General features: G+C 40.2%; 1 protein-coding gene across 1 annotated transcript; it reads right to left on the bottom strand.

Annotated features, from left to right (window-relative positions):
• Nucleotides 1–19,228: 19,228 nt before the first annotated feature.
• Nucleotides 19,229–75,465, bottom strand: RET (ret proto-oncogene). Its single transcript, XM_034776850.1, has 20 exons — nt 75,462–75,465; nt 74,062–74,313; nt 72,707–73,000; nt 71,320–71,561; nt 68,046–68,247; nt 66,413–66,612; nt 58,979–59,237; nt 55,318–55,443; nt 54,251–54,361; nt 45,545–45,658; nt 43,995–44,251; nt 41,436–41,583; nt 37,307–37,414; nt 34,324–34,538; nt 34,080–34,202; nt 31,090–31,160; nt 28,223–28,360; nt 25,057–25,156; nt 23,141–23,288; nt 19,229–21,199 (listed from the first exon to the last, which is right to left on the bottom strand). Exons 1-20 carry the CDS (start codon nt 75,463–75,465, stop codon nt 21,042–21,044), a joined length of 3,270 nt encoding a protein of 1,089 aa, XP_034632741.1. The 3' UTR covers nt 19,229–21,041.
• Between the last annotated feature and the right edge of the window lie 55,251 nt (nt 75,466–130,716).

The following is a 130,716-nucleotide window of genomic DNA, read 5'->3' as shown; positions in this document are numbered from 1 at the left end:
CATATTGCAACAGATTGCTCTCCTGACCTGCACAGATCTTCACTGGGTGTTCTGCATGGCCACAGAGACGAGCCCCTGGGCTTTGAGATACCCTATGTTGAGTGGAAGTTTAAACATTGTTCTGACATATTGCCAAACCCCAGAGAAGTCCAAAATCATAAAGGAAAAAACTCAGAATCTCAAATAAGAATGCATGTTGGTGTTTGGGCTGCCTATTGATTTTGAAACTTTAGTGGTGAATACAATAATAGAAGGCTGAAATTTCAACCTGAAGTGAAACCCAGAAGACAGCAGAGATGCTCTGCTAGAACAAAGAGTCCTGGGGCACCTTTAAGACTAACAGATGTATTGGAGCATAAGCTTTTGTGGGCGAATACCCACTTTGTCAGATGTCTGACGAAGTGGGTATTCGCCCACGAAATCTTATGCTCCAATACATCTGTTAGTCTTAAAGGTGCCACAGGACTCTCTCTTGCTTTTTACAGATCCAGACTAACACGGATACCCCTCTGATACTTTGCTAGAACGGAGACCCCACTTTGTTATTGGCATAATCAATAAAGTGCTAAATAACCATAATTAAGTATGCCATCTATTTTATTCAAAGCCATTCATGTATGCCTTGTCTGTCCAGGGTCTTTACCCACCAACGTAGTTATGTCACAAGGCTTTAGACTATATACTTAGTTAGTCCCTGTTCTCTGACCTACTGGATAAGAAACAAGAAGCTGAACTTGAATCAAAAATAATGAGGAGACCGGTGGCACCGTAAAGACTAACGGATTTATTTGGGCATAAGCAGAAGTGGATTTTTTACCCACGAAAGCTTATGCCCAAATAAATCTGTTAGTCTTTAAGGTGCCATCGGACTCATCATTGCTTTTGTGGACACAGACTAACACGGCTACCCCTCTGAAACTTGAATCAGTCCATCCAGCCTCAGCGCACCTGAGCACAGATCCATCCACCCAATCACAATATACTTTTCCTAATGCTTGCAGGAAGCATGCCAAGCTTCCTGGTAATTATAACAGTAGACCCAAAACATCTGGAAAAGGCTGCGTTGTTTTAAGGACTATGTAGCACTTTGTTTGTTCTATACTCTTTTGTATCTGCTCTGTCCCCTGGACTGTAAAGATATTAATTCAAGGCAGTGATTTATTATTCTTTGGTATAATGCACCTGTTCTGTATGCCATACGCTCAGGGTGCTACATAAACAATAGCGATAACAGCTAATGTATAAACCAGTAAAGGCCCAACTTTATGCAAGCACAAGTATGTTCTTTTGTTAAACATTAAATCAATAGCGTTCTGATTTATCTTTTATGATCAGATAAGTGTTATTTGGATTTCTAGAAGAGCATTTATATATTGTTTCTAATCTTTTCTACATATAGGCACTTGATCCAGGATGTGTTGAGGGCCCTCAACTCACACTGACTTCAGTAGGAACTCAGGGATCTGGCCACATAACAGCCCTACAGTTGCAAGCAACAGGGGCCCTCCAACATGGAGCTCCTTGAAGGATCAAGGCCACTACATATAAAACGTTAAAGCACCACTCCCAGCACTTCCTCCCAATGCCACTTGGCAGATGGAGAGACTATAGAATTGTGCTGCTTTACTGCATTTATGACAATTTACAAATGTCAATTATTTTTGAACCTGTTCATCAAAAAGTGACAAAAATAACTAAGGCCCCAATCCTACAGACTTGCACACCTGCTTAATTTAACCCATGAATAGTCCCATTGACTTCAGCATGTAATCAATATTGAAACAGGGCTATTGCTCTACAGTTACTGCAGTGGGACTACTCAGCTGCATAAAGCAAAGAATGCGTGTAAGGCCATGTATACACTACATAGTTTTGTTGACAAAAGTCAGCTTTCATCACTAAAATAGTGGAGGTATGCACACTGAAAAGCTCCTCCCACCCATGTAACTGCCCAGCTCTGCCAACATAATAAAACCACCTCAACAAGAGGCAGAGATCATATGTCGGAATAGTTAGGGCAATGCAGTGTCTCTGTAGATACTGCATTCCTTACATCGGCTGTTGGCTGTCATTCTTGTCAATTTCACAGCTCTGCTGTCCTGGGGCAAACTAACTCCTAACCCCCAACACGCAGTCTGAGAGTTCTCTACAGATAGCTTACCCCATTTTCTACCTTCAAGGGACTCCTTAAATAAACTCCATACTGGAACTTTTCATCCAACACCACCCCTCGGGCCTCCTCAAATCCTCATTTAGCCCCAGAACAAGTCACTCCTAGGCATTTTTTCTTGCCTATCCTCTCACTCCCCAAGTTCCAGGGTTATGCCCGGAAATCTTCTCATGCCCAGCAGCTTCCATATGCCAGCTAACCTCTTTCCGCAGTGTCCTGCTACTCTTTATAAGGGAATCAGGGGATTTCCACTCAGGTGGGGGAGGGATAGCTCAGTTGTTTGCGCATTGGCCTGCTAAACCCAGGGTTGTGAGTTCAATCCTTGAAGGGGCCATTTGGGGGTCTTGGGCAAAATCAGTACTTGGTCCTGCCTAGTGAAGGCAGGGGGCTGGACTCAATGACCTTTCAAGGCCCATTCCAGTTCTAGGAGCTGGCATATCTCCATTAATTATTATTATTTATTATTTTTATTAGGTGTGTCTCCTTAATAACTAGGCTGGTCTCAGGCTTCTAGCCCAGAAAGGGGCAATCTATTCTGTTACAAACTCCATGTGTACTGACAACTCCTTCACTGCTCCTTGTCTGTTTTAATCTTTGCTCTCCCTTCTATTCCACTGCTCTGTTCCATTAGCATCTGGTTAGCTAAAGATGAGAGTCAGCATGTAGGGAAAATGTACAAGATGTAGGTTTTTCCTGGTCAAGGAGAAAGGCTTGACAGATAGGATTTCAGGTAACTGAGATGGGTGCCCTCTTGACTTAACAAAGGCTTTTTCCTTGTGATGAGACTTAATTCTATCAAGTTATAGAGTTTCCTACCTACCTTCCCCCCCCCCACACACACACACACACCATTACAATATACTAAACAAGAGTAAATAAGTATATAGAGGAAAAAGCCATCTGCTTTCATAGAAAGTATGTGTTTTTGGTTTAGATTAAAGGCGGGTTTCTAAATGTTTTCTTTGGAAGACTCCCCGGAAACTAGGTAGGCGTAGGTACTACTTCCCTTGAAAATAATAGGATTTTTCTACAATATAGGGTAAGAGGAGGAATGCCTCTCCTCCCTGCCATGCTCTTTACTAGCATTCTGTTTGGCTCTCCACTTTCACAGTACAGTATAAGTCGGTTCTCTGTAGTAATACATAGATAGGAGTTACTATTGACCCACATGTGTGCTTTTATTTATGTCAGAATTTTATAAGTTCCCTAGATATAACATTATATGCAAGTGCAAGGAGGGATGGCGGTGGTAATAAGTGCTGCTGCACCAAAGTCATTCCCATAACTAATGCAATGACGTAGCACAGCAGCAGTTTTCAACAGTCCATGCTGGTGGATATATAGAGTTAGCTAGTCACATTGTGCTGTCTCATTGTGTGACTTTCTAAATATTTCTTTTCCATGGAAGCTGTCGTTGCCACAGAGATGTTATACCACTATGAGTGTATGAGGAAGTGGTCGATGCAGTCATGACTAGCAGTAAAGATGGTCTTTGATATAGTGTCTCCATTAAGATGTGAGCCACCCTATATAAAAATTAAGATTCCCCCTACTGTGAAAATATCCTTCTGGCGTCTATATGATTTTGACTTGTTTTTCTTCTATCTTTTCTTCTTAGGCAGACAAGCCACATTACTCTCTCTGTGTCTATTTCCTCCGTTTTGGTTTCTAGAGGATACGCCCAATCTCCAAGGAGCTTTTCTCTCCAAATTGGGAGAAGGAAAAAAGGTTACAGGTTGCTGATTCTTCAAAAAATAAGAGTTTAGGTATCTTAGTCTTTACGGCTGAGAGAAGAGCTAGTGTTTCGTTTGTAAAGACATAATGGAGTAAGACATTCAGGAAACTTACTCATCTTGAGGTATAATTCATTTCAGCCTGAGCATTTTTCTTAAAGATATAGTTGCACTCCTTCCAAAATCCGAAAGCTATACATTTGGTGAAGAAATAGGGACACACCTTTAAATTCCATTTAAAAAATGGTGTAGAAGAGCTATTTTAGAGAGAGACAGGAAAAATAAGATATTTTGCTAAAAATTTAGGCATTTCTCTTCCTAAATCAGTACGGTTGTGGGACAGGATGTGGCCAGTGATGGCTGGAATCTAAAGAAAAGAAGAATTCCCCAGAACAGCGTTAGCTGTGACCTTCCCCCCCCCCCCTTTTTTTTTTTTTTTGTGGTTGGTTGTTTTGGTTTTTTTGTTCAGTGTGTGTGTGGGATGGTGGGAGTAAAGCAGTGGCTGAAGTGTGGAAAATAAAACGGATATAAAAGCAGAACCCAGGCTTGACATGGTAATCTGAATTAGATCACAAAACAGAAAGGAAAAAGCAACCTTTCAGAGCCCAAATATTTTTTTTTAGCCTCTCAAGCCAGGATAAAATAAATGTGTGTGAAAAACAAAAATTATGTCTGGTGAGGTTTATTTTTTTTCTTGGCTTTCAAAAATGAAACTCAGAAACAATAGTCAGTTTGTCTAGATATGGGACTATTTGTGAAGTGCTACAGTTGTCTAATGGTGACATAATTCCAACGGGTCCATCTAAAACTGCTGCCCTCTGCCCTCCTCCTCCCTGGTTTTTAGGGTTAGAAATTATTAGTATCAGAAATAAATATATGGAGATATACATCTCTCATAGAACTGGAAGGGACCTTGAAAGGTCATCGAGTCCAGTCCCCTGCCTTCACTAGCAGGACCAAGTACTGATTTTGCCCCAGTTCCCTAAATGGCCCCCTTAAGGATTGAATTCACAACCCTGGGTTTAACAGGCCCATGCTCAAACCCATGCAACTAAGATACAGATAATTTTAAACAACCTAAAGGAAACTTTCCCACAACATTGTAGGTTTCCTGCCATATATTTTTTCCTTAAGTCCCTCACTTTGGCTTTTTATTCCACATTATATTGTATAAGCCCTTTGTTACTGCTCCTGTTCAGATGTCTTGCTGGCATGGGCTATTACATATTCCATTGAAATCTACACATGAGGCCACCGGAATAGTAGTATGTATAGTAAAATCAACATATATGTCTGGCCTATGGGAAAGCCTGAATTCTAGTTCTGACTCTGTGAGAGCCTTGACAAAGTCATGGAAAGGGTAACGTCACTTGTTCTCCATGTTGCAGTTTCCCCATCTGTAAACAGCAGGTAATACTACTTACCTTTCTCAGGAGGCTAGTGTGAAGATTCTTCATGTTATAAAGCATTTTGAAGCATTGCAACCTTTATCTGACATCCATGGAGACTGAAGTCCTTTCTTTAACCACGAAACAGATACTGCGCAAACAGTGCCTGTGTAAGATTGTCTACGTTGCCCCATCGCTGTACCTCGTGTGGCAAATTGCCGGCACTACTATGATGGGTCTCACACTTTCTCTTCTTGGGGGGAGGGGGGGAGAAGGTTCAGGGCACCATTTCTTGTCCCTGAACTGGGATATTAAATGCCCCACTAGTGTCCTAGAGGAGGGGAGTGGAGAGGGAGGGATCCGGGCCTGCCCTCTACTCCCGGTCCCAGCCCAGGGGCCCTAAGGATAGCGGTAAACCACTTGAACTAGTGGTTCCTTCCCCTGGGCTACTTCCCTCTCCTGCCCTCCCTCTGCACAAGCCAGGTGTCCCTTTACCTAGGGTCTTGATCTTCTTAGCCCACCGCAGCACTTCTCCAAACTTCCCTCTGCTTCCCTCCAAACTGCTCCAACACCAATCCACTGTTTCTACTCCTTCAAACTGTTCTCTGCTCCAATACCCAGGGCCGGCTCCAGCATTTCTGCCGCCCCCAAGCAATCGGTGGCGGCAATTGGGGAAAAAAAAAAAAGCTGCGATCGGCGGCGGCAGTTCGGCGGCAGGTCCTTCGCTCCTAGAGGGAGTGAGGGACCTGCCGTCCCCGAATTGCCGCAGGTGCCGCCCCAAGCACCTGCTTGTTAAGCTGGTGCCTGGAGCCGGCCCTGCCAACACCAATCCTCTCTGCTCCAACTCGTTCCCATCTGGGGGGTTTTATCAGGTGAGAGACTTCAGGTGCTCTAATTGGCTTCAGGTGCTCTAATTAATCTATAGCAAACTTTCTTCCCTCTACAGGGAATAAGGCTCCCTTCTAACCCTCTCCTGCTGCCCTCTGGCCATGCTGTATCACACTCATTACACATTGTTTTAAGTTTCCTGCACTTAAAGGCAGATTAGATAATCACAGTGGTTCCTTCTGGCCATGGTAGCTATTAAATGTATTGTGCCCTTCATTTTGCTTTTGTCCCACATTTGGATCTTGGCAGAAGATTGGTCTCAAAAACCTTTGAAATATGAATCCGTTGTTAACGTAAGCTCTTCATGTCAGTGACTGTCTTTGTGTCCATTGTACAGGGCCCTGCATAACTGTTGCTGCCAAACACATACATGAATATTAATAGTCTGGTAAAAGTAGCAGACTATACTGGCACATTATGCTTATTACTTTGTACAGCATTTGGCAATTAAAAGAGCTATGTATCCACTAAGTATTATTATTTGTCCACTGCTCTTAAACTTTGGCTTGAGCGTGAAATTGAGAAATCTAAGGAAAAAGTAACTATCACCCTGTCCTTTTCACTTGTGTATATCCCACCTTGCTAGAGCTTTCTGAGGATGTGAGTTTTTTTTTTTTTAAGGTGGCACAGCCTGTTATGAAAGAAGGTGGAATGAATATCAAAGAAGATTAATTTATCCCAGACGATGATAACTGTTTGTGAATATTTGAACAAGCTTCAGGGATGCAGCTTGGGGGGTGGGAGGAAGAGGAAAGGTGAGGAGCTGGAAAGCACAGTCATCTGCATGACTGGATGATGAAAGAGAAAAACACTTAGGGGAAAATGGCATCATTGCGGGGGAGGGAGGGAAAGAATTTTTTCCAATCTATTTTATCATTATTCTTTCATTAGGCCTACCTTTATGTTAAGAGCATGTAATGAGTCAAATTCATCCCTGCTGAAATTTCACTAGAATTAGTGGACTTATATTAGAGATGCCCTTGACCCTTTAATTATACTGTGTGGGCTTGATTTTGATCTCACTGCTAATTTGACATTGGTGTAGCCTCCACTGACATTTAATGGAGTTACTTCTTATTTCCACTGACAGAACAGAATCAATCCCCATGCCATTAAAGGTCTGGTCTACACTACAGACCTATATCAGTATAACTTCATTGCTCAGGGGTGTGAAAAATCCTGCAGACATAGCTATCACTTTTTGGGGAGGTGGATTAACTACACGCATGGGAGAGCTCTATTCTTGCAGTTTAGAGCATTTTCATTAAGTGCTATCGCAGCGCAGCTGCACCAATGCAGCAGTTTAAGTGTAGACATGCCCTTTAGGTAGAATGCCAACTTCTTCTGCACGGCTATCATTCAAATTTGATTGACTTCAACTTTTTTATTAATTAGGGTGTGGTCAACTTTTTCAACAAATGTTCACTGATTGACACAAAAATTAATTCCTGAAAGAGTAGTAATCTATGGATGGATATATGTTTTAGACGCTCAGAATCCCATGTCCCTTAGGACCTTGAGTACAGCAGCACAATTTTCTATGGTTCTGGTTTGTCTAATTTTAGTTTATTGCCCATATGAGAGGTGCGTAGTGTTACTTAGATGCTTTTCTGACGGCTTTTTGTGTGTGCTATGCTTGGCATGCAGGACATTAGTAGAAGCATTCTTCCTTTTGTAACTGAACATTATACATGATAAGTACTGAATTAAATAGTTTTTTTCACAATTTTTACTGTGCCTGGGGATGGATTCTTCCCATTTGCCAAAGCAATTGCATCCTCTGCCCCTAATGTTATTTCAGGGAATTGATAAATGTAGTCACAGCCAAGGCCTGGTTCTGGATGCCAATTTCTTAGTGGGAGTACAGTGTGTTAAGGAAACTCAGGAATCACTCAAGATCTTGCAAGATTGAGCATTTAGGGCTTTATTGCAAGTCCTGAATAAAAGGCCACATACAGCTGTACTGTCCCAGGAGCAGAACAGGGACCTAATCAACACTAAGGCTACATCTACACTACAGCGGGGAGTCGATTTAAGATACGCAAATTCAGCTACGTGAATAGCATAGCTGAATTCCACGTATCGCAGCCGATTTACCCCGCTGTGAGGACGGCGGCAAAATCGACCTCTGCGGCTTCCCATCGATGGCGCTTACTCCCACCTCCGTTGGTGGAGTAAGAGCGTCGATTCGGGGATCGATTGTCGCGTCCCGTTGGGACGCAATAAATCAATCCCCGAGAGTTCGATTTCTACCCGCCGATTCAGGCGGGTAGTGTAGACCCAGCCTTAGAGTCACAATCTGGTCCCTGGCTTCCTCCCTTGCTTCAGAGGAAAGTAATTTTCTCCTAGTTTGCACTAGTAGTAGATGACTTCTCCTGCCATGAGTGTATCTGTATTGGCAGTGTAATGGGCCACAGAGCCCAGGCTACTTCCCACTCATTCCCCATTCTGTATAACAGACTGATAAGACAAACCATGAATCCTGTCCAGTTATTCAGTGCTAGAGTACTACAGTGGCTTGTTTCCAAACTATTTCTAAGGCACTTGTCACCTTACCCAGATGGGCAAGGTGCCGGTCAAAACAGAGAGAAGGTACAATCCCTGCCATGAATATTCAGATTAAGGCTTTTATTCTGCAAGGAGCTTCTTGTGAGAGGATCCTTGTATCGAGTTTAGAAATTGATTAAGATATTTAGTAATATGAAAGACAGTGAAAACATCCTCAGCCTAAAAAGAGTCAGGGTAATCAAATCTCAGGCTTCATATGAAATTCTGGTTAGTCTGAATACATCATTGCAGAAATGATTGAGTGCATTTTCCTTTCTTTTAAAATACACTTTCTTATGGAGCAATATTACCCACTTCTGGAGTGAGGCAGCATACCATGCTAGATGGATTTGCTGCTTTCATCCATTATGATGGATTCAACATAGGTCTCAAAACTTATCTTAAAAAAAAAAAAACAAGTACCAAACCAATTTGGAGCAAAAAATAAGCTTCTATAAAACACACCCAGTAGCTCTAGTACAGGGAATACTACATGGTGCTTTAACCAAGTAGCTTAGTGTTTTAATACAAAACAACTGACATCAGCATTTAATACATTTTATTGCATAATCAGTATTGTGCTCATTACATCTACCCGACAGAAAAAATAGCTTTATGCACACACACACACACACAAAAAAAAACCCTACAAAAATGTACAATATACAGAAGACCAAATCCAAGCCGATATCATTAACAGTGTGTCCTTTTTTACATATAATATAGATTTATTTATAAATGGGCAGGCACAAAGACAAAAAACTGCTTAATGTGTTCACTAAAATGGAATAGTAAGGCCACACAATGATTTCTATGCTATTCAGTTTCTGAAACTATATATGTAATCCATGGCAATGTTGTTGGAACCCTTAACTATGAGGCGGAGGTTTAAACTGCCCACAAAACTGCTGCAGTTTGACTCCAAACTCCAATTACTTCATTTACAAACTAATCTTCGTGTCTGAGGAGTACAAGTAGTAAAAGAACAATGTTACCTATAGACCAATTGTTAAAAAATGTTCTATGTTAAATATATTTAGTTTTAATATTCTTCAGGTAACATTTCCATAATCTAATATAGTGGCATTATTTTTATTACCAAGGATATTTGTGTTTTAAAATTAGTTGAGATGGGCCCAAATTGGAACACCAGAACCAAATGTCCCTGCACTTTGGGGAAGTTTGGATCTGGATATCTGCAGCACAGGGCATGCTTTTATGATTAGTTTGCAGTCATTGTTTCAAAAAAGGCTTTTCTGATGAAGGGACAAAGAATAAAATATGGTCCATGGTCTGAGCCCATGAATCCCTTGACTCCTTGCTTGAATGGTTAAAAAGGCATTTCCCAATCAGATTAGTCTAAAGCAAGACTTTATATTTAAAAAAATTAATTTGGGCAAATAAGAAGATATGAACAGGAAGTATAGAACTCTCAGCTTTGAGAGCATCTCACTTTCCTCCTCACCACATTCTATTTTTGGAGCTGATGTTAGCTGAAGAATATTAAATAGGAAATGTTACCTGAAGAATATTAAAACTAAATGTATTTAATATAAAATTACAAAGAGGCCAATATGACAGCCTGTTAAGTATGTAAAGTCAGGCCTTTCTGACTTCTGAAGTGTTCTAACAGGTTTTGGATGGTTTTTAAATGACAATTTCTTGGTCCATGGCTGTGAAAAATCATTTTTCTTTCTTTATGCAGCATAGACTTCAAGGCTACACCAGTTATCAGGAGATTGCTTGTTTCAGTAGTTAAAGTGCGGAGGACATAGCTGTATTGGCAGTGAGAACAAGTCAAATTTATAACAGGATGATGATGCAACTAACAAGGTTTTTCATTAATGGAAACTTCAAACTGATTTACACTTCCTAAAAATAGCATTGTGGTAAAGAGGATTATAGATATGCAAAATATAAAGAGCTCAATAAGAACTCCTGCTTTAGGATGTACATTAAGCTTTTGCCCTGTTGATATCCAGGAGATATTTGACCCCATATAGACCCCACAATTGGCAAGGTGCACTATAGGGTACTTTCCTCCTCTTTTCCTTTCTCTTGAAGCATAAATTACTGGCCACTGCCAGTGGAGGGGTACTGGCCTATATGAGCCATGTTCTGATCTTGTTTGGCAAGAGTTACCTTCCTACAGTACTTTTAAAATATACTACAGCAATAAAGGCTTATCTGTAGCTATTCTTCTGAGTGGCACTTCAGAGTCAAAGGGCAGTAAAAGTAAAATTTTTAATGTTATATTCTTAATGTTAAAAATTGTAATGGTAAGAAACTCTACAAATAATTGTTCTAGTTATTCATTTAAAACAGACAAATTTTTCAGTCTTCATAGACAGAGGCAATTGTTTTTGTAAAACTTAAAGCAAAGTCATTTGAGCTAATCAAAATGATGTAATAAAAAATTCATTTCAGTTAATTATCTTTTAATCAAATAATTAACTGCTGTAAAATTAATCCATTAAATTTTTTACAGCAAGAATGCATTTTTATAGGCTTGAAATGTAATTTATTACATACATATTTGTTTATAAATGTGAAAAATTGTCTGTGTTATGAAAATGTGCTCAGTAATGTTTGTACAAGACCTGTATCATCCTTATTTGCTCAAGATTTAACAAATTTGTCACAATTCAATCTAACAAATGGTACTGGGAAGGCAGGTTTCTATTTTTCATAACAGCATCGGATGTGATTTTCAGGTCTCATCCTTGATAAAAATTATAAGTATAAACTAATTTCACTTATCTTTGTTATCCATGAATTAGGCCCCAGAATATCTATTCAGGGGAGCATTTATGCAAGTGCTTAATTGATTTCCTGAATCAAGATCCAAATCCCTAAAAATTACAGAGGCGAGCCAAATCTCTTGCTTGTGAAATTGTCATTGGCACTGTTACTGAAAGGCCCCTCAAGAGAGCATTGAAATAGTTGCTTGTGTCTTTTTGGTTGGTTCTCTGAATCCTTAAAAATCGATTCAATTTTAAAACAAAACAATTATCTCACTTCTTCGATATATTTCTAGTGTGTTTAAACTTCCTGCTTCTTACACTTCTCCTTCAGGGATTGATACAAAGCCCACTGGAGTCAATGGGAATCTTTCCATTGACTTCAATGGCCTTTAAAGCATCCCTTTACTTACCTCTTTGAAGGTTCACTATGATCTCGTTCACCTTCCATGGAGTCAAAATCCTTACTGGCGGCAAACAGTCTGCCAGCAACATACACCAAATCATTTTGTACCTAATCCCACTGACCTCAAAGGGAATCTTTTCCCTGAACTTTGATGGCCCTACGGCTTTTTCTGAGATCACTCCAAATCTCTTACCTCCTCCTGTATTGCTAGTATACGGTATATAAAGTGTATGAGTATTATTATTGTTGGTGAATTTCTGGACACCTAGAGCCATATCTTGAAACCTTACTGCCATGAGTAATCTTTTCTTGAACCTGTAGTTTCACTGATTTCAATGAGTCCTTAGGCATGTAAGAATTTCACAATCAGACTCTTAATCTTTTAAGAAGGGGGAACAATTTTTCCTATCCCCCCCCAAATAACATCTGAAACATTATTCCAAAGTTCAGGTGGAACATCAAGCTTTTTGGTAAAGCAAACAATTGTATGTAATTATTCAATCAGTTCTGTTTATCAGTTAAAAATATTTCAGGTGTAGTAAATTGTATGCAGTGAATTAGAAGAGAACTGTGAAACTGGCACTTATTAAATATTACTGTTAGGAAAAAGAACACAGCAGTGCTAGCCTCATCCCTCATTCAGAGGAAGTGTAATGTCAAGGGGAAAGCCCCATTTTTATATGTCTACATTACAATCACTATAATGGCACAGTTGCAGCACTGCAGCTATGCCACTGTAGCATAGACACTTACTACCGTGACAAAGGATTATTGTGTCAATGTAGTTAATCCACCTCTCCAAGAGGCAGTAGCTAGACTGATGAAGGAATTCTTCCGTTGACCTACCTTCGTTACAGAGTGGGAGTTGGGAACCTAACTCTGTCACACGAGGCATGAAGTTTTCCACAGCCCTGAGTGATGCTGTGAGGTCAACCTAAGTTTTAGGAGTAAACCAGGCTTGAAACCTAAATGTCTCATTCATAATGGGTCCAAAAAACACAGGTAGAATATAAAATCTTGACAGACAGTGAAACAAGGGAAGGGCCAAAGAAGTAGGGTTTGGATCTATAGTAGGTTTAGACTGGGATTAAATTTCATAGCCCAATCAGGGCTAAAATCATGGGTTTGCATATGACAGTCCAAAGTTTCACAAATTGTTCTAATGAGATCTCTACCAACCTGAGCCAAAATCTTTGAGAATACATATTCATCTCATCCAAATGCAGTAGGAGTGTGCTTCAGAATTGGACCCTAAGGGCATCTACTGGCAATATGAGAAATTAAGCTTTCCTGTCAGAAATATCTTACTTAAACTCCATCATTATTATATCTTTATTTTGGGAAGGATTTTCAAGAGCACTCAGTATCTCTACTCATCGAAGTCAATGATCAAACTTTCACTGAATTCAATGGGAGCAGAGTTAGGCCAACACTGAGGGCTTTTGAAAATACCATCCACATTTTGGTCTTTTATATTTGGGAGCCAATAAAAACCAGAGACAGATAGCGTAAACTTCATTACTTGTATTCAAAATATGTACATCACTCTCTCTCTCACTATTTGTTTAAGCTTCTACAAATTTCCCAGTGAGGCCGAGTACTTTTGAAGACATTTTTTCTGTAGTATAGAAAAAGGAAATTATTTTAAAATATTTATTGTTTGATCTTTCTCTTAACACACTGATGTATGTTTCAGCAAACATTTTGGAAAATCAGCTATTAGCTACGAATCCATTTCAGCATGGATAGAATCAAGCACTTAGTTTGATACAACAACGCAACAATTGTTACATTAGGTGATATCACTCCTTTTAAAGGTTTTATGACTACTCACACATTTAATGGAGAAACTTTGAAAATTATTTCCCCAACATCAAAAATACATTTAACGAATATTTTAAAATGTTCTTACCATTTGTGATTAGCACATCATTTAAACATGGCAGCTGGTAAATCATACAAGCAGGCTGGATTTTTTTAAAGAAATGTGCTGTATTAGCCCCACTAAAGGAGCTAAGTACTTCAGGTAAATTTAAGACAAAGTTTAATTGTCTTAACTCAGCTAATGGATGTGACTGTGCGTAATTGCAGAAGATCATTAATAAATGGAAATGCCACAGTGCGCACAGGCACACACACACACACACACACACACACACACATATCCCTTAGCATGAACAGGTGTTAAATTAGAAAAATCATGTCACGCTACAAAAACAAGTAAACAAAGGAATCATGGCCACTGTTAGAAAAATATTCTTTCAAAAACATATTTGCTGTTACTGAAAGTCATCATTTGGGATTCCTCTCCACAAAATTAGTAAATAAGAAATATGCATAAGAAACCATTTATATAATGGATACTATATTTGTGAATGATCCAGCTTTACTCAAGCAGTTCTTGATAAGTATTCCTTTCACTTTTGTACATGTACAGTACATTTATCTATGCCCTGTCTGTGTATGTTGACTGATAAGGATTTGTTTTGGGGACAATAGCAAAATATTTTAGGGTTAGAGATACCTAGATCAAAGCTACTATTTCATAGGTTACCTTTCCTAGCCATATTTTTCATACCTCTTGCCAGTGGACTAAAAATCATTATTTAGGGCCTGATCCTGCAAACATTTATGCATGTATCTTTACTCACATGAGTAGTCCCATTGACTTCAATGAGACTGCTTGCATTAGGTAAAACTATTCACATTGTGTTGTCAGGATTGGGCACTTAGGTTTATTTATTTAAGCACTTTTCTGTGCTTTTAAGTGAAAGTGAAGTTAAGGGGAGTTTTCTGGAAGGGAAGTTTATGATGAAACTGTCATTTTGTGCATCTAATATACATGGCGCTTTGTTTTTGTGGAGTCTTGCCTAGTTTTTGAAGTATGGCTACTGATTAATCCACTAATCATTAATTGTGAAAACATAGAAAATTAATTTTAAAATGCACATACATGTATATGCATGCTGTGTGAAACTACACTGTTCAGGCTTTGATTGTTTGGATGAAAATGTTTATTAGTGGTAAGAAGTCTAAAACCTGGTGAATGTAAAAAATGAACCTTCTATTAAGTTCATTTGAACTTTGAAAACATGTGCTAATATGACAACCATGTGTCTAATCTTTGCAGTTCCAGTTTTAAAGAGAAGTGAAAGATTAATAATTAGCAAAATACCATCCATTTAGAAGTCATAAGAATGGCCATACTGGGTCAGACCAGTGGTCCATCTATCCCGGTCTTCCAACAGTGGCCAGTGCTAGATGCTTCAGAGAGTGAACAGAACAGGGCAATTTATCGAGTGATCCATCCCCTGCTTCTGGTAGTCAGAGGTTTATGGACACCCAGAACATGGGGTTGCATCCCTGACCATCTTGGCTAATAATCATTGATGGACCAGTCCTCCACGAACTTATCTAGTTCTTTTTTGAACCCGATTGTACTTTTGGACTTCTCAACATCGCCTGGCAAGAATTTCCACAGGTTGATTTTGGGTACGTCCAGACTACCCGCCGTATCAGCAGGTAGCGATCGATCGATATATCGCGTCTCGTTAAGACGCAATATATCGATCCCCAAATGCACTCCCCATCGACTCTGGAACTCCTCCGGAGCGAGCGGCGGTAGCGGAGTCGATGGGGGAGCCGCGGCCATCAATCCCGCGCCGTGAGGATGGGAGGTAAGTCGGAATAAGATATGTCGACTTCAGCTATGGTAGTCCCGTAGCTGAAGTTGCGTATCTTACATCGACAGCCGCCCCCCCAGTGTAGACCAGGCCTTTGTGTTATGTGAAGAAGTACTTCCTTATTTTTGTTTTAAACCTGCTGATTATTAATTTCATTGGGTGATCCCTGGTTCATGTGTTATGTGAAGGGGCAAATAACACTTCCTTAATCACTTTCTCCACACCATTCATGATTTTATGAATCACAACCCACAATCACCAGGGGGAGGGACAACTCAGTGGTTTGAGCATTGGCCTGCTAAACCCAGGGTTGTAAGTTCAATCCTTGAGGGGGCCACTTAGGGATCTGGGGCAAAATCAGTACTTGGTCCTGCTAATGAAGGCAGGGGGCTAGACTTGATGACCTTTCAGGGTCCCTTCCAGCTCTATGAGATAGGCATATCTCCATATATTAAATCCCTCCTTTTCTAAGCAGACCAGTCCCAGTCTTTTAAATCTCTCATCATATGGAAGCTGTTCCATATCCTTAATCATTTATGTTGCCCTTCTGTGCTTTTTCCAATTCTAATGTATTTTTCTGAGCTGGAGCAACCAGAACTGCACACAGTATTCAAGATGTTGGCGTATCATGGCTTTAATATAGTGGCGTTATGATTATTTATTATCTATCCCTTCCCTAATGCTTTCTAACATTCTGTTAGCTTTTTTGACTACCACTGCACATTGAGCAGATGCTTTCAGAGAACTCCCCACAATGACTCTAAGATCTCTTTCTTGAGTGGGAACAGCTAATTTAGACCCCACTGTTTTGTATGTCTAGTTGGGATTACGTTTTCCAATGTGAATTACTTTGCATTTATCAACACTGAATTTCATCTGCCATTTTGTTGCCCAGTCACGCCGTTTTGTGAGACCTTCCTTTGTAACTCTTCAGAGTTTGTTTTGGACTTAACAATCTTGAGTAATTTTTTATCATCTGCAAACTTTGCCACCTCCCTGTTTGCCCCTTTTACCTGATCATTTATGAATATGTTGAACAGCACTGGTGCCAGTACAGATCCTTGGGGATTAATTAATTCACCAATTCTCTTTTCTCAAAAAATATATACATTTTAAAATTAGGTCTATAAACATTTTCATACATAGAAAATATCCTTACACATAAAATCTATTGTATTTTCATTAACACCTAATCTTTGTCTCATTTCTAACCTTATTGATACATTTTAGCCTAGCAAAATGATCATCATTAGAACAGTACAATCAGTATTTTCAGATAAAAATAACTTTACAGTGTTTTTTTGCAATACCCCTATCTTTGCATTGTGGAATATCACAAATACTACTGTAATTGTCAAGGCTTTTTATGGTGACTACTATACTGCACTGTTGCCTGGATCTATCATGCAATGCTTACACAGACACAACCTCTCGACTGAATTCAATAAGAGTTTGGCCTGACCAGAATCATGACTAAACATTTGGAGAGTGCAGAAGCTGTGTATAAGACACAAGTTGTGTGTATGTGTTTATAGTATCTGTATTTAAGTATACCCAGGTCCATTGTATTTATGTTCACATTTTATATGAAATATTGTTTTTATATCTATATAGATATAAAATAATAGAGGTCTATATAGAGAATATCACATGTGCACACATACACATGCACACTTTCCTACACACTTATTTGGCTGGCAATATGGAAAACACAATTTAGGTGGATTAAGGTCAGTCAGAATAGATTCACAACCATTTACTTTTCAAAATTCTACTGGACATACATTAAAGTACACTTTTTTTTTTTTTTTTTTAAACAGATCAAAGCTAGTATTATGTGACTGGCTAAGCCACAAGGAAGACGGTGATATAATATCAGGGCCTCCTTGCTGTTGTACAATTAGGAGTTTCATAGTGTTTTCATTATAAACCCTGTAATAGATTTAAGAACTGTGTGGGCTGTAATTTTGCATACAAGATTTTAGAATGTGGGGTGGGTCATTTTGAAATCTTTTTTTATATATATATAAAACAATGGTCTATTTTGGAACATTTTAGTGCTTGTATTATTCAAATGTGATTGATTTAAAATTTTTAAATCAAGCAAGCAATTAGTACAAAAATAGTCTTATTGTATTGCACTCAAATAGTATTTTTAAAAGACTTTACACTTTATATTTCCAATTTAATATTATTTTACCACATACAATGAATAAAACAGGATGCCCATTTTGGACCCTTCATGATTTAATGGTAAGAATGCATATTTGTAAAGTTGTTTAAAATATGTGACAGGCTGAAGTCTATTGTATCAGCTGCCATACATTTACATGACCGATTTTAAGGATCACACTTAAGAAAAACATTTGCACATAGAAAATAAATGTACATTAAAATCGTTTCCTGGTGTCTTTATGAAGAGAAAAACGCCTTTGGATTCACCCATTTCTAGAACTGGCCACATCCTACAGAACCCCAAGTGTAAAATGTTTATGTGATGTAGTTTTTGTTGACATGTTGGTAGAGCTGGAAGAATTTTCTGTCACTATTCCCTCAAATATATAAATGAGTTCATGTTGGCTCTTCTCGTGCTCCTTTTAAGTTTTCTGAGAGAAAGCAAGGAAACACAAGTTATTGGGCTCAATACTGGGGAAACTGGGTGAAATGTCATGGCCTGCTAGATCATGTAATCACACCTCTGTAGAAGACCCATTCTGGCCTTAAAAATAAAAATCTATGAAGTTATGAAGTAATTGAGTTTTACTGTCCCTAACATTGGTGGGAACTAAAACTAGAATTTTCATGTGAGTATTCATTCCAGAAGTGTATCCGTTTTCATCCAATCAGAGAATTGAAATACCTTGCGACTTTAATCACAACTAACCAATACAAAACAAATATCAAATGCTCCACATGAACCATTCACAATGAATCTACAGTGTGGAAATAAAAATTGTCAATAATGAATATATGTAAGGAAGTCACAATCTGCTTCTTACAGATATTCTGGGAACAATAAGGAAGGCTAAATTAGTTGGATTATAAATTGTTCATTGTGAATCATTCATTCAGCTCTGCTTGAGAAAGTGGGCAGGCGGCTAATTATCTATGGCATAAATGTAATTACTTTTTGCTGTTTTATGTTCTATGCAACACCTATATCAGATGTGTGTATAAGGAAATGAATAATAAATGTGACTGGGAACCCCAGTTTTCATAGGGGTAAATTGAACTAACCAGAGGATGATGCTCAGAGTTTGAAATACAATGATACTCAATGCTGTCTCCATCAGTTGGTTATTTCAATACCACTTGTCATCTCACTCACCTGTCTTAGAATGACACTGTTGTCGCAGGTTCTGTCACATTAGAAACTGGAGTAAAGTACCTCTGCCTGGAGGACTTTTGTTCTAGTTTAGGAATTTCTGTCACATGCTGCCACTGATGAAAAATCTCTCTGATGCTTCCGGATTGCTCGTGACAAATGAAGAATTCAGATTTCTCACTGATGGACTGAAATAGTGGGAAAACAGTGTATGGCCAGACTTAATGAGTAACACTGAAAGCTACCACAGCAGCGGTCACTGATTGTAGACCTCCCTTATGTTGTTATGGCATTTGTACCTAGTTTCTCTCTCAGTGCCAGTGAAGAAAAAGCCCATTTAATGGGGGTTTAATTTTCCATTGCATTTATTTTATACTTATTTGATGTGCATTGTTACAGTGTATGCAGGGCTGTGCCACACCTCCAGAATCATTTGAGATGCCACTGTTGTATCACAACTAAACTCATTACATCTTCTCTTCCTATGCATGTCTGTATCTTTATGCTGTGCACAGAGTACCTAGTGTAGTAGTTAGTTTACACAAAGAAAAATTCACACTGCTACTGCTCGTCTGAAAACAAGTTATAATAAAAGACAATATTCCTTTATAAAACAGTGTTTAAATACTAACACAACGCTTTACATCTGTACTTCTGTTGTTTGTATGAAGACCTGTGTTAAGTTTTTGGCAATCTGACTCATTTACTTCTTAAATCACAGACTTTAATGGAAACACATTGTGCTGACACACAAAACAAACACATGAAGACAGCTAAACTGGAATTTAAGAGACAGGAACAAGCTTTGGCAGAATTGGATTATTTAAGAATAGCCATCACACAGGTAACAACATGTCACTCTGGGTTTATGGTCCAACATTTTTAGAACACAAAAAATATTCTCTTCAACAATATTAAATTACAAGTAAAAGACAGAAAAGTACTGCCAACCTATTTATCCCCTTCCACATAAGCTCTATAAGAGTCAGATCATTCTCCTAAATACCACATCAATATGGTTGCACACCATTTGAATTAAATTTACCCTTAACAAAATCAGGTGATTTCCCCCTCCCACCCCCCGCTTGTAGGGAATAATTAACTAACTAAAGATAAAAGCATCAGATAAGTTATGCTAAGTAAAAGGGTTGTCTACTTGTGACTTACAAGACAGAAGATTTATTTGGAATGGTGTCAGTGTGATATCCTATGTTAGCAGTGTATTGGACTGTAGAATCAGATTTTGAGCTTAGAGGAAGACTCCAACTCATTGAACATGACTGCAAACAAAATCTCTTTGCTTTAATTTAGTTCAAAATATCCTGTACAGTCTACACTGAACTCAAACAGAATTATGATTGTACAACAGATATTGTAACATTAGTAAAATGGATGTAATGGAAAATAAGTTGTGTCAGGTGAGCACTCTTGATTGACATCAGTCTATATAGCATATCTGGTATCAAATTTATCTCCATTGTGCTAAAGGTAAGAATAGTTTAAACATAATAAAACAAACTCTTTTCTCATTAAGACAAGACAAGACATTTTTACAGCTTTTCAAGACTTCAAATGTTGAATCTCAAGTTCCCTACTGAGTTACTTAATGTTTGCTTCGAAACCAAAATACAGGCTTCATTAGTGCCAACATCATGGTAACACTTTGGATTCTATAGTAAGCTCAGTTATTTTGAGCCAAATGTTTTTTCCCCCCTACATATACTGTTTGTGCTTCATGCTTAGATCAAGTGGCCTTTTGTTAATAACCAGAAAAGTAGCAGTTCAAGTACAACAACATTTTCCCACCCAAGAAAGCTGTAATGTAGGACAGCTGACCTAAAAAATTGTAAGCATGAAGTGCACAGCCATTTGCAATAAACAGTTACCAAATTGGACTATGTGCAGAATGGTGGACTAAAAAATAAGTACTGGAACTACAACTTTTATCCAGTTTGATATGTTTCCTGAAAGGGGAAAATAATCAATTATAGTCTTGATCATGCGTAAAACCACTTGAGAAACTACCAAAAAAGAGTTTGCCATTTGAGAAATTAATGTTGGTTTAACCTGTTTTAATTGTACAAAGAATGAGCCAATGGACTTTCCATTCTTTGCATGTTTGCTCCCCTCATGGGTCCATTACCTTTCACAAAGAAATTTTTAACTATCAAACTTGTCCATAAATTTTGCCGCTGAGGGTGAAACCATCCAGTTAGCATATACACTATCATTTGCATATCTTGAAAACACAGAGTTAGTGCCATCGAATCTTGTGAGTGGAACGGGGCTCTCCTCAGGCCAGTTCGGGTATGACATGCCTAAAAATGAAAACAGATAATTTTTTCTGCACTGAAGAACCATAACTTCATGTGCAGACAGTAAGGCCCTTGGCAAAACTCCGTTCAATACTTTAAGCCAGACCATTGTTTTTTGTCCCCAGTCAATTGATATAAAGTGTGTTTCAAAACCCCAAAGCACAAATTCTGCTGAAGGCAAACACCCTGAACAAATAAAGTGCTGTCTTGATAAAAAAAAAAAAAAAGTGTGTGTATCATATAATCCAATAAAAGTTAATAATTTTTCTTCTGATAGCCTCCAACTTTTCACAATTTTATAGTTTCATGACAATGTAATTACAAATTGCTTTGCCAGAGAATTTATTGCAACTGGAAGTTCTTGCTGTACATACAATGCTCCAAGCAGTAATAAGCCCATTTAAGGCAGGACCCAATGTCCATTCTAGTCAATGAAAGTATTTCCATTGACATCAGTGGGTGTCTTTCCATTGGCTTCAATAGGTTTAGGATGAGACTCGTATCACCCATCATGATCTCCCAGTAGTACAATGGGCTGCAAGGTTCTGAGCACTCTGACTCTGATCCAGCTATATATTTAAATACAGGTTTAAAGTTAAGCATATAAGTAGTCCTATTGACATCAGTGTGCTACTCATAAATGTAAATTTAAGGTCATGCTTACGTATTTTGCTGGACTGGGCCCAGAGTGCTCAGCATCTTGCTGATCCAGCACCATATGCAAAAATATACCAAGGCCAGCATTTTCAAAAATAGAAGCCTAATTTTGTTGCCTATTTTGGCACCTAAATACGTGCTGAGATTTTCAAAAGCATTCAGCAATGGGAACTTCAATGGGAACTGTTGGATGCTTAAGCCCTTTTGAAAATCTGACCACTTATTTAAAATTCCAAATATGTATTTAGGAACCTAACCTTGGACACCTAGTTTTAAAAATCATGTCTGGGGAGCAGAGGGAAAAAAAAACTCAAAGATATTTTCTAATTACAAACATACAGAGTAATGGAAAAGCTTCAGCTTTTAAAAAAGTTTTACTGCTTGAAGAATGAAAAAAATATGATCTTTGAAGTTAGTAAACAGCCAAAAACATGTAGAATATTTAATCAGAAAACAAAATATAGGAGTTTTGGCAAGAACCATTTTTACTGTCCATCTCACCATCACAATATGAAAGCACATGTTCCCTTTCAAAACACTTGCTACATCATTCAATCAGGGCTTAGTGCTAACATTTGCATGATAAACTAAAGGATGTGAAAACAGTCGAAAGTATTTTTATAGTGGCCATCACCAAATCAATTTCCAAAAGACTGTGTAGCTACACTCAGTCCCCCCATCATCTGTAAATTGTAACCTGATCCCAACCCATGTCATGTTAAGCAGAAATTTCTGCACAAGGACTTAAAACATGTGAGCAGCAGCTGAGATTCAGGAATCCGTGTGGATAAACATAAAACTGTAACAAATTGGGCCTCACTATTCAACTGAGCCCCCCAAAAATGTTTAGCAAATGTTTTTTTAAATCCCTGTTACTTAAATTAGAGATATAGAATCTAACATATTTCCCCAACTCCACCCCCCAACACAAAAGACTATTTTAATTGGATATTCAGTTCTTAGCCTTTTAAAATTTCCCCTGAGAGTACTTCCCTGATCTATTTATTTCTCCTTATCATATGATATATAGATATATATGGTGATTTTACTTATTTTCACATCCTTTTTAAATCTTTTTTTAAACACAGCTGCAAGACGCCTAAAGTATGATCTTGATGCAAAGTTTGACATTTACAAATAAAAAAAGCTTTCCAAGCAAATTTTGATTGGTTTCATTCACACAAGAAACACTCTAATGGGGTTACAGAGTCTGAAGATAGTGCAGAAGAAAAAAAAACACTTTGTGTGTGTGTTGCTAGAATCTAGTAAATGCATGTGAAATTCTACCATAGAGTTTGTTTTCAATCCATGTGGAGGGGAGGGTTCGAGGGAGGGGAGCATTATTACAGTCCACGAGTGGTGTCTCCTCTTCTGAGAGCCCGTCATCATAAAGTAAGGAGTCAGAGGGTGTGGAAGCTGCAAGATCTAAGTAGTCCTACCAAATAAATAAATAAAATGCTAGGTTACAATAAGCAACAAAGTCATTCTCAGTTATAGTTGCTAACACATTTCTGGCTTCCCTAGACTGGGCAACTGCAAACTCAAAGTGGGCCCTTCTATAGAGAATACCAACTGCTTAATCTCCTGTTTTCTGCCAGAGTAGTGTCCTCGGCAATGCACTTGTTTGCAGAAACACTAGACATGCTTCGACAGAAACATGCTCAGTTAGTGCTTCTCCTGTTGAATGCTGCTTGCCAACGAGTTAACTCAAAAATCACACTGATAGATAGGCTTTAATTTCAGCTTTCCTCTCAACTTAAAATTCAATGGGAGGACAGGGTGCTTAACAATGCCTGGAAGGTGCTCTCACCATTTTGCAGCATTTGGCCCATAGTTCTGTTCAGGATGCTGGTTGTTTTGTTTTTAACTAGGATAACCATTTCAGACAACATTGCCCAGTTCAGTGTTACTGTCCAGTCACTGGATTATCCCAGATATTCTGTCTGTCATACAAAGCAGACACAACTTTTTGGGTTGGAAATTTACTTTTAGTTCAATACATTGCTCTTGTAATAGCCTTTTGGAACCTCAAAACAAAAAACTTTGCTCTTACTTTGCATTTCACCATCACTGATTTAACTTTGATTTTTAAATTTTCCTATAGAGCATAATGGCTCCCTTCTGTTCACTTCTTAATCTGTGCCCAGCAACACATGCCCAAGCCCAGAATGGGTTAGTTCATTTGTTCTCCCTCTGCTGGATTTGTAACAGAGGAACAATATTGTAGGTCTTACCTAGAGAGTCACTATTGTTGGAGATTTCTAATGTTTTTGCAAAACAGGGATTTTATAAATATATATTGGTAAGCGCATACACACACCTATTTTTAGTCACCGGCCTCCACTTCTGTGTGCACATGTACACTTGTATGTGCTCATTCAACTGCACATGCTCTTTTCCAGCACACACAAACAACTGGATTTTTCCATGAAAAACTTCCATTTGCACTGATAGAATTTCCATGCCTAAGCCAGATCAAATAAGTGCACATAAAAGTATTAATATTGGAAAATATCCATTTAGGTGGATGTATGTTTGCAGTGTGTACTAGGGACTCAATCCTGCAAGGTACTGATGGAGATACTCATGGGCTTTAAATTAAGCGCATGCATAGGTGTTCTCAGGACAACAGTGCTCAGCAGTGTGCAAGACCAAGTCCTAGATGAGGATGTGTAAAGGCTCCACACTGACAATGAGGTCCTTTGAATTCCCAGGAAAATCCCTTATCAGATTATGCATTTGAAAGTAGACAGATTTGGAACCAAATGGCTTTAGTATTTTGTTGCTCCTATCACATCTTTAAGAAATCCCAAATCAGAAATGACACAATACTTGCTTTGCAATATTTTAGTCATTTAATTTGAGGCTTTCTACTGCTTGATTATTGAGTAATGCAAATTAAAATTAACTCTGCAATAATAAATTTGTTACTAAGGAAACTAAGTGGTAAAATAATCAACCACACAACATTTCTAGGTCTGAAATCTTCAAAATCACCATACAAAAAAACGATGGAACTGCTTTTGGAAAGCTTTCTGCCATCTGGAGGAAATAAGGTTTTTGGATGCCTTTAATCCTGATCAAAATAAGAACTTTTCTTATCAGAAGTTTATTTCTCTGTGCTACAATCAAGCTCTTTGGATTGTAAACATTTCCTACTAGTTTTCATTAACTGTGCAAAACTCATCTTGCAGCAGACTTACCCTACTCTTCACCATCATTTTCTCCAGTTCTTTGCTGATGTCAGCAAATGTTGGCCTCTTATCTGGTTCCTGTTTCCAGCATCGCAGCATCAAGTTATACCTATGAACCAAAGTAACACATAATAAGATCCTGCATTCACAAATGGTTTGGTTTTCCTTTCTGCTCAAATAAATCTACAGTACAGTGATCTGGACACTGTTGTGAATGCCACTCAAAGAAATATCTCAATCTTTCCTTTTTCTTATTTATGTAGCTAAACAATTTCTCCATGGGATGAGGCCCTAATACTGCACTGAGAGTCACATGAGTGTACCTTTATTCCCAGGAGATGCTGCATGTAATTAAAGCCCCAGGCATATGGATCTCTTTGCAAGATTGGTGTCCAAGAGTAAGTCTACACTGCTACTGGGAGGTGAGATTCCCAGCGTGCGTAGACTCTCGCCCTCGCTCAGCTCGAACTCTTGTTCTAAAAAAGTCAGTGTGAACCTGTGGCACTGGTGGTGGCGTGGGCTAGCTCCTCAACCCCAAGCCTGCCTGATCCCAGTGTTGCAACCCCCACAGTGCTATTTTTAGCATACTAGTTTGAGCTGAGGTATGGTGAGTGACTACATACGCTGGTAATCAGACCTCCCAGCTGATCCCTTACACTTCTCCTATAGGGTGACCAGATAGCAAGTGTAAAAAATCAGGACAGAGGGTGGGGGGTAATAGGTGCCTATATAAGAAAAGCCCCCAAAATCGGGACTGTCCCTATAAAATTGGGACATCTGGTCACCCTATTCTCCTATGACTTTTGCTTTCTCGGACAGTCACCTAGAAGAAGAACAAAACAACCGGTACAGGGGGAGTTGATAGTGACACCAATGTTTAGGCTGCCTAACACTTCCCACCTGCAAGATTCTGGCAACCTTTCCTTTGAGAAACTTTCACATCTCCATTGTTTGCCTCGGGCCTTTGGTATTTGGCAGGGGAAAAGTCCTCTGGCTACAGAAGTGCTTTTCCTTTATGGTATGAAATTCCATTCAGCTTTTGCTGAGATATAAGCTTTCAAAATAATTTCCCCTCTCCTGCTCTCCTTCCTCGGGAAAGTGTTGGCAGCCTGCTAACATAATAACTGAACACATTAATATTCTAAGGGCAGACTCCACCGCCACAAAATCAGCAGCACCACCACATTGTTCTGGAAATAGCTGGGAGCAGCCATAGTGGTGGGGAGGAGAAAAACCTAGACTGGGCTTCCCTCCTCTGGATCCAGCACCTGGACCTAGTGGCCCATTCTTTCCTCTGGGGACAACAAATAGGGCAGGAGCTCCCCCAACTCCCAGAAGGGAAGAGAAAGAAAGAATTGGGCCAGGCTGAGTTCTCCCATGACACTTTTTCTGGACTCAGCAGCCCACCCAGATAATGTAGTTAGAGCTATAGCTTAAATGACTTCTGCTGCAGTGCTGAAGGTTCAGGATTCAAACCCCGCTGGTGCTCAGCTGTTCATAAAAGAAAGTGGCTTCACCATTTTCCTTAAAAACCAAACAGAAACAAACAAAAAAACATTTTGAAATTATATTTAAATTACCCTACGTTATAAGAATTCTGTTTAGGTTGCAAATTCAAGCACTTGAAAGTTAAAAAATGCCAGATTTATGATTGGCTGTACAACCTTAATTCACACCCTCCCTCTTGGGCATAGGCATTATGATACTATGTGATCATGTCATTAAAGACTGTCTCAAAAACACATGTGCATAGGCTGTCTGAATTAAGTTTGCACAGGCAACCATACATCTGGCATTTCCTAACTTTTTAGTACTTGACTTTACAACCTAAATAAAGATTCTTCTAATCTCACTTTTTTTGGATTTATTATATTAAAGATGGAGTGAACTGCTTCAGAAAAGTTTGCATACCTTTAAAAAAGGGGTAAAGCTATGCATTCCCACCTCATTGCTAGACTGGATAATTTGGAGCATGCATAGAAAAATGGGTGTTAAGTAGTTCATCTTAATGCAGTCTTTAATGTCCTAAAATAAACATCTACCCAGGTTGTCCATCTAAGAGAGACGACAACAACAATGCCATCAACTCCCCTCCACCCCCTGCAAACTTACACAACATGAGCAACTCAAAAAAGTATCAACAATGGAACATAATTGGGGGTGGGGAAGGGGACATTTGAAGTGAATGCTTGAGGAAGGGAAGACGGGTGAAAATTTAAAATATTTAATTTTGCTGGGGGCAAGTCTGGACTTGAGATCTATGAATCTAAGTTCAACAGTGTCTCAGTGGTATCTCTGTGTATGTGGTGCACAGAAAAAAATGGCTGTACTATTTATGCTGCTTTTTCTCACCACACATGTGGGCAAGGTCAAGACTCCTGAAGGGATCTCGTTCTTGTTCTCCAAAATTCAAATGAGACAATGCAGTCTTATGTGAATATGGCTTAATAGAGGCTGATAAACATTTTTAAAGCTCTGTTTGTTTCATTTTCGGACACCAGAGACTATCCAGGAAGATGAGATATTTCTCTCTCTCATTGAGATTTTCCTGGTTAATTGCCTTTTGTAAATAAGTCAATTAATAACACATGAACTGTCTTATAGTCACAGATAAACTGAAATGACTCACTAAATCACAAAATGTGTGTGTTGTACAGGTATTGATTTCTGGATCATGGTATCTTCTCTTCAGGGTTCTGTGCACTACCAGGAAAGTCAGACAACTGACAAACCATTTGCAGGGAGTACATGGAGCACAGATATTAAAATAACCACCTTATTTGCAGTAAAGTGGGTTCCTAGTATTTGGATGTGCTTCAACACATCTTGAAGAGATCAATCATCACTATGTTAGATGCATTTCTTCTCCCCCACCCCCATGTTCCAAATATTCAACCTACACTTTTTCATTAGCCTGAGGAGTACTTTATCCAATTTTCAGCAAGTACTTTGGCAATAGATGCGGGTGCTTGGGGACTGCATTTCTTTTAGTGCACATTTAACACAGATTGTCACCCCACCTTTCTGCCACTTTATGATGTCAGAGTTCTTTACTTTTACTAGTTTGTTCTCAGACTTCTCTAAAAGTCATGCTGGAGATGGCTGTTATTTACACTGTTTCCCCCCTTTGTTCAAGGACATTTCTATTAATCCAAACAAAGCAAGAACTACTTACATTTCTTCACTGCAGTTTTCAGGTCTCTCCATTCTATAGCCAGTTTTCAGGAGGTTAAAGAGTCTTTCAGGAGCAATTCCAGGATAAGGATTACCTCCCAGGGTTACAATCTCCCATAGCAGAACTCCAAATGACCAGCTGAAAAAGGAAGGAAGGAAGGAACCATTCACTTGAATTACTAGGATTGAAGAGCTTAACATGGCCCCTATCCAGCAAATAGTACAGTAGCACTTAAAGGTTCCAAGATCAAGTTTCCATTATGCTAGGTGTTGTATGAATCCCTGCCCCCATCTATTACATTCTAAATAGACAAGACAGACCAAGGCATCAACCACAAATCCATCCTTCTTTGCATGCACATGTCTAATTTTACCTAAATGACCCCCTTTATTTTAATAGGCTTACTTGTGCTCGTTTAATGAATCAGGGCCTTAATTTTGTTCTGGGCCTAATACAGAAGGCAGCACTGGTCAATTCTATTTGGAAATTTGAAATGCACCCAAAAAATAGTGACATTTTGATTTTTTTTTTTTAAAGGGAAGAAAATTGAGTCAATTTTTCTATCCACTTTCTGACCAGCTCTAGTAGAAAGGCCTTGACTCAAAGGGTTGAAAATAAGGGTATGTGTTTACCCCCATCCCCACCCCCAAAAAAAGGTTCCTTTCCTGAGTGGAAGCCCTCTTTCAGAGGCTTGAGCAACCCAAAATCTAATCCAGACCCTCATTTCAAACCCCCCCAGGATTTCAGTTTTCACAATGCGGGGTGAAGGAAAGCAGGCAACAGTGCATTTTTTCACTTGGGTTGATGGGATGCCTCTGAGAACAAAGTTATGTACAAAGTGCAATAAACATTCATTTTTGCCATCTGACTTTTATGCGAGAGCTCCACCTTTAAAAAGAGACCTAGAGGAGTTAGGCCCCTAAAGTCCACTGAAAGTCAATGAAAGTCATGTGCCTAATTCCCTGAGGCTCCCTTGAAAATCCCACCTCAAAATTTTAGCAACAGAAACTGCTCTCCTCCTGACTAGGTTTCACTTGTCTCCTTGTAGTTCTTTTATTTTAAACAAGGGAAATGGCATTCCCAGGCCAGGACATATTAAAAAAAGAACTGCTAGTCTCACACAGCCTTACATGAAACTTTCAAACAGCTTTTTCCTGCTGATATTGTGTAAGTTCATTTTTAACCAGTCTATATCTTCCTCAAAGCTCATGCATATTTATAACGTTCCATTGCACTTGATTAAGTTTTTCTATTCTTCCTCATGCCCTTTATTGAGCCAGTTATTCTGTGCACCCTATCAGGTTATAATTTGACCTGTAAGTAATCCAGAAAGAGTGTGTGGCATTGTGGGTTTTTATGTTTAAGATTCTTTGTTTAAGTGAATTTTTTGTAGGCTCTGTAAGAGGGTGTAGCATGTTGGTAATTTCTCAATTAGCTCCAGCTGTTTGTCAGATTTGTATGTTAGGATATTGTACCTTAGTTTTGTAATTATAAAAATTACCGGTAACTAAGTGTGTGGGGAGGTGGGGAAATATTTTCCATTGTACAGTCTTTGTGGATGAATAAAAATGTCATCAGAGACATGGGGACAGGAAGACTGTGGGCACTGGTACAATGTGTGTCTAGGTTCCAGCATAAAAAGCAAAGGTTTTCGCAGCAGGGTTGGAAAAAAGAAATGATAGAAGCTGGCAACTTATACTACTGCTAGATCACTGCCAACTACTGACTATATACAAGGGTCTTAAAAGGAAGCAGCTGGAAAAAAAGAGAGAGAATTTATGAGGAAAATCCAGCATTCGGGAATGGATTTTAAGTATATTAATAGATGGTCACTAAAACCATAATTGCATCACCCCAAACAGCACTGAATATTTGTAGATTATATTTGTTAGCAAATGTAAATTTTTAAAAATCAATTTTCAAATAAAGTAACCCTTTAATTCTTCAGTGTTACACTGTTGGAGTAATAGCCTGGAGCATGGGGTGTGTGTATAAGAGGCTGCAGGAGACTAAACCTCCCCAAATAAGGCTGGCAATGCAGGGGGAGGAAATGCTGCAGATGCGATGCTGGTCACCTCCCTTGGAGGCGCACCGGCCTGCTGCCTTTCGAGCACTGGAAGTGAAGCTCCCTAGAAGCGGGAGGCCCACCAAGGCTCAGACCGGGACCCCCACCCACGCTCTGCCCTGAGGCCCTGCCTTCACCCTGCCTCTTCCCCTGAGGCCCCACCCATGCTCTACCCTGAGACCTTGCCCTTGCTTGCCTATTCCCCCAAGGATCCCCTTGCCCGCCATTTGCTCCTCTCCTGCTGCTCTACCAGCCTGGGTGAGGAAGGAAGTAGTAATGTGAGAAAGGAAGTGGAAAACAAATCTGCCCATGCAATCACTCTCTAACAACAGGCACAGGTACTTGCATCATGTGGCTGCAACTTGGTTGTTCATTAAGAGTCTGATCCCGTTCCCACTGAAGTCATTTGGAGTTTTGTCATTGGCTTCAATGGGAGGTGACTCAGGTTCTAAATCATTAGTCTTTTTGCTGGGTCTGCCAACAAGAGTGGGTTCTGTGGGGCGCACATTAAAAACGGGGCTGAGACCATCAAATCTCATTCCACACAGGCCAACAAAGGGCAATCAGATTGCAACCTCCTACAGTCACTCATGATTTAGGTTTTAATTTAATGGGTCACCTACAATTTTAAAGTTTCATATTTATCCCACCATTACTGAGAGACTGAGTCATCTGGGCTCTCTGATATTTGTTATCTTCCAACTTAGAAGCTGTGGCTATTAAATATGTTACCATAGTTCTTTGTGAAACTCTATACAACAGACACAAAAACTGCATAAGACACACCACAATTTAGACTTACACATCACTTTGTGTTGTATAGATATGATCAAATAGGGATTCTATTGCCATCCATTTAACCGGTATTCGACCCTAAGAGAAAAAACAGCAACACAATTACTAAGTTAGAAGGTTAAATTTAATGTTGGTGCATTTGCTTTCACAACAGTAAGATTTATACTGCACTGTGCCTCTCTGATATGCTTCAGCAGTCTAATGACTGAAGTGACATTTCATCAAATAAACAGGGAGCAGTACAGGTTAGGGGGCACAGCGATAACCTCTCTTTAATCACCACTGAACTTTACCATTCATTCTAACCCAACCAACTTAGGAGGACCCAGTTTTGAAAGGACATGCACTCAATGAACAGTGATTTTCAGACATATTACATGGTCAACTCAGATCACTGAACCCTCCTATCACACTAAACCTATACTTGTCAACATGAATTGCTTGCCACCCATTAGATACACTTCCAGAGCCTAGTGGGAGTTGTGCAGGTGCAAAAGGAGATGGAGAATGAGGCTATAGGAGTAAGATCCATCCAAATGAAAGATGAATCGCAAGTGAAAAACTCAGGTTTTAGGACAGCTTTGGCTTCTGAACTCAAGTTTCACTCGGGCAGTTATACTTGTTCAATGGCTGCTTAACAAGCGGTGCAAACTGCTGCTTTTTGGTCTGAAATACACATGTTAAAATCTCAGATCTACACCAGCTATTCGCAAAGATCGTGGCTGTGCAAAATGCCAACGTGATTTCCAGGATGCTTCATAACATCCACAAAAGCATTCTGGATTTGTATTTTCATAAAATTTTCAGGCAATGCACATGTATTTGGAAAATTTTTCTAGATATATTTGAAAGATATTCCATTCTTTCTCCCATTCTTTCCTCCTGCTCTCTCTCTCTACCCAAGTTATTTTTGACAGCAAACAATTGTTTGTGTTGGAAAATTGAATATGCACTCGGAGATACTATGGTGAGGAGGGCTATATCAGTATCTAACTTTATGGGGAAAAATTTATGTATTAGAATAAATTGTTCTCAAATAATTTTTGCAGAGGAATAGGTACAAATAGATAGCATTCCTTCAGTATAAAGCATACATAATAGAATGGAGTAGATATTGCACTGTCTTTCCTAATATACTATCTAGTTATATTTTTATTGTCTTTGTCCATGGTCACTTTTGTATTTGCCTCCTGCACACATCATGCAATTGAGCATTATTGGCTGGAATTGTAGTGGAAAACAAACGTCAAAAAGTCACAGTATTTGTGGAAGCCAATATTTGAAATTCTCATGTGTGAGAATTCATGCTGGCAGCACTTTCACACTAACCCACACAGGGAACTGAAGCAGTATCACAGACGATTGAATGGTCAACATAAAATAGTATTAATGAATTTCACAAACGGTGCTTGGATACTGGCCTCATTTACATGCAGAAGGCCCACTGATTTCAATAAAAGTTGCATGCATACAGGCTTATGGCAGAATTCGGCTCAGTGTGTTATGGCAATATCTGCTATGACAATAAATAACGACAAGTCTGAACTTGTTTCATAATCTTGAGGTTATCATAATAGTTCTTTTTAGGGAAAGCCGTGATATGACTAAACAATGAGAGGAGCTATCCTAATACCACAGGAGAGGCTTTCCATCAAATTTCCTTTGCACAATCCTACAGATGAAATGTTACCATATGCTGAGTTCTGCCATGAGCACTGTGAGCAGACAGAACTACTTCTAGACAGCTGATAATAATTTACTGTGACAGAAAAAATATAATTGCTTTAAAGAATCCGAGGCATTCCAAACTGGCAGATGGGTATCTCTACTATCTATAGCAGAGATGGGCCCAAGCTCTGGCATTTGGATCTGGATTTTAAACCTTGTATATTTCAGAGCTGTTTGGAGCTGGGTTTTGGTTCAGATCATCATAGCTATAGAAGAAGCATTCATGAAACTAGGATCTGGATTTAGATTCCAATTATGAAGTTTTCAGCCCGAACTAGTTCTATTTTAAATGATTGCCAGCTCTTTCTGCCTACTTTTTCTTCAATCCCTTGTTTTGTGGGCTTGGCAATTATAAAAAGAGAGGGAGAGAGAGACTAATGGCTTTTTTGTATAAAGTAGCAAGATGAGGCCCTAGATTTTGTACCCTAAGTAACTTACAAACTAACAGCTATAAAAAAAATTACTACCTGAAAAATACTTGAAAGGAAATAGGATTATATTTGAATATATTTGTCTTTATTATTGCTAGATCACACATTATTTTTAAGGCCCTTGTTCACACTACAGCTACAACACAACACAACACAAAGACGGGAGAAATCATGGTTACAAGATGCATGGATACATGCTTTCCAAAAATAGTCCAGGGTTTTAACCCACTTTCAAGGACACAGGTAGTCCTACTGTATCTATATTGTCACCATGTCCTGTGACTGGGTTGTAGATGTGGTGTTGATGGGGCATTACAGTAAAATACAAAGATCAGGGCCGGCTCCAGGCACCAGCTTACCAAGCAGGTGCTTGGGGCGGCCACTTCGGAGAGGGGCGGCACATCCAGCTGTTCGGCGGCAATTCAGCCAACGGTCCCTCACTCCTGCTCAGAGCGAAGGACCTCCCACCGAATTGCCGCTGCAGATCACGATTGTGATTGCGGCTTTTTTTTGTTTGTTTGTTTGTTTTTTTGTTTGGCTGCTTGGGGCAGCCAAACCCTGGAGCCAGCCCTGACAAAGATTATTGCACACAGGCAGAAGAAAGAGCGGACAGGAATTAATATTTTTTGCTGATGATATACCAGTAAATAGTGTAGTCTAGTTACTTATAAAGGCCCAAATGATGAAGCTAATTGTTTTGTTTAATCTTTACTTTTTGTTCTCTATTTCCTTATCGGAATTAGCTGTTGTCTTTATTTTCTGTGTACAAGTGCTTCAGTGTAAACCCATTCCCTTGATTAAGCAAGGATTCCAGCCCTGGTTTTAACATGCACTGTACCTTGCTTCTCTTGACATAGGAATCCTCTTCATAAACATCTCGGGACAAGCCAAAATCAGAAATCTTCATTTTGCGTCCTTCTGCCACCAATACATTTCTGGCTGCTAAATCACGATGAACAAGCTTTTAAAAGAAACCAACAATCATGGTTATTATTCTTATGGGGTAAGATGCATGGAGAAACTTCCAGATATATTTATGCCTGTCACAGAGATATGTTCAACACATTGCTGTAGCACTATACCTTCATTTCTGCCAGGTACTGCATCCCCCGAGATATCTGCCATGCAAATGAGATCAGATCTCCCATTGTTAAGGCTCTCTCATCTGGGTTGTCCAAGTAGCTTGAATTTCTGTTGGCATCACTACCCACATAGCTAGGTCCTACTTTCCGACTTTCCCTGAGAAAACTGCGCAAGGAACCATACTTCGCATATTCCACAATTAAATACAGAGGCCCTGAGGACAAGAAAGAAAAATACAAATCAGTCATGTTGTTCTGCTCTACTTTTCTAAAGATTTTTCTAGTTAACATCACAGACTGGTTTTTAACAATTACAGGCCCCAATCCTGGAAACATCCTTCCCTCAGCACTGCAACTTGATGTGGTAGAATTGCTTGTGAATTCAAATAACCTAAGAACTATGCTGGTGGGGGTTTTAGCTCCCAATAGGGCCATCAAAGCCAGGCAGGGACCACATGAAAAGCAGCCTACTGGTCCCATAGGCTGGCATTTGAGAGAGAGGCTAACAACCTCTCCTTGTAAAAAAGTTAAATTATAGAAAAACAATAAGAAGCCATTCTGGCAAACAGCCTCATAGACAAGGATGGCAGAATTTTCTTCATGCCCTAGCAATGTCTGATGACATGGGAAGGATTCAGATTCAGAATCTTGCAAATATGCACTTGAGTGGATGTCCTATGGGAATTCTCTCATGCTACAAGCCCAGGTACTCATGTGCATAACTGCTCAGAGCTATAGAGGGCATCTAACAACACCTACCAAAGCTAAAGTTGTGAAACAGTTTCTATACTAGCCTTGTATTTTCACATCAGAACCTTAGGGTGTGTACCCTGTACGGCTCTCTACATACCCAAGCAGTGCCTGTTTTTAGGGAAACAATGAGAAGGTACTGGTCAGCATGGCAGGCAGTGGTCTCCGCCCGCCAGCTGCCTATCTGTTGTCAGGCTGTTTTGTAGGCATCATGGCACAGAGTTTTAAACAGTGTCTTTGCTTGGATATGGGGAGCATGTTTACAAGGAAAAAAGGTTTCATTGAACGAAAAATGTGTGTGATATCTATATCTATATAAAACTAGATTGAACTAGTTTTTATTCAGTATAGCCACACACTAAATTTTGGTGTGCTGGCAACAATTATTAAACTATAGATTGGTTCATGGAAAAAAATTAATCCAGTGCATGACATATGACATCTTAAATACATGGGGTGAAATCCTGATCCCACTGAAGTCAATGGCAAAACTCACATTCTCCATGATTTCACCCATGATGTGCCTCTTTTTGTGTAGGTTTTGGAGTGCATATGGTATGTTTTATCATTAGCTGTGAAGTCATGTGTATGGTTAGTAACATGCTTATTTAATGTTCTTTTTGGTTCTATTGATGGAATCACACACATGTGCATACACACACAATGTTATAGCAAATATTAGGCCAGAGCTTGCTTGCCTGACACAGCCGAATAGTCTCATTGATTGCAAGAAGATAATACCTTAATAAGGTCAGGAGTATTCAAGAAAGCACATAGAATACAATTCATTCATGCAGTAAGTAGCTGCACAAAGATGTTGGGTCAAAATCTGTTCCTCTCAGTCATCTGAGTTTAAATTCAGAATAAATCCACTGAAGTCAGTAGAATGACTCCAGATTCACACTGATGAATAGAGCTCCTTAGCTTTCACCTTTTAATTTTCTTTTAAACTTAGCTGAAGATCAAGCCTGTATAAGGAATTACTTAAGAAACTTGATTTAAAAAAAATCAAAATTACTTTCTGGAGCGTGTGATATTTAGCTCAGAAACCATCTTCTCCTTCCAGCACACTAATTAAGGTGCCTTTTCAAAGCACTCAAGTATAGGTTCTCAACAAAAATCCTGACATTTCAATCCATTAGCAAGCTTCTCCTCCCCACCACCCACATGAATATCCACTCAGCGCTACAATGCTGAGTACATTTGTCAGCTGTATCAAAGCCTCCCCCCGCCATGCATTAATGAATTACCTTCATATTTATGAGAAGTATTCGACTCACAAACAGTTCACAGCATAATGATTTTATCCCCTCCACAAGGTTCATAAAAAACACTCCGATTTTTTTTTTTTTTTTAATCTTACTGAGTCTCCCAGATGCACAATCCTGAATTCTACGTGCCCCCGGAATGCACTGTTACATCATCAGGCGTTTTGAAGATTCAGGACTGAGCCTTAAGAATTTGTGGCCATGTAAATCACTCACGCTCCATAACAACTGAAAGATCAACTTACAACAGATATTTTATGGCAGAAGATGTTGCCATGCAACTCCATTTAACATTCATGGGAATTGTTTAGATAAAGCCCCATGAACTGCACTGAAAGTTTGCCCCTTTGGCTGTTTATAATACATCCTTTTGAAAATTATTTCCCCCAGTATACACGTCAGTGAAACCAGTTTTTGACAAATGTAAGCATTCACGTTAGCACCACACAACAGAATCATGCTAGTGCAGAAAAACTCTGGGGAAGAAAAACTGAAAGTGAAACTAACTAGCAACCTAGTCAGGGGTTAGGTAGTGGGTTGTCCCTTAACTACTTGTTCACTCAGAACCTGGCAAAATGGTGCCCCAATCCCTGACTTGGGCCGTTAGGTGCTACTAGAATACCAAATAATGATCATATTGAAAATCCAGTCTAGCCAAATTAGAAGAGGCTCCCTGAGAACCAACTTAGTGTCAAAAAATAGAGGCAGAAAGAAACTGGCCAGGAAATATTTTAAAATAGCTTTAGAATCAAAACATGTTTGTCTCTGACTATATAGGTGGTATCCATAAGATCTGCGGCTAGTTTTGCTGAAATTAGGATTTCCACTTCTCTCACTCATTCTTAACACCACCATTTTTAATCAATAGCAAATTTATAAAGATATTTTGCATTTTCAATAGTGCTTCAACCCCAGGCTAGATCCATTCTTTGTTTCTCTCTTACTAACTAGCTGCTGACACTTACCATCCTGACTGCATGCTCCATACAGTTTGATGACATGAGGGTGGTTGACCTGTTTCAAGAGGTTGAACTCTGACAGCAGATCTCGCAGCTCACTCTGGGAAGCGTTTTCTATAGAAGGCATCAAAACCAGACATTTGGTTAATAAAACACTGCAAAAGGAATGTGCCACCTATAGACTAAGCTATAAATTAGCATACTGCTACCTATTTGAGGTATTGAGATGCGCTGGCCAAGTGATTAAGGTGCTCAACTGCAATTCCAGAGGTCATGGATTCATTTCTCACTCCATCTCATACTGAAGGCTAATTCATCCAGTAGCAAAATGGGCACCTGATCCATAGTGTTAGGGCTGTGAAAAGCGGTCAGCATGATGCTAGCCACATCACTCCCTTGTGTAGTGTTGGCTATGGAAACTGACATGCGTTAGCCTGATGAGCCATCTGTGGCTTGGGGCAGACTTTGACTTATTTTAGGTACTTGCAGGGGACTAATCATTGTAGTATAAAACAGGTACAATCTAAGAACAAGAATTTCAGAATGCTCTGGAAATGAGCATGGGGATGAAAAGCTTCAAGTGCTGTACTATCAGCTTTGTAACGGTTTTCAGAGAAGAGACAGGGCCTTATTCTTCATTGATGTTCAGTCATTCCCATCTTTGCCAAGTAGAGATGGGTGAAATTTTTCAGCTAATGGTTTCCTCGCTGAAAAATGCAATTTTGGATGACCCCAAACTGTTCAGGAATTTGACACAAAATAATTTTGGCCAAAAAAATATATTTTCGGGACTTAGCTGTCGTTCACAAAACAGCAGGAGGAACTAGAGGTCGTCATGGGCCCTCTTTATAAATTTTAGCCCAGTGATTACCACACTCCCCTAGAAGTAGCTTCAATAGCAGATACTGAAAGATCCTCACACCAGACTATCCCACAGCCCAATGGCTAATGTGTTTTCCTGCAATATGGGAAGACCAAGTTCTCCACATTAGGCAGAGGGGGCCGTTGAACCAGGGTCTTGTGAGTGCTCTAGTACTGGGCTAAAGCTATAAGGAGATGGGTGGCATGACCCCCTTCCCGTTTTGTAAATCTAGACTTTTCAAAATATCCGAAACAGCATGTTTCAGGTCAGACAAAATGGTTTGTTCAATGCAAAATAATGTTTTTTCAATTCGCTGAATTTTGTTTGCAATTTTTGGGAACTGCTGGTGAACCACAAAATCAGTTATCTGTCCAGCTCTACAGTCACGTGAGAGTACAACACTGCCATCTAACTATGTAGCATTTTATACCCACTCTGCACTGGTGTAATTGACTAGATAAGCTGCAAGGCAGTGAAGAATCAAACTCAGAGCCTTTTGTGCCATGTAACTGTATTGCAATTACTGCAGCCCTTTTCCACACTACATACAGTAGACAAGGTTTAGAGGGCTCTGCACCCGATATAGCAGGAGATCTCCAATAGGCCTAAAGTTAATTTATGTGATGAACCCAATTAGGGTGGTCTGAGCTTTGGGAGTCTACATAAGCCAAGCATTTCTCTTGACCAGAACTTCCTTGTTCAAACCAGGCTTACAGAAACATCCATGGCTTGCCTCAACCCTCTTTTCCCCCAAATACTTAATTAAAAGATAAAATTCAGTTCTACACTTGTTAATCTTGCAGTAGATATCCAGAATTCCAGACTTGGAGCTGAGTAGAGAGTTTGTATTGACATCAATAGAAGATACTTACCCAGACTTCTTTGCTGATGTCAGTGGGATGGGCACTGATTCAGTTATACTATCCCTTGGCTGTCTGCCAGCATAAAACTTTTTAGAGAACATTCCAGGATAGTGATTTTTTGTTATTGTTTTATTTTCATTTGTATTTGTTCACAATGAAGTAAAAACAATAGCAACACAAAAATGTTTACCCAAGTAATGGGCAAATGTTTTCCACAATCCAGCTCTCATGGAACATTTGGGGGAGCTATCTGAGAAAGAAATATGCATTGCAAAAGGAATTTATTAGAGTTCTTGCTATTACCATAAATGCCTTATGAATTTATTAGAGGAGGGTGCTTAAAATAAAGGGTTACCCCTTTAATTTATCAAGTCTGCTCCAGATAATAGCTAGGGAAAGTCAAATGGTAAGTCCACTGGAATTAAGAATGTCACTTTTTAACAGCATATTTCGAAATTTTAGCTCAGTTACATATTATCGATGTAAAAAGTCACTACTACTTGTAAATGTATAAATAAAGTTGGCACGCTGTAAAGATTATGGATATTCCATTTATAATACCATGTACAAGGTTATTTTAGTGTTACATGTAGAGCTATATTAGTCTTTGTCTCTGAAAGACCAAGTTCCAGGGCTCCGTCTGCATGCTCTGTCTTTGATTTCATCTCCACTGAACCCTCGTTATAAGGAAGCCTTTTTATAAATGTAGACATGCATTTCATAACTCGTTTATTTCATCAGTAAATTGATATAATATGCAATTTCCTTGCACTCAGTGAGAGGATGATGGACTTTTTTTTTAAGCTTGCACATAATAAAAATGCTAATAAGAAACCCATTATCCTATTGTAATTGTGTTTTCTTATTCACAGCAGCAATTAACGACTGAGGTCATCCAGCCAATGCTTGCTCCCCACCAAAAGAAAGAACTCTTCTACCCAGAAGCATTTCTGAATACTTTTGTTGCTTCTCTCATATTCCTAGGGTGCTTATCTCCTTGGTATATAGGGACCACACACCATTATGAAGTAGTATCAGATTCTAACACAAAGCAGGGTTATTTTGTCTCTGTTCTTTCCATTTCTACATCATCCTTCAGGACAATGCAGTTAAAATTACCTTTCTGTCAAAACAACAAGGTCAGTCCTGGTGGGGCCTTATGTGATCTAAAGGCCTCCATTTGCCTTCTTTGACCTGTGACCAAGGTCTCCCATCTCAGTGATATGGTCCAGATGATGTAGCCATTAGGTGTGAAATGTGGCATAAACCAAAGCCTACCACTGGCTTCACTGGGGGAATATGGTGGTACTTGGTCTGGTATACAGAAAGTGCCAACTCATTATTTCATTACTTTGCTCTCCTTTTTAAGGTGGCATGTGTAGGAGAAAGATAGGTATAGCTGGATTTGAAAAGAAGGACATATGGATCAGTTTCCTTAATGAAAGAAAGTACAATAGGTAGAGATAGATGGATACAGGAGCCCCCTTCTTATCAGAGTTTGTCTAGTGTAAGTTTTCTTCCAACTCTGTAGCCTCAGATTCTTTGATTTAAAAAACTCAACTGGATAAAACAATAGTCTTAAATTAATAATTCTTAACAATTATATAGGGTTTTTCATGTAAGGTTTTCAAAAAAGTCAGCTCAGCATCGGCCTAGCTTTGCTTCCACGGACTTCAAATGAGAGTTTTTCAAATGGACTTTAATGGTGGCATAATTAGAGCAAGGCTGAGAGCTTTTCAAAATCTCACCCCGTGTATATAAAGTGCTTTACAAACTGCCTATTTGCTTTTTTCTATATCTGTGTTAGCTGGGTAAGTATATTACCCGCTATTACACAGATTGGAAAATTTAAGTAGAGAGATGAAGTGAATTGACCATGGCCAGCCTACAAGAGCTGAAGGCTTCTTGGATTTCCTGCCCCTTGCTCAAAACCAGAAGACTACACCTCTATCAAGTAAATACATCAGATCAATCCGGCAAAGGCAGGGAAGTAGATGGATAGCTTAATAGGTCTGTTCTGTCTCTAGACACTTTGTATCTAGCACAAATGATCTACTTAAAAATATTTGAAGAAAAATTGAGATAGATTAATACAAAAAGCTGTGCAGAGTTTTAAAAAGCCTTTGTGATGCTTCAATTAATGACAACTTAAATGAGATACATTTGCCACAGTAACTCACATTGCCCTTGCACAGCACAAGCTAGGGCCTTTGGAAATTACTGTTTGTATCAATGTGGCACTCTCTCTTTCAACGGGAATAGGTCAGTACATAAATAGAATGCTGGAGGAAATGCTGCCAGGACGCTGTCAGGGCCTGCCCCCAGATGGCCTCCTGCATGGACACTAGACCCTTGTGAAATAGATTCAAAGGTTCCCAGATAGCTTTCAAATCATTTCAGGGAAATGTACCTTTGAGCATTTTCACTGCCACCGTGGTGTAGCCTGCTTTCCCCTTGAGTCTGAACGCTGTTGCCTTGACGACCTTTCCAAATTCTCCTTCTCCTAGTGTCTTGCCTAGAACCAGGTTCTTCCGGGGGAATTCCCATTTGGGATCCTCCTGTATGAGAAAAAAAAAAAAAAAAGAATCCTATCAGATAAAATGAGATAGAAGGGGCTATCTTATGAGACAGAAGGGGCCAGCTCCTGACTGGTAGCTCAAATCACAAAGGTTTAATACAGTATTATATTTCAGGGAAGACATTATGTTCAGTTATCTGATTAATCTTTGTTTTTGTTCCATTATCAGACAGACTTTTTCTTCTGCAACACCCTCTAAAAGCTCTTTGCAAGCATTTTTAAATAAGCTAGAAATTTCCTCTAGATAAAAAGGCACTAGGTGCAGCCTATCAATATGGATGATGTTTACAGGCCTACCTGAGATTTTTTTGTACAAATGAAACACTGACTGAATAAATGCTCACCTTCAAAATAAAGTATGCATATTTGATCTTGCATTTCTGTGTAACTTGTGGGAGGAGGTTTTCCTTTAAGAATTCATCACAGACAACAATCCATCTGTACGAAGTGCTATTGAGCCTTACAGTCACAGAACAGTGACAAAATGTATAAACCAACCAAGAAATAAAAGCAAACAGAGTACAAGCTACTATGAAGGCATCAATATCTAACATCCAAATGCATCAGACGCTGCCATATGGGTCAGACAAGAGGTCAGTGTTTCACTGCACAGGACTTTTCCAGACACCATCCTATTTGCCCCAGGTAGAAAATAAATAAAAACGCACAAGCTGGCAGGCATCCTACATACAGTATAATCAAACAACAGAAATTGCATTAAAGGGCTGGGGGGAGGGAAGGGAGAAGCCTTCAAAGTATGCAGATAAACCCACCCTAAACTAAGCTTTATAAGTGAAATTAAGGTAATAGGGTTTTAGTGTGGTGCTGTAAGTCAACGCCCAAGGAAAATCCTGTATTGGAGATTAGCTGATACCAGATTTTATGGAGCCATTAACCTCAGTTTATGTAATGTTTGTTGGATGAATTTTCTTAGGGATTTTTTTTAACCCATTGATTGTTTGCATTTTTACACAATAATTTCTGGCCATCTACAATTAGCCCATGAAATAAAATACTGCCAGGATATTAGCATTCCCCCCCTTAACTAGAATCTTACCATATAAATTAAAATGTAGTCAATGCATTAAAATAAAGTCCTGTGTTCAAGCTCCACAGTGCAGCACGTGCAATCCAACTGAATGCTGGAAGATATTACTAAAACAATGGCATAATTTTTACAGTGCAAGTGCAAATTGTACAGCTAGCTGCAAACGGGAGTAGCCAGTAATGACAGTACTAGGGAACAAAAGTTATTAGCCACAGACTTTCCAGGGAACTAGTTTACTTGAATCCAATTGTTTGTTCCAGTAGAACAATTATTTAGTTCCATACCCCGGGGCAGTTAGCTCACAATCAAACTACTGCACTACAAGAAATTTTATACAAATGAATGGTACAGTAATAGCCCATGCAAAGCTGATATCAGGCTACTGCTCCGTATTTGATAAATAATTCAATACTTTCCATTTGTAGTACATGACAATTTTCATTGAGAATTTGAAATCCTTCAGAAAGTTACCATTGTCTCTCAGATGGGGAAACTGACGTAGAGTGATGATGTGACTTGCCCTAGAAAATATTACAAGTCAGTAGTTGAGTCAGGAATAGAGCTCTGGTCTTCTCACTTCCAGGTCTGTACTTAAACCACTAGATAGTGTTACCTTACATTCAAGGGAGGCAGTGTTTCCTAGTGGATAGCAATGGACTAAGAGTCAGGAGACTTGAGTTCTTTGCCCCACTCTGCCAATGACCTCCTGTGTGACCTTGTGCATGTCACTTCACCTCTCTGTGCCTCAGTTTCCCCACCTGTAAAATGAGGATAATGCTACTGGCCTCCTTTGCAAAAATGATTTGAAATCTACAAGCAAAGAGTGTTTTATGGGCTAGATGCTACTATTATTTATCCTCATGATAGAGATATTGGTTAGCAAATAGTCTGTAAACATTGACAATCAGTTTAACCTCAGTTAGTCTAACCCTGTACTGAAGTCAATGACAAAAGAAATAAGGGATTAGACTACTAACAGTAAGAGAAAATGCAGTTGGCTTGTGCAGGAAGTTATGATCTGATTAGTTACCATGCATTCGTTAGAGATTCCCTCCATGTGGGTGATTTTTGTTTAATTTCATTTGAATCATAGACTGCAACCTCTTTGGGGGAAGGCCTCTCTCTTACTAACAGTGAAATTTTAGGCCTGCTGAAGTCAATGGGGCCAGAATTTCACCTTAAATGTTTGTCCAGCACAATGCATCCTCACATCAAAATGGGGGTTTGGAGCACTACCACAGCAGACAACACACAACTTTCCTTAGAAAGCCCAATTCGTGGCAAAACAAAAAAGCCAACTCAAATCAATACGCAATTTAAAAGCGTAAAATATAAAAGCTTACAGGAATTTTAAAGGTGTCAACAGGCACCTGGTTCTCCATAGAGTCCAGAGATGGCCGACGGACATTTGTAGAAGAGTAACTGATGGGGTAGGACTGGGCTGGGCGCCGAAAGGTCATCTCCGCTGAGGCAATTGGTGGTTTTGGAGAATTCTTGTGGTAACGATGGATGAAATAAGAAGAGAGCAGCACTGAGATAATGAAGGAGAGCAGAACTGCCCCTGCAATCACAGTCTTGCACACGTCATCACACAGCGGCTCTGTGGGCAGAGGGGGAATTGATTACAGTTCTGCTGGTTTCGTTTTCAATTTTTTCCCATCTCATCTCTTTCCACACACTCCCTTTGGTAGCTAGTTACCATTCACAACAGCATCTACTTAAAGGTTTTGAATTAAATTTACATTATAACAGTCATTTCATAAGCTACACTAAAACCCTGGATCTAATTCTCAAAGAAAGGCAATAGTGCTGCACTTGCAAATATACCCAGTGCAGCTGCAAAATCCTACATTTTCCCCAAGGTCTGTGGGTAATTGCATGCCTAAATGCCTCTTAAACTGTAATTAGATTTAGTTAGAGTCTTACATCCCTTAGTAGTGCAGGTACTGACTTCATCTGACTTCATATATTCACTTGCCAACACCACGCAGACCCTAGGCACACAATCCCCTTGATATCCATGTCAGATCCACTTCTCTACCAAGTAACATTTCCCCCAGAAGTGTATATTATCCTAGAATCATAGAAACGTAAGGTTGGATGGGACCTCGAAAGGCCATCTAATCTATCCTCTTGCACTGAGGCAGGATCACGTATAACTATTTTATAAGTATTCTCAAGTCTCCCTTTCCCCTTTTTCCTGCATGGGAACCCCTCTCTATATTCACAAGGGTGGTGGTGGGGAGGTTCTTAGTTGTATTATTGCTTTCATTTTGTTTTTTGCTTTTCACTTTATAATATATTGTCCAGTGCCACAAGTCCTTCATGGAGAAGGCTCATTAGAAAACAATCACTACTTCCCCTTTTGCAAGTGCTCCCATTCTGCCTTCCTTTGAAAACAGAGCAAGAGGTTAGGTAGCAATCCTATCCCCAGGAGAATGGATAAGGTGATTCTAGCACCTTCCACAACTGTCTTTTCCATCTCTGAGTTCTGTAGTTGAGATTTTTAACTCAAGTCCAGTGGAAAGTAATCCCCTAACCACCTTTGAAAATTTCAGACCACGAGTCCATGGTACATTTCCACTGAAATGCAGCCACCTCTGGGGATTGTGGGTCAGCCAACCAGTGTATTGTGCAACACTGGATGGGAGGGGACACTATGCCAAGAACACAGGGACAAAATCCATGGAGAATCCTTAATGTCCAAATCCAGGAGCTCCCTTCTTAATGCTTTGTACACTGGCAGGCCATGAACGTGAACATTACCCAGCAACATGTAAATGAGTTTAGATGGTTTTATGTATCAAAGACAGGAATATTGTATACAGTAGGAAAGGTTAGCATCACAAGAGCAAGGTAACTGTAAAACCAGCTAAATAATCTTTAGACTTACCTTTAATATCATCTTTCTCACAGTAACAGTTTTGTCTTGGGAAGCAGTAACAAATCCCATGTCCTGATTTAATTCCATGAGCGCCTCTCTCATGACCACCAATGATGTTTCCATCTAATCAAATACAAACACAAGCTCAGATTCTCAAGCTGTAGTTAAAAGGTAAAGCTCAACAGCTCATTCCACTAATGGGTATTTGTGGGCTTACCCTACTAAGTATTTGAAATTTGACAATGCAATTCAGATTAAGCAGTAAAAATGAAGATAGGTGAAAAAAATGGAAAAAGGATCTCTTGGGGGTTGATGTAAAGAGATTAGGGAACTCAAAGACTGCTTGAATACTAGTTCTGGGCTCACTGGTTTGATTAGCAATTATTGCTGTTATAGAAGATCCTGGTTCATAGACTTACATATGGTAGACAAGATGTAGGACACAGTTTATTTTGGATTATGTCTTTACTTTGTATGTGTGGATACTTCCTTTATTTAAAATGGCCTTTAAATGTTGAATATGTATATCCATTATTTAATGTTTATTCCCACTCCCAACTCATCATCTGACCTCTCTCTGCCTTGTCAGGTATCCAAAATCCTCCTTGAAAATTTTCTCTTATTTAGTTTAATTTTTCTCTCCCACTACTGCTCTGTTACTGTTGTGTGCCTTATATATGTAGGAGACAGCAGTCTAGTGCTACAGCAGGGAACTGGGGGTCAAAATACTTGGGTTATATTCCTGGTTCTGACAACCATTTGCTCTGATCTTGGACAAATCAGTTAACCACTCTGCACCTCAGTTTCCCCATCTTCAAATGGGGATGATGATACCAACTTTCGCAAAGTGTTTTTTAATATTCTGTCGAGAGGCACTATATGAAAGCACTAAAAACTCTGTAAATGAATGTTTTATTGTCTAGGATAATCTATTATTTAGCATAAGGACACACTGTATGTAACCACCCTATGTGCAGAGCTAGCCTGATTTCCAATTGGCAAAGTTCCTGCAGAATCAGGCTCCTTTGAAATCATCATATTAAAATCTGTAAAACACACTTCCATACAGAAACTATCAGTAGAAATAATCTTTTTCATCTACATAGTGCCTTACATCCCTAAGATTTAATAGGATTAAATCAATTGTGTTCTATAGAAATTTAATCAGGTTCTATAATGGTTTCTGTTCTCAGTGGTGGCAGATGACAGAACAAGGAGCAATAGTCTCAAATTGCAGTGGGGGAGGTCTAGGTTGGATATTAGGAAACACTATTTCACTAGGAGGGTGGTGAAGCACTGGAATGCATTACCTAGGGAGGTGGTGGAATCTCCTTCCTTGGAGGTTTTTAAGGCCCAGCTTGACAAAGCCCTGGCTGGGATGAGTTAGTTGGGAATTGGTCCTGCTTTGAGCAGGGGGTTGGACTAGATGACCTCCTGAGGTCCCTTCCAACCCTGATATTCTATGATTCTATGAGATTACAGGTATTAAAATGGAGAATGAGATCATTTCTATAGTTATATTTTTAAACCATCCTATAGAATTCTATACCAGGGATATAACTTTTTCTTAAATTCTGCAGGAGGATAAAAAAATCCTCTAGAAAGGTTATGATTTTCTACTAAATCCTACAAGGATTTTCCATAAGGGAATGCAGCTGTCTCTGTGATGGAGGATGGGTGGGTAAAGCAATGTGCTCAAAATTGGGGAACAGGATGTTTTGGCCAATGACATGAGGGCAACCCTCTAATTTGCATGGGGAAAGTGCAATGGGAATTCAGCATTCTTGCAGAGTATATAGGACCTCAGTCTGAGAGATCTTTCCTCAAGAGTCCACATGTGCTAAACTGCATGTGATTTAGGAGACTATGCTAGGTCAACCCCATCAGAGCTGGAACCTGTTCCAGAAAACATAGGTGTTTCCAGACCTGTCATTTGGTCCCCTATGGGACCTAAATTAATTCCCCTAATTATTCCTCTGTCTTGGAGAGGTGAGCACTGATTGCTCCCCGATCTTGCAAGCTCATGGCGGTGGGGGAAGATAACATAAGATAAGTACAACTGCTTCTACTCCAAAAGTTCTTTGTGAGAGCGGAGGAAGTGTCTCCTTGCATAGGACAGCAAGAGAAAAAACACTTCCACTCTGGATATAAATGGGGCTTCCTCCATTGGGTCCAATGCAGCTTACTCTAGCTAGAGCACAGTTACTAGGGAAACTCTGGCTGTTCTACAGATTACCAACGGTGCTACAGATTACATTATGTCTCTATGCCCATCCTTTCATTCAATCAGCAGCTGTTTTCACTGTCTGATGGAGAGCAGGGACTTTCTACCCTGCCTTCAGATCCTATAAACTGGGGCCCTTCCCCAGCACCCTTCCCCAAAGCTGAAAGACCATGTGGTCACTCCAGAAGATCAGAAAACAAATACTGCAGTTTAGATAGGAGCAGAGAAGGTTGGATGTTCACACTACCACTGATCACTAAAGTAAGTAAACAAGATTGAATCCAGCACCGAGATTTTCTTTGAAGTTCAGGTTCTGTAGAACCTAAATCTCCCAGCTGAACCTGCAATGATTAGTCCAGTGAAAATCCTTCAGAACCTCTTAGTGGGGTTCACATGGCACAGCCAGCCCTGACAAAAAACCCACCACAGTTTAAATATTAAAGTAGAGATAATTCTAAAGTAATTACATACTGTACTGAGGCATCTACAGAAAGGATGTGGACAAACTGTAGACAGTCCAGCGGAGGGCAATGAAAATGATTAGGGAGCTGGGGCACGTGACAAGGAGAGGCTGAGGGAACTGGACTTATTTAGTCTGCAGAAGAGAAGAGTGAGGGAAGATTTGATAGCAGCCTTCAACTACCTGAAGTGGGGGAGGTGATGGGCGGTTTCCAAAGAGGCTGGAGCTAGGCTGTTCTCAGTGGTATCAGATGATAGAACCTGAAGCAATGGTCTAAGTTGCAGTGCAGGAGGTCTAGGTTGGATAATTGGAGAGTGGTGAAGCACTGGAATGGGTTACCTAGGAAGGTGGTGGAATCTTCATCCTTAGAGGTTTTTAAGGCCCGGCTTGACAAAGCCCTGGCTGGGATGATTCAGTTGGGGTTGGTCCTGCTTTGAGCAGGGGGTTGGACTAGATGGCCTGATGAGGTCTCTTCCAACCCTAATCTTCTATGATTCTATGACCTTATTTAGAACGTAAATAGGTTGCCTGTGCTTGATGGTGACAACAGTGGAACCAATTGTTTTAGCTTTTTTGTAGGGTCCCATTGCAAGTGGCACATATAATATGTGCATATGGGTGTGCACGTATGTATAATTTTGGGGATTTAAGCGCCAAGTGCCTACCCATCAAAATGATAGATGAATGATAAAAATAAATATTTTAGCAGCTGTCTTATGTACACAACATACTTGGCATTACAACATTCAGGATTTTATTATATGTTGTTTGCTTTTGCCAAATAAATGCCTTCTGCGGATAAAAGCTGAGATAATGGCTCTTGTCAGCACATCTGAACTCTTGAAATGCACTAATTTCTCCATCTGTGAACATATTGGCTTTGAGCACCAACCCTGTGTCCTGAACTGCTAACTCATAACAACATTCTCAATTCATGCATTAACAAGATACATACAGTACATAACATCTTGAAAGCTTGTGTTACTTGCCTGTTTCTATTGTCTAATAAGATTCCATTCCTTTCAGCCTTCTGTCAAGCAAACCATCTGCCACTACATATGTTGAACATTACAGATTTTAGGGAGGCAGCCTCGAGCACATCATTTGCTGCTTGTAAAGGGACAGCTGATTCCACTTATCACCAGTGAAGATTTTTGCAGATGATAGTAAAATATCCATGATCATTTTAAGCATTTCTGCCACTTTAAAGTTTATGTTTTGTTCATAAGCAGAATTAGATTTACCGCGGTCTTGTCTACACTGTGATTTAGCCTGCATCAGCTGGGGTGTAAATTCTAATATGCACCAGCATGTTGCGCACTCACTGGCCCATGTGGACCTTGCTGGCGTGCACTAAAGTTCTTTGGGCCAGTGAGTGTGCAACATGTGGGTGCACATTAGAAGTTGCTCCCCCCTCAGCTGATGCAGGCTAAGACACAGTGTAGACAAACCCAATCTTGCTCTGAGTGAATTCAATCGGAGTTTGGCTATTGACTCTAAAGGACGGAAGACTGGGCTCATAACTCTGAACTTTGCACAACTTAAACATCAGCTATAACACTGTAATATAGATGTGTGTGTTTAATGTATGCACTGTTTTAAAAAGGATCTGGAACAGTGCCGTAACAAGGGCGAGGCGAGTGAGGCACTTGCCTCGGGCACACAGAGCCGGGGGTGCGCAGAAAGTGGTGGAGAGAAAAAAAAAAAGCTGCTGGCACGGAGATATTTATAACAGTGCCTCCCCCAAGTGTCTCCTGGCCCCGACTTATTGGGATAATAAAACTTGGTGGGATAATACACATGATTGGAATGTTGGTGTGGATGGGTACAGCTTGCTCAGGAAGGATAGATGGGGAAAAAGGGAGGAGGTGTTGCCTTATATATTAAAAATGTACACACTTGGACTGAGGTAGAGATGGACATAGGAGACGGAAGTGTTGAGAGTCTCTGGGTTAGGCTAAAAGGGGTAAAAAACAAGGGAGATGTCATGCTAGGAGTCTACTACAGGCCACCTAACCAGGTGGAAGAGGTGGATGAGGCTTTTTTTAAAGCAACTAACAAAATCATCCAAAGCCCAAGATTTGGTGGTGATAGGGGACTTCAACTATCCGGATATATGTTTGGAAAATAACAGAGCGGGGCACAGACTATCCAACAAATTCTTGGACTGCATTGGAGACAACTTTTTATTTCAGAAGGTTGAAAAAGCTACTAGGGGGGAAGCTGTTCTAGACTTGATTTTAACAAATAGGGAGGAACTCGTTGAGAATTTGAAAGTAGAAGGCAGCCTGGGTGAAAGTGATCATGAAATCATAGAGTTTGCAATTCTAAGGAAGGGTAGAAGGGAGAACAGCAAAATAGAGACAATGGATTTCAGGAAGGCAGATTTTGGTAAGCTCAGAGAGCTGATAGGTAAGGTCCCATGGGAATCAAGACTGAGGGGAAAAACAACTGAGGAGAGTTGGCAGTTTTTCAAAGGGACACTATTAAGGGCCCAAAAGCAAGCTATTCCGCTGGTTAGGAAAGATAGAAAATGTGGCAAAAGACCACCTTGCCTTAACCACGAGATCTTGCATGATCTAAAAAATAAAAAGGAGTCATATAAAAAAATGGAAACTAGGACAGATTACAAAGGACGAATATAGGCAAACAACACAGGAATGCAGGGGCAAGATTAGAAAGGCAAAGGCACAAAATGAGCTCAAACTAGCTACGGGAATAAAGGGAAACAAGACGACTTTTTATCAATACATTAGAAGCAAGAGGAAGACCAAAGACAGGGTAGGCCCACTTCTTAGTGAAGAGGGAGAAACAGTAACAGGAAACTTGGAAATGGCAGAGATGCTTAATGACTTCTTTGTTTCGGTCTTCACCGAGAAGTCTGAAGGAATGCCTAACATAGTGAAGGCTAATGGGAAGGGGGTAGGTTTAGCAGATAAAATAAAAAAAAGAACAAGTTAAAAATCACTTAGAAAAGTTAGATGCCTGCAAGTCACCAGGGCCTGATGAAATGCATCCTAGAATACTCAAGGAGCTAATAGAGGAGGTATCTGAGCCTCTAGCTATTATCTTTGGAAAATCATGGGAGACAGGAGAGATTCCAGAAGACTGGAAAAGGGCAAATATAGTGCCCATCTATAAAAAGGGAAATAAAAACAAGCCAGGAAACTACAGACCAGTTAGTTTAACTTCTGTGCCAGGGAAGATAATGGAGCAATTAAGGAAATCATCTGCAAACACTTGGAAGGTGGTAAGGTGATAGGGAACAGCCAGCATGGATTTGTGAAGAACAAATCATGTCAAACCAATCTGATAGCTTTCTTTGATAGGATAATGAGCCTTGTGGATAAGGGTGAAGCTGTGGATGTGGTATACCTAGACTTTAGTAAGGCATTTGATACGGTCTCGCATGATATTCTTATCGATTAAACTAGGCAAATACAATTTAGATGGGGCTACTATAAGGTGGGTGCATAACTAGCTGGATAACCATACTCAGAGAGTTGTTGTTAATGGTTCCCAAGCCTGCTGGAAAGGCATAACGAGTGGGGTACCGCAGGGGTCTGTTTTGGGACCGGCTCTGTTCAATATCTTCATCAACGACTTAGATATTGGCATAGAAAGTACACTTATTAAGTTTGCAGATGATACCAAACTGGGATGGATTGCAACTGCTTTGGAGGACAGGGTCATAATTCAAAATGATCTGGACAAATTGGAGAAATGGTCTGAGTTAAACAGGATGAAGTTTAACAAAGACAAATTCAAAGTGCTCCACTTAGGAAGAAAAAATCAGTTTCACACATACAGAATGGGAAGAGACTGTCTAGGAAGGAGTACGGCAGAAAGGGATCTAGGGGTTATAGTGGACCACAAGCTAAATATGAGTCAACAGTGTGATGCTGTTGCAAAAAAAGCAAACATGATTCTGGGATGTATTAACAGGTGTGTTGTGAGCAAGACACGAGAAGTCATTCTTCCGTTCTACTCTGCTCTGGTTAGGCCTCAGCTGGAGTATTGTGTCCAGTTCTGGGCACCACATTTTAAAAAAGATGTGGAGAAATTGGAAAGGGTCCAGAGAAGAGCAACAAGAATGATTAAAGGTCTTGAGAACATGACCTATGAAGGAAGGCTGAAAGAATTGGGTTTGTTTAGTTTGGAAAAGAGAAGACTGAGAGGGGACATGATAGCAGTTTTCAGGTATTTAAAAGGGTGTCATAAGGAGGAGGGAGGAAACTTGTTCACCTTTACCTCTAAGGATAGAACAAGAAGCAATGGGTTTAAACTGCAGCAAGGGAGGTCTAGGTTGGACATTAGGAAAAAGTTCTTAACTGTCAGGGTGGTTAAACACTGGAATAAATTGCCTAGGGAGGTTGTGGAATCTCCATCTCTGGAGATATTTAAGAGTAGGTTAGATAAATGTCTATCAGGGATGGTCTAGACAGTATTTGGTCCTGCCATGCGGGCAGGGGACTGGACTCGATGACCTCTCGAGGTCCCTTCCAGTCCTAGAATCTATGAATCTATGACTTGCTTCCCCCCGCCCCTCCCCAGCACCGAAGCAGAGAGTCCTTGTCTTTCCCCTGCAGCAACTGCTGCCGCAGGGTCCTAGTGCCCCCCATCTCGGTCGCCAGGGCAGACTGCGAGCCTGCCCTTCCCCTTCAGACCCTTTCATTTTCCAATGGGACCCTCCAGCAGCACAGGGGCCCTGCCCCCGCCCGCAGTCACCACTCCTGCCTCATGCTGGGCAAGGAGGCAGCCCCATCCCTCACCCCCAGTGAGGCTACAGTCAGGGGCAACAGCAGGGGAGGAGGCGCACGCAGTGCCCCCCCGGCACCCACCATGGGGGAGGCGAGGGAGATTCCTGGACCTGAGGGGGCCCTAGGAGCACATGCAGTGACAGTGGTGGGGGTAAGTGTGCTGCTGGGGAGGCAGGAAAGGGCTGGGGTGAGTCCTCCTCTGTCCCGGAGCAGCCTGCCTGCACCCCAAACTCATCCCCAGCCCTGCCCCACCCCAAAGCCCACACCCCCAGCCAGAGCTTTCACCCCCCACCGCACCCTCAACCATCTGCCCGAGCCCTGAGCCCCTCCAGCACCCCAAACACCTTATCCCCAGTCCCAGCCAGAGCCCTCATCCCCCCAAATCCCAACCCTCTGCCCCAGCCTTGAACCCCTCCCATTCCCCAAACCTCCCATTCCCAGTCCCAGCCAGAGCCCTCACCCCACCACACTCCTATTCTCACCCTGAGCCCCTCCCACACCCCAAACCTCCCATTCAACCCCAGACAGAGCCCTCACCCATACTCTCGCCCTGAGCCCCTCCCACACTCCAAACCCCTCAACTGCAGCCACAACCCACTGCCCTCACCCCTGCACCCCATCCCTCTGCACCCCTCCCATCCCCAAACTCCCTCCCAGAGCCTGCACCCCAATCCCCTGCCCCAACCTAGGGCCTGCACCCCAGACTTCCTCCCTCACCCAAACTCCCGCCCCGAGCCTTGGACGGGGGAGGGGGCGGGGTTCTGGACACCACCAAAATTTCTACAAACCTGCCACCCCTGATCCTGCCCTGCAAACCTGAACTCCCAGCATTCTCAGGACACATGCTGATCCCTAGTGGCCACTGCTGATATCCAGCACCTCCCTCCTCTCTTAACCTGTGAGTCTCTCTCGGGATTGGAACTGGACTGGAACCAAAGACCATCTTGTAAGCAACATTACCAGCCCAAGCAGTCAAAAATCATGAGTTGACCCCCCAAAATCACAGGCTCTACCACCGCCCCTTCATTCATTTTTCAGCAGCAATTCGGCGGCAGGCCCTTCCCTCTGAGAGGGACTGAGGGACCCACCGCCGAATTGCCGGCCCTGGGGGAGGGCGCAATTTTATATTCTTGCCTCAGGCGCAAAAATACCTAGTTCGGCTCTGATCTGGAAACAAGAAAGCAGAACTTGGACCAAACACAGCTTTAACATACCAATTATTATTTTACAGTATATATTATATTTGATATTAACGTTAAAACACTCCATACTTGTGCAATCTTGAGGGCACACCGCTGGATCTTTGCTCTCTATAATGTCACAGGTGCCATCTGGACAAGTCCTGATGCTTGGCGTGCAGGTAGAATAATTTGTGGTGATTCCTATGAACATACAAGCGCACAACAGTCCAAATACCACAATGCTTTGAAGAGAAGTTCATTGCACTCTGCTGGTGCATGTTGACACATTGAGGCACAGGGGACACCGTCAGGTTTTTTTTTTTTTATTTTTATTAAATAATCAAACTTCTGTCTACAAATTCTTTACCTGCTGTTTTTACAGCTAACCTGCAAGATGATGATAACTGAAAGCGATAAAAAAGAGTGTGTGTTTCACTGGGTTTTCAGTTTATTTACTTGGTGCATTTGACAGCCCTTTGTGCGCTGTCAGTTTCAGCTATGGTGATCTTAGGTGTCATTTGCAACAAAGGTAGGTGAAACATCCTGAGTACAAAGTTTGGCTTTTAAAAATGGATGATCTCTCTTTAAACATATTTTCACAAGCTTGTGATTGAACATAAGGTTTACAAATAGTTGGAGAGAAATTGTGATACTTATGAAAGAGCAGGAGTAAAGCATCAAGTTTGCTATGGAATACTTAAGAATACCATCATTTGTCACATAAGCAATGTGTTGTAAGTGTTACAGAGCACACATTCTCAAGTTTTGGATAACGATTTCCAACTGAGACCTCTCTTGTACCAGACAGTATCTGCTGGTGGGATATTGTAGAACTTGAGCTGTTCCAAATTCAGTTTATGATTGCAAAGGGTTACGTAGCATCCCATAGGCCATATTCTTTTCTGCACTCCCAGTGATTGCTAATTTGGTACCTGCAGGTGCTGTGATGGGTAGGCCTCAGGGACTGAATTAATGACCACTTCCCCTTAACTCTGCTCTCCTCCCTTCTGCAGGTTTAATTTGTGTATTATTTATACCATAGGTTCTGGGTAGTTTAATACCCTGGGATAGCTCTTCAGTTGGAACAGATCAGCACAATTACACTGTAATCAATAGAGCTGTGCCAATCTGGCCAATTACGCAGCATAAGTGTGTACCTTTTCCACTTCCCTGTCTCCACTGGCATTTTCCTGTTAGCACTCCTACTCCACCACACTCTTCACATTCAGCACGGTGCTTATTAACAGCGCAAGATTCAGGGCAGTCCTCTTCTTTCTTAATAACTATATGGAACGGAAGCAAGAGAGTGTGACGTGTCACTAGATGCATTGATAGAGCTGAATACACATGCAAGGCTGCTGGGCTTAAAAAAGGAGAAATTCCTTTTTCTAGATTAAAAATGAGAGACCACAGTTAACTTTGAGGACCTATCCCTCAATAAATGTAGAATAAAGACTGAAGGGACCCAGGCTATGTATCTTCTTCCTATGTAGTATCAAAGGGGTGGTGGCAGTAGCATTGCCCGGCATAATGCTTGGAATTACAGAAAGGCAGCATGATGCACTAACATACCAATTATAATACAAACAATGGATTCAGAAAAAAACAGCTGATGAAGGCATGAACCTTGGTGTTTGGGATGGTGCGACACTGGCCAGCATACAGCAGGTGGCACAGAGAGGTTCTGATTGCAACTAGCACAAAACTCTGGTGGGAGGAATAACACTACTGATCCTCTGTGTCCATTTCCCCAATCTGCCCCAAAACTTAACTTCTGAGGTCATGTTATTACATAACTCAAAGGAATAGGTGCAATCAACTGCTGGAAGTTATCTGTTCTGCACGGACAATTCTCTTAGAGAGTACTTAATGGTTTGGTAAAATGGTTAGGCATAGTCCCAATCGGCTCTTGTGATCCAGGGAGGTGTTATACGGTTTTACTTACACAGATCTTCCCTTTTCTGTGAAGTTTGAACCCTGACGCTTTTGCTACAATGAACCAAGTGTGGTATCATATTAAGTACTAGACAAAGGCTGGGTAAAATGACTAAACCAGCAAAAATAGATACAATACAAATGGTTGTTGTTGATAAACAAGCCCATTTGAATTCACACTGACATCTTTGTGCAGCAGAGTCATGGGTTACATGTTCTGAGGCTACCATACAAAATTAAATAAGTGGAAAGTACAGAAAAAGAAACAAATGGAAGAGAAATTACCCCTAATATAGATCACATGTACTACCATGCTTTCTAGTCCGGTTTCTGTAATGTTCCCTTGCCTGTCTTTAAGCAGCCTGACAATGATTAAAGTATGAACAACAAAATGAGAAGCATCTAACACAGGGGTGGGCAAATTTTTTGGCCTGAGGGCCACATCTGGGTATGGAAATTGTATGGCAGACCATGAATGCTCACGAAATTGGTGGTTGGGGTGCGGGCTCTGGGGTGGGTCTGGAGATGAGGGGTTGGAGGTGCAGGAGAGAGTGTTCCGGGCTGGGACCGAGGGGTTCAGTGGGCGGGAGGGGGATCAGGGCTGGGGCAGGGGGTTGGAGTATGGGAGGGGCTCAGGGAGGCAGGCTCCAGGCAGTGTTTACCTCCAGCAGCTCCCAGAAACAGAGGCATGTCCCCCCTCCGGCTCCTACGCGGAGGCACAGCCAGGCGGATCTGCCCGCTGCCCTGTCTGCAGGCACCGCGCCTGCAGCTCCCATTGGCTGCGGTTCCCGGCCAATGGAAGCTGCGGGGGCAGTGTGCAGAGCCTCCTGGCTGCCCCTACGCATAGGCGCCAGAGAAGGGAGCGCCAGAGTGGGGAAAGCCTCAGACCCCACTTCCCAGCGGGAGCTCAAGGGCCATAGTTTGCTCACCTCTGATCTAACATAACTTCAGTGCCTCCAGTGTGCATTTTCAAACATTTTGTTGTTTTAAATTTCAGTCCAGGAGAGTGAAGGACTGCAATGTCTATTGTTACGTATGCACTACACTGAATATTACAAGGCTGCTAAATGGCTAATTTACTGCCCTTTGTCAGAGCACATGTTCAACTCTATGCACAAGCTGAAACCTTTATAACTCATGTTCAGCATGAGTATTTAGAGGAGGAACAAGGAGAAAAGTGTGTCTGACAAGGAAGTGCTTTGAATGACAAAACTGAAGAGGGATACATGTATATGAAATACACTGTATAGAATACACACAATAAATAGATTCTTACAAAGTTAATCATGGTTTATAATAGAAGCAGAGGTGAAAGTAAACCGGTACAGGCCAGTACGCCGTGCCGGACTGGACCGGCTTCCGCGACAGTGATTTAAAGGGACCGGGGCTCCAGCCGCTGCAGGGAGCCCCAGGCCCTTTAAAGCGTCACCAGAGCTCCAGCAGCCAGGCTCCCATGGTGATTTAAAAGGCCCGGAGCTCCACGGCAGCCAGAGCCTGGGCCCTTTAATTCGCCCCTGAGCTCCCAGACACCTCTGCAGCTGGTAGCTCTGGGGTGATTTAAAGGCCCTGGGGCTCCAAGCCACAGCCGGAGCCCCAGGGCCTTTAAACCTTGAAAGGTCCCTCCTCTTCCGGTTGAGGCCACACCCCTGCTCAGGACTCTGGCGTACTAGTAAGTCCTTTAAGTTACTTTCACCCCTGAATATAAGGAATTGCATTTGATGAAACTCCTTTTATACCTAACACAATATCTATCTTCACATATCCTCTAGAAATGCTAATTAGAGAGGAGTCTGAACCAAAACCATGAATCCAAACACCCAAACTTTGGGATCTGATCTGAACTCAGTGGCTCAGGCTCATTTCTGTTGTTAATTTCACCAGTGTATGAACTGCCCTAACAAGGGACTTGCCTAAAAATTAACACTGAAAGAGACAAACCCAGCTATAACTAGTCGTGACACTCTCCTCAGGGAGTCCAGAACTGTAAGCCACTGTGTTAACCTGTCTGCCTCAGCAAGAGAGCTTTGCTGGAGCTTAAGCTGTGTGACAGCTCCCTGCCACAGCAGTAAACTCCTGTACTCTGCCAGTCTAAACCTTGCCTTGCCGGTAACAATGAGTGAACCCCCATTCTCGAATTCCCCAGAGTTGTCTCCCTTTGCAGAGTCCCTCTGACTCCCAGAAATTACCCAAATCTGCGGTCTCCAAAGAGACAGAACACACACCAGCCTGTTGGATCAACTGAGGGAGCACACCTTTACTGTAGTATAACAGCACAGAGCTAGCTTATAGGAAAAGTAAGCATAAGTTTATTAACAAAAAAAATAGATTTTTGTGATTCTAAGCAAGAGAAACAGAGACAAGTCTGGTAACAAATAAAACACAAAGCACATGCTTTTAGTGACTAAAACTTAATGTAAGAAAGCTACAGCCTTTTGCCTAAGTGGCTTCCTCACTTACAACAAGCTATCAGCATTCCCAGCCCCTCAGGCTGGAGGATCCACCACTCACAGAATCAAAGGGTGCTGTTCCCTTTGCGTTCCTCCACCCCCAAGTGATGGATGTCAAAATAACTTTTTGCTTCCTAAAACTCATTGTTTTGTCCCCAAAGTCAGGACGACCTCCTGCTGTTCTTCTCATCCTTTGCCTTCCCATCCTCCTGTTGATTGTGTCAATAGGGCTTCCATTGTTTTGATTCCACAATGCTTAATTGACATTAGAGACAGGGAGATAGCCGCCTTCCCTCCTGTCTGGAAGAAAACCTGTTTCTTCCTTTATTTGGTCACAGACTTTAAAGAGTAATATCAGTGAGTATCCATAATTCCTAATACAGTGTTTATATCGACATTTCACAACCTTTCTCCCCCCTCCACCTCAAGTACTTACTTGTTCCTTCCAGCGTAATAGTGAGCTGGGTTTTGGCATGCTTCTTACTCTGCTTGTCTGAGGCTACAATGGTGTATTGAATTTCTTTGCATTCAGGTCTAAGTAGCACAGAGGAGTCATTCACATAGAGGCTTCCATACTTGTCCTCTCGGCCCTGAAGTATCCCTACAGCATAGCAGCTGGCATTGGGAGACAGCAACCTGTAGGTGATGTTTACTCCACAGAACTTCATGCAGTTTTCGATGCAGATTTTACCTATCTAGGCTCAAACAACAACAAAGAGATCACGAACAACAATAACAAAGTGGTATCATTAATGATACTTTGTGCTCCCTACAAAGCTTTCTCAGTGATTAAAGCTAGTTAAATACATGCAACAGTCAGCATCTCTCTGTCTACTATTCTTACATGGCTCCCATTACAATAGTATCTGAGAGCCTCAAAGCACCCCTGTGAGGTAGGGAAGTAGCATTATCCCAGCTTTACAGACGTGAAACTAACTGACCTGCCCCAAGGTCACACAGAATGTCTGTGGCAGAGCAGGGATTTGAACCCAAGTCTCCCAAATCCAAGCCCACTGCCCATCCACCGGACCATCATTCTTCATCCTATCCAGTTCCATGCAGCCAAAATATGTTTCTTTCAAAGATCCTCTACAAGGAATTCACTAGAAAACACTGGGATACTAGTTATAATGATGCTATCATAGTGTCTATTCACATGTAGAGCCATAAACGTCATACATTTCATCTACACACAATTCCCATAGACAACAACAGGACTTTTGACTGGAAAACTATGGCAGCCTCAGACCCCAATATATATTTCTTTTCTGAGAACCAACAAAACCAAGTTATTCAATTCAACATAGGTATGTTATTTCTACAGATGAACAGAAGCATACTCATGTGCTAGAGTTTCTGGCCAGAGCCTGCTCTCGGTTTTGCTGATGAAGTCAATGGGCACACCTCAGAGCAAGTGAGAGGAGAATCGGGCCCTGTCTGTGTTAGAAACATGATGTGGAAACTAGAATTGATTGACATTTTGCTAATCTTGAAATTTGAAACATTTTGTAAAGTCCCTCCCCCCCCCCCCCCCCCTTTTTTTTTTTTTTTTGGCACAAGCTATAGAGCTGGTAGAAATACTTCAGGTTCCAAAATTCTGACATTTTTATTTTCCTAACTTGGAAATAAACTAATAAAACCCCTAAACAAAACTGTTTTTGAAAATATCACAAATTTCCCCCTTCTCCTCTCTTTATTGTCCAGCCCTAATGGAAACTTCATGAAAACTTTTTTTTTTAAATCACTCTACTAAACTGCAATGACTTTATGGATGACTTAAGAACTGAAAGTATAGCTCTCTCTCACACACACACAAAATGAAGCAGAATCAGCATAATTATTATTATATTTTCCAGATGACTTAGTTTTGGTTTAAAAAATTGCAGTGTGGCCAAAAAGCAATTTTTTATTCCTTTTCTATTGGGCTTTTAGAAAGGAGCCAAATAAACGAATGTTTGCAATCAGAGCTCCCAGCAGATATTATGAAGTTTCTATTTCAAAGCCAGACTTGAAAAGTGTCCCTGCTGTATATCTAGGCAAATAGGTACATGTGAAAACCCTACACCGGCATGAGGCAACTGTGTAATTAGGTTTAGTGCGCACAAAATGGAGACCTTTCAAACAAGGCTGAGTGGTCCACTGGACAGGGTATTGGAATGGGAATCAAAAGACATAAGAACATAATTTATTCCCAACTCTGCCACTAACTTGCTTCATGACTAGAGTCATGTCACTTCACTGATCTGTTTCCCCTCCCACCTTTTGTCTGCCTATTTAGATTGCAAGCTTTTTGTCTCAGGGGCTGTAAGTGTTTGTAAGGATGCTTTAGAACAAAGGAACCCTGATCTCAGTAGAAGTCTCTAGGAACAACTATAAATCAAATAAATAAAATATTAGTTAATAATAGAAAGGAAGAGCTAAAAGGCCACATTTTCTACCATTCCGAAGAAAGATTATAACGGAATTAAGTTATCTGACCTCAGGACAATATAGTCATTGGTAGGTGACAAGTAACTTTTTTTTTTTATTCTAAGAAAACTCAAAAGTTTCTGAAAGTTATATAACCTCAAACTCCATTCTCAAGAGATTGAAACTTCAAATTAGACAGAGTAAAATATTTTTGTGCAACAAAGACAATGCAGTAATTAGTCCAAAAACTGAAGAGATGACATTCTTAATGAAGGAAGACAGAAAGTTAATGGAAAGCAATTACACAAGCACTATTCTAATGTTCCAATTATTCACTGCTTAAATATGAGTGGTACAATATTATGGTCAGAAGTTACTGGCCAACAGAATCATCCGAAAGTCTCTAAAGAAAGAAGGACCTCATCTTTTTCAATTTGCTGGTGGCAGTTAAGCATTGTCATTTAAAATGAAAACAGGGAGAGGATTATTATTGCTGTTGGAGTTTCTGCCTGGAGTAGTATATACACTAGACCACTCTACATTCTGAAACTATTTCTCTAAGCAGCACAGGAATGTAAATCCTTATATCCTGTCTAATTCAGATGGTACTTGATCCAAAACCCATCTAAGTTTTTCCATTGATTTTAATGAGATTTGAATCAGGACCAATGCAGCATTTGCTTTGTTTATGGGGAGAACTGTAATGGTAAAGGTGGAGGGAGATTTGTGGTGGGTCATCTTAAATTTAAAACACTTAAAGTTATGCCAGGTGTGCCTAGCACACACAGATAAATGCTGCTTCTAGCATTTTTTAAAAAAAATAAATCTAAGTAAATCCATTTCCTGAAGTGAAACGTCATTCTTGGATTCAGATTAATGAGAAAGCTCCAGCAGTTCTAAGAGTGTATCTTATTATAGGAAGGTTCCACTTAACTGCTTTTACATTTCTTTATTTCCATTCATGTCACTGGCTGATCACTTAGGGCCATATGTTTCTTTTTGGCAGAAGAATGCACAGAGAGGAATAAAACATTCCAAAAGCTAGGGCTGCTTATGATATTGGCTGCCTTCTCTCCTCTATGCCATGGAACTGGCAAGTAAACAAGCAGGGGGTGGAGGTAAAAAGAGTTAAGGCGGAGATTGCTCTCAAATCCCTGGATGGACACAAGGTAGCTTTAGGTCCCTCCTGTCCCCTTCTAGAACCAAGTCTCTTAGCAATGACAGCACAGCAGATGTCATGTTGTACTGCCACTGACGTAGCTCTTCAATCCCTACCACAGTGGTTCTAGAATGCAGCAGGGGAAAATTAAAGCCGCTCCAAGCAGCATTAACCACAGTTATTATATGGACTCTAGCCTGTGTAGTAGGGGACACTGGGTGCTCCCTATCTGTTCCTCTCCCATCAAGCCATTCTCACCTTCTCCACACAGCCTGTCAGCCATAGAGATTTCCTGTGAAGGGGATGGGAAAGGCTGCGCAGATCATTAGGGTATGGAGAAGCGTCCTTCACAGCCAGATTTCCCTCAGTGCAGCCCCACAGCAGCTTTGCTCTCCTCTGTACCATAAAGAGGGGAAGCAATCGAGGGGCTCCCGAGGTACTTTGTCAAAAAAGAAGAAGCTGTTTCTATCTGCATGGTTCTTTCCTGGGTGTTACTGTCCCAGGATTACACCACTATAAAAATTAGTCTAATGGAAATATTGGTGACCTTAAACATACTGCAGTGCAGCCTCACTGGACTCAGGCAGAAAAATAGACAGCACTTCTGACTTAAAGGGAATGCTGCTACCTACTCAGAAAATACTTCAGTAATCAGCAGTAACGTGACCCAGTATCAGGGCAGGATTCAGGCAAGGAGCTGGATGGTATTAAAAGAGAGGCCATCAATTAAGACACAAATATCTTGGTTTTCAGAAATGATGGGAAGGGAGAAATTAATTTAGAGGGGTACAAGACAGATAATCTTAGGCAGGTTTTGGTAATGGATTATGGTGCCCCCTTCCATTGAATTTCAGTGGCAGTGGGTACCCAATTGCCTTTGAAAATCTCAGCCTATATTTTTCATCATTGGTCTGAGCTCTAAGTCCTCTGAAGAGCTAAATGCCATGCACAGGTTCTGTCAGGCCACGCTCCTTTTCTCCATTCATTTGGCTGCTAAAATGGACAAATGGCTGGAAGGTTAACTAATACACTCATGTTTTCCTTAGAGTGAAAGCTGTTTCAGCCTCCATATTCATTTGGCTCTGTACTTTTCCTCACTGCTCAGGCTAATTATAGTTAATTATGCATAATGCTTCAATGGCATAGAGTGCCATTCTCTAGGAACTAAGCTGCTAGCATCAAGTTGGGCTGATTTCAGACCACACTGAACCTTCAAATCCACCTCTCAGAAGTGAGAGGATAATACCTCACTGACTGAGAAAGTCATTCCCATTCTGGCTTTGATCTCCCTTCCTCCCCACCCACCCCCATTAAACCTCAAAACAGAATCTCTTTGGGAATTAGAATTCAGCAAGCACAGACAGACACAGCTTCCACAGACACAGAGCTCTTTATCTCAAAACATTTCCCTCTTACTACTGCCATCCAGTGAAACGAGACACTTACATGTCAGGAAACGAAGCTGCTGAGATTAGAAGGGGGAATTCCATTTAAAATGCAGAATGTTCAGTGGTCCCAACACAATGAAAAGTCTGCGGCTTCCACACATTGCCTTTCTGTTCTGATTTGTTATGCTTGGGAACAGTGATTTTTAATGGAGATAAGCCCAAGCTAGAGCCACAGAAAATAATGTTGCTGGATTTAGGAGTCGCTTGGATCAATATTCAGATACATGTGGCTCAGGTTCATCTCTAGCTATTAAGGGCCAGATTGAGAACACCTCATTCAGATGACTAAGCAGTTACTCCTCTGAATAGCCCCATTGCTTTCAACGGAGCTGCTACTGAGAGTAAATGCACACCACTGAGAGTAAGAGGTTCACAATCTGGCACTACAAAAGCCAATGTAACACTAAAAGGATTGTGCTTCTTTACAAAAAGCACCAAAAGGGCAACAGCATTTGCATGCAAGTTTCTCACAGACCAGAGTCTGAAAGACTAGACAGGAAAATCTCAAGCACCAAACAAAAAGGAACAATCGCCACAAATAAAGACAACCACCACAGTCTGGACCCTGGTTGGAACTCTTTGTAAAGAGCCCAATGACTGAAGTAAACCTCTACTTGTTAGGGATGGTAACTGCAGACTCTGCCTGATACCCATTGACTGGGAAGCCATCATTACTATTATCTGTGGGGCGCCTGTTCTGCAGTCTCAAAAGCTGCCAATCCAGCAGCACATCCCATGAGCATAAAATTTGTATCAAAATTAAATGTAAAGCCAGATAATCTTAGAATCATAGCACTGGAAGGGACCTTGAGAGGTCATCTAGTCCAGTCCCCTGCACTCATGGAGGACTTAGCATTATCTAGACCATAATATATCCCGCTTTCCTCTTTTATTCTTTTCCTTGACTAACCAGAGGCTTAAAGATAAGTAAGGCATCTGATTATTAAGTTTACTTCACAATGGGGGGAGGGGGAGAACAGGTTAGTATCAACACTGCTCTGTGTTACAACTACACAGGACTTCTTATGTCTCTATTTGTTACTAGGTTTTAGACTATGGAAACATTTCATCTTTCCACAACATTCATTATAATGAGCTAGTTTAGTATTAACATGCATGTTCCACAGGAATTTCACTGTAATTTACCACTGATTAATGTCAATCTGTTGGAAATGTTACTAGAAGGCATTATTAATGGCGATGATGATGATTAAACCGAAATGAGGGTTAAATTAGGAAGCACATTAATTACTGACTAGCCATTATCTAGGGAAAATCCATTAACATATTGCAGTAGGCAGTAGGAGTGAGTATCTTCTCCACTTGATTTTTTTATCCTTTTCCATTGTCATCCTTTCCTACAATTCACTTTAATTAGGGTCCAAAAGGCTTTGTCCAGTGAACAACCTTAGGAACTATTTGTTTGCTCTATTTATGTTAATATAGGGCCTTTAACAGAAGCGGAGTTGCTACGTCATAATCTATAATAATGTCACGAATACTGACATGTAACAATTTTATGAACACTGTATGTGACTTTCCTGCATGAATGCACTGATCTAGCTTAATAGTGGACTCTGGGAATGGTGGCTTCCCAATTAAAAACATAGGCATAATCAAGAAATACAAAGGGTCTGTTTGCTAGCTTCAAACACCTTCTCTCCTGTTGTAAATCTTGCTTTGCCTCTGCTAGGAGTTGCCAGCTCAAAGGGCTATAAACAGTTTAAAAGGGGAGTGAGTTGCTAGAGCTGTCCAGCGAGCATTAGTGAGCTCTGACAGGCTGAGAAAGAGAGTGGCTCTGTGGAAGAGAGTCTATAGAGAACGGTGCATTTAGAATGCCCATGTGGAAGATGTTTAACTGGTTAAACACCTGGTAAGGTGGAGTGGTGTGTTTAGTTGATTTAAGATCGGTTTTCTCTTAAATGCTTTTGTTCTAAATAAATAGTTCTTTGCTTTAAGGAGCTGTTTGGTCACTGGTTCCTATTGTCATTGCCCTGGAGGGAAGACAACTGCAGGGTATGAGCCTAAGTCAGCCCTGCTAGGTAATCGTGATTAGTACCAGGGGACTGCAGCCCAGTGTATTGGAGAATCAGCGGATTTCACCCTGAGCCAAGTGATGGCTAGATGCTGGAAGTGGGTGACCTCCACAAGACTAGGAGACATCAGAGGTGCATTTCTGTGGAAAGAAGTGGGAATGCTGACACCATCTCCTGCAAACTTTGGGAGGGAACAGATGCCGTGAGGATGAAGCCAAGCTCGGAAGCATTTTTTAAGACCCTGCTCACGTTCAGAAGTACCATGTTTCATTTCAAAGACTCAGATTTGATGATCATATCAGAATACTCTGCTTCCAAATTACCTGGTGCTAGTTTCTAAAGCCACGCAGACTGGATGTTGGCAAAGCAATAATCACATACAATTGTGACAGTGATCCAGAGAGTCACAATGTTTTGTTATTTAGTTCATAAACTCTTCGGGGCAGGGACTATCCCTTACTATGTGTTTGTACAGCACCTAGCAAAATGAGGCTCTGTAATATACACACCAGTAAGATCTCCTTATCTCCATTTTACACATGGGGGGAAATGAGGCAAAGAAAGTGAAGTGACTTGCAGGCCAGTAGCAGAATCAATATGACAACCTAGGTTTCCTGAATCCCAGTCCAGGGTTCTAACTTCTAGGTAACATTGCCTCAGGGTCGGAACAGATTTGCAATGTCATCTGGTATTTGTGGACCTTTCTGAAATCCTGGAGGTTATTTATTTTATGTACACATTTCCCTCCAAGCCGTCTCACTTTTACAAAGTTTATCTTCAACAATGCCAAAGTCAAAAGCAATTAAGACAGTCCTTACATGTGCAAAACGTTCAGCGTTTCTGTTCACCGTGAACTGGTAAGTCACATTAGGGAACTGAATGCTGACGGGAAGAATGGAGACATTGAAATGGAGCATCACAGATCTTTCAGGGCCATGAAACTCTGTGTCATTCACCAAAACATCCAACTGGAAGGAACGGTTCTCTGTGACTGAAATATTTTTATTCAGCATCAGTTCTGCAAAAGAGAAGATTGGCTTTTCACATATGTCGATGCATTTTTAGGCAGCACAAAATCCTAAACTATAAATATCAAATCTATTCTTCAAGCACGGGCTCATGGCATGATACTAGGTAAAGGGAGAGGTTGAATTAAAACTAAAAATATAGATATTCTCCCATTCCATACAACAAAAAGTGCCTAAAGATATGTCACAACTAGAGCTGGTTGGGAATGTTTTGACTAAATGGTGCTTCGTAGGAAAATGTGGATTCATCAAAATCAACATTTTTCACAGGAACGTTTCACATATCTTCTGGTCAATACGAGAGACGCGCATTGCAGAATAGCCTAGTGGCAGGGGCGGCTCTAGATTTTTTGCCACCCAAAGCATGGCAGGCAGGCTGCCTTCGGCGGCATGCCTGCGGGAGGTCCCCAGTCCCATGGATTCGGCATACCTGCCTGGAGCCGCCGCTGCCTGATGGTTAGGGCTGTCACGTTGAATGTGGTGATATGTCTATGCAGCAAAAAGAAAAGAGACCAGCAGCAGTGACTCTCAGAGCCCAGGTCAACGGGCTTGAGCTGAAGAGCTAAAAATAACAGTGTAGACTTTCAGGCTGAGGCTGGAGCCTGGGCTCTGAGACCCTCCAACCTTGCTGGGTTGTCTGAACATCTACACTGCTATTTTCAGCCCAGCAATGTGAGCTTGAGTCAGCTGACCCACTCTGTTGTGGGTTTTGCCTTTTTTTTTTTTTTGGCTGGGTAGATGTATACTGGGGGACCCAAGTGAGTGCCCTCCCCATCTGGCTATTCGCTATTTTGGAGTGAGTGAATGGGCCTCTCTCTGTTTTTTCACGAATTTTTTTCAAAATGTCTCAGTTTCTCCCCAATATGAAACTGGAAAAATCTTAAAAATCTCAAAAATTTGTGTGGTAGAGGAAAACTGTTTGCCATCCAGCTGTAGTCATGAGCTTAGAATTACTTTCTTAAATGTAATACAATTAGAACTCTCTTGGCTAGTCAACACATAATGCAACTGTCATATTCCTATACAGTCACTGTGTTATATAGGAAAGAATGTAGTATCACAGTCCCCTCTTTCAATCCCAAATATCTGTTCTGACACTGGGATTTTCTGTCTCATTTTCCATCTGCCTGGTATTTTTCAGATACATAGAAAAGTCAAATACAATATTGGTCAATTATAAGCAAAGTAATAATAATAATAATAATGGAGATATCCCATCTCCTAGAACTGGAAGGGACCTTGAAAGGTCATCGAGTCCAGCCCCCTGCCTTCACTAGCAGGACCAAGTACTGATTTTGCCCCAGATCCCCAAGTGGCCCCCTCCAGGATTGAACTCACAACCCTGGGTTTAGCAGGCCAATGCTCAAACCACTGAGCTATCCCTCCCCCAATTTCACTTTTTGTTAGAAGGAAGAGACCTTACTGTATTCATGCAGCGTTCCCCTCACTTGGCTGCCATTGGGGCTGAAATAGATCTCGTGGAAGATGTGATCCACCCGAAATGTTTCGCTAATCCATGGATCAGTTGTACTAATGGTGCCTGTGTACTTCTTTCTGCTGCTTTCAATGGGGAAAATAGGTGTGGTGTCTGCATCACACACAGTCAGTGTGGCTAGGACAGTTCCCTAGAAGAAAATCATAGACAATATGGAGAAAAATCAATGATTGCCACGCTATTTTTTTTTTCCCGATTTGTTTTCTGGTTTAGTGTCTGAATAAGTGATACAATCTGGAGATCAAAGTCCTGTCCATATAAAGCTCCCTGACATTCTGTACAAATCCACTTCCATTCAAAGTCTTTGTAGGTCTTTAACAGAAAGGGCAAAGATTGATAGTACTACTGCTTACCACCTATTTGGAGATAGATGAGCACTGTAACAGCATTTCATAAGTCAGTGAGTTGCAAAATTACTGTAACAACAGTCAGTTTTGAGACCTATGTAAGGACTGCATATTTGATTCAAGCAATCCCCAACTAGTGGTCATAATGACCCCAGAGACTTTGTAGCTAGAATGATCTTTGGGAGAATTTTGCAACTAGGGTATATCACTGAATAAACATGAGAATGACAAACCAAGTAAAAAATATGGGACTGCCAATATCTGCTCAGGTCAGCAAGGTGAGGAGGAGCAGAGGGGGTCCTCAGGGAACTATTGATCCTCATTCTCTGGTTGGCTCTGCATCAGCCCCAACCTCATAGAGTTTAGGGTGACTTGAATTCTCACCTGTGTGAATGGCAAGGAGGTCTGGAACACAGAAGAGACTGCGGTCCGTATAGTGCACAGTCTCGACTCCCTGGGACCAGTTCACTCTCTGTTATGTGTTGTGGGATTTTTTTAAATTGTTAATCCCCAATTTACAAAGAATGGCTGGGATAGCAGAGAGATTTTTCTCCCTTAGCCCCTGGGAGAAACTAATTAAGTGGCTGTACTCTAATGTAATACTGGATGTCTGAAGGCAGAAGTAACAGGATCATACCTTGCTTTCAATCATTAAAATAAAAAATAATCCTCAATATTCTTGTTCAGGGCTGGCTCCAGGGTTTTGGCTGCCCCAAGCAGCCAAAAAAAAAAAAAAAAAAAAAAAGCTGCAATCGCGATCTGCAGCGGCAATTCGGCAGGAGGTCCTTCGCTCCTAGCGGGAGTGAGGGACTGTCCACCGAATTGCCGCCGAATAGCTGGACGTGCCGTCCCTCTCCCGAGCGGCCACCCCACGCACCTGCTTGCCAGGCTGGTGCCTGGAGCCGGCCCTGTTCTTGTTGCAGGTGAGCAACAAATCCCCATTTAAAAGTCAGGGAAGAAGAAATAGAGGCTGCATGACATAACTAAGGCTCCACAGAGAGTTAGTAACAGAAGCATGATCAGAAATCAGATGTTCTAGGCTCCAGTCTTGTGCTCATTCCACTAGATTGCTCTTTATTGACTCTACATTGGATTTCTGATTATCTTGCAGTAGGCCTCAAACTCATTTTGTACAGTTATTATTCCATTGGCCATTGAGATTCCCATACAAATCCTTTCTCCTTTAAGTTTGAATATACTAATTATCAGGGGTATTTTGGAAGTTTTCCAACACAAGATTTTTCTGCTGGAAAATGCTGAATTAATTAAATCAAAATGTTTCATGAGAATACATCGATTTTGTCAAGGTTTGTTTCAACTATATTATACGTCATATCAAAGTCAAAACAAACATTTTCTGATTATTTCATTGCATGAGATTTCTACTTTTCATCCTGATTTGAGAAGAAACAAAATTTGAGAGTCTCAGAATTTTCCATGGGACGGGAAGTCCATTTTTCAAGCAGCTCTACTAGTTATGCTCATCGGTGTGTGGCACTGATATGTCAAGCCTGTAGGTGGCAGCAAACACCCAAAATTTTATGCTCTCTTTCCAGAACAGATATGCGAAATCCAGTTTACTTCCAAGGGAAACAAATATAGCTATTAAAGAAATATTATTAGACAGAAATCCCTGGAGGGAAGTGATTGAGTACTTGCTGGAATTTTATACATAGCTTATGCTGAATGCACATCGGAATGGCTCAAGCATAACAACCATCTATTAAAGCTTTTGTGAGTGTTTCTTCTCCCAGAGAAAGCCCCAGCTGAACGCTATTCTACTAGTTTTATACATACGTATCTTGGTTTTCACCTATGAAGCCATACGAGAAATGGGCTGTGCCTACTTTCAAGCTGGACTCTATCACCTGCACCCTCTCCATGCCACCCCTCCTGCTACAGTGATTAAGGGGTTGTCAGTGAGCAACCTTCAACTACAGAACAAGTTCCTACTCTTGGCCCTAAATCCTCTGACATTGTTGACCTTCAGTGAACACTGCAAGAACCATCATTTTGCCTAGATATTTGAGTAAGGGTGAGGTCTAATAGGGACAACTGTTTATGTAGGATGGGAGTGTTGGTGGGAAAGTTGGTTAGCGTTTGAGGTGGAGTTTTCCAGGAAGTTGCTGCTTGTTTTGTTCTGTTTGTATTTGTTTCTTTAAGTAACACCAAAGATGCACAAGGCAGCAGACAGGTGCCTGTTTAAATCCTATTATGAATTAAAAAAAACAAAAGAAATATCAATTGATATTCACAAATATACATTATATGAGGAGCTGGTAGCAACCCCCATATTTAGATGATCTAAGACCTTCCATAAGAAAAGATTCCTGAAACCTTTTATTTGAGAAGCTCTCACCTCTCCTTTGTTTGTAGCAGGCCTTTGACATGGTGCCTCCTTGTGTGCATGCATTATGGTACAATCTTTAATTACACATGCTATTGTTTTCCACAGAACCCAGGCCTCAGTCAATGTACTTGCACAAAGAAGAATCATGGGAAGAATCATGGTTGCATATACAGATATAAATCTTGCATTTTTTAACTTCTCAGTGATTGACTTTCCCACCTAAATTATATTTTAACATAGCTTTTTGTATGTAATATATAGATGGATACACACACCCAGTGAAATCTGTCAAATGACCACTCAGATAATTAGCCACTCAAGGGAGATGGTCATCACATTCTTCATATTATTCTTATTATTCAGTCAGAGCTCTCTGGACTGTATAGTAAATTAGTGCATATGATGCTGGGAGCTAACATACAAGGCCTGACGTTTCCATGTAGGCATGCCTAACCCATAGTGTTTCCACTGAACATCTCAGAGTCCAAGCAGAAGAGAACTCTACCTCTTTTCTGTTGAACTCCACAACAGCATCCGTCGTGCTAGTTCCATTTGGAAGGAAGGGGGCAGAGTCATCTTCATCTAACACATTGACCAGGAAAGGCACCTCGACCTGCATCTCCTTGGAGCCCTCTCTCACTGTACACTTGGCGATCAGCTCATATCTCTCTCTTTCTTCTCGATCCAAACGCTGCACAACACTCACGCCTGTGGTGTTCTCATTGTAGTGAAAAGGCAGCCCTTCAACTGAAACAACACATACACAGCATAAACTGGGATAATCCTTTCCTATTAGTGGTGTTTGATTGTTCTCCTCTTTGACATACTGGTGATAGCCCAATGAATCCATTTGGGTTGCATCAGTGTAACAGAAGGAAGAATTTTACTCTGTATTATGAAAATCAGTCTAAGAAGAGATATGAAGGAAGGTGGAGGAGCTATATCAGGGGCACATGAGGAAGTCTAAAGGACTTGTAACAAGAATGAGGAGTAGTTGTGGCACCTTAGAGACTAATAAATTTATTTGAGCATAAGCTTTCGTGGGCTAAAACCCACTTCATCCTATGCATGCAGTGGAAGATACAGTAGGAAAATACACACACACACACAACATGAAAAATGGGTGTTGCCATACCAACTGTAATGCCCCTCTGCCATGTACATTGGCCAAACCAGACAGTCTCTTCGCAAAAGAATAGATGGACACAAATCAGATGTCAAGAATTATAACATTCAAAAACCAGTGGGAGAACACTTCAACCTCGCTGGTCACTCAATTACAGATCTCAAAGTCGCAATACTCCAACAAAAAAACTTCAAAAACAGACTTCAATGAGAAATTGCAGAATTAGAATTAATTTGCAAACTAGACATCATTAAATTAGGCTTGAATAAAGACTTGGAGTGGATGGATTATTACACAAAGTAAAACTGTTTTCCCATGCTATTTTTCCCCCTACTGTTACTCACACCTTGTCAACGGTTGGAAATGGGCCATCCTGATTATCACTACAAAAGTTTTTTTTCTTCTGCTGATAATAGTTCACCTAATAGCTCACCTTAATTAATTACACTTGTTACAGTTGGTATGGCAACACCCATTTTTTCATGTTCTCTGTGTATATATATTTTCCTACTGTATCTTCCACTGCATGCATCCGATGAAGTCGGTTTTAGCCCATGAAAGCTTATGCTCAAATGAATTTGTTAGTCTCTAAGGTGCCACAAGTATTCCTCATGCTTTTTGCTGATACAGACTAACATGGTTACCACTCTGAAACCCAGAAAGGCTTGTGTGGAAGCAGAGTAGAATAACCACCAGAGGAGAGTTCTGCTCTATTAAAAATCTCATGAATATGACTGGCGACTGAATGGTTTACCTCTAGTTTTACCTGCTAGTAATTTGTAGGAAATGCTGACATTCTGGCAAAGGTGATGTATTGGGGGTAACTGAAGCTGATGAAATGTGCCAGGTGGTTTATTCTCCTTGATGTGAAAGGAGAGATCCATTTCTGAGAAACAAAGCTCCCTTGACATCAGAGCATTGCAAGCTGGTACAGTGGCGTTGATGATGGAGAGATGCACCAGGGCAGAAGTGGGGGTCTCACATTCCTTCCCTTGGAAGGGATGGGGTGAAAGGTAGACATGAAATGTCACCTTTGGTAATGACATCCAATTTTTTCCAACTGCAAGAACAGAAACAAAGAAACAGTTGACAAAGAAAAAAGCAAACATTCTTCTTAATAATTTCCTTCCATCAGCCATTATTCTACAGTGAACCAAGTAGTTCAGTGACAATACCTGATGTTTAGCACCTCTAAAATAAGGCTCTACATGTTTGAAGTTGGACCAAGCCACCCAAAATTACAGGCTAATGTGGACAATACGGCTCTTACAAGTTCTCCTATTTCTTCAGACTACCCCATAGTGGAACCCTACCAATCTTTGAAACTGATCCAGAAGTAAAGGCCTTTTCAGCAGTGCTATGACATTCAGTTTCTTACACCACTTTCTCCTCCCTCATCTAATGCTACCTAATTTCCTCAGGGATCAAAACCACCAAGATATAGGTTCTGTCTATTAAAAGCAGGAGGAGAATGGAAACAATTTGTTTCTATGGTTCAATTGTACATGGTTCTTACAAAAAAACCTCACTTCAATCCCAAGTAATATAAATAGGCATCACTTAACCCCTTCATCAGAGGATCATTTACTACCCCATACAAAAAGTGCTCCAGGTATCTGGGTCTTTGCAATTAAAGGTTTTGCTTATATTAGAAAAGTTGCACCAATTTAACTAAAGTCAGTCTATCTGAACTGATGCAGAAATAAAATTTTAACCAACACATATATGGGTATAATATGTTGGTAAATTACTAAATAAGGGTAAACTTGCAAGGATTAAAAATGGTTTAAGTGTGTCTTCTTTTGGGGTCCAATCTAGGTTCATTATGTTGATTTAGTTAAACTGGTGAAACTTCCCCGATGAAACTCCACCATTTGACAACTAATCCAATTTCTTCTTGGCCTTAGTGTTCATTTTGCCACATGGCTTTAATACCATTGTGTCTATCTGAGGGTTCTTTTCGATCCCAAAATTCATTTAATGTAAGTAAACAGTTCTTCCACTCTGATCCCTAAGTATTGGTTTGCTATTCATATGCTGCTGGATAAATCCCATTAGATGTAAGTCCTTAGCTTCAACTCTAGACATTATCGCAACTGCAGCTACTCCTCTCAGACTTACACAGGATATCGAAGTCTCCTCTATCCAGACTCTTATTGAGGTAGAGAAGTCCGGTTTTTTCTTTTATTTGAAACCAATGATTTTCATAAGCTCCAACGCGATAGATAAAGAGCTGCTGGCACAGCTGAAAGTGGGCCACCTCCCCATGTGAATCCCTCAAGGCACGGATGTGCAGTAGCGGTGTACCCGCTGGCTGATCAATGTAGACAGTCTCCGAATAATCTTTCCTAGGGAAGTAGAGACCAAAGGAAGCTGCAAAGGAACACAAACAACGGGAGAATTGTTAAAGCTGAATGAACTCTGAGTACACATTGTCGTAAGAGGTGCATTTCTAAAGAACTGGAAGCTCCATTTAGTAAGTGCATAGGAAGATATAAAAGCAGACCCAGATCCTGAGCTGGTGTAAATTGGTATAGCTCTACTGAGTTCCATGGCGCTACCTCAACGTATATCAGTTGAGGATTTGACCCATAATTTATGTACAAGCAATGAGAATTCCCCCTGGAAGCCAAATTGCTTAGTTGTAAACAAGACCATAGCCACAGCAGAGAGCCTAATGGAGCATTTCTAGTCAAACTTCAGATAAACTCACATCAGCAATTCCCAGCTGCTTTTCCATTCTCACACAAATTGTTTTCTTCTCTGAATAATATCATTTATGGTGAAATCTTATTGAGGAAATAAATACAGTTAGATGAAAAAACATTAGGAGGTATTGCCCTAAGCTGAATCTCAGTCTTTCAAGTCATACAGTCCAAACACTCAATTTCTATCCAGATGAAAAATGTGTAAGTACATCAGTGGCTTCCAAACTTTGCCCTAGTGTGGACTTCTTTTTAAGTAGTGATTTTTCTTGTGGACACCTCTCCTCCCATACAAACCAACCAACCCATCCTACCCCTTTCCTAAAGTAAATGGCACTCCACTCCACTAAATAAATCCATAGATTATCAGGCCAGAAGGGACCAGTCTGATATTCCTGCATAACACAGGTCATGGGACTTCGCTGAATTAACTCCTGTTTGAGCTGGAGCATATCTTTTTAGAAAACACCCAATCTTGTTTTTAAAATGTTCAGAAATGGAAAAAAATTTACCCCAGCCTTTCATAAAATTCTTCCAATGATTAATTACCCTCACTGTTGAAAATGTGCACCTTATTTCTAAGATGAATTTATCTAGCTTCAACTTTCAGCCACTGGATCTTGTTTTATCTTTGGCCAGTAGATTGAAGAGCCCTCTATTATCAATGTTCTGTTCCCCATGGAGGTGCTTAAGTAAATTTACAACTCATACAAAGATTTTAGGTCTCAGAGATATAAAAACTCAGGATTAATAACACCAATTAAGGCTAAAGGAATTTACTCTCTCTCTCTCTCTAATGCAATGGGTCCGACTCACCCATTGTGCCTCTGTACTGTTTATTTCCTCTCCCTGGTTGTAGACATTTACATTAATTAGGATGCATTCACCCTGTATGAATTCATTTGAGAGTGTAGTGATTATCTGGTTTCACCCCACATAGTTGCTATTAGGGCATTTAGTGCACTGGATGGATACAATACATGTTGTGATAGGCATGTGTAGGACCCCTGGATCTTGAAAGATGTGTTGTGGTGTGTGTATGGGGGGGGGGGGGTTTGATCATTGTAGCAGTGGAAATATGTCTGCAGTTTTTGCATGTTGTTCTGGCAGGGTCTGGTACAGCTTTGATTTGGCTGTCCTGGTCTGTGGGGAGCTTGCTTCTGATGATGAGCTTGGGGAGCTGTTTGCAGTCCAGAAGAGGGGGCTCAGGAAAGATTTATTTCAGGATGGAGTTCTCATTGTGTATGGCTTGTAGTTGTTTGATACTCTGGGTTTCCTGCAGGGGCAGGTGACAACTAGGGCTGTACAGTTAAAGGGGGTTTTATTTCTGTATTGAAACAGGTTCTCTTGAGGTATTTGGGTGGGCCATTCCATGATGTGATCTATTTTTGTGGTGGAGTGTCCTTGTTTGGTGAAGGCAGTTTTGAGTGTGTCAAGGTATATATCCTGGATATTCTCCTCGCAGCATAGTCTGTGGTATCTGAGTGACTGACAATCACTATGCTCTCAAATGAGCTCACACAGGAAAACGATAAAAGACAAAAACACCACATCACCTATGGGTGAACACTTTTCACAAAGCGATCACCCTATATCTGACCTATGAGTCCTCATAGGAAACCTACACAACACTTTCAAAAGATGAGTCTGGAAGCTTAAATTCATAACTTTGCTGGACACTAAAAATCATGGACTGAACAGACACACTAGATTTATGGCTTATTACAACAATCCATAACCCACTTATAATACTTGCCCCCTAGCTGCCCCCCTCCCCTTCTTTTCCTCCCTGTGACTGGAGGGATATTAATGGGCCGCTTGACTTGGAACGCTAAACAATCTGTTCCACCTTATATTTAGCTGTGACATTCTGAGTTAGTTTCCCAGACTCGAAGAAGAGCTCAGCATAAGCTCAAAAAGCTTGTCTCTCTCACCAACAGAAGTTGGTCCAATAAAAGATATTACCTCATCCATTTTATTGGTGCAAAGCCCTTTTTGCCCAAAACTGGACCCACTTTTACTGGACATTTTCCCATGATGCCCCAGCAGAAATGGGAAGTAGGCTGCCAAAGCATCTTCAGAATAGCAATGGGCTAACATTTCCTCAGCTGCACATTACTGAAGGATCCATTTTAAAGAAGGAAAAGGAAGATGGCAAACCCACTGTGAATTAAAGGCCTATGATGTCACTTGGAAAAACTACACAAGTCACAGTACTCTCTCTCATGATTACATCATCAGCATCGCTGCATGGAATTACATCCTCATGTTTTACAGTTGACCGTTATTTAGCTATATGTAATTTGCATTAAATAAATTAATAAAGCAGGCAAAAACTTACCAAAATAATGTTGAATTAAGAAGGCAGCCAGCTGTAATCTTTTAAAAAGAGCATACAATAGATTTTTGGTGGAGGACGGGGAAGCTAAAAACCAGTGACTCCTGACCCCCCATTACCCAACTTCTTTTCTTTTCTTTCTCCAAAACAATTTGCATTTGATATTCAGCACTGAGATTTTTGTCAGCAACATGCACTGTTTAATAAGGGCATCTTTAAAAGACATACTTTTGGCCCATTCAATCTACTGTTGCTTCTAACTGAAGGCCATACAAACATTATCTCCACACGTCATTGCAACTCAATATTTTCAGGGATACAAGAGTTAAATATGTATAACATAGCTAAGGAGAGACATACTTGTATCGGAAAGATGCAAAGAGGAGTGAAAAAAAATATTTAAGGTGGTACAAGAAGTAACAAAATAGAGGTAAATTAAAGAAGATAAGACTATACAAACCAAAAAGAAGGCAAGGTCCCTGCCTATCGTCTAAATTTAACCTGAATATTGGGGGAAACGCCTCTTGGTGAGATCCAAATAAATTATCGAGTAGTAGGCGGGAGGACTAAATGAGCTAATAGAACTTTTCCATCGCTAATTCCTATGATTCAATACAAACACAGGTTTGCTTTATGTACCTTTTAATACTGTACTGAATTGATTGTTGATTAAAAATTAAAACATTAAAATATACCACTGTGCATTTTCAATAGAGACATTATTCCTACTCAGTTAGGCCAGTAAAGTTTGTAATGAACAACTGAGCCAAATCTCATTCACCTTACAAGGAGTGGTCCTATCACAAGGAGAAAGCAAACCAGGCTTGTCAAAAAAATGTTAGCAATTACGATTTCTGTGTTTCAGCAAGAGAATTTTACTTAATTGGAACCCTGAGGTCTAGAACACTGAAGTGCTTTTCAGAATGCCTCCATTCCATTTAGGTAATTGAGATCCTTGCAAAAACTAATGAACATGTTTAACTTTATGCATCTGAGCAGTTTCACTGTAAAGTGGCTACTCCGATACTTGAATTTCATCATCGGCCAGACTTTCAAAAGGGCTCAGAATTTTGGGTGCTGAGTGTTTTTGAGGATCTGGCCCCTTGAAAATCTGGCTCTGAACTCTGCCCTTAAGTGTTTACAGGATCACGGATTTAAATTGTACAGGGACTAGTAATTCATTGTATATTTAACCTTTCTCTTTTTAAAACAAACAAACCCAAATTGTCATAACTAGTACCCACTGTAGGAACTCACTTGCTAGAAAAAGGCTGCAATCCAAAATCTAATCTGGCATTGGGTAATGTGGAAAATAAAGCTTAGAATTTTGAAAAGGATGTTTAGGGCTCATATATAAAGCAGCATGATCAACTATTGTGAAATGTGTTAAAAATATAAATTCACTTGTAAGCTGAACAGGATACATTATTGATGGTAGGAAAGGGTGATTTTTCTTCCCCTCCTCAAAACTAAAATCCCTTGGAACAGAATGTTGGCAGTGTAATTAGCAGCTTTATTGGGTCTTGGCTTTGATTGTGATTCAGGGACACATCCCTGTTTGGGACAGCACTTAAGAATATTCTGAACTTGAAATATATGCTTACCTCTCATTGGAACTTAAACGTATGCATAAGTGCTTTCCTCATTTCGGAACATAATTACATCACCTCAGCTGTGACAAAGCTAGCTACCATTTAAAACAACATAGCTTTTCAACACATTAACATCTCAAGGAGATTAGAATGTTTGGAACATTACAGTACTTTATTTAGCTGTTTTTCTAAGACCGTTATTTCTGAATTGTTGACCCAATACAATGACATTCACACTTATTAATGGTGCAGCTATCACAAAATTACACAACACTGTTGACATTAATTACTGGTATTGTAAGCCACCATTTGTGTATTACTTCTGCTTAATTTAACCCATTGCAAGAGTTGTAGCTGCAACAGGTAGTTCAGGTCACAACTCTACCGTAATGATTATAAATACACACACACACACACACACACACACACCACTCTATATTTATATGCACAGTCTGTTATACTGAAGGAGAGCTTTCTTCTGATAGGTTACATTCATTCCTTAAATTTTGATAAGTTCAAACCCAACTCAATAAACTATCCATCTGCCAGCTATGCCGCAGGAGGGAGAGGCTTCTAACCCTGGCTAAGCTTTCTAAACAGGATAATTTTTTTGCCGTGTTCCAGTTGCAGCACCTTTTTTACTGCCTATAATGAGCAAGAGCAGAATTTAACTTTCTGGCTCTCAAGTTGAGTTGGCAATGTGCCAGAAGAAACATCTTTTTTATTTATAAAGTGAGCAAATTTGGTAGGAAAATCACAGACACAAATAAACAAGGAATCCCATACAACATTCACAGTCGTCTTTCAGAGTATAACTGCTGTCCTTTGGATAACAGTTAATTGGAAGAGATGTGCTTGAAGATTAATTAACCAAGACAATTGATATCTAAACATGTCGAAAAATATTTGACAAATCATCACCACCACTGAAAATTCAGTTACATTGCAACTGCTACTCTTCTTACTTTGCCAATGGCGTTGTGTCTTGAAAGTTGGGTTGGGAGAACCAGTTTCAACAAAGAAAGAAACCCACTTAAAACTTGAAAGTTCATTTCTAAAAAGGAATAAAACAAAACTTGTCTAAGGTCTAATCATTCTGCTAGGCACTTCTAGTTTTTGGCCAGGAGCAGGAAGTGAGAATGTTATACATTACCACATATGTTTCTGTTTTTTCTGAGTCCTGACCTGAACGAGAAGCAGTTCAAACATCAGAAGAAAAAATCTAATCTCCAAGAGCCAGATTTTTAAAAAGATGAGTTTTGCAGATTCAAATTGTTCAGGTCAGATTCATCTAAGCATTCAAATGTACAATGGCTTATCTGAACCAAAGCCGAATTCCAACGTCTTCCTGCCCTACTCACAGGGTGCACAGGAACGCACTTTATACAGTTGCTTAAATAACATGTATTCAACATACTTGTTTTCTCATTTTGGTTGAAAAATTTGCAGCTTGGAAAATTTCAACCAGTTCTATTTTCTCAGGTTCTGTCTTAGCTTGGAAAGCTGTGTATTTGTTGTTTGCCATTATAATCAGAGCTAGCCAAAATATTTAGCATTTAAACTTTATTTTTAAACATACATTACATAATTTTTCTTGAAAAAATTATCCGTTTTCAGCTGGATGATAAAATTTTCAAAAGCACTTAAGCAACTGAGGAGTTTATGCCCTGTTTTCAGAAGGGCACTTAGGCACTAAGAGTCCAACTTTCCATGAGACTTAATTTCCTAAGACACTTTCTGAAAATGGGATTTGGTGCTTTTGACAATATGAAAGCAATTCAAATTACATTTTAATACAACCTTGCACTTACAGCAGGGATTTCCATCAGAGAATTTCAAATAATTATACAATAAATATTCAAAATTTCTCTGGGAAGTGCTATCAGCCCCATTTTACTGAAGGGGAAACTGAGGCACGGACTACATTAATTGATCCGTTACAAAACGGATCAATCGTAGAGGTAGGAACAGAACCCAGATCTCCTGAGTCACGTTCCTGTTCATTATCCAAAAGTTCATGCCAATAATGAGAAATCTTTTGCTTTTTTTCAGTGCCATTACTTTACGTTTACATGTACATTTGATGCAATACTTTGACTGTTTCATCCAGTTATATATGAGCTTTGATTTTCACTTACTCTGCACTCAAGCTGTAGTACCAGAGATATGCAAATAGCAAAGTTACCAACCAATGGAGCTTCCAAGAATCCAAATGGCTGCATTTGAATGAATCTAGAACATCTCACCTCCCTGATCAATGGGTATAACGACCATTGGCATTTAAAGAAATTATGCTTATATATCCCCAGTAAAAAGAAATATGACTTTATGGAACAGAGTAAATAGGTAAAATATGGAACAGAGTCAGAATCTGGTAGAACATTAGGTGTACCCATTTGCACAGATCTCTGTGATTGTGGAAGCTAGAAAACATTACAGAATCTAATTTTTATTTAAAACACTATTTTCACAGCTGTGTGTGTGTGTGTGTGTGTGTTTGTTTAATCCCTTAATTGTCACATGCCTCTTTATCTAAGTGCATTGTACTTAGGTACCTAAGTACAGATGGTCTTCTTTTGAGGTTCTCAATTAATAGATTTTTAAAGCTTTAAGGGACCATTATAATCAAATCGTCTGATCCTGCATAACACAGACCAAAGAATAAATCTATGTAACCCAATAATTTCTGCTTCACGCCCATAACTTCTCTTTGAGCTAAAGCATATAGTTTAGAAAGATGTCCAGTCTTCATTTAGAAACTTCAAGTGATGGAGAATCCCCACATCCCTAGGTAAGTTGATCCAGTGATTAATTACCCTCACTGTTAAAAATGTGTGCCTTATTTCTTGTCTGAATTCATCTAGCTTCAACTTGCAACCACTGGCTCTGGTTAGCCTTATTCTGCTAGATGTATGGGTAATCTTACCCACCACATTTCATGTGCTGAAATATGAACTGCATTAACAGAGCTTTAATTGGTTTGCGAGTTAAAATAATAAGGAAAATGATTCTCAGCATGGAAACTGGAACAAGAGTTGGTTTTCCTTCAACTAATAATATATACATATGTGACACAACCAATTTCCTCTAGCAAAATTTACTCAGGCCTTCTCCATATTGTTGGGGGATAGTGTTACAATTCATGAGAACAAACCTTTCCCTTATGTGGAACAAAATCCATACTGAAGAATTTACTCTATGCCTTACTGAAATGAGTGTATAATTACATTAATAACATGCCCCTAATCAGTCCTGACTCTAAAGCCACGACATTTGTAGAGTAGAGGAGAAAATGAGATTAGCTGACAAACATGGGAGTCTGCTGTTAATATTCCACCATTTGTGGCAAAGCATCAGATTTCAACAATCAGTTAGATGAGGGGTTTGGCACTGTGTCCCTATTTTGACTACTGTTTATTGGCCATTATACTCCAATATGAATATTCATCTACCTGACATTTGACTCAGAGCATGTGGCAGGGATACACTATCAATATCTGCAATCAAGGGGCTCCCACAAAATTCCTCCCTTCCCACTTAGTCTGCAATAAGCTGTGCTTTTCTGGTCCTTGCAGAAGAGAAGATCAAGGAATCTATTTATCTAAACACCAACACTTCTTCATGACCAAAAACCAAGGAAGCCACTTGGCAAGAACACTATATTGTCACATTCTGGAAATGTTTATACCTAGTCCCTGAAGAGTGTACAGACAGTATGGAACGGAGTTCAACTCATATAGTTTGAAGAAGGGACATGTGAAGTTAGGACCTTGCAAGAGAGTTACCTTTCCACGGGAAACTCTTTGAAAATACCTGCCAATCTTGTCCATTCCACAAGTATCAAATTGCCCTTCAGAAATATTTTGATGAGTCCCAGGGATATGTCATTTCTGACAGGATTGATTTGACAGTAGCCAGAGAGGGGACAAGCTGCATTTCATGCAGGGGAATCAATCTGGTGGCAGAATTTTAAATGAGGGGCTCTTGGGAGAAGCCTTCATCACCTCACTGGTGTTCAGGGGGAAAAAGGAGCAATCTCAGGAATAGAAACCATCTCAGAAATAGTCCTCGTTGAGAATTATTAGGAGATATGGAGTAAGAAAGCAGAATGTTAATAGTGATCAAGAGCATATGTGCTATTATGTAGACTCTGTACTATAATAATGCACTTAGAAGATACTACTAGAACATCTGTGAATGGATCTAATATATAAAATTTAGTTAAATCATAACTGTTCCATTGGGATAGCTGATATATTACAGTATGTGCGTATTACAGTACATATCACTGCAGAGAGATAAATGCTTCCCTTTTTCAGTTAGGAAAAGGAAGTTTGTTGATCATCTGTATAAAAATGTAAAAGCAAAAAAATTCTGAGCTAAAACTTGACCCACTGTAAGGTATTACAAGGAAACTATGCATATTGGATGTTTCAGTATGATGAGAGATTGATTCAGCCTACAGTTATGCCACAATAAACCAGGGCAAAGGGCCTGCAGCAGAACAAATTCTGCCTGGAGAAAGGTTGCAGCAGTGCACCTCCACTCCACAGCTGCAGCTCTAGACAGAAAGGGGCACGCCCAGCACAGTTTAAGGTGTCCTGTAGCCCCAGTGTCAGTTAAAGCTGTCCTCCCCATGAACACCATGAGGGAGTCAATTCCCCCCTTATGCAAAGTAACTCCTCTTGTTGCATGTGAATCAAGCCCTGTACGTGGTTATGCCTTGAGCCTAGACAATGTCTTATAAAGTCTTAGCCAATACTCTTTGCTTTATGAGGACCGAAATCAGATTCTGCCATTACTTCACGGAGTGAAGTTTGTGCCGTTATTGCATTAGCAGAGCATAGCGCCAATGGGAGGACGGGCTCATGCTGCCATGGCTACATTCTATTTTTAGCCCAAGTATGTCTCCTCAAGCTGGAACTCACCCACAGGTCCAAGTATAGACATAGCCTAAGTTTATATCTGAACTTTAGAGAATTCAGTAGATTACTGGTAGCATTTCACCTGTAGCAAACATGTAAAAATGACAGAAGGGATAGTGAGTGATAGACTTTATTGCAATAGCAGCAATGTAAATGGAACACACATGTTTCATGCAATATGATACTTACAATGTCTCAGGAATTTTGAGGAGATAATGGTAGGCAGAAGCAATCCTAAAGTAGAATACATCCCAGATCTGTTTCTGGGACACTTTTGTTGAACTGGCCTGATTTAATTTAGTCTAAATGTATCTCTCTCTCTCTCTCTCATTATTATTCGCTTCAGCAGCACTCCACATGCATTCTATTGAGAAAAACCTAGATATTGTGGCTGGGGGGAAAAAAAAAAAACCCTGAAAAAATGAAATTCATGTTCACAGGAAAGGGTCAGATTTGATTAATTTCCCATTTCAAAAAAAATTGAAAGAGTTTCAAAATTGTCCAAGTGTCCCATTGTAACATTTTCTAGACAAAGAACTTCAGTTTTTCAGAGCAAAAATGACTTTGTTTTGAAATTTATTTTATAGTAAAGAACATGTAAACAATGCAAAATGTGAAAATTGAAATAAAACATTTCAAAATTACCAAACCAATACCTCTCAATTGACTTGACCCAAGCAATTTTTTTGGATTCTCAGTTTGCAAAAATTTTGAGACTGACATTTTGTCCCATTTTGGGATGGGAATTTTTTTTTTTTTTTAAATCTCAAAAATTCTCACAGTACAGGAAAACTGTTTCCTGTCCAGCTCTCCTCCAGTCCCAACCTAATAAATATCAGTGAGAGGTGGGTGCCTAATTCCCATTTGTTCATTTGAAAAGTTCTCTCTACATCTTTTGGTGAGTTAGAGCAATTCTCTGTATTTCTAATTAATTTTAATTGCTATGATGTTGGGAGGTGTCCTTCCTCTATTTTAAACTCCACCAGGAAGGCAAGGTTGGGATGCCTTGTTGCTGTGAAGCATCACTTTAAAAAAACAGAGTTAGTTAACCTTAAAATGTTTTTCTTAATTTATTTTCCCAGAGGTTGAGCATATATTTAGAAGTATGCAGCTTGACAGAAAGCAAATGACTATACTAAGTGCAATTTTGGCCAACATTGTTTGGATTTCTCATACCTCCATACCCCACATGATACTAGTCAATTAGAGAATATTACATATTCTATGGATATCGTGCATGGGACCAGGGCCACCCAGAGAATTCAGGGGGTCTGGAGTCTTCGGCGGCAGGGGGCCCCCGCCGCCGAATTGCCGCCGCCGCCGAATTGCCGCCGAAGACCCGGCACTTCGGCGGCGGGTCCCAGGGCGGAAGGATCCCCCGCCGCGGGTCTTTAGGGCACTTTGGCGGCGGGTCCCGGAGCGGAACAATCCCCTGCTGCCGAACTGCCGCCGAAGACCCAGAGCGGAAGAAGCTCCGGGGGCCCGGGCCCCGCGAGAGTTTTCCGGGGCCCCCAGAGCGAGTGAAGGACCCCGCAAAACTCTCGTGGGGGCTTGAGGCAAATTGCCCCACTTGCCCTCCCCCCAGGCCCTGCATGGGACACACATGAAAGAGATGGAGAGAATAGCTGTAGATTTTGGCAAGTTCTTCAGAAACCCTGATTCCTTCTTTCTTTTGGTACAGGACTATGTGAACCATGTATGCAGTGCTGCTGTAGCCATGTTGGTCCTGGGGTATTAGAGAGACAACATGGGTGAGGTAATATCTTTTACTGGACCAACTTCTGTGGATCAGAGAGACAATCTTTCGAGCTTACACAGAGATTTTCAGGTCTGGGAAATGTACTCAGAATACTAAATACAAAGTGGAACAGATTGTTTAGCATAAGCAGTTAACACACTCTAGGAGACTATTCACAGTGATGTGGTCTCAACATCTCTGCAGTCTACGGGAACCATAACTTTTAAGGGAACCCTATTTTTAAAAGGTTAGGAATAATCAAATATAATTGAACTTTTGGTTATTAAAGATCTGCAATATAGGAAAAGGGAACTGACTGCAGAATACACATCAGCACAAAAGTTACATCAATACAGCAGTTAATGGCATCTAGTCACATCTGGGTCAAATTTATAGCATATGCAAGGCAGCAAAAACCTCAGGAAGAAGACATATAAAAATGAACCATTATGTCCATTCCCATTCAGTTCTATATAGACATAGTTTATTTTGTGCTGTGTAAGTCTGGATCTCCAGTGACGTGCATCTGTTTTGTTCTGGTGGCTAACACTGGGCTGGAAGGTGAGGGGAGAGACAGGAAAAGAAAAAGGCTAGAATTCATTGCAGAAGGTTCCATACCTCCACTCTTTGCTTTGCTAACAACCACCACTGGTGAAAGTCATCACTTCAATGAACTTAGCTCTACGTGGGAATGATGTATATCCACTGCGGTCTTTTCAGCAAAATTGTAAAGGGTTAAGTTTGCACAATTATTGGACAATATGAGATTTTTTTCCCCTCAGCCTGATAATACACTTGAAATCAAGAGGTGAAAGATAACCTACATTTCTGTGCTAATGTAAAAAAACAACACTGGGAACCCCTCAGCTGACTGATCATCTGCAGAATGATAAAGCCAGCATCTGGAAAGAGCAATAGAAATTCTGGTTCACAAATCTATAGGCCAGACCATTATTTCTGGCACTACCTGCTCAGGAAGTACTATCTATATTAGCCATTAGATGCTATTGAGACAATAAAAACTAGAATTAATGATTGCGTTAAATTGTATCTTCATGCATAAACCATGAGGACTCATCTAACATTCATCTGTAGGGTTAAACCCGGCAGCCTATCGACAACTTCAAGCATCGATTTTTTTATTTTTGTATGCAATAACGCAAATAGCTATTTTATAATTGAATTGCACCTATTTTTAGCATTACGAAGGATTTTAACAAATTTAAAATTCTTTTGAAAATAGTTTTACTCACATAAGACCTATTAAGAGGCAATGGGAACACATTTGGAGACATGGCCATACTGAGATTAAGTTTCAGAGACTGAGTGATTTGCTTTGAAAATGACCCCTATCTTTGCCTATGGTATTTTCACTGACAGGTTTGACTGCGTAGGTGACAATGAGAGAGAAAAGTTTACTTTTTTTCCATATTTACCTGCAGGCACAAAAAGACTTATTTAGCTTTGAGTCAGCGTTTGGCTGAATTTCACTGGGAGGGATGGGACAGGAGATTTCACTGAGACAATGGATACAGTCATCTTAGTGTGAATGCACAGCTCCAGTCCTGGTATCGCACAATTCTATTTGCCTGACTCAAGAGTAAGGTGTACCTCTTGCAAATCTCTCTGAGTGGGACATTTTCACAGTGCCTGGAGCACACACTGCAAAATGCACTGTAGAGGCCAAAATTTTCATATCTGGATTTAGGAGTTTAATTTTAGGCACTCATATATAAGTAGAGCTGGCTTGATTTCCAGAGATGTCGAACTCCTCCAACTGTCAGTAAGAACCAGTATTGTTGGTGTCCCACACCTTCAGAAAAAGTAATTAGAGAGCTTATTTCTGAGCTTACCCAGGGATGTAGGTCCCTAATGGTAGGTATTCAGGTTTGAAAGCTTTGGCCAGGCATACTATAGATGCTTCTTAAAAAATAATTTGTGCTTCTGCTGCATAGAATGTGGCACCTTTCATCTGAGAATATCAAAGCTCCAATGACTCTTAAAATACCTGTATGAGACAGGTAAGTATGCTATAAATCAGGGTAACAAAGAATTCTTAGCCAATCTGGAGCAGAGATCACAATTCACCATATATCTAGCCATCATCAGGTTACCATTTTCTGTACACAACATGGAAAAAGGCGATCCTGAGGAGTGACTTGAAGGAGGTTTAACTGGTAATTTTAAGGATTTTGACTGGGGTGGAGGGTCTCAGATGAAAGGGGCTGTGTGGAAGAAAACATAAGGGTGCTTGAGGTTCTAATTTAATTCAAAAAGAATATGAGCTTCTAGACAAGAGGACATTTAATAATATTACAAGAGCAATCAACCAAAGGCCACCCACATTTCAGCCCCAACCATTAGCCTTTGGCGACCCTAAATGAAAGTTGGTTTAAAAAGTGGCTGCCTAATGGAGCAAATTATCAACAGTAGCACTTTATGACAACTTTTTTAGCAAGTGACTGAGGAATGGGAGTGAGAAGGGAGGTTGGCCAAGGCAGCATATGGACTTGAGCTGGCACTATCTCTGAACACCTCAAAAACTGTAAGCTATCTGGGGGAGAGGGAATAGATACTGTGCCCTTCCTCCCTCCATCAATAAACCACATTGAAATGAGTTACTCTTACCCTCTGACAACCCTGGTAATTAGGAATGTAATGCACACTACTAAACTACTTTATCTGAATGATTCTTGACTCAGTATGCAATGTTGCAGCCATGCTGGTCCCAGAATATTACAGAGACAATGTGGGTGAGGTAACATTTTATTAGACAAACTTCTGTTAATGAAAGAGAGAAGGTTTAAAAATTACACAAAGCTGAAGAAGAGCTCTGTGTCAGCTAAAAAAAATGGTCTCTCTGCTCAACAGAAGTTTGTCCAATACAAGATATTACCTCACCCACCTTGTCTCTTGAAAGGACTTTCAGTCTAGGGAAAACATTTCACTGTATCAGACAAACTGGCTATAAATCTAATCACCTTTCATCGGTTCTTCAAAATATTGCATGATATGTTCACTAAGTCTCATAGATATTGGGGATTAAACAAGGTTTGTTTCCTTACTTGATTATGCAGGGCTGGATGAATAGTAAAAGGCATGATTCTAAGTCGTTTGCAGTCATACCAAAGCAAGACAATGAGAGCGCCTCTCTCCAGACACAAATATGTTTAATAATAGGAACTAGATAGGAAACAGAGAAAGTGCTGATCCTAGGATGTGATCCCACATTCTTTGCGAAAACTTTTGGGAACATCTCCAAGTTGTCCCCAACATCATCGGAACACACACAACCAAGACAGAAGATACAATTTCCAAAATCGTGGTTTGAACTTATTTCATTAAAGATAAGACAAAGTGTTCTGGTCATTCCAAGGCCCAATCCACATAATGCACTTTAATACACTTATTATTCCAATGGCACTCCTCATAGTAACAAGTCCTATGACCAACCATAAATTTTGCAGAATCAAAACTCATTTTTTAATCTTGTTAACTTTTTTTTAGATTACATTAAAAATTTAATTTAGCCTAGGCACGAACCTACATTAAAAAGAAGTCTATATCTATATAGCTGATATTTTGGAAGAATGACATAATACTGGGTAAAATTTTCACAACACACCTAAATCTCTTTTTAAATCATAATTTCCTTGCAACGGACTTAGGCTCTTATGTCCCTTAGGTACTTCTGTACCCAATATCGCAACGTTTTTTGTTACTTCAGGACATAAAAATATTGGAGAAAGGAAATGACAGATGGTTCTGTATGCCTGAATTTATTTAACTTAGTCTTCTTCCACCTCTTCTTATTTCTTTTTATCATCTACTTCAACTGAACCACCAAAAAGGTTCTGAGTTCAGATTTGGTTTGTATTCTAATCTGAAATCATCAGCGCAATTAGATAGGCATTACTGGACTGGAAATACCATGAGAAACAAGGATTGTCTCATTTCATACTTCCTGCTTCTGGTTATGCTTGTTAAAACATAACCCTGATATTTTGGTACTTGTATACTGATTGGAACTTTGAAATACAGGTGCATGTGAAAACTAATGAGAAAAACACTACACCACTTATAAGCAGCTATGAAACTGAAAAAAAAATATTAAGTTTGGATTCATGTCAGAGGTGAAGAGGCGTCTTTTCATTCATCCTTCAGATCAGTTCTCTCCATTTAGAAGTCTGCTGAACTTATTTGTACGGACTGCACGGGTCTGAAAATTTGATGTCTGAGAAGTCAACAAGATGGATTTGTCTTCTTCCTGGTCTGTTACAAAATTGCCAAACTAATTATAAATCTGAAAAACAGAAGATAACTGCCATCTAGTTATACCTACACTACAGCTCAACCTCCTCTTCTATATTGCAATGAGATACAAGCTCTCAACTCATGTTGTACTTTAATTAGCTTTCTTACACATTTCCTCCAAAAAACAAATGATAGAATCTGGGTATACATTTTAGCAGCACAAGAAAACCATGGGTAAGTTTCACTAAATTACTGGAAATTGAGCAAGTTCAATTTATGCACAAAAATTGAAACCACAGGATTGTCTTATCAGTAGGAGTAATGCACACATTTTATGGGATGGACAGATCCCAGGAGGTGAAAACTGGTGAGTGCAAATTATTTATTCCAGTCCTACTGAAGTCAATGGCAAAATTCATTCACTTCAACGGGACAAGAATTTGTGTCAATGTGTCACTTAAAAAATAAGTTATTTCACTAACACTAATACACCACACTGTATTTTATTCCCACCTAGTCTCCCTAACTTTTTCTGTTTTCTCTGATTTGTATAGTTCATGAAAGGCAGAGACAGCAGTATTATTGCTTCCTTACAACAGGAGGCAATCAATGAAAACTTTCTCTGTTGATGGTTGAAAATTTGCCAGGCAAATGATAATTATATGAATGTGCACGGCTCATAGGAAAGTGCTTTATTATTAAGAGATGCTATTCTCCTTCCAAACACTCAAGGGAGCTGTGAGACCACAGTTCATTTTTCAATGCAGGAAGTGGATACCATTGGAATAGTTTGCCTTTTTTTTCTCTTTAAGTTGTGTGATTGTAAATCAAGAAAACATCCCACTCTATGTTATTAAATACTAGGTGATCTATGGGGTGAAACAATTGAGAGAAGGTTTGGGTAGCCTTTATTTGTACAGGTATTATTCCTATTTTAATAACACTGCTATGGCTGCAAATAAAAAGATTTAAGATCACCTGAAAGAAAGTTTGTATAGATCTGCATTTGCAACTGTAATATCTCAAGACATTGTGGAAGACATACATTCTCTTAAGTGCATTGAAAACAATAGATCTAGGGCTCCTGTTACTATACAATAGAGTACCATTATACTGTATACCATGGTTATCTTAAAACTATAAATGCTATCAGTGAAGAAAGGAGAATATGTATGAACAAAGTTTGAAAAAGAGGGGATATAATATTAATTGACTAACAGCATTGTGGCTCAGGGCTTCCCTTTACAACTCTAACAAATTAAAGATCAGTTTTTTTCCCCCTTTCTTTTCACTAGTTAAATCAAACAAGCGAGCAGTAAAAAATAAAAAAATTAAAAAAAATCCTGCACCACCTGTCATAGTGACTTGGACGGGTATGTAATAGAGGCAAACTAGCCTCTCCCACTGCTCATGCTGCTACAGCTACACTTCATTGTTAGCACGCTAGCCCAATCAGAGCTCACATGGAAATGTCTCTTCAAGCTGGGATTTACACTTCCAGCTCAAAGTGTAGATGTGTCCTAAATAGAGATGGGGTTGTCAAACAAAGTTCACACATGGCTACAAACTTTTGAAAAGTGTCAAGATCCAGTGGTTTGGTTCAGGCTTCCCCCTCTGCTTATAAACTCAATCACCTCATATAATCTCTCTAAACACACAGGAGTAATCAAATATTGTTTCAGCTAAATTCCCTAATATACTGTTTACTGGAGTATTTTCTTTTCAAATCCCTTCACGTTGGTAGTTCCTGAATAATTTCAACTAGTGGTCATATTTCTTAATTCACATATCTAAGAAACATCTCATATTCCCTGCCCCTGACCACGATAACATCAAGAGGGCAAAAGAGACAAGAATGTATCATGCAAGTAGGTGTCATTGGAATGATGGAAACCAAAATAGAAGCTCACAAATGTACCTTTAACCCCTCCTGTTCACAGACACACACACTGAAATGACATGAACACAGTGGCATAAACAAAATGTGCTATGGGTTTTATGCCCCAGCTGAGACTCAAGCACATTGACTTTTCCATCAGTGCTTTCCAAGAAATATAGCTCCCTTGGGGTAAGAGTGAATGACTGGCTTCGCTGGTGCTTATTTCCACGATTAAACATGTAATCATTGACTCTTAACACAGCTTGCTTAAGATGTGATTAAATGGAAACGTGCTCTGTTATTAATGGGAATGCCGAAAAGAAAAGCACAGACCCAGCATACAAACATGTATGCCTTTCGGCTATCTTCCTGTGCTATGGCTTCTGATAAAATGTCTCCCTTTCATACATCTTCTCTGCCAACTGGGACATGATTTAAGATTAGAGCTGCAGTTTCTCTAAACTGGTACCAGGAGGAGGGAGGACGACTTGACAAACCAGCTTGATTAATTGAACTCCTGGGATTTACATGCCACTGGGTTAAACACAGGTTGGATTAGGAGTTTCAGGCAGAGGTTGCACCCAAAGTCACAACATCATGTTTCATATTTGGGCCATTCATTGTCAAAACCACCACAAACCACTGGTCTCTGTGTTTAACCGGGTTTTGCACCATTAAACTTTGACATGACAGCAGGTTAAATCAGATGACAGCATTCTTGACTGACTGAATTTTGGGTTGCAAAATGAAGGATGTAGTAGATAAAGGAATCCATATGGATCAGCACTGGAGGAAGCATCTGCACTCACATTCAAACCCAACTCTGTGAGCATGAATGATGCTGCAGATGGCTTTAGTCAACCACAATAGGCAGTTTTCACATATCAGTACGCTTTCAGTTTGACAGTGAAAAGCAGAGGACATATGCACACCTTTCTAAGGTGTCTGCAGCTTGACGATTGATGGCACAGTTATGAGGGTCAGTAACATTGAATACAACATTTTGTAATGGTAGAAATGTTTCATAGCTTTTACATTGCTCTGTTCTGGAATAAACATCATCTGACAGGTTCTAATAGCAGTCTCTGGGAGAGCCCACAAACTTGTTTATATGAATGTAATAAGGCAAGACTGGGGAAGGGGGAACAAAAAACAAAAACCTGATAAACCATTTTATCCCCTTTTAAACACACTATCAATCTAGTACACATTGATTTAAAGTTATAGGACTGTATTCTGATTTCAACTACAATATCTTCAGTGGCAATTCTCTGGATTTACACCAATGCAACAGAAAGACTGATCCCTCAACTGTTACCATACACTGGAACAAACATGGTTCAGCTGACCCAGTCTGATTAGGTGTCATATGTGCTGATAAGAATATATAGTTCTTTTCTTAGGCAATTGGTTTTCTGCACATTATAGCTGGCATTTTAGATTCTCATGGCTACAACTGACTTGGGGGCAGATACTCAATGTCAACTGTCATAGCACCACTGAAATCAATGGAACTATGCCAATTCATGCCAGCTAAGGATCTGCCCCTAAGTTTTAAAGCACCTCTTTGCATACTGCCTTTTAAAACTAGAAGTAGGTTTGTGGACCTGGAGTATTCCACTCTGACATTATGGCTACAATGTGGCAGATGAGATGATAAACAAGTTCCATTTGACATGTCAAAAAGTAATGTTCCATTTTTCTTCAAGCAAGACATTTTATAAAAGCAATAAGGTACTGCTTGGCACGTGTTACCACTGCAGTAAAGGTGCCAAGATTACAGGAAGCACTCACCCTTTGAACTCACACCTCAATAATGCACCCACGGTATGCCTTTATGGGTTGCATGGCCAGTCATCTATTATTGCTTACATATCCAACCCGGTGCTTTAAAAGGAGTGAGCACAAATAGACATAACGTGGATGCATTACTGTTAAATGAATTATAGCTCCAGATGCATCAGCTACATAAATCTGGGTGCCTCCACATATAACACTAAGCACATACCTATGAGTAGGCCAGATATTTGCCTACAAAACCACTGGCAAGGCCTAAGTCATTTTTACTAGTTTTCAAGCAAAACTATCACACATTTTCTACTGGAAGAAAAGAACCTTTATAATTACAGCTCTATCAAATGACCAAGTTTCAATGTGATTATAGGGCCCAATCCAAATCTACAGAAGTCAAGAATCCCATTGACTTTGATGGGTTTGAAACTCAGGTCACATACACGTATAAAAACAACACTTTACAAGTATTTATAATATTATCTACATACAAATTTTGTCATTTCTGCCACAAAATATTGTGAGGGGGTGGGAAGGGGAAGGCATGAGAGCAGGGGTTGTTGGGTACTTTTGGCTGAAAAATGTTGAAGTGTCATAAGCAAAAGCTGCCAATTTTAAAATTATGCCAGGGGAAAGGATTGTACCCCAATTTGGCAGGAAAAAAGCTCCTCTCCCTCTCCCCCAGGTATTAAGTTTAACACTACTTACTACACTAGGCACAAAATGGTGTTTAGTAATTAATATGATTTTAAACATGTTAGCTAACAAACAGTAAACACACCTCATTTTCCTCATCTAAGATTCATCCTTTGAATGAAATGAAACTTTGCTATAAACTGAGTGAAGCTCCACCATAAGAAGAGTGAAAGTCAACTGAAATGCACTGATGCAATCTGGGACTTTCATGCCACTATAAGAGGACTTTTATTATAATTGGCTTCCACTACATACAATTGGCAGAATCTTGACCATAATGGAAATTAATACTTCAATGAATGGCACATTTAAGAAGTGGAGAACTGTACCAAGAATGGCTCCAAATAGGCTACAGTTACTTTTAACTTTACAAATGTTTAATCAAAAAACACCTGCGTGAGTCAATGTCTGGTTATTTAATTGTTACGTACTGGAGTCCCTGGTGGAACTGTGGGGAACAATTTTATGTCTTTTTTCTCAGCCTGCAGACATCATTCAGTTCTTGAAGAAATGCCTGCATTGTTGGTTTTCTGAAGCAGGTTGTTTTGGGAAGTTGTGGCAAGCAGCAAAAGAGTTTGCTCTCTGCCTTAATCTCTCTAATCAGAGTGGACTCTCGAGGCAAAGTTGCTCCCTCGGACTGGGGCACTGGTGTTTGAGCGGAGATTCCTGAAACAGATTATTGCCTCCATGCTGTTTGAACGCTTCTGTTCTAGGACCAGCACATAGAATGTAAAATAAACAAATTGTATTAAGAATATCTGCAGCCTCCATGTCACTGATTTCTCCTTTAATAGGGCACTGACTTGGAAGGCCCTAGCATCTGTTACCAGGCCGGCAACAATAATTAAGCAATTTGAGGGCAGAAAACAAGTTGTACATTTATTTACAAGTAACAGTAAAAGCACTCCTGTACAAGAAATCCAGTGGTTTTACATTTACTTAATCCTGCAACAGCATAATGCACCCAGCAGGATTAAATACAAACATTCCAAAGGAACAAATCAATTTAACTCACCTTAGCCAGTGAACCATCAACAAAAGTGGTTTTCCACCCTCACTGTCTCTGGGAACAGGCCCTTAACCTTCCCCCAAAACCCTCTGGAGTAAGTGGCTTATGCAAAATGCCAGCATTATGACCAGATGTGGACTGTTTTAGATCAACGTGGGAGGAGCAAGTTCCCAAGAAAGTTTGAGATTAACACGTATCATCGAATGTCATCGGGCACAACACTAATCTTCTTAAACCATGTAATGTGTTTCTCTGCAGTTCAGGTAAAATAAATAATAAATAAATAAATAATCACAATAAAAAAAAAAATCAACCATGTCTGGCCAGATGCCCTTTCCATGTCATTTGAGCCATTTATCATATTAACGATCTTGATCTTCATTAAAATTGTCAAAAAGCCCCAATTCTGCATCTTTCAGGGGAACATTGTTTTATAGAAAAAGTCCAAGGTCAGTCAATCTACATACATCATTAAAAATGCCATTGTTTATTACATGCAATAATGTTCCACACTTTGAAGGTGTGCTGATATGGTGAGGGATTTCTAAATCTCACCAACCTCATGGCTCCCTGGTGGATAGAATTTTGATAAAAGACGACCTTTCAGAAAGGCCACATGGCTTTGGCTCTTGAAGGCCACTGTGAAAAATCTGCCTTTCAGGACTGAATATCTGCATATGCTCTCCATCTTGTATTGCTCTTTATGCCCTGGACTGGAAAACTTTATGTAGGATTTATCATGACAATGCAATGGTGATCAGCAATATAATTTTAAAATTAGAGTTTTTCATTATAGGTTAAATTTATTTTTTCTGAATAAAGCCAAAGCAGTGGCCAAAATATATGTCTCCTAGCCTGGGGGTAGGGAATGAACCCAGATAGCAGACCTCTACAGTCATTATTCCACTATGGTCTGGAATTTAGTGGCTAATGCACCTGTACGCTATTTGTGCGGGGCAGTAGGACTCCACCTAAACATGCATCCACCTAAATATGGAACTTTTAGTCCTTTCTCCCAATACTGCACTTCTTGCCAGCATACTGGGGGGCTGGGGTAGAAAACCCCTCTGCAGCAAATGTGTCCACAATGGTTTTTACAGTTAAAATTATTATTAAAATATCTGAATTGCTAGATAAAATCCACCCCCGCAAACACACACACAATCAAAGGTATGTAGAGAAAAAATAATGACCAACTCACCAAGTATATTTAAAAGGGTTCTTTAGGCTTATTTTCAAAGATTGGAAACGTTATTATTATTATTATGCTTGTAAGTTGCACTGACTGGTCATTTAGGTCCTGCCCCAAAGTCCACTGAACTCAGGGAAAAGACACCCATTGATTTCAGTGGGCTTTTGGATCTGTGCTACATCTTTAAATTGCCCTGGAGACACTTAATATAGACCAAGAAATGTTAAGGCTTGCCTGGGAGCAAGACTCCCATGATGCTCTGCTGCTAAGACATCTTAACCTTCAGCATATTTTTTTTGAAGTTCTGTTACAGAATTTTTTCCCAATCTTAACTGCAAAATATGAAGATGGCTGTTACAGATATTTTACCACATTAACTGCAAAATGTGTCAGTAAATAACCTAGAGATAAGGAGAAGTAAATGCAAAACGGGAGGAAACAGTTAAGGGTTAGAATGATAAACAAAGAGAACAACAAAGGGTACAATTACACTAAAAGATCATAAGGAAATGAGATCATCTGCAGGGTGGACACAGACTGTCAGAGAACTGCAGGGAAGATCTTCCACAGCTGTTGGTAACTGTATGCCTCTCTATGTATGTGCTGCCTTTACTAACCGATAACCAGCAAATAAAACCAGACTGACTTATCTGAGGTTTATTATTAAACTTATCCAGATTTGAGAGAATCCCTCTTGCTAAACATATAATTGCCCTTAAAATTTCTATTAATGGTCAATTATAAATTAATTGGTTATGGATTGACAAATGATTATTTATTCATTATCAAAACATGATTAATACCAAAATTTTCAAATGTGGGTTACCTTTGGAACTGTAAACACCTTGAATGTTCAGCACTTTTGATCCCTTGATCTCAACATTTAGGGCCTTATTTTTAAGATATTTGTCCAAGGTTGACAAGATTAGTGAACACTTAAAATTTCAGCCTTTTATTTTTCAAATGCCATCTTAAATGCCAGAAGCAGAGGGCACTTGCCTGAAAAAGTTTCCTATTCATCACAGTTATTTCAAGCATGGCTTTTTATTAAATAGGCTGATATCTCTGATTGTAAATATAGTAGCATGGTAAAACCAAAATCCTGTCAGAGTTTGGACCACCAGGCTGTGTATTTGATTCTGGGATATTTTAACAATATTAAAACCAGGTATATAGCTGTTTTATTTAAACATCTGCTGCACAGCAATGTTTAAAAACAATTTTATTTCCAAGATTTTGCCCTTCATTCAACAAATGTTACTCTGGAAAGAAATGTGACCTCACTAGAAATGTTCCACTATATGTAATCATCCATCTACCAAAGATTCAGCATCATGCTGAATAGGTTAAACATTACATTTTTTTCATAAAGCTATAGATTTAGTACATATACACACAAATGCATTATATAAATGAAATTCGTACATACCCATATTTTAAAAACAGCATATTCAATATTGCCTAATTACAAGAAACAAAGATTTATTAAATCGGTGCCTTAAACTGTGGTCATGTTTCATTTAAAGTGGGTTGGATAATAGCTACATCTTTTTAAATGTATAGGACACAATGTTTTCTAACAACAACAATTAATTTACCCTTCACAGTTGATAAATGAAACTGTCAACTGCTTTTTAGATGATCAATCAATACCCAATGCCAGGCCTGATATACTAAGAAACAAAGGGCAAGACTAAAAATTAATATTTCTAGTATTGAAATTCAGTTTGAAACAATTTACATTACTATACTTAAATGTCATGTGTGGGATTATACACATGCATAAGTGCATACAGTTGTTCAAGAACATTAATTGATCTAGGAATTTCTAACCAAACAAATACACTAGGAATATCAACAAACATATGTTGATCTTTAATCTTTGTTAGATACCATTAAGAAATATTTAATGCAAGGGTTAATACATTACAATGTGTGACAAAGTATGTAATATATATATATATATATATATATATATATATAAATAAATAAAATACATACATACTTTTATATATATATAAAAAACATGATATAATACACTATTGGGTGTGTATAGAATATTAGTATGGATTTTCTATATATACACCTGTAATACATAAATATAATATATAAAACAGCAGTGTTTAGAAATGGTGTATGACAGTCATATACACCTAGCAAACATTCTCTACACTTAAGCCAATAAACACCCCCCTCAAAAAAAAAAAAAAAAAGCTGACAAACACAAGGGTAAAAATAATGCAGACAGAAGTCCAGCAGCAGAGTAGGGGCTATCCAGTTCCCTGCCTTCTGGGAAAGGGCAAGCAGGTCATGGCCCTCAGAAACAGAGTACGGGCTCTTGAGATGACAGTGGCTGAACTGAAGGAGCTAAGGAAGACAGGGAGGTACACAGATGAGATTTTTGGGACACAGTAGAGCGGTCCCAAACCCCAGTCTGACAGCTGCTGTGCTGCTGATGAGCATCAAAGGGGAAAGAGAACATCAAGCTGGAGCAGAGGGGAAAAAAATCCTACAGTTGGGACCCACCTTCCAGATGATATCATGGAATCCTCTCACACTGAGGATACTCTTCCAGGGGAGGGGACCCCTGTTATTAGGAAGAAAGATTATAGTCATGGGGGATTTGCTAATTAGAAAGAGATATTTGAGTTTGTGATGACTGAGAGAATGGATGGTGAATTGCCTGCTGAGTGTCAAGACTGCGGATCGCTCGAGACATCTAGAGAGGCTTATGTACAAAGGGGCCAGTGATTGTGGTACATGTAGGTACCAATGACTTAGGGAAAAGGAGAGAGGTCCTGAAGGCCAAATTTAGGCTATTAGGTCAGAGCTTAAAGTCCAGGACCTCCATGGTAGCATTCACTGAAATGGTTCCAGTTCCACGTACAGGGCAAGTTAGACAAAAATGCAGCGTCCCAATGCGTGGATGAGATACTGATGTTGGGAGGAGGAATTTACGTTCATTAGGAAGTGGGGAACTTTTTAGGAAAGGAGGAGCCTATACAGGAAGTGATGGGCTCCATCTAAACCAAAACAGAATCAGATTGCTGGCCTGTCTAATTAAAAAAGTCAGAGAAGTTTCTAAGCCAAGGGCTGTGAGAAAGCCGACAGGTACAGAGGAGCACACGGTTCGGACAGACTGGGATGATTCATTAAAGGGGATACTTATATCCTAGTAAAGAGAAGATGATAGAAAGTGATAAAGAACAGGTAGGAATTGAAGAGAAACAGTCAAACGGAAGAGAGATCCATTCAATTACATCACATGAAGGCAGACAACTAAATATTGAAAATTTTTATAAGTGCTTTTATACAAATGCAAGCAGACTAAATACTAAGATGGGTGAACTTGAGGGCCTCGTATTAAATGGGAATATTGATATGATAGATATCACAGAAACTTGGTGGAATGACGATAATCATTGAGGCATGGTAATGCAGAGTAGATTGCACTGGGAAGGAGGAAGCATTGTATGTGAAAGAAAGAAGAGAGAGTCAAATGTAGTAAAAATCTTAAATGAATCAAACAGTATCACAGAATCTCTATGGATAGAAATTCAATGGTTGATTAATAAGAGCATAGTAGTAGAAATATACTACCATCCACCTGACCAGGATGGCGATGGTGACAGTGAAAGTGAAACGGTCGGTAGATCAGAGAAACTATAAAAAAAAACAGAAAACCCAGTAATGATGGGGGATTTCAACTATCCCCATATTGACTGGAAGCATGACACCTCAGGATGGGATGCAGAAATTCAATTTCTAGACACCACTAATGATTGCTTCTTGGTGCAGCTAGTCCTGTAACCCTACAAGAGGAGAGGTTATTTTTGATTTAGTCTTAAGTGGCACACAGGATCTAGTTAAAGAGGCAAATATAGCTGAGCCACTCAGTAATAGCAACCAATTTAACATCCTTGTAGGGGAGAAAACAACAAGAAAGCCACTCCAGTAGTATTTAACTTCAAAAAGGGAAAGTAGATAAAAATAAGGAAGCTAATTAAATGCATATTAAAAGCAACAGTCAGGAGAGTGAAATGTCTGCAAGCTGCATGGAAACCTTTTAAAAACACCAGAACAGAAGCTCAAATTAATTGTATATCCCAAATTAAAAAAAAAAAAAAAAACACGAAGAGGACCAAAAAAATGCCACCAGGGCTAAACAGAGTAAAAGAAGCAGTTAGAAGCAGATATTTTTAAAATTGGAGATCAAATCCTACTGAGGAAAAGAAAAAAGAGCATAAACTCTGGCAAGTCAAAAGTAAAAGTGTAATTAGGTAGGCCAAAAAAGAATTTGAAGAGCAACTACAAAAAGTCACAAAAAACTAATAGCAATTTTTTTTTTAATGTACATCAGAAGCAGGAAGCCTGCCAAATAATCAGTGGGGCCACTGGACAATTGAGGTGCTAAAGGAGCACTCAAGGAAGACAAGGTTGCTGTGGAGAAGCCAAATGAATTCTTTGTATTGGTCTTCACTGCAGAGGATGCAAGAGAAATTTCCACACTTGATCAATTCTTTTTAGGTGACAAATCTGAGGAACTGTTCCAGATGAAGACATCAAAGAGGAGGTTTTGGAACAAACTGATCAAACAGTAATAAGTCACCAGGACCTGATGATATTCACCCAGGCGATCTGAAGGAACTCAAATATGATATTGCAAAACTACTAATTGAGGTATGAAACTTATTTAAATCAGTCTCTGTTCCAGGTGACTGGAGGATAGCTAATGTAACACTGATTTTTAAAAAAAGGCTCCAGAAGCAATCCTGGCAATTACAGGCCAGTAAGCCTAACTTCAGTACCAGGCAAATTGATTGAAACTATAGTAAATAATAGAATTTTCAGACACATAGATGAACATGATTTGCTGCAAGATCAACGAGGCTTTTAAAGGGAAATCAAGCTTCATCAATCTATTAGAATTCTTTGGGGGCGGGAGGGGGGTCTCAAACAAACATGGACAAGGGTGATCCAGTGGATATAGTGTACTTGGACTTTCAGAAAGCCTTTGACAAGGTCCCTCACCAAAGGCTCTTGAAAGAAGTAAGAAGTCATGGGATAAGAGGGAAGGTCCTCATGAATCAGTAACTGGTTAAAATATAGGAAACAAAGGGTAGGAATAAATGGTCAGTCTTCATACTGGAGAGAGGTAAATAGCAGGGTCCCCCAGGGATCTGTACTGAGACTTATACAGTTCAACATATTCATAAATGATCTGGGGAAAAGGGTAAACAGTGAGGTGGCAAAATTTGCAGATAATACAAAATTATTCAAAGTAGTTAAGCCCAAAGCTGACTGCAAAGAATTACAAATGGATCTCACAAAACTTGATGATTAGGCAACAAAATGGCAGATATAATTCAGTGTTGATAAATGCAAAGTAATGCACATTGGAAAACATAATCCCAACTATACATATAAAATGATGGGGTCTAAATTAACTGTTACCACTCAAGAAAGATCTTGGAGTCATTGTGGAGTGGATAGTTCTCTGAAAACATTTGCTCAGACTGCAGTGGCAGTCAAAAACAATCCATTAGGAAAAGGATAGATACTAAGACAGAAAATATCATAATGACACTATATAAATCCATGATACACCCATACCTTGAATACTGCATGCAGTTCTGGATGCCCCATCTCAGAAAAGATATATTAGAATTGGAAAAAGTACAGAGAAAGTCAACAAAAATAATTAGGGGTATGGAACAACTTCATTATGAAGAGAGATTCAAAAGACTGGGACTGTTCAGCTTAGAAAGGAAGTGACTAAAGGAGGATATGACAGAGGTCTATAAAATCATGACAGGCATGGAGAAAATGAATAAGGAAGTGTTATTAACCCCATCACACAACACAAGAAGCAGGGATCAACCAATGAAATTAATAGGCAGCGGGTTTAAAATAAACAAGAAGGAAGAACTTCTTTTCACGAACACAGTCAACCTGTGAAACTTGCTGCCAGGTGATGTTGTGAAGGCCAAAACTATAACTGGATTCAAAAAAGAATGAGAAGTTCATGGAGGATAGGTCCATCAATGGCTATTATTCAAAATGGTCAGGGATGCAACCCCATGTCCAGGTGTCCCTAAACCTCTGACTGCCAGAAATTGGGCCTGGACGACAGATTGCCCTGTTCTGTTCATTCTCGCTAAAGCATCAGTTGCCAGCCACTGCTGGAAGACAGATTCTGGACTAGATCACTGGTTCTCAACCAGGGATCTGGGGCCCCTTATGGGAGCCATGAGCAGGTTTCAGGGGGTCTGCCAAGCATTAGACTTGCTGGGGCTCAGGGCAGAAAGCCAAAGCCCCACCATATGGGGCTGAAGCCCACGGCTCCGAGGCCCACCACCTGGGGCTGAAGCTGAAACTTGAGGCACTTAGCTTTGCAGGGCCCATTGAGGTGTGGGCCCACGGGCAATTGCCCTGCTTGCTACCCCTTGCTTTTATATGCAGAAAACCAGTTATTGTGGCACAGGTGGGCCGTGGAGTTTTTATACCTCATTGCAGGGGAGAAGGGGCACTCAGAAAGAAAAAGGTTGAGAACCCCTGGCTAGATAGACCATTGATCCGACCCAGTATGGCCGACCTTATATTTATATATTATGTAATGTGAACGCGAGACTACATCCTGCACACTGGACAAAATTTTAGGCTGAAATTTTCCAATACTAACCACACTCTTTAAAGGTCACTTCATATTTTGTATAGGCTCTGCTCTAGTGTAAATATTTTGCAACATGTTCATTCTAATATGATCAGGAACTATTTGTGAGGCTCTGAATCATTTTTCAGATAGAAGCAGATATCATATGGGGTTATTATAACTTTGAGCCTTTTTTTATTGTAAGAGCCAAATAAGATTTTTTTCTTCAAACATTAAGGCCAGCTCCATAACAGACATTCACTGTCTTTTACCAAAATGCTCATCAGTGTATCGGAAATTAAGGTGTCAAAACCTGCTGAGAGCAAAAGACATAAAAGTAAAAGTATCTCAATGTCATATCAATTCATGTTTTTTTTTTAAAGTGTAGTGTCCAATTTCCAGGCAATAGAAAGTAATTGCTAACAAAATTATACTAAGGTATTTATCGTCTATTAAGTAAAAAATGTGTATATGCATCACTCTTCTCTGATGAACAGAACAGAACTACTCAAATGGGTCATCTGCCCCATATTGCCAACAGATAAAGGAGAGTCTCCTTTAGTTCAAGTGGTAGGTATCTAGACTTTTGGAAAAGAAGAATGATTTCTCTGTCTGCAGTTACCATAAAGGTGTGTGTGGTCCCAGGATGTAGCACACTGACAACTGTGAAGTTCCTAGAGGGTCACAAATATACTTAGTTTATTTACATGCTGGTGCTAACAGGAAGGCAATTGAGGAACAGTAGGATTACAAAGTAGAAGAGAAAAGTATCAAATGAAAATGACAGCCTCTCCCCAATATGCTTTTCCAAAGCCCAGGGACAGATCAGACCAATATAATGTCTGAATCCCTAGGCACTTAATCAATCTTTCTTCACAGTGAAATTACTGATGGCCATTCAATAAGTTATTTAAAAGCAAAAGCAAGAATACTGTAAATTCTTACTACAAGTATGTTGATAATGGCTGATAACATTTCTCTGGTTCATGTTCATTTACTGTACAAGCCACATTACTATCAACATCCTCATATCGGACTCAGGCACGATATACTAGATTGTATTACATGCATATTTTTTCTTTATAGCGAAAACATTTTTATATGGATATTCAAATAATCTTTGGAATGCATTACAAGGAGGAGGAAGAGCATGAGGAAAGAACGACCACACATCCTACAGACTTCAGAATGAAGGGCAAAAGCCACATCAATTTAGCTTTCCCAGAGCTGCAACAAAGAGCATGCAAGGAGGAGAGAACTAAAAAAATAAAAAAATACAGTAGTCCTGACTGCTCCGGGGAAAGGGGAGGAAAAATGGGCTACTTGCTTATTAGGATTTGGGTTATTTAACACTTGGAAGCAGTCAAACACTAAGGTGATGGGTGCCATCTTATAAGCATAACACCATCATAAGAATGAATGAAGGTTAGATAGGATAAGTGAGTGCTGAGTGCACTAGCTATTCTGGAAACATATCCATGGTTGGGAACAGAACCCAGATTGCCAATAAATGCAGAGAGGGATTTGGGTCAAAGGTTAAAGTTACATTAGCTGGAGCTGTCATTTGTATATTTACTGTAGTCCCCAAATGTTATTTCAAATTAAATTCAGAACCTGCCAACACAGCTTCTCTTGGCTCACTCTCTTTCAATATCTTAGGGCACCAACAATATCAAATACATTCTACCCCATACCATAGGTTTTGCCCTCCTCTGCTGGAATAGTGAAGTGGATTGTGACCCACAGAGAAACAGCCTTGGAAACTTAATTCTGGATGTTGGAACAGCCTCTTGTTACCAGCTGTGGAATACTGCATTAGGCCAGCTTTGGCTGTCCCCTTCTCATGGTCCAGTTCATAGAATCTGCCTGCCTGGCCCAATGGCCATACAAGTATATGGCAGCTGGGAACTTGGGATAAGTCAGTCCAGCCTTGGATATCCCAGAGTAGGTTGTGCTTTTTGCTTGTTTCATATTCAGTTAACCAGGAGCAAATATTTAAAGAAGGCAGAGCCTGAAGACTTCAGGACCTCCCAGCTCTTCCAAAAAACAAACAAACAGCCAGACATGTCCAAGGTGTCCAGAGACAGCCCCTCAAAACTGCCCCTAAAATCCAGGGAAATGGTAAAGAAGGACCTGCCCCCAAAGAGGGGTTTAGAAGGCTCTCCTCCACTTTCACTAGAGTCTGCATGAAGGAATCAGCTGAAAGCCCAGGACTATAGGAGGACTCCAGTGAGTCCCCATGTGAGGACATGAAGTGCACTCAAGAATTAGCATCAGCATTCACAGCCTTCCAAGGCTCATGTTGAGCACAAAGCCTCATATTTCCTTCTGTATCAGGCTGCTAGTCATCAACAGACAACAGTGAATGAATGAATGACAATGGATTATTTCCTAGAATAATTTATGGTAGCTAAGACCTCAAGCCTGCACACATTTACACACACAGTTTAAATGTAAGCATACAAGTAGTACCATTGGGGTCTATGCTCCAAGTTAAGCCTATGCCTAAGTATTTTACATGAAATAGCAACTGAAAGGCTTCAGTTGGCAAAGTGAAAGTGCACATAAGTCCTGGCTGTCAGTCATTAAATAAATAGCAATATGATAATTTAAAATTATTTATTATGCAGATAGAGTTATTAGTCCATGTATACGGATAAACTAAATTGGTGCCTTCTAATAGGGACTCTATAGGTAAATTGTGATATCTGCACATATTACAGGGGTGGCCAAACTTACTGACCTTCTGAGCCGCATACTACAATCTTAAAAAGTTTGAGAGCCGGGGCGTGCTTGCTCAGGCTTGGGGCTTCAGCCCTGTGGTGGAGTGGGGGGCGGGGGCTAGGGGCTTCTGTCATGTGGAGTTGGGGGTGGGTGCAGGAGTGAAAGTAGTAATAAATTCTTACTAGTACGGGGGCCGGCTGTGGCCCCTGGAAGGGGCGGGGCCTCAGGCAGAAGGGGCAGGGCTGGAAGGGTCAGCCTCCCCCAGCCAGATCATCCGCGCTGCCTGGTCCCCACCGCCCAGGGCTCCAGCAGTGATTTAAAAGGGCCCAGGGCTCTGGCCGCTACCACGGTAGCAGTGGCCAGGCACCTCAGGCCCTTTTAAATTGCCAGCCCCGGGGCAGCTGCCCTTTTGCCCCTCTCATCCCCCAATCAGCAGCCCGGCTTTAATGTCATTGCATCTTTTGCCTCCCCCGTCAGTGGCCCTACCGGTAGGGCTGCCAACAGGGGAGGCAAAAGGGGTAGGGATGTTAAAGCACTGCCGTGGCAGCGCTTTAATGTGGGCTGCGTATGGGCTGGTACCGGCTTCTTACTGTACCAGCCCATACCAGCTCACACCTAGGAGGGTGTCTCAGGGCTTCAGCCCTGCTCCTACCGAAGCCTTGAGCCCCAGCAGGTGCCTCCCATGGGGCTGAAGCCCTGAGACCCCCTCCCCTGCAGAAGCCACTAGCCCCCCCACAGGGCATAAGCCCCGAGCTCCCCTAAACAGTCTGGTATGTGGAGAATGGGGGGGGGGGACTCCAAGAGTCACACTTTACTCATAAGCTGTGGTTTGGCCACCTGTGACATATTACTTTACCACATCTTGCATTCTCTGGGCAAAAGCAGGAAGTGACAGACTGTCAAGCACAAAACATGTCACTGGTGTATCTTTAAACATTCCCTTGAATACTAGTAAAAGACACACAGCAAAAGCCCTGTGTAAAAAGTGATAGCTTCTGTTTTCTGACATTTTTCTGTAGGTTTATGATGATTAACTTTCTTACAAATTTGATTTATGTAATTTGCTAACTGATTAATCACTTTACTTTCTAGCAGTTCCTTCCTGCTTATTTCCAAAGAAACAGTCAATTAGGACTGTAATTAATTCTCTCTCTCTCTCATGACAGAAAAATTTGGAAGGTTGTGACCTGAATGTATATAGACAGCACTGATGGTTAATTTATAGCCCCCAGCCTGGTGCTGCTAATGCACAAAATTAATCCAAAACAAACCAAAAACACTATGTTGCTAGGGTACATAAAAAAGTAATTCATAGAGGAGAAACAATGGTTAATCCAGGCAGCAACACTACAGAAGCCTCTGCTGTTCTCCAATCTCAATGAGAAGGTTAAGGGGTGATTTGATAACAGTCTGTACTTACATGTGTAACAGAGATTTGGTAATAGAGGTAATCTAGGAGACAAAGGTAAAACAAGAAGCTGAAGCTAGAAAAATTCAGACTAGAAATGAGCTGCAAATTTTTGACAGTGAGGGTAATTACACATTAGAACAATTTACCAAGGGCTGTGGTGGATTCTCCATCACTGCTAATTTTTAAATCAAGATTGGATGTTTTTCTAGAAGTTATGCTCTAAACCACCATATCAGCCACAGCTATTGGACATGAAGGTTAGAGTAGATAATCATAGTGGTCCCTTCTGGTCTTAAAATATATGAATTGATCAGCAAATGTACTAAAATGTATGTTGCATTTCTACATGTTTACTACAGTTCTATCTCATCAGCTCATCTTGCATTACAGCAGCTTTTAGATCTAAGTGAATACAAAAACAGATTTCCCCATTATCAGCTTAGCACCAACCATTCCAGAAAGTCCAGAGATCTGTTCCTCTAAGATGTTATATCCTAGAGGTGCTTTAGGTATTTTTTTAGCAGATATGTTATGAAAAATTCATTCAAGTTAACTAAAAGTTATGCTGGCTGGTCAAACCTGTGAGATCTATCATACTTCAGGTGAAATAACACAGCATTCTTTTAACACTTAGTGCAAAAGTATAGTAAGACAATTAACAAGTAGGTTTTGAAAAGGCAAGATGATGAGTTGGGCACTACTAACTAGTGAGGAAATGCTATTGGACCTAGAAATGGATAAAAGATTCCTGAATCTTAATTTGCAGATGTGGGGTGGGGTGGGGTGGGGGGAAGGAGAGCTGAGAAAAAGAAAGAAGAGAGACTTGGATTCACATTCCCATATTCACACCCGCTCTTAGTTCTGCATCAAATCAAAACTGGAAGACACTATTTCCTATTCAGATCATCAGAACAGTTGATTTCACTAGATTTCCACCATTCAAGATGAAAGATGTCCTAAAAATCTGAACTCTAGCCCGATTCAGCCTGAAAACCAACTTTCAATCCTTAGCCTAAACTAAGTTTTAATTCTAGTTTGGATCTGTACATGACCTCTTCAGACCATCCCCCAACTGAACTGATAATAAAAATCAACAAGATGTTCAACACTTTTTTTGTTGTTGAATCTCAATGAGAAAGAAAAACCCGGTTAACAAAAAGGCTGGCATTATCACAAACAAGATCCATTTACATGAACGGATGTGTATTTAAAATTGCTTAATATTCAGTCAAAATGTGGTAGTGGTAGTGTTAGAAAGGCAGTACTATTAAGTTACACACAAACACCAAGTGATACATTCTAAATCTCCAATTGAACAGTGAAAAGTAATTTTAAAAATTGCTTTAAGACATTACAAAATAAGGATGAGATTCATCATTGTGATTCTCCAGTCATTCTCTAAACCCCATGTAACATGTGAGTAGTGGAGTAAGGTGAATTATTCATACTACGTATTACAGCATTTGATATATTTTCAATTAAAAACCAAAATGTTAATTACCAATCAATTTATTGATAAATATTTAAAATAACCACTTTGGGGGAATAATTAAAGTTAACTTCCCACTAGTATTTTTTCAAATAACCAAAACAGACCTCCCACTGAAATTTGCTATTACTCTTTCCAGGAGGAGAACAGCCTTGCTTTTTCCAATAACTTTAACAGAGTTTATTCTAATTCCTGCTTTCCTGGACAACATTTTTGGAAAATATGGGAAATTGCTTCCTTGAACAAACCTCTTATGGGGAAAATACTACTAAATCCATGTTCTTTGATACTGGAATAACAAACCAACCAGCCACCTCCACCACTTAGTAATAAATCATTCTATTCTTTGTTAATCTTAAAACATTTACACTATTCAGCCTTACCAGGATTATATCTTGATATGTGCATCAAAGAAATTATAGTTATAGGTGTATATAGACAATATGTACTTATAGATATTGTCAAACCACCCATGTTAGCTGCCAAAATTAACAAATGAGAACCTAAAGAGTTAATAGCTACACAGTGCAAAACTGCAATTTACTTGCATTTAAGAAAGAAAATTTTCATCTCCACTGTTACCTGTATATCTTGGGGAAAATTATGGCATGAATAGTGCTAAACCTTTCCCAATAGCTTTTAAGTTTGATTTCGGAATTAAAGTTGCAGTGAATGTAAATGCAATGTTTGGCAGTTTTCCAGATTAGTTTAACTAGTAAGGCTTTTAATTGAAGAAATTTTTTTCCAGCAAAGCTCAGACGTTAAGACTTTTGTTGTTGTTGTTTTAAGGATATACTTTGGGTTACAGTATCCTTCAGCTGAGTTGTTTGCTTGGATTTTATCAAGAAAGTGCCAGGTGAGGCGATAAATGTTCTTGTAACAACCTGAAGAGCTTGAAAATCAAACCATCCCAGGAAAAACTCAGATGTATGCAGGCTGGGAACATACCAATGGGCTCCTGATTTTATCGGCACTTATTGCAATTAAGAAAGTCTATCTCCTGTCAGGAAAGCATTCAAATAAATTGTCCACCGCATTGATCACCGTTCCACACCACTGATCTAACACACAATGCTTCAATAGCTAGGGAAGTACAATGTGGACTAGGACTGCTGATAACTGCTTGAAAAACATACCTTCTGGGGGAATCTTGGTCTTTTGGATCATACAACAGTTTAGCTTTGCAACTTTAACAAACCTGGGAATTAAAGAGATTGCCAAGGAGCTGGAAATAAGACAAACATTGAGCCTCACAAACAATCTGAGACTCCCACAGAAGCATTCACCATGGAAAGATTACACTATGTTATTTCCTCCTGCAAAATAAAGACTATTTAAAGCTGGATTTAAAACTTATGAAAGAACAACAAATCTTATGACTTCAGGCTGGTCTTGCTGTACATTGCAGTGTAATAAATCATTAGAGCAACCTTGTTCTCATATCTTGTTCCACAAGGAACACAGACTCAACTCAAAGAAATTATAAACATACCGTAGCCCTACAATACATACAAGCATTGTGGAGGTCATGTAATCAATTTCTTAAGATGCAGACATAACAGGTGTACAACTGTGTCAGCACCAAAGTGCCTATGAAACCCCATCACATAATGTTTTCAGTTCATCCCCGCTTCCTACTTCCAGACTTTCCGACATTACCATTATCTGCATGTAGATTGGTTACTCACTCCTACATTTTGACAGCAGGAGAACAGTAAGATCAATCATGATTTGTCACATTTATTTGTAAACACATTTATGAATTTATATACTGTATTTTGTACAAACAAAAACACATGGCACATTTCGTCATTTTTCACTGGCATCTGTTGTTTTCCCAAAATCCCCTTAAATATTCTCGGCCAGATCCTCACCTAGTATAAATTGTCACAGCTCCATTGACTTGAGCGAAGCTGTGACAACTTATACAAGCTGAAGACCCTTTTTAACCTGCTTTGTTTAAATAAAGGTTTTCTCTACTTTTTTACTTAGAACGAAGTACAGTATATGCAAAACTAGATCACTAAAAATTTCTACAGACAAATGTAGAGGATGTCTTTAAGTTACACTTTCCCAAAGAGTTTACAATCTAATTTGAAACATGAAGTTCACATAGGATAATGAACAGAAGATCATGAGGTTATACAGGATCGCTATTGCACAGCCTGATGATCTCAATATTTAAAAAAAAAAACAGTTAAGTGTGGTTTGGAATCCATTTATCTTAGGTACTTACAGGGCCCTCATTACTGTAGTACCTGTCTCTCAGTCGTTAACGTATAGACTAAGTGACTTGTCTAAGTTCACATAGGGAGTCTGTAGCAGAGCAGGGAACGGAACCCAGGTCTCAAGACACAGCCTAATGCCTGTGCCACTGGACTATTTTTCCAAGATCCTTCTTGTATCTTATAGAAAGTCTTTTAGAAAGGTCTAAATATGAAATTTGAGTAATGCTTGAAAAGCTATCCATCTATACCTGTTATATTATGTTTGAAGGACCAAGTGGTAAGCCACTGCAGAAGTAATAGGTCACCAAATGTGCACATACACTAGAAAGTAACTTTTAGATATTTCAAGTATCCAGCCTACTTTGGAATCGCCCTGTGGTCCAGTTCCTTACTTTGTTCAAATTTGAGTGGTTTATTTCCTCATCCATATTAAGAAACACATCTGACCTCAGAAATTTCATTGGCTTCCTGTCCATTACAGAATGCTCTGTAACATCTAATCTCAAGATTTCCATCAATTCATCATCCAACTGTACTGACCTCATCTCTGCCTAGTCTGTAACCCACTCCCTACACTCTTTAATATCGCACTTCCTTGTCTCTTCTCGCATAATACCTTCACGATTTACAACTCATCACCTGCTTGAAGCTCCCGATAATATATAAATGCCATTTCAAGACCCGTCCCTTCTTTCTAGCCTCTGTCTTCCAAAATAACAAAAACCAAACCCTTAGCACTTAACACAGTACACAAGTTTGAAAAATTACAATTAACACAGCTTAAATGTATATTTTAGACATTTATGCAAGCGTCAGGGTTGAGACCACCAGAGCAATATTTGGAAGCACATTTATTGGTTAGATAAAGGGATTAGGAGTCCAGATCTATTCCCAGCTCAATCACTGAATTCCTGACTCCTGACTAAGTAATGCAACCTTTCTGTACCTCAGTTTATCCGCAAGTTCTTGTACACCACTTAGCTACTCCACGGAGGTGGCTTTTTAAAAAATTGATGTTTGTAAATAGCCTGTTTTGTCTCAGGAGCTCAGAATTATTAAATGTACAGAGAATACACACATCACCTACACCTCAACCGCATGACAATTTCAGGGACAGAGTGAAAAAGGAAAGAAATTGTGGATTCCTAAAGTTGATGCATATCAGTGTTTTCTAAGCATCTCTATGGCCCTGACCCAAAAACCTATTGACATTAATAGAAATAAACCCATTGAATTCACTGGGCTTGGAGATCAGGTTCTTGGTGTCCATGACTACCAAGTCTTTAAAGAACTATGGTACCATTTATCCGCCAAAACAAGAAGCTAATAGAGTGACACATATGTTATCAAATGGCCGCCACAAATATCAGAAGTTGTTGTACACATACAAACTACCAATATGACATTTTTGCAGGAGATAGCTAGATAGATACACATCTTTGCCATCACTTCCATTAATATTGTGCATAATGTGCTGCAACCATCTTAGGAGATACTGTAGCTTGAACAGCCAAGGCCACTCTTAAAAAGACAGAAGGAAGCTCTCCAAAATCTGTCAATATATCTCCTGTCAACTTCCTACTCCTGGGAAGAGGACAGCTTTCACTAACAACTTCTAAAGTCTGTACGATGTGAACTCTGCCAAACAAGCTTCTATAGGAGCTCACAACTCTGACGCTTTGCGTTAAAGGTATAGTGAAGAGCGCCTCAAAAATGTCTGTACAGCCAATTAGCTTAGATCTCTACCACAAACTTAAAAAGAAAAAAGGCTGAAATAAAAGCCTCCCAGATCTTCTGGGAGAAATAAACTGCTCAAGCAGGAGAGCTGGCAGAGTGGATGAAAACAAAATTAATGTTCAGAAAGAGAAACTGCAGGTTCTTTTGTGCACAGAGGCGTCATCAGAGAGAGGAGCTTGAGGGGAACGTGGTCAAGGCCTGCCACTAATTACTCCTAATGGGCTTACACATCACATAAACCAGGAGGAAAAAAAACAACAGGAAAAAATATTAATGAATCCGACCCATCAGTTATTGCATGTGAACACCCACACAATATAACACTTAAATAATCTAATACATTAATTTAGCACAATTTAACCTCTTATATTTAATAATAGAGGACCAGAAACCATAAGTCTTAGCTCCGGCAAAACTCCGGAGTAACAAATGAATTATAACTAAGCAGGGCCTTCAGGATTTGGCACACCAAATTTCCATGCAGTTTCCAAAGTTTAATACAGGTTTTTAATCCCTATGTGCTTATCACATTCATGTTTTATCAATCAATAACATCTGACACCAATTCCTGTGGCATCAGAGACCTGGCTGGAAAATCAAGAGGCCTCCTAACTGTAGATTTATCTGTCCATGCAGATGAAGAAAAATGCTAGAAGAAAGGACTGTCTATCTGGAAGAACCAATACCCAGAGATTGTAATTCTAATTCACTTTAGTCAGATCACAGATAAATAGAGCCTTGCGCGGATATAAATCAGTATCCATGGAACTGCAGCGGCCAAAGGAGCAGAATGTGGGGTCGCCGCTCCCAGGAGCCAGTGCCCCACGCCAGTGGCTCCTCCGGCACGGCTGTTCACCCCCTGCCCTGCCCACTGGGGTGGGCACCAGGCTCACTGGCAGCTGTCCCTGGTCACGCTTTTGTGTTCAAGGGGCGCACATGCCCCCAGACAGGAGACGCAGACAGGTGCATGGAAGCACTGGGGGGCATGGCTGGGGGTGGTACAGCTGTGCCAGAAGAGCTGCCGGCATGGGACACTGGCTTCTGGGAGCAGCAAACCTACACTCTGCTCCTTTAGCTGCTGCGGTTCCCGGGAGAGCCCTGCAGTTCTGCGGATACTGATTTATATCCATGCAGGGTTCTACAGATAAGCAGGACTGATGGAATGTTCTGTCCTGTGTAGAGAAATATACTGGCGCTCTATTTCCAACAGATAAATGCCCTGCCAAGCCAGTAGGATCCAACTGATTGGGAGCTTGTAAAGCATTCTGCTACTATGGTGGTTCGAGTAGTATTAAAAACCTGGAGGATTAGACTGAGATGGAACTTAAATGGGATCACAAGCAAAAAACTTCTTATTTACAAAGGTCTGAGCTTGAGGCACATTTACTTAGATAGGCAGCTGAATCCACAGCAAAATTCCACAATATTGTTCAGAGCTCACCCCAGGACAGGAACTTCACAAAGCATTGCTGGTGAACCTTGGATGTGGACAAGAGCAACAGCTGCAAATCTTACATACCAGAATATTGTACTTTGCATAGGTGAAAATAATGCAAAACAGAGCTCAGATATTGTTTGACTCACTGATGGAGTATTTAAAAGCAACCAACGTACGTCAATTATCTCTCCATATTCAATGCACAAACTTAGAAAGCGTCAATGCCAAGACCCATTTAGGGGTGATGAAGACAAAATATGATCTGAGCTTTTAATATGATATAACAGTGATACTCAGACCTCAGTGGTTCAGGAGCCAAATTAGCAATCAATGTTACCCAAAAGACCCACAGTTGTGTGAATTCATTGTTTCATTACTATTTTATATATATATATTGTTCTCACAGAAAAATGACGGACCAAGTATTATTATTTTATCAACTACAATTGGTTTACAACATAGTAAAAACATCCTGATTGGTTAATAATTAAATCTCACAGTTTTAATATCACTGGCTACAAAGAGCCACTGGAGACATATTAAAGAGCCACTTGTGGCTCGCAGGGCTCAGTCTGGGTATCACTGTGATAGAACATCAAACAAGTCAAAGCAATTTTGGGGATCAAAGTGGAAAAGAATCACAGATAAGTGAATCCGCAATGCCTCTCTGCATCAGACCACACCGAGAAAAATTCCGTGTTATGAATGATTCCATCCTCAATCCTGCAATGTTATCAGCATATCATAATCAATTCAGAAACAAGCATCAAAAATGCTGGAAGCACACACCAGCTACAGTAACTAACTACAAGTGTTTTGAAGGCTGTAAAACAACAAGGAGAGAGAAGAATTGTTACAAATGGGCATGCAGCCAGATGCAAAAGCATGGAAGAAAACATAGGAAAATTGTGGGTTTTTTTAAATCCTTCCTTCTGGTGCAGTTTATTAGACTGTGGAGTAGCAACTCGAGGGAAGGAAGAGAAGCTCTCATAGTCTGGAACATTGAGAACCAAATTGGCCAAAGCACTGGAAATGCACACTATGGAGCAATTCTTGCAATCGGATGGATCAAATGACCTAATAGGTCTTATCCATCACTAACTTTTATGCTTTTATAAATAATAATTCTAGGCTGTTACCCAATTAGATGAAAATCCAAAATATGTTATAGTTACTAATTTTTTTATTAAAGACAAATGCAATCTTTTGTTATTGCAAAACTATTTGTAATGGGTGAGCCACAGCAGCGCAAAGAAACAAGATAAAGCAGTCTTATGTCAGAGCTCTCTGAGTGCTTCAGTCTGAGCATTCAGCTCAACAACACGAAGATGGCTATGCTGGCTACAGGAGGACTTCAAATGGCTCTGTCTACTAAAATTACTTTCAGGGAATATTACACATGACATCATCCAACTGTGACTACATTAAGTCAGGGCAATTACTGCTAATCAACTTAGACTATATCTATGTAGTTATTTTTAGAGGCTTTATTGAGGTTTATCCAGAGAGCATACTGTAGCACTCCCTTTGGCAAAGATAGCACGATGTTCAAGTATTTCCAAGTAGAATAGCTTCTTCCTTATGCCTTTTTGTCTTTGGGTTCATGCTTGGCTTTCCCAATCTGTTTTCCTCCTTCCTTCCACTTCCAAAGGTTGGTTTCCTCTGCAGACAGCTACCTATCCACGCACAATGAAAATGCATTAGTACCAGAGACATTTAGTTAAGTGATGAAGTACCAATCGCCAGGTCCAATTGTCCTTCTGGTATAAAGTTCCCCCTTCTCTCTCCACTCATTCAATTCTTGAGTAATTTACTCATAAAATTATGATTGTATACAAACTAGCAATAACCATATTTTCAGAGTCTGCAGCTGTGTGCAAGGTATACAGTATATTCACCAGTTACAGGAGATTATATATTTTGTTACCTTCTGGACACCAAGTAGTGAAGCCAGACAAAAGTTTACAGATCCTGCACTGCACAGGTGGACTGGAATTGGCAAATCTCCTCCTGGTCTCGTCCCAATGCCTGACTTGCAGTTGTAATCCCAAGCAACATGTAGTGCAGGACCCTGGCACACGCCAACTGCCAGGAACCCCAAGCAGGTGATTGCTTTCCCTGTGATTAGGGCTGACCCTTCACACCACACAATTAATTTTAGCTTCTGCCAACCATGCTGTTCCAATTAATTTTTTTTTATTACATTAGGATTTCAAGATGGGATTTTCAAAGAAGTTTTAAAGGAGTTAGGTGCCCATCTTCTATTGAATTTCACTGATGGAACGGAAGATGGGCACCTAACTCCCTTAGGTGTGCATTTGGCAATCCCAGCCTAAATGTTTTAGGCCAAATGTGGCTTTTACATGCAATACAGTTGACTTTATTGCGGCTGCTGGCACATGAAAGTAGAGAACTTAACCCTTGGACTTGTATCTAGAAACCATCTACACTGAGGAGTTATGAGCAAGGGGATGTTCTGAATTAACAGGGATCTGGACATTTATCCAGACCATCTCACAATCTCCTCCCTGAAAGCTAGGTTGAGTATCCCACTAGTGCAGACTTTTCTGAGAGATTTCCAATGCTCCAGGATTTCCAACCCACTCAGACCAAGGAAGAATAACTTTTGCCAAAGTAGATCCAGATTTCAGTTTCTGCCTGCAGCTAGAATGCTCTGAGGCACACAACAATTTATTCAAAAAAGAGTTAACCCCCAAAATCTGGTAGTTTTGGTTTATGTTCAGTTTCAATCCAGACCAGTTCTCTCATCCCTAAACAATGCATATAGTGTGCTAATAAGACTTGAGAGCAATAACAATTACACACAAAATCACATTAATAGTAGCAACACTGCTGTGTTATTTACTTCTGTGCTTATAACTGTTGTCACTACTGTGCTTTGTACATACTTCGATTAGCGTTTCACTACAATGATATGAAAAAGGCTTTTGTTAGCTTTTCTGTAAGTCTTCTCTGGCATCACTCTCTCCTTATTTTAAAAACAGCTTCTGTTTAGCTATTCCACATGGGGCCCAATTTTCCTCTTACACCAGAATAAGCCAGGAGTAAGTGGAAAGTGGATTTAATCTAACATAAGTGGAGAGGAGAATATGGACATTAGAGTAGAGAGAAGTTAAAACTCCCATTCTCTACCTTCCATAAATAACTCCGGAGACTAGCTTTTATTATTTGAGCTGTACTTATTTAGGAGTCTCTCTTGCTCTCTGTACACACATGTAACTCCCATTACTGTCAGTGGAAATTATGCCTGCACATCAGTAGCAGAACAGAGCCCAGCACATTTAAATCTCTATGGTCTCTTGTTTAAGGAGAAGAGCCAATGAACTTATTTGGATTTTTTTCCCTTTAAACAAATATAATGTAACAGATACAGGCACTGGCTGATTCTCCAGAACAGGAGTAATACCCAAGAAAGAGCCCTAATCTAATGTATTTAGAACAGTAAAAGAGGGAACTAAACAGCAGGAATACAGGTTTTGTTTCCAGTTCCCACCATAAATTGCACAGACCCACCTGATAAGAGACTTAGGCTATGTCTACACTGCAATGTACGCCCAAGATTAGTGAGACTCCAATCACCTGACCCACGTTAGGGAGCCCTGGGCTTGAATGTCTACATTATATTTTAATCCTAGGTTACAAATTTTCTGACTCATGCTCAAACCTAGGCTCTGGCATCCACACTGCAGTGCGCAGACCCAAGTCAAAGTAATCATATCCCAGAGTCCCCAGTGCCCCTGCCCCCCAAAATGTTGCCGCTCTTGCCCTAGGACCTTAGTGCACAGTGGGAAAACTTTACTGCCCTCCCTTGGACGTTACCAGGACGCAGCTCTCTTTGCAAAATAATTGATTGGTTTGCTCTCCATTGAAAACCTATGAGGCTCTCTGATAGCGTGCTTGCAGATCAGTGAGCAGAACAGAATGGATTAACACTGACCTGAGATGCTGCCATTTGCCAAGGGAGGTGGGGGTGCTTCTGAGTTGATTGCAGATTGTTGGGATAGAGAGGACTAAGGAAGTTGTCCCATGGAATTGTGGGATACTTCCAGATGACTCCTGTGACCTGAGTCAACCAGAGCTGTGGCTACACTGCAAAGCAATAGGGCTCGGACCGTGGGTCCTGGCTTGACTTGAGCTTGGACTCTCCAGCCCTGCAGTGTCCTGGGATCCTGGGTCCAAGCCCTGCGTTAGCGCAATTGCACTGTAGACACAAGGATGGTTAGCCCTGAGGCCGGACTCAAGCAGTATAAACATACCCTTAGAGGTTATAAACAAGAAAAATAAAAAACAACAACTAATGATGACATTTTCCATTAGATTAGATATTTCAACAGTCAAAAACCCACACCTACACTTGAAGCTGACAAGTACAATTTATTAAGTATTCCAACCATTTTTTAAAATCAACCACAATAAGAGTACTCTACTTACAGGCACTTTTTCCAGGTACAGAGCTCAAAGTGCTTTACAAAAATGGCTATTTAGCCCATTGTACAGATGCGGAAACAGATGCAGAAAGGTTAAATGGCTTGGTCCAGGTCACACGTGGCAGAGTTGGGAATAGAAACCAGCTCTCCCAACTCTAAGTGTGATACCCGGTCTACTGGAGCACAATGTGTACAGCCTATTGACTAATCAGTTTAATGTGCCATCACAGTAACATGAATCCTATGACAACAAATGAGTCATTCACTTCCTTAGAGGGAAACACATACAAGTGGATGTCTGAAACACTTATAGTCATTGTCAACCATTAAAAAGCTATCAACATATGCACTATACTTGCAGTCTTGAATAATGGGAGCAAACCTCACGTTATCTCCTTACAAGACTCAATCATTTTTCTCTCTTAAGATATTTTCCAGTACATGGTTCTCACCTGCTTCAGTACTTCTACAGCTGCCAGTTATATCTAAATATGGGGCAAATACATTAGAGGCTGCTCAACTACCATTGCACCTCCTATAATCATTGTAGTGAACTTTTGTGGCAATCAAGTACTTTTCCATCTCTCTGTCAGGTATTGCAGGTCTTGAATCCTGGTCCACAGAACTAATAAGCTCCAACCTGCCATGCAGTGACCTGCTAGGCAGTTGCTAGGGCAGAAGCTGAACCCTGAAGAGGACTCCAGTCCTAGAACCTGATTGGCAGAATGCTGGATGTCCTGATTGTCAATAGCTTCTATATAAACACAGCACAGGAACAGGAAGTTGTCCATGCAACTGGGATCCACTTTGCTCTGGACTGGTGCTCCTGCTCCCCTGGCTTAATTTCCTGGCATACCAACCTGGCTTGACTCCTGGCGTTTGACTTGTGGTTTTGATCTCTAGCTTGTCTCCTGCCTCTGAGCTCCTGGTATCCTAACCTGGCCTGACTCTGACTCCTGACCTCCACTTTGTTTCCTACCTTTGACCCCAGTAACCAGACTTGGCCTGATTTTGGTTACTGATTTGTGGTTCTGCTCTTAACTTTGTCTCCTGCTTCTGATCTTTCAGTGTCCTGATCCAGCTGACTCTTGACTCCCAACCCGTGACTTTGGACCCTGGCTTTGACTACTAGGTCTAGCTGCCCATGACCTGGCCTGGATCCTCCTTGTGAGTGTCACATCTATTATTTACATGGCACCTTTGCACTGCTATATCCTCTCTAAACCAGATTTCACTGTTCTTTTTACACCCTGAGTCTAAATGCAGATGCAGGTCATAGAAAGCACCAATGTATCTTCCGGGCACATGCACAGATACCATATAAACACCAACCTGCCATGGTTTCTGAAACTCTGTATTTAATCACACAGGCCAAGTAAAATGAATGGAAGTTTTGCCATTGACTTTAATGGGGCAAGAATTCATCCAAAATAATATAGCTTCTGTGTCTTTGTAGCTATTACAATGGGAAAATTCACAGTGTTAAACAAAGTTTCCATTCAATACTTGTTTGGAATGGCAGCCTAGTACTAGTAGTCAGTAACAAAATAGATCCAGACACTGCTTCTACAATATCCTTCTTTGATTCCCTCTGCTTCACGTACACCTGCATGCACCAAGCTGGTTGGATTATCTGTTTACCCACACCATTTTCATGGTAACTTGGATATTTCCCCGACTATGAGTCTCAGGCCTTAAAACTGTTGTCTAAACATCTAGTCCATCCATTTAACTCATATCTTGATGATGTTACTGCTTCAGATAGGAAAAACTGCCACTCAAAAGACCACAGGAAAGTGATATGTGGTGGTATTAATGATCTGAACAATACAGTATGTTTTTAAGTATGCAAAAGTACTACATGGAAAAGCAAGAAAATTTTCCCTAAATAAAATATGTAACCCTTCTGCCAGATGGATCCAGCAGCAACAAGAGCCGGGTTCAGTATCTAGGGGTTCTTTTTCAACAATACAACACAAAACCGGCTCGAGCCCCCACCCAATGACCTGGGACAATTACACACCATCCCCTGGGCGCCTCTAAGAGGCAATACTTCCCCTCTCGCAAGCACAGAGTCTGAGTGTAGCAAAAACTTTTAATAAAAGGAGGGAATTAACTCAGCATTAATTTGGGAAAACACCACAACTAGGGCTCATAAATACAAACCATGAGCAAAAGGCCCACCCTCAAGTAAGTTGGCCAGTGTCCTTTTCCCCTCAGAGTCTTAAGTCCAGCAACCCAAAAGTCCCTTTAACTGACCACTAGATCTCAGGGGAGAGCTCATCCAGACTCTGCTTACAGATAAAATTGTTTTATTAAATAGCATTATGCTGAACAAGTTGTTGCTGCATTTTTTACTTCGGGAATTTTGTGCAATTATAACAGATCCTTCCCTGAATCTTCCTAAAATACATGATGTATTAACGTGAAGAAGGGTCTTTTGAAAAAGAACAAGAACCACAGGGTCCCATCCAAAACCCATTGAAGTCCAGGGGACTCTTTGATAGGCTTTGGATCAGGCCCTAAATCCTGGCTACTGAATTACTATTTTATTTTCTGTAGCACCCATCAGTACAGTGTCTAAGAACTGCTTGATTCCCAAGTAACATTTTTGCTTCATAAGGGCAAAAAATAACACGAGGTAATTCAGTCAACACTAGGTAATTACATTGGTCATAAAATTAATTGTGTAAAGCCAAGTCTCTGTCCACCAGCCTTTCCTACCTTCATCGGAAAACAAATGTCAGCTTAGAAAAGAAATAGCAAGAAAATAAGTACAGCCTTACTGGAACATCATACTGCTGGCTGTACCGATTTCTCCTAACACCATACCTCTGTTGTGATAAGGTTTTCACCTCAGACTTGTCTATTTCATTAGCGTTTGCTAACCCATATTCAATAAATCTCTCTTGCATGTGGTAATAAAAAAGCAGAAACGCTTTAATTAAAAAGCTGCTCTATGCATTATTTGTAGAGAGGTTTTTTTTCCTTGTAATGTTTGCTTTATCTGCTTGATAGAGGTGGGCTGAGGAAATAGCCAGCATGTTAAAATGTGTACACATACACACACATGTTAACACATTAAGTACACCTGTCGTCATACACAATGATCATTAACAGAGTTTTAGATATAAGGATCTAGCAGTTTGCGGATAAATCAGATGACCTGATGAAGAAAAAGTGCCACAGGATGCATTGTCCCCAGGAAATTAAAAACAGCCCGGAGTAGAATAGATGATGTATATCTATAGTTGTGAGTAATTATAATCACTGCCTAGCAGAAACAATCTTAGGGTTTTCACTCATCACTGTCATATCTAAATGTTGCCTAAGTAAATTAGTTCTGCACAGCAAGAATCATACTAGACTTAATGGAAGAGTCTGTTCTTCACACCTCACCAATTCTCGGAAGCCCTGCTGGGTTTAGGTGCCGTTAACGTCAACATTTTTAAAAAATCCTGTATGGACAGAGTATCAGAGGGGTAGCCATGATAGTCTGAATCTGTAAAAAGCAACAGAGGGTCCTGTGGCACCTTTAAGACTAACTATTGTCTCAATACTTCTGTTAGTCTTAAAGGTGCCACAGGACCCTCTGTTGCTTTGTATGGACAGAAAGATTTAAAAGGGAGCATTCTGCTGTTTGCTCTAAAAGCAGTTAGTCTTTGGCTGAGCCAAGTCTCCTCAGACAGGTCAATTTCACAGTTAAAAAAAGAACATTTTTATCCCAAATTCTCATGTGCTTCACCCTGGTTTTTGCAAGACATGTCCTAAAAAAGAGAAGTTATCTTTGGAAGTCAAGAGATACGATTGCTGATATAGCTGGATCCTGTCTCACTGATAGTGAAATAGAGCTGGTGGGGTTTTTTGTTTGAAAAAAGTGGTAATGAAAAGTAGCCTTTTTTCCCCTAAAACCAAAACTTTGTTGCAGGTATGTTTTTTTGGTTTTTCAACAAATCACAAACCAACCCAAAATTATTCAGATTCTGTTGAGAATGTGACTGAACCTGAGAGAGGTGGATGGGAATGCCAGATGAATGGTTCTGATTCTGATCCATCTCTAAAAGAAAATGACCTCTGTGAAACGACTCAGGAATACAGATTTTAAAATCTAGTTCTATAGCTTGTTATTGTGTTAGATTTTCCTTGTTCTTTTCGGCAGCTGGTTTTCAGAAAAAAGCAAACAAAGGTGTTTACTCAAGGCTCAGTTCACCTGCTGTTCCACCTGGCCCTTCTGCCTCAGGAGCTGGGTCCAATCTCAGATCGGAGATTACTGTTCTTGCAGCCAGTGCACTTTCAATCAGACACGCTTTGGGGTCTCTGTTGCTGGAGACAAGGAAACTAGTTCCAGGTAACGCCATACAGACTTTCATATCACCCTATCGGTTACCAACCCTGTATCCTCATTTAGGCAATCAGTGCTCTTTGGATTAATCCCCTAAATCCTTCAGGCTTCTGAATGCCATGCTGGAATAATATGCGATTTGCTCCCTAGTAATGAGGGTCAGCACAGTTCAAGGGCACTTGCATCATCCTCTCACAGACAGAATTTATTGAGGCAGAAGAAGGGCGAGAGAGCTTTGAGAGTTTGTTCTGAAATACTGAATCATGAGTTTCAATGGAGCTGATGGATTTCCAGAGGCGGAGTGGAACAATCTGCTTTGAATTAGCCATTATCCTTTATGCTCCCCCATGTTTCCTGTCATCACACAAGATGATGAGTTACCCTTTAACTCACTATAGAATAATCTTCACTACCAGGGAAAGGGCAGTTAAAAAACCCTGAGCTATTGGCAGGGTAGATTTGAAAGCACAGACTACCCTGAGCTCAGTTTGCTGTAAGAACCAGAAGAATCATTAAAGTCAGAACAGTTCATTCATCTTGTATATTGAGCACAAGGATAATTGGGGGGAAGGGAGTGCCACAGCTACTAAATTTGGGGAGATGGGACAATATGATGAGAAACTGTGATTTCTCCTGCCCACTTATAAAACATACAAAGTTTTGATGGCACTGATAGGTGTACATCAGAGACAGCATTAGTCAGCCATCATTACTATTTCATGATTTGTATTGCGGTGCCATCTTCAGTGGCCAGGACATGGGCAGTCAGCCCAGTGATCAGAGCAGGAGTTGGAACCCAGGATCAGAACTGGTGTTGGAGGCCAGATGCCAGAACCGGATGCCCTGGAGCAAGGCCAGGCAGGAGCAGGGCTGGGTGCAAAGCAGAAACAAAGCAAGAGCAGGACTGGAACAAGATGTGACACAGAGGCCCATTACTGTCAGCTGGGAAAGGGTTCCGTGTTCTGTAACAGTGACTCCCAGTAAGCCTGACAAACTCACTACACCTAGCACGCTGCTTTCACCATATTTATCCATAAAGAATATCATGTGAGGTCTTAAATGAAAGCCAAGATCACAGTGATCCTTAATATCATTGTGAAATTTATGTATAAAAACTACATAAAAAGTTATGTATGTCAGATAAAAATACGTTCCTAAAGTCTGACTCAAGGCAGGGTTAACAAAAGAGACAGACAAAGGATGGATATTTACCAATCTGCCTCAGTACACATGTAAATTAAGCATTGTAAGCCAACACAGTGGATGTTCTGTTTGCATATAAAGGCACCATGAAGTCAATACACCAGGGAAACAAACCTGAGGGTATCATCCTGAGGCTATGTCTACACTGAAAATGCTGCAGCAGAACAACTGCAGTGCTGTAGCTGAGCTCTTGTAGTCTTCAGTGTAGACACTCACTACAGCAACAGAAGGGATTATCTCATCACTGGAGGTAATCTACCTCTCCTAGCAGTAGCTAGGTCGATGGAAGAATTCTTCTGTCAACCTAACACGGTCTACACTGGGGGCTAGGTCAGCTTAACTACATCTCTCAGCGTGGATTTTTCACACACCCCCAGAGACATAGCTAGGTCAGTGTAGCTCATCCCTGACTCTAGAGACAAAAAAAATAAATAAATTTGGGGGGATACAAGGAGAAGGTAAAAGGACACCTATTTATCCTTCACTGAGGAAGCAAAAGGATAGTGCTTTTGCATTAATTAAAGAGGGATCCCTGCCATCTTGGTTGGAAACGCTGGGAGATTGCTTTAAACAAGCCTATTACATTTGGCCCTGAGGAAGCATGTTACAATTTTGTTGTATAGGTAACCTTTCCCGTTTCCATTATCCTTACCATCTCAAACCTTAATCTTTGATAATAAACTTCTGATGGTTTTCACTATAAATACATCTCAGTCCTGTTATATTATATAAGAGCTGATTCGCAGTTAAATCCAACAAGCCCCGTGTCTACACTGTCCAGCACATCTGATATTTCTGTGAGTTGCCAGTGACAGGATATCCCAGGGGAATGCTTCAAAAGAGGCTTGGGGAATAGGGTGCGTCTTTTGTTAACCTGCAAAGCAAAGAGAAGACTAATATTGCCCGGAGGAGATTGTCTGGGTGGCTAAGAGGCTGGTGGTGTCAAGATGCTGACACCCAGCTAAGCACAAGCAAGTCTTTCTCTTGTTAGAGATGTGGGAGAAGGTAACAAGGTGACTCCCAGTTCTGGACACCCTGACAAGTGTCATGAAAGGCTGGGAACAAACAGGTGTGGGCACTATCGCAGCCATGGAAAAATGCTTTAAGCAGCCCCTGAACTGCTACTGTGCTTAAGAGCCAGTCTGCTGACTCTTCCAATCAATCAGGTGATGTAGAGAATCTGGGACCTACTACAGGGCAGCTGCATTCATTTGGTTGCCTACATACTGACAGTGCTGCAGGACCTGCTCCCCGGCAGTGTCTATGGGCCCCAGTCACAGACCAGGAGCCCATTGTGCTAGATGCTGTACAAACAGAACACAAAGAGAATATAAGTAAGTAAATATGCAGCTGTAAGGCGGACCTAACAGATCTTTACCATTTGGAAGGAGACTCAATTTTGAATTAATTTTAAAGCCATTCAAAAAGATTTTTTTTAAATGAAGGATTTTTCATTTTCATTGGGATATTTAAGACGTGTGGTGCGTTTTTTGCCTTTTTTTTTTACAATGAGGCAATAGGCAAGTACACTGTAGTCACTCTGCAATCTGACTCTTACCAATCATAAGAAGGTTTGTTTGCAGGGGAGAGGAGCGAGTGGGTTAAGTATTTTGCTTTTCAAATTTCCCAGGCTTTGTATGATTTTTAAAGGTATATATTTCAGGTTCTTTTTGGGGGGAGGTAAAAGAAAACTGAAATTTTGAATAGAATGGAGAATTATTATTAAGCTGAAAAAGAGGTCAATCTAATAGCAGCAGTAAACCAACATTCATGATGCTTAGCAGCTTGGACGATGCTGGGGAAAGAAGATGGAAACAAACGTTAAAATGTATTGTCCAGTACAATTCCCAGTGTCTTGGTTTTGGCCAGAGGGCATGATTCTAAAGCCCATTCAAGTCAATGGAATGACTTCTATGAGGGCATAATCCAAAACGGATTAAAGTACTGACTGATGGGTTTGGCATCATGCACCGAGAAAATTCATCATTAACAAGAGCTATTGTACCCAGTGGCCTCTGCAAGCGTTGAAAGTGAAGGTTTTGGAAACTTACACACAGTGGTACGTGTACTGTACATTTTGCAGCAAGGCCTCCAGGTTCCTGCTGTTCTGCAGCAGGCTGAATCTGCTGCAGCAGAATTGGGTGAAATAATAATGGAGATTTGATTTAATTAGACATGAAAAATGATATGATCAGAGTAGTCTTTGTGGTAGGATTTAATTTTTAATGTACCAGTATTCACTTTATTTTAGGCTACCCCCCACTTTGCCAACAAGCTACAAACATATTGCCAATGCATCGAATATATTGTGGAAATTCTGGAAGTTTTGAGAGCTGGGTAGGGGAAAGGTGGAGTTGTTGTTACCCAGGAATCAACTGAGGCTTCTGGGACTAGAGAGTTGGATACATATCCAATCCTGCCCAAAACCTGAGGGGAAGAGGAAGTAACTGCCTTTTGGGAGGGAAAGACTTGAACTTATTCCCCATTCCAATAATCTCGGGCAGCAATCAGCTGCCCCACGCCTTCATTTTTCCACTGTATCCTTCATATTCTAGTAGGTAGGTGCTATATCTGGATGGTGCTGCTAAAATGCTCAGCAATGCAACAGTTGGCAATGGTGACATGAAAATAATCTTTAGACTTAAGAATTATGCCTCATTGAGATAAATGGGAGAGTCCATCTGATTCACAGCTGTATTTCAACTCAACACTGCATTGGTTTACATTTAGTTCCCATTTGGGAAGATTATTGTGGCAGAAGGGGTGGATGAAGCTGTTACAATACAGTTGCTTTCCAGCAAGTACAGCAGCAAATGTAATTTCATTTAAAAAGAGACCACTATTTAAAAAAGAAAAAAAAATTACACATCTACTATTGTTACAGGTTATCTAAAATCTGGAAGGAACTAGAGAGTTTTCGTTTATTTACCTTGGAACAGACTGTAACCTTCTTAAGCACATTAGCAAACACTTAGTGAATTTGACCATGTGCTTAGGGCCAGATTTCCATGCATTACTCCAGCATAGTCAGTGACTTTTCTCCTGTATATGTAGGTCTGACAGCAGAGAGAGCAAGACACACAGACATGCAGTTTAAGAATAAATAATGTGATTGCAAATCCCCCAAAATGGTAGGGTGAACTCCAATTGGTTTAATATTGGAAACTAGTTGTTCAACTCATTCTTTTTTTCTACTGACTAGATTTCCAAGTTCATAGCTTTAAACAGCCTTAGTGGAAGGTGGTAGAACTGTGGGCTTTTGGTCAACCTAAATTTAAAAACTGGGTTGTGCGTGCACTCTGCATGCTAGATTTAAAAATCAATGGTGGGTTTATGTTCCACATTTTGTTTGTGTGCATGTGTGTGTCTGTTTAATAATATCCAGTAATAATTGGAAGCTGTTTAAGGATGGGCACATCTTTAAATGGGAAAAATGGTATTCTACAGTGTTCCAAGTAAAGTGTGCATGAATAGCCCTATTTCCCATCATCTTTTTAATTAATTAAGACCCATGATAGCAACGCTTTTGTAAGGCTAGTGGTACCCACGAGCTATGCAACTGTTAAATTTTAAAAAGCCTCTTTCCAGACAACAGCATGTGCCTAAAAATCAGATATTCTGGCATGTAATGACATAGTCATGTAATGAGAGTGTCTGCACTGAAAAGTCGACATATGAAATTTAATCACACAGCACAGCCCAGGTGCTTAAGCACTTTCACTTTCAATGGCAGTTCCACATGTTTGTGGGTTTCTGTTGTTCTGCTGTAGGAAAAGGTGATGCAACAACAGCTCAGCTTTAAATCAAAATAAAGTAGGATTCCAGTAAGTCCTTGGGAAGAAAAAACAAAACAAGAGCCTCTGTTTCTTTCTCAGTGGATTTATTAAATCTGTAGCATTTCCCATATGCTGCCCTCCCCCTACTAATAATTAGGAAGCAGCTGATGTTCAAATACTTGTTATACAGAGCATGTGCATTTTAAATGAAATGCTTCCTTCTGGAGTGTCCTGGAATTAGAGGGGAAACTGTGTAATGATTAAGTGCATTAGCCTGTGAAACAGACTTCCCAAAGGAAGTCTAGAAGCTAGGGAAGTTTAAAACCAGCTGAGCATTGAAAAAAAAAAAAAAATATATATATATATATATATATATATATATACACACACACACACACACACACACAAACATCCTGCATTGGTAGGGAACAATCCTGCATTAGCAAGATGATAAATTACATCAGGGTTCTCAAAATAGGGGGTCACAGAAAGGTGAGCAGAGGATGCCAGTTTGGAAAGGGTTGAGGGCCACTGACAGACATCCTAAAAGGCTTTTCCTATCCTTGATTTTTTTTTATGATTTTCATGATAACATGAAATTATCTAACATCCAATCAAATGACTGATCTCAGGATGTAGATCTAAATTCTAACTCTCTTGAGAAATCCCTTCTCAGACAGGGTATGGCAAGTAAAGAAGGATATTACCAATTAACTGCATTGCACCTTGTCTGCGCGTTGTTCTGGACAGCAAAGTTAAGGAAATATGTGAGGAATCTGGCCCATTTACAAGGATTAATGGTAAAGCCCTTCATTATTCCCTGCCCTAATGATAAGGACCCCAGGAGAGGCATTGAGCTCCATCAATGCGAAGTTCCAACTCAATGGGTGTCATGAGTGCTCAGTACATGACAAGAATCGCTCTCAGGAAAGGCATGGAAGACCATAAAACAACAGTCATTCTGGAAGCTGGAAACTCCAGCATCTTGGCTCAGCATTAAAGGGATGGGGCTCCAGGCTACTTGGCTGTTGATGATTAATTATGTGTACGTATCTATTTATTTGGATATATAGCTACAGAAACTGTGTCCATCTCAGGCTCTAGGCGCTTTATGATCTTTTAAAAAACACAGTTATAAAGTACAAACCATTAACTTCAATGGGAACTCCACCCTCTGTAACACCATCATTCACCCAAGCTGGTCAAAGAAGTATTTCAACTTCCCTTAAAATGCCTTTCCATGGTCCCAGAAGGAACTCAAGCCTCCCCAAGAGCCTGCTGCAAGAGATAGACTTTGCAATGTGCCCTAAGGGTCAAGAAATTCAGGATCTTTCAGACCAAGGTAGCAACATGACTTCCAAATGCTCTACCAGCAGTTCTCTCAGTTATAAATGATGGGGCTTCCAGCCCAAAGACTTTGGCGATCACAATTGTGGCACGAATGCAAGAGAGAGGAGTGCAATGTTAATAAGCAAAGTATTATAATAACTTGTGTCAAAGATCTCATACTAACAGGCCATTTTACGAACAAGCAAGCCTCGACTCCTTTTTACCTCAAACCACTATTATCCTATGGGTGAACTGCAGCATTGCCAACCCTAAGTATTCAAATATCACAAGTCAGGCCCCAATAAGTCATGAGTCCATCTTAAAAATCATTAATTGTTATATCTATCAGGCATCCACAGAGTTTGTATTTGGGGGGGTCTTTTTATTAGGTTTCTGGTTTTCAGCCTTTAGGGTATACTTGGGCCATCTTTTCTGCATACCCATAAAGGCTAGAAACTATTCTTTCAATAAAAAGGAAGCGGAGATTCTCACAATCACATAGCTCCAAGAGCCAAGGCATTATGAAAAAAAAACCCACCAAATACTGTGCAAGTTATTGAGGCGCACTGAGAGCCCATGGTGACCTGGTTGAGGCAGGGAATAGAATCTAGGAGTCCTGACACCCAGTTACTCTCTTTTAACCACTTATCACCTAGATGTAGAACACACCTCAAAACAGAGCACTTTATTCCAGACCAAAACCTAATATATTTATATAAAGCCTGTTCTCCGCCAGCATCATATGTCTTGGAAACCCCTAGATTATGAACAAAGCCATTATATATGTGGATTTTCGTTCTTGTTGGGATTTTAAGATGCCCTAGCTTGATTCTCTTCAGGTCACCTCATTTGCTGTTGAGTTGGCAACACTTACATTTCACTTACATACATTTTTCAGACTCCATACTGAAAAAAAAAGGAGTGTTTAAAAACTCTCTGGATGCCTAAAACAGAGCAATTTAGGACGAGTCCTGCCATCTTAGTACAGCCAGGCAAGAAGAACGGTTTATGATGCATTCTGAACCAGAAAGTATCAGGGATGTTAGATTAAAATCTGCAATAAAATTCCACACTAAAACCATATTTTTTTTCCATTATTTGAAAACCCATGCGCTGAAAATCAAAACTCAAGTATGTTCTATCATTGCTATTCCTTCTTCCAAACCAGATTGGCTGGCTAGGTATACAGAAAATAAGCAGCAGCAGCTCTCTGTACTGTAGTAGCATCCAGGGACAGCCCAAATAGTTATCAACTGTCCCTGCCCAGAATAGGTCACAACCAATAAGAGACAATCAAGTTTTTGGTATTTGCATCCAATATTGTTTGCAGAGATATTCTGGGAATATAGCACAGAATATGGTATGCACTATATAACTCACATACACCTAAGTAGCAGCACAGATGATGTTAAATAATACAACATTTGCTTTGCACCATAAATAATAAATATCTCTAGTTCAAAAAAGAACCAGGAGGCTGATACAAAGACCTGGAGCCAAATCCTGCCATGTCTTACCTAGCGTGGTCAACTGGACTTGAGTAAAAACTACCTATTGGAATAGAAGGTGTAATATTAGGCCTATGAGTGAGAGTAACTATCTTTGCTTATGCCTTGGAAATAACAATGGCTATGATTTTAAAGTTGGTCAAACTAGGTCCAGCTTAAAAAGGGCTTGATTTTCAGAGGAGAGTGCTCAGCACTTTGACCTTCCAGCCCCTTTAAGATGTCTCAGATTGCACTCCCAAAAAAAATCACTAGTCACATTTGAAGACCTTGGCCAATGGCATTAGTTGCACACTTATTTTGTTGCTTAACTAAGATACATTCATGCTGAAGAGCCTGAAACATGTCAGTTGCCCCCCAACTCTCCAGACCTTC

Source organism: Trachemys scripta, chromosome 7 (genome assembly GCF_013100865.1).
Source record: "Trachemys scripta elegans isolate TJP31775 chromosome 7, CAS_Tse_1.0, whole genome shotgun sequence".
Taxonomy (NCBI): Eukaryota; Metazoa; Chordata; order Testudines; family Emydidae; genus Trachemys; species Trachemys scripta.
This window is presented reverse-complemented; position numbering and strand designations above follow the sequence as displayed.

What these genes read in the sequence shown, in the direction of transcription:
- RET (XM_034776850.1), bottom strand. An exon ending in GGCAGTGAAAATGCTCAAAG is followed by an intron (nt 37,415 to 41,435) that starts GTACATTTCCCT and finishes TGCCTTCTATAG; the next exon opens with AAAACGCTTCCCAGAGTGAG. An exon ending in TGGAGCATGCAGTCAGGATG is followed by an intron (nt 34,539 to 37,306) that starts GTAAGTGTCAGC and finishes TCTTGTCCTCAG; the next exon opens with GGCCTCTGTATTTAATTGTG.